The 144,179-nt window shown below is 44.1% G+C and overlaps 3 protein-coding genes across 9 annotated transcripts; 2 read left to right on the top strand and 1 right to left on the bottom strand.

The window, feature by feature from the left end:
• The first annotated feature begins 15,852 nt into the window (after nt 1-15,852).
• alkal2b (ALK and LTK ligand 2b) lies at nt 15,853-40,498 on the top strand. Its single transcript, XM_071365085.1, has 6 exons — nt 15,853-16,776; nt 27,413-27,745; nt 29,315-29,368; nt 29,572-29,652; nt 36,880-36,953; nt 39,130-40,498. The coding sequence occupies exons 2-5, from the start codon at nt 27,466-27,468 to the stop codon at nt 36,942-36,944; spliced, it is 480 nt and encodes a 159-aa protein (XP_071221186.1). The 5' UTR covers nt 15,853-16,776; nt 27,413-27,465; the 3' UTR covers nt 36,945-36,953; nt 39,130-40,498.
• An 11,506-nt stretch (nt 40,499-52,004) lies between these two features.
• sh3yl1 (SH3 and SYLF domain containing 1) lies at nt 52,005-95,558 on the top strand. Its single transcript, XM_071366783.1, has 11 exons — nt 52,005-52,131; nt 71,882-71,992; nt 73,585-73,698; nt 73,785-73,849; nt 80,015-80,127; nt 80,955-81,083; nt 81,163-81,307; nt 85,659-85,737; nt 85,928-85,981; nt 94,120-94,170; nt 94,448-95,558. Coding segments are annotated over exons 1-11 (1,065 nt in total). The 5' UTR covers nt 52,005-52,130; the 3' UTR covers nt 94,651-95,558.
• A 1,219-nt stretch (nt 95,559-96,777) lies between these two features.
• On the bottom strand, nt 96,778-138,116 carry LOC139553961 (solute carrier family 22 member 13-like). Of its 7 annotated transcripts, none has more exons than XM_071366775.1 (10): nt 137,690-138,116; nt 107,332-107,432; nt 105,128-105,282; nt 104,564-104,732; nt 103,020-103,143; nt 102,594-102,793; nt 99,764-99,981; nt 98,979-99,087; nt 98,495-98,743; nt 96,778-97,103 (listed from the first exon to the last, which is right to left on the bottom strand). In XM_071366775.1, the coding sequence occupies exons 1-10, from the start codon at nt 138,053-138,055 to the stop codon at nt 96,962-96,964; spliced, it is 1,833 nt and encodes a 610-aa protein (XP_071222876.1). In that variant the 5' UTR covers nt 138,056-138,116; the 3' UTR covers nt 96,778-96,961. The 7 variants fall into 7 exon arrangements, with proteins under 7 accessions (XP_071222876.1, XP_071222877.1, XP_071222881.1 ...); XM_071366776.1 differs by having other exon boundaries at nt 103,020-103,122; nt 137,690-138,114; XM_071366780.1 differs by lacking the exon at nt 137,690-138,116 and adding an exon at nt 111,551-111,656.
• Between the last annotated feature and the right edge of the window lie 6,063 nt (nt 138,117-144,179).

The following is a 144,179-nucleotide window of genomic DNA, read 5'->3' as shown; positions in this document are numbered from 1 at the left end:
CCTGGACATCGAACGCTGTTCCTCTCAAATAGAACCCTGGACATCGAACGCTGTTCCTCTCAAATAGAACCCTGGACATCGAACGCTGTTCCTCTCAAATAGAACCCTGGACATCGAACGTTGTTCCTCTCAAATAGAACCCTGGACATCGAACGCTGTTCCTCTCAAATAGAACCCTGGACATCGAACGCTGTTCCTCTCAAATAGAACCCTGGACATCGAACGTTGTTCCTCTCAAATAGAACCCTGGACATCGAACGCTGTTCCTCTCAAATAGAACCCTGGACATCGAACGCTGTTCCTCTCAAATGGAACCCTGGACATCGAACGCTGTTCCTCTCAAATGGAACCCTGGACATCGAACGCTGTTCCTCTCAAATAGAACCCTGGACATCGAACGCTGTTCCTCTCCAATAGAACCCTGGACATCGAACGCTGTTCCTCTCAAATGGAACCCTGGACATCGAACGCTGTTCCTCTCAAATAGAACCCTGGACATCGAACGCTGTTCCTCTCAAATAGAACCCTGGACATCGAACGTTGTTCCTCTCAAATAGAACCCTAGACATCGAACGCTGTTCCTCTCAAATAGAACCCTGGACATCGAACGCTGTTCCTCTCAAATAGAACCCTGGACATCGAACGCTGTTCCTCTCAAATAGAACCCTGGACATCGAACGCTGTTCCTCTCAAATGGAACCCTGGACATCGAACGCTGTTCCTCTCAAATGGAACCCTGGACATCGAACGCTGTTCCTCTCAAATAGAACCCTGGACATCGAACGCTGTTCCTCTCCAATAGAACCCTGGACATCGAACGCTGTTCCTCTCAAATGGAACCCTGGACATCGAACGCTGTTCCTCTCAAATAGAACCCTGGACATCGAACGCTGTTCCTCTCAAATAGAACCCTGGACATCGAACGCTGTTCCTCTCAAATAGAACCCTGGACATCGAACGCTGTTCCTCTCAAATAGAACCCTGGACATCGAACGCTGTTCCTCTCAAATAGAACCCTGGACATCGAACGCTGTTCCTCTCAAATAGAACCCTGGACATCGAACGCTGTTCCTCTCAAATAGAACCCTGGACATCGAACGCTGTTCCTCTCAAATAGAACCCTGGACATCGAACGCTGTTCCTCTCAAATAGAACCCTGGACATCGAACACTGTTCCTCTCAAATAGAACCCTGGACATCGAACGCTGTTCCTCTCAAATGGAACCCTGGACAGACGCTTCACCGTAAGTTGTTGTTGACGCCAAAATGCGGCAGAGTGTCGACGTACTGGCACGGTTGATATTATGGAATGTTGTGTGATCTGCGATGATTTGCTCTGGTAGTTGATGTAGGCGTATGGTGGTGTTGTTTGCCAACACTAGGTTGACAAGGGCCAGTTCCTGTTCATGGGTGAAACAGACGTCATCTTCCACCCTCAGGAAGTCGTCTGGCAGTTCTGTAGAAAATGCAAGAATATGATGTCATTGGTGAGGTAATTTTTTCACATACTGTACTGTCATACTGTACACAATAACATAAAAACTGTATTACATGTACTTCACAGTACTATACCTATTTTTTTGTTCACTGAGGAGCATAGTCCTAATATTGTAGGACTACATTGTATTGTACTGTGATGCAGAATGATGTGCAACAATTACATAGGTACAGTCTAGTGTAGAAAATTGAAGACCTACCTGTTCTCCAGTCTAAATGTCCGTATTACAGTTTTCCACAATTGTTTAGACACGTTTGCTGAATCTTTGGGCCATTTCCCCAAAACTCTAAACACAAAACGCTAAACTCTACAAATCTCTAGCAAAAGCAAACACTGCATTCAAAACTGTTTTATATCTTTACAAAATGTTTTCTTATGCATGAACATGATACACACACTCGTCATATGAATAGATCTGTCTACCAACCAACACACTGATGTGCTCAACACTAAACACTATGACTAGATCTGTCTACCAACCAACACACTGATGTGATCAACACTAAACACTATGACTAGATCTGTCTACCAACAACACACTGATGTGCTCAACACATAACACTATGACTAGATCTGTCTACCAACCAACACACTGATGTGCTCAACACATAACACTATGACTAGATCTGTCTACCAACAAACACACTGATGTGATCAACACTATGACTAGATCTGTCTACCAACCAACCGATGGTCTCAACACTATGACTAGATCTGTCTACCAACCAACACACTGATGTGATCAACACTAAACACTATGACTAGATCTGTCTACCAACCAACACACTGATGTGCTCAACACTAAACACTATGAATAGATTTACATTTACATTACATTTAAGTCATTTAGCAGACGCTCTTATCCAGAGTGACTTACAAATTTGTGCATTCACCTTATGATATCCAGTGGAACAACCACTTTACAATAGTGCATCTAACTCTTTTAAGGGGGAGGGGGGGGTTAGAAGGATTACTTTATCCTATCCTAGGTATTCCTTAAAGAGGTGGGGTTTCAGGTGTCTCCGGAAGGTGGTGATTGACTCCGCTGACCTGGCGTCGTGAGGGAGTTTGTTCCACCATTGGGGTGCCAGAGCAGCGAACAGTTTTGACTGGGCTGAGCGGGAACTGTACTTCCTCAGAGGTAGGGAGGCGAGCAGGCCAGAGGTGGATGAACGCAGTGCCCTTGTTTGGGTGTAGGGCCTGATCAGAGCCTGAAGGTACGGAGGTGTCGTTCCCCTCACAGCTCCGTAGGCAAGCACCATGGTCTTGTAGCGGATGCGAGCTTCAACTGGAAGCCAGTGGAGAGAGCGGAGGAGCGGGGTGACGTGAGAGAACTTGGGAAGGTTGAACACCAGACGGGCTGCGGCGTTCTGGATGAGTTGTAGGGGTTTAATAGCACAGGCAGGGAGCCCAGCCAACAGCGAGTTGCAGTAATCCAGACGGGAGATGACAAGTGCCTGGATTAGGACCTGCGCCACTTCCTGTGTGAGGCAGGGTCGTACTCTGCGAATGTTGTAGAGCATGAACCTACAGGAACGGGTCACCGCCTTGATGTGAGTTGAGAACGACAGGGTGTTGTCCAGGATCACGCAGGTTCTTAGCACTCTGGGAGGAGGACACAATGGAGTTGTCAACCGTGATGGCGAGATCATGGAACGGGCAGTCCTTCCCCGGGAGGAAGAGCAGCTCCGTCTTGCCGAGGTTCAGCTTGAGGTGGTGATCCGTCATCCACACTGATATGTCTGCCAGACATGCAGAGATGCGATTCGCCACCTGGTTATCAGAGGGGGGAAAGGAGAAGATTAATTGTGTGTCGTCTGCATAGCAATGATAGGAGAGACCATGTGAGGATATGACAGAGCCAAGTGACTTGGTGTATAGCGAGAATAGGAGAGGGCCTAGAACAGAGCCCTGGGGGACACCAGTGGTGAGAGCACGTGGTGCGGAGACAGATTCTCGCCACGCCACCTGGTAGGAGCAACCTGTCAGGTAGGACGCAATCCAAATGTGGGCCGCGCCGGAGATGCCCAGCTCGGAGAGGGTGGAGAGGAGGATCTGATGGTTCACAGTATCAAAGGCAGCCGATAGGTCTAGAAGGATGAGAGCAGAGGAGAGAGAGTTAGCTTTAGCAGTGCGGAGCGCCTCCGTGACACAGAGAAGAGCAGTCTCAGTTGAATGACTAGTCTTGAAACCTGACTGATTTGGATCAAGAAGGTCATTCTGAGAGAGATAGCAGGAGAGCTGGCCAAGGACGGCCAGTTCAAGAGTTTTGGAGAGAAAAGAAAGAAGGGATACTGGTCTGTAGTTGTTGACATCGGAGGGATCGAGTGTAGGTTTTTTCAGAAGGGGTGCAACTCTCGCTCTCTTGAAGACGGAAGGGACGTAGCCAGCGGTCAAGGATGAGTTGATGAGCGAGGTGAGGTAAGGGAGAAGGTCTCCGGAAATGGTCTGGAGAAGAGAGGAGGGGATAGGGTCAAGCGGGCAGGTTGTTGGGCGGCCGGCCGTCACAAGACGCGAGATTTCATCTGTCTACCAACCAACACACTGATGTGCTCAACACTCAACACTATGACTAGATCTGTCTACCAACCAACACACTGATGTGCTCAACACTATGACTAGATCTGTCTACCAACCAACACACTGATGTGATCAACACTATGACTAGATCTGTCTACCAACCAATACACTGATGTGATCAACACTAAACACTATGACTAGATCTGTCTACCAACCAACACACTGATGTGCTCAACACTATGACTAGATCTGTCTACCAACCAACACACTGATGTGATCAACACTATGACTAGATCTGTCTACCAACCAACACACTGATGTGATCAACACTATGACTAGATCTGTCTACCAACAAACCCACTGATGTGATAAACACTAAACACTATGACTAGATCTGTCTACCAACCAACACACTGATGTGATCAACACTATGACTAGATCTGTCTACCAACAAACACACTGATGTGATCAACACTATGACTAGATCTGTCTACCAACCAACACGCTGATGTGATCAACACTATGACTAGATCTGTCTACCAACCAACACACTGATGTGATCAACACTAAACACTATGACTAGATCTGTCTACCAACCAACACACTGATGTGATCAACACTAAACACTATGACTAGATCTGTCTACCAACCAACACACTGATGTGCTCAACACTATGACTAGATCTGTCTACCAACCAACACACTGATGTGATCAACACTATGACTAGATCTGTCTACCAACCAACACACTGATGTGATCAACACTAAACACTATGACTAGATCTGTCTACCAACTAACACACTGATGTGATCAACACTAAACACTATGACTAGATCTGTCTACCAACCAACAACACACTGATGTGCTCAACACTAAACACTATGACTAGATCTGTCTACCAACCAACACACTGATGTGATCAACACTAAACACTATGACTAGATCTGTCTACCAACCAACACACTGATGTGATCAACACTCAACACTATGACTAGATCTGTCTACCAACCAACACACTGATGTGCTCAACACTATGACTAGATCTGTCTACCAACCAACACACTGATGTGATCAACACTATGACTAGATCTGTCTACCAACCAATACACTGATGTGATCAACACTAATCACTATGACTAGATCTGTCTACCAACCAACACACTGATGTGCTCAACACTATGACTAGATCTGTCTACCAACCAACACACTGATGTGATCAACACTATGACTAGATCTGTCTACCAACCAACACACTGATGTGATCAACACTATGACTAGATCTGTCTACCAACAAACACACTGATGTGATCAACACTAAACACTATGACTAGATCTGTCTACCAACCAACACACTGATGTGATCAACACTATGACTAGATCTGTCTACCAACAAACACACTGATGTGATCAACACTATGACTAGATCTGTCTACCAACCAACACACTGATGTGATCAACACTCAACACTATGACTAGATCTGTCTACCAACCAACACACTGATGTGATCAACACTATGACTAGATCTGTCTACCAACCAACACACTGATGTGCTCAACACTATGACTAGATCTGTCTACCAACAAACACACTGATGTGATCAACACTAAACACTATGACTAGATCTGTCTACCAACCAACACACTGATGTGATCAACACTATGACTAGATCTGTCTACCAACAAACACACTGATGTGATCAACACTATGACTAGATCTGTCTACCAACCAACACACTGATGTGATCAACACTCAACACTATGACTAGATCTGTCTACCAACCAACACACTGATGTGATCAACACTATGACTAGATCTGTCTACCAACCAACACACTGATGTGATCAACACTATGACTAGATCTGTCTACCAACAACACACTGATGTGCTCAACACTAAACACTATGACTAGATCTGTCTACCAACCAACACACTGATGTGATCAACACTCAACACTATGACTAGATCTGTCTACCAACCAACACACTGATGTGCTCAACACTAAACACTATGACTAGATCTGTCTACCAACCAACACACTGATGTGATCACACTATGACTAGATCTGTCTACCAACCAACACACTGATGTGCTCAACACTAAACACTATGACTAGATCTGTCTACCAACCAACACACTGATGTGATCAGCACTAAACACTATAATGAATATCCTATCTGTAGGTTTATGCCTATTGCATTTTCAGTGTTACACTGTAGCCGGTTGTAAAAGAGTGTTACAGTAATGTATACGTACTCAAATATACATAAATAAACACACACAAATGCAATACAGTAACAAAGTGCAGTATTTTTGACCACTTGTGTTTTGTAAGACTTTCCAAACCCAACAGGGGAAAAGATAAAGGGTTTTCTGTACAAAAATAAAACATGAAAGTGGCTCATTCTTTCAAAACTCTAAACACACAGAGACAAAAACACATGCAAAATGTAAGAAAAGGCATTAGGCTGCATCCTGCCTCCTATTTGGGTCTGGCCCCAGCACCTCATCTACATCACAAGCGATGTTCTCTCTGACTAAACAGCAGGAAAATAATCTTCTGGAGTGACGGATCCAGCCCCCGAAAGCCCCCACATCAACTTCACCACATGCATCCTCCGTTGTCTGGAGAAGAGACAGGCGTGTGAGGGGATGGCGGTCACACACCTTCCATCGCCATGCTGAAAAAAACTCTTCAATTGGGTTTAGGAATGGGGAATATGGTGGGAGGTATAGAACAATAAATTGTGGGTGGTCGATGAACCAGTTACGGACCAGAGCAGCTCGGTGGAAACTCACGTTGTCCCAGACGACAACATACCTGGGCTGCTCTGGTCCCACCCCTCTGCTCGGCTGGAATGAGGACGCCTTGTAGTGTCCAGGAATGTGATGAGAAGGGAGGTGTTGTAGGGACCAAGGTTGGCATGGTGATAGAGGACGCCTTGCTGGCTAACGCCTGCACACATGGTGATATTCCCTCCACGCTGTCCGGGTGTCACGTTCCTGACCTGTTTTCTCTTATTTTTGTATGTGTTTAGTTGGTCAGGGCGTGAGTTGGGGTGGGCATTCTATGTTATGTGTTTCTATGTTTGTTTAAATGGGTTGCCTGATATGGTTCTCAATTAGAGGAAGGTGTTTGACATTTCCTCTGATTGAGAACCATATTAAGGTAGGATGTTCTCACTGTTTGTTTGTGGGTGATTGTATCTCGTGTCTGTATGTGTTACCACACGGGACTGTTTCGTTTGTGTAGTCTGTTCCTGTTCTTCGTGTTTATGTAAGTGCTCAAGTTCAGGTCTGTCTACGTCGTTTTGTTGTTTTGTAATTTTTCAAGTATATTTTCGTGTTAGTGTTCGTTTACGTCTTGTTAAATAAATTCATTAATGTCTTCATCACCCGCTGCGCCTTGGTCCAATCTCTCTCCGCAAGACGAACATTACACCGGGGACATTCACAATGAGACAGTGGCCAATAATGTTCCGTCCCCGTCCCCGTCTTTTGGCTGGGTTGAAGCCATCCTCATCAACGTAAATATAAACGTGCTGACTTGCAGCAGCATCCAGCTCCAAGACTCTCTGAAACAGACAAGACAATATGACATAGACCCAGAGCAGTCAATATGGTGAGGCACAATACACTGGATTACAGTACTGTAATGTGTCTACACAGTGCTGATATGATGGTAAATTCACAGTATAGTATTTACTTGCACATAGTTCTTTAACCCTCTCTGAGTTTCGTTCAAATGGCGCCCTGTAGACCTGTTTCATCCGGATTCGCTTGCGCTGTAATACACGTCCAATGTAGACAAGCCCATCCTGGTGAATGTTATTGAATATTGTGTTGTCTGCAATTATGTGGATCTGGATTTCTCGTACTGTAATGGTATTGTTTGCCACCACCATGTTCACAATAGTCGTCTCCTGTTCTGGTGTGAACGGTGTCTTCCACCATGGCCTGACCGTCTCCTGTTCTGGTGTGAACGGTGTCTTCCACCATGGCCTGACCGTCTCCTGTTCTGGTGTGAACGGTGTCTTCCACCATGGCCTGGTCGTCTCCTGTTCTGGTGTGAACGGTGTCTTCCACCATGGCCTGACCGTCTCCTGTTCTGGTGTGAACAGGCGGTGTCTTCCACCATGGCCTGGTCGTCTCCTGTTCTGGTGTGAACGGTGTCTTCCACCATGGCCTGGCCGTCTCCTGTTCTGGTGTGAACAGGCGGTGTCTTCCACCATGGCCTGGTCGTCTCCTGTTCTGGTGTGAACGGTGTCTTCCACCATGGCCTGACCGTCTCCTGTTCTGGTGTGAACGGTGTCTTCCACCATGGCCTGACCGTCTCCTGTTCTGGTGTGAACAGCCGGTGTCTTCCACCATGGCCTGGCGGTCTCCTGTTCTGGTGTGGACAGACGGTGTCTTCCACCATGGCCTGGCCGTCTCCTGTTCTGGTGTGAACAGCCGGTGTCTTCCACCATGGCCTGGCCGTCTCCTGTTCTGGTGTGAACAGCCGGTATCTTCCACCATGGCCTGGCCGTCTCCTGTTCTGGTGTGAACAGGCGGTGTCTTCCACCATGGCCTGACCGTCTCCTGTTCTGGTGTGAACAGGCGGTGTCTTCCACCATGGCCTGACCGTCTCCTGTTCTGGTGTGAACGGTGTCTTCCACCATGGCCTGACCGTCTCCTGTTCTGGTGTGAACAGGCGGTGTCTTCCACCATGGCCTGGCCGTCTCCTGTTCTGGTGTGAACGGTGTCTTCCACCATGGCCTGACCGTCTCCTGTTCTGGTGTGAACGGTGTCTTCCACCATGGCCTGGCCGTCTCCTGTTCTGGTGTGAACAGGCGGTGTCTTCCACCATGGCCTGACCGTCTCCTGTTCTGGTGTGAACAGGCGGTGTCTTCCACCATGGCCTGGCCGTCTCCTGTTCTGGTGTGAACAGGCGGTGTCTTCCACCATGGCCTGACCGTCTCCTGTTCTGGTGTGAACAGCCAGTGTCTTCCACCATAGCCTCGCCGTCTCCTGTTCTGGTGTGAACAGGCGGTGTCTTCCACCATGGCCTGACCGTCTCCTGTTCTGGTGTGAACGGTGTCTTCCACCATGGCCTGACCGTCTCCTGTTCTGGTGTGAACAGGCGGTGTCTTCCACCATGGCCTGGCCGTCTCCTGTTCTGGTGTGAACGGTGTCTTCCACCATGGCCTGACCGTCTCCTGTTCTGGTGTGAACAGCCGGTGTCTTCCACCATGGCCTGACCGTCTCCTGTTCTGGTGTGAACAGCCAGTGTCTTCCACCATGGCCTGGCCGTCTCCTGTTCTGGTGTGAACAGCCGGTGTCTTCCACCATGGCCTGGCCGTCTCCTGTTCTGGTGTGAACAGGCGGTGTCTTCCACCATGGCCTGGCCGTCTCCTGTTCTGGTGTGAACGGTGTCTTCCACCATGGCCTGGCCGTCTCCTGTTCTGGTGTGAACAGCCAGCGTCTTCCACCATGGCCTGACCGTCTCTCAGTTCTGCAGAAGATCCACAAATATGATTGGTTACAGTAAGCTAAAATGATACATTTTCTTTCAATATGAAATGACATCCCTGTAACATTGGCCAACAATCACTGAGTAACATAGGCCTGCTGATATGTCGGACTACAGTATACTACAGTATACATGCATAAAGAGCATAGTTTTATTTTACCTTTATTTAACTAGGCAAGTCAGTTAAGAACAAATTCTTATTTACAATGATGGCCTAAGAACAGTGGGTTAACTGCCTTGTTCAGGTGCCGAACGACAGATTTGTATCTTGTCAGCTCGGGGATTCAAACTTGCAAACAACGCTCTAACCACTAGGCTACCCAGTGTGTCTTGGTAGGTAACTTACCGGTTGTCATTTCTGAATGATGATAGATGTAACCGTGTAGCGGCTCAGGTTGGGCTGAACTCTCTGCCCAGCCTCCCTCATACTCAACCCATGGATGAGCACATGATCAACCAATGTGGTCCTGATCTCACCTGAAACAACTGTCCTTCCTCCTCCTCATCTTTCTCTTCCTCCTCTTCCTCTCACTCCTTCATCTCTAGCTCTTTCTTCACCATTGACTTCCATTTTCCTCCAGAACAGGAGAGCTCATCTCTGGCCTTTTATAGTGATAAAGCTCTGATTTCTAAGTGAACAATTCAGCAACTAGTGTTTACACCTGTGAGGAGTGGGTGTTGCCAATTGGTATATAGAGCTTGACATTGTGATTGGCGTTGCTTCCCAAAGGGACTAAATATATTTTACTTTGAATGTTAAGCCTAATGTAGAGAACAGTGTGTAGTGTTTTGCAAAATGTGTGATATAGAATTGAAAACTGAATGTAAAGCAGGAATTGTGCTTGCATTTTTACAGACTTGGTTTAGGGATTTGGTTCATGAGTTTCAGGTTTCGGTAATTGCGTTTCAAGTTCCAGTTTTAGAGTGTAAACAATTGGGAAAAACTGTATGGATGCTACCTATTAGCGACTCAGGTTGGGCTGAACTCTCTGCCCAGCCTCCCTCATACTCAACCCATGGATGAGCACATGATCAACCAATGTGGTCCTGATCTCACCTGAAACAACTGTCCTTCCTCCTCCTCATCTTTCTCTTCCTCCTCTTCCTCTCACTCCTTCATCTCTAGCTCTTTCTTCACCATTGACTTCCATTTTCCTCCAGAACAGGAGAGCTCATCTCTGGCCTTTTATAGTGATAAAGCTCTGATTTCTAAGTGAACAATTCAGCAACTAGTGTTTACACCTGTGAGGAGTGGGTGTTGCCAATTGGTATATAGAGCTTGACATTGTGATTGGCGTTGCTTCCCAAAGGGACTAAATATATTTTACTTTGAATGTTAAGCCTAATGTAGAGAACAGTGTGTAGTGTTTTGCAAAATGTGTGATATAGAATTGAAAACTGAATGTAAAGCAGGAATTGTGCTTGCATTTTTACAGACTTGGTTTAGGGATTTGGTTCATGAGTTTCAGGTTTCGGTAATTGCGTTTCAAGTTCCAGTTTTAGAGTGTAAACAATTGGGAAAAACTGTATGGATGCTACCTATTAGCGACTCAGGTTAGCTGGACTCTCTGCCCCCCTCATCGTCAGGCCATGAATTATGACATGGTCCACCAAAATGGCCCTAATGTCGTCTGAAATATGTCTCCGTCTTTTGTCCTGGTCTACTTATTTGTTCTTGTCGTCGTCCTCCTCCCACTCCTCCTCTCTCTTCCTCTACCTCTTCCTCTTGCTCTCACTGCCTCCATGTTTGCAAAGTTCTCACAAAAGAGGTGAGCTTACATGAGGTCTATATGTAGTGCTGAGGCTCAGACTAATTGGTGTTCAATTACTGTAGAAGTGTTTTCGTGTGTGTGTGTGTGTGTGTGTGGGTGTTGCCAATTTCAAGTATGTTTTGCATTTTGAATAGAAGTGTTTTCCCAATGATTGCAAGAGACTGTCTAATGTTAGAAACAGTATGTAGCGTTTTGAAAATGTGTTGCAGAATTGCAATCAAAGTGCAAAGCAGTAAAATGTGTTTGTATTTTTTGGTGTCTTTGTTTAAAGCGTGGTTACAAAACATAAGGTTTTGATGCATTCACTTTTCAGTGTGTAAAGCAATTGGCAAAAAACTGTAAACCACAGTATCTCTCAAATAAAAAGCCTGCAGAGATAACGTGATGATTAAAAGCATCACTTATCCCATTCTTCTCAGATATGATGCCAGTCAGACAGAAGTTGCTTCAGGCAGGGAAGGAGAAGAATTTGTATACTTCAGTGCGTTTACTGTTTTCCAAAACTTTGTAGAATCACCAGCAGAGTCAGAGATAGAGCTTATAAAGTAGCTTGATTTAGCTTTCTTATTCAACCTTTATTTAACTAGGCAAGTCAGTTAAGAACAAATTCATATTTACAATGACGGCCTATTGGGGAACAGTGGGTTAACTGCCTTGTTCAGGGGCAGAACAACATATTTTTTACCTTGTCAGCTCGGGGATTCGATCTAGCAACCTTCACAGTTACAAGTCCAACGCTCTAACCACTAGGCTACCTGCCGATAGTACATCTGTTTTGTCAATTGTTCTGAAAGATTGACAGTCCCACTACAGAGTCAGTTTTCTGTGCTTTGGCCTTGGCCTGATTTCTCTTCTGAATGAAGCTCAGATCAGAATAAAACATTCGTTTTGGAGTTACAGATGTGTAAGAAATGAAGACAGTCAGTCTGCAGTGTTACGTTGCTGGTTCTATGTAGCCTATTACAAGTAAGTATCATGAACTCAGAGTCAGAATGATTAATTTAAATATTTACACATCAACATGTTCGCCAGTCTAATTGCCAGGCTAATTGGTTTACATAAGACCACTTTGGAAGGAATTTAAAAGGCAATTTAGTCCCCAAAAAAGTAGTCATAACATGAAATAGCAAGAAGGGCCCAAGATCCTGACTGAAATAATAATGTTCAGCCAACTGTTCAAAGTTTCTACCTGTAGTTTACAAAGTGAACATTATCAGCTAACAGTAACCTTACATCGGCAACTGCGCCCTTCTGTTGTTTGACAGGCAGAGCAGACAAAGGATGGGGAAATTAACCTGAACCACTACTTGTCATGTATAGTTCACCTTAATTTTATATCATTCAAATATCCAATGAATGGTGGTCAATATTGAGAGATATCGTGAGGCTACCATCACGTATCTAAAAATACATGAACAGTTGACGTTTACTGACCATGGAAAGCATGCAGTCACTTCCTGTATAACTGTGATTATAGAGCTAAATGTGCACAACTGTTTTGTATGGAACAATCTGGCATTTGTTGCTTTGACTATGGTCATCAAGAAGTGATGATATTACAGCCAAATAGTTCACATTTATTTAACAATCCCTTGAAAACGGCATTAAGTTGTCAATGGTTTTAGTGGAGCTGTGGGTCTCCTTGCCTCCCCCACGGAGCCAAATCAAACGCTCTGCACCATATTATGACGAATCAGAACCAGTCAGTCAGTGGTATTAGTATCAGAACCAGTCAGTCAGTGATATTACTGTCAGAACCAGTCAGTGATATTAGTATCAGAACCAGTCAGTGATATTAGTATCAGAACCAGTCAGTCAGTCAGTGATATTAGTATCAGAACCAGTCAGTGATATTAGTATCAGAACCAGTCAGTCAGTGATATTAGTATCACAACCAGTCAGTCAGTGATATTGGTATCAGAACCAGTCAGTCAGTGATATTAGTATCAGAACCAGTCAGTCAGTGATATTAGTATCAGAACCAGTCAGTCAGTGATATTAGTATCAGAACCAGTCAGTGATATTAGTATCAGAACCAGTCAGTCAGTGATATTAGTATCAGAACCAGTCAGTGATATTAGTATCAGAACCAGTCAGTCAGTGATATTAGTATCAGAATCAGTCAGTCAGTGATATTAGTATCAGAACCAGTCAGTCAGTGATATTGGTATCAGAACCAGTCAGTCAGTGATATTGGTATCAGAACCAGTCAGTCAGTGATATTAGTATCAGAACCAGTCAGTCAGTGATTTTGGTATCAGAACCAGTTAGTCAGTGATATTAGTATCAGAACCAGTCAGTCAGTGATATTAGTATCAGAACCAGTCAGTGATATTAGTATCAGAACCAGTCAGTCAGTGATATTAGTATCAGAACCAGTCAGTCAGTGATATTAGTATCAGAACCAGTCAGTCAGTGATATTAGTATCAGAACCAGTCAGTCAGTCAGTGATATTAGTATCAGAACCAGTCAGTGATATTAGTATCAGAACCAGTCAGTCAGTGATATTAGTATCAGAACCAGTCAGTCAGTGATATTGGTATCAGAACCAGTCAGTCAGTGATATTAGTACCAGAACCAGTCAGTCAGTGATATTAGGTCAGGCTGACTAAAGAAGTGGTACGAGACAAGATTAACGAGATAAGACAGGGGATTGAGGGGTGTGTGTGTGTGTGTGTGTGTGTGTGTGTGTGTGTGTGTCCTGAGGAGCAGACTAAGGCCACAGCTTACAGAGGATTCACTGTCAAACCTAATTCACACACACACACACATATAAACACTGTCAAACCTAGTGTGTGTGTGTGTGGGTGTGTGTTTGTGGCTGATTATCATAGGATACATGCAGAGTGTGGACATGGCTGGCTCAGGCTCTAGTTATTGTCAGGAAGACCAATTTAGTTGACTGGAAATAGTTGACATTATCCATCATCAACTACAATAACTAAGATGTGCTTGACTCAATACTCCAATCCAACCATCCAATCACTTTACACATACACTCTTGATTGGCACTGGCGTTTGGGGTCAGTAGTGACTTACTGGTTGATTTACAAATAGGAGTAGTTTGAATGGACAAGAAGTCTGACTTCATCTAGGCTACTCTGGACCGAGACTGTCCTCAAGCACCGGCCCCAGCCGGATCACACATTGTCCACTCAGCGTTGGGCCAGATGATCTGTGTTCATTTTTAATGTAGCCCTACGTTGAGAGAGAGAGAGAGAGAGAGAGAGAGAGAGAGAGAGAGAGAGAGAGAGAGAGAGAGAGAGAGAGAGAGAGAGAGAGAGAGAGAGAGAGAGAGAGAGAGAGAGAGAGAGAGAGAGAGAGAGAGAGAGAGAGAGAGAGAGAGAGAGAGAGAGAGAGAGAGAGAGAGAGAGAGAGAGAGAGAGAGAGAGAGAGAGAGAGAGAGAGAGAGAGAGAGAGAGAGAGAGAGAGAGAGAGAGAGAGAGAGAGAGAGAGAGAGAGAGAGAGAGAGAGAGAGAGAGAGAGAGAGAGAGAGAGAGAGAGAGAGAGAGAGAGAGAGAGAGAGAGAGAGAGAGAGAGAGAGAGAGAGAGAGAGAGAGAGAGAGAGAGAGAGAGAGAGAGAGAGAGAGAGAGAGAGAGAGAGAGAGCTACGCACACATGTAACGGATGTGAAATGGCTAGCTAGTTAGCGGTGGTGCGCGCTAGCAGCCTTTCAGTCGGTTATGTCACTTGCTCTGAAACCTAGAAGTAGTGGTTCCCCTTGCTCTGCAAGGGCCGCGGCTTTTGTGGAGCGATGGGTAACGACGCTTCGTGGGTGACTGTTGTTGATGTGTGCAGAGGGTCCCTGGTTCGCGCCCGGGGCGAGGGGACGGTCTAAAGTTATACTGTTACACACGCACATAAACACACACACACACACATAAACACATACACAGGGCATGTTCCAGGCATAAGCAACAGTGGTTTTTCTCTTATGTCAGTCACTGACAGCCACTCAATTAGCCATGTCAGCTAACAATGTTTTGATTGGTAGTTAGTCTAGCCAGCTATCTAAACTTGAAGTAATCATGGAGAATACCAGGGCAAACAGGGGACGTGCCCAGGGGCAAACAGGGGACGTGCCCAGGGGCTCTGACCTCCTGGGGCCCATATAGGTTTTGTTTTTCATTCTCACTCAGACATCATATTACCATGGCATAAATCATTACAGAATGGGTAGAATTGCAGGAAATGTGCCTTAACCCCCACCTCCCCCCACCAAATATTGCTTAGGGCCCCACACAACCACACACACAACCCCTGACTCAGGGCGCAGAGAGGAGGAGGAGAGGAGCGAGATGTTTTCTTATGCATTAAGTGGTGTTCAGATTAAGTAAACGAAAGCAATATTGGGCGCAGGGGAGAGTCCTGCATTCCCGCGCTCCGAGGTCAGCTTGTCAGCAGAGTGCATTTGGAGTGGTTGTGAGAGTTTATGTGAGAGCGCTCGTGTGTGTGTGTCTCCAGAAATACACAAACCACCCTGCTTCAGTAATCAAATTAATGTCGGGGATTTCCTGTCCTCTGGCGGACAATATGTGATTAAACGGAAATCGATCGAGGAGGAACTTCGCCGGAGCAGGATTTATACAACATTTTATTGTTAACCCTAACGCTGCTCCTGTCCCATTCAGGGACACGGTTGAACGGGAGAAAGTTTCTACCTTACTATATTACTAACAATCATTCCCCCGCTCTGTCGACTGAGAGGAGATAAATAGGAGAGGAATATAACGTTTTTTTTCCAAACCGAGAGCACTGAGAGAACTGCATGGGGCGACCGGGGCCAGGGCTCGTTATCGATCCGGTGTAAATATGACGTCTGTGTTCGGCTATGCTCCCGTCTTGAACGCTGTTCTGATCGAAGACAACCCGGGATAATAGATAAATACTCCGGGGACTTCACCACACACACACACACACACACACACACACACACACACACACACACACACACACACACACACACACACACACACACAAAGTGCGCGGCAGTGACACGCACGGTGAGCCAGCCAGCATGTAGCGGAGGAGCTCACGACACACCGGGCAGCCGACTTCATCAGCAGGAGATGAGGTCTAGAGTTATTAAAAAAGTTGCATCAGTCGTTAATTTATCCACCCACTCTACTGCGGTGGCTCCGTCGCCACCGTCAACAGAGGAGCACCAGATATAAAACAGCGTACGGGACTGGGAACAAAAACCACTGAACTTAGGACACACGGCGCACGCCTGTCCGGACAAAAGTTGCGGTGGAGCACCCGAGATAGGGGATACGTATTTGGAGAGAGGCAAAAGACGCACGGCACGGCGAAGACAAGCTGTGTGTGTAGTTAGGAGTGTGTATTGGAGCGTGTGTGTGTGTGTGTGTGTCTTGTGTGTAGCTGAAGCGATTAAAAGGTGTTTAATCCTGGAACACGTAGCACCAGCAGGTTGGCTTCTGTTCACCTGGTACCCGCGAGACAACACAACTCAGGTAACTATAAACCTATTATATTACCGGTCCTGTTCCTGTTTGAACCCTGAGTGTCTGCCACTTAACTGCTGTTCATAGTTAGAACACAAGTTAAAGTCGAAGTCATAGTGTCTCAAACGGGGCTGTGCTTTTACGCAGCAGCTTTAGTTACCCAATTGGCCAACTGTTGGCAGCCCTCACGGGTCATAGCAGTAGTCTGGTGTTAGTACCACGGATCAGACAGGGACAGTACCACGGATCAGACAGGGACAGGGGGACATTGGAATAACGTTCCCTCTCTCTCCTTCTCTCTCTCCCTTTCATTATTTTGTGTCTGTGTGTGTGTCGGTGTGTGTGTGTTTCAAAGACAAAGAGAGAGACCTTTGATCAGGTAGTTCAGGCAGGGAACCACATACTACTTTCTACTGATTCCTGTCTGTCCTGATGACAACAGAGGAGTCAGATAACTGATGAGACTATAGAGGAGACAGACAACTGATGAGACTATAGAGGAGACAGACAACTGATGAGACTATAGAGGAGACAGATAACTGATGAGACTATAGAAGAGACAGATAACTGATGAGACTAAAGAGGAGACAGATAACTGATGAGACTATAGAGGAGACAGATAACTGATGAGACTATAGAGGAGACAGACAACTGATGAAACTATAGAGGAGACAGATAACTGATGAGACTATAGAGGAGACAGATAACTGATGATACTATAGAGGAGACAGATAACTGATGAGACTATAGAGGAGACAGACAACTGATGAGACTATAGAGGAGACAGATAACTGATGAGACTATAGAGGAGACAGACAACTGATGAAACTATAGAGGAGACAGACAACTGATGAAACCATAGAGGAGACAGACAACTGATGAGACTATAGAGGAGACAGACAACTGATGAGACTATAGAGGAGACAGACAACTGATGAAACCATAGAGGAGACAGACAACTGATGAGACTATAGAGGAGACAGACAACTGATGAGACTATAGAGGAGACAGATAACTGATGAGACTATAGAGGAGACAGACAACTGATGAAACTATAGAGGAGACAGACAACTGATGAGACTATAGAGGAGACAGACAACTGATGAAACCATAGAGGAGACAGATAACTGATGAAACTATAGAGGAGACAGACAACTGATGAAACTATAGAGGAGACAGACAACTGATGAAACTATAGAGGAGACAGACAACTGATGAAACCATAGAGGAGACAGATAACTGATGAGACTATAGAGGAGACAGACAACTGATGAGACTATAGAGGAGACAGACAACTGATGAAACCATAGAGGAGACAGACAACTGATGAAACCATAGAGGAGACAGACAACTGATGAAACCATAGAGGAGACAGACAACTAAGCAACATCACAGACAGTATCGGACACATACCATTGAATGCCTACTGTTCTGACTGTGTGTGTGTGTGTGTGTGTGTGTGTGTGTGTGTGTGTGTGTGTGTGTGTGTGTGTGTGTGTGTGTGTGTGTGTGTGTGTGTGTGTGTGTGTGTGTGTGTGTGTGTGCGTCTAATGCACTTCTCACCAATAAACATAGCTCAAAGTGCTTCAAAATAAGTATTTGGTACGTGGCTGTGTTGAAGAGAGACTGCATTATGACTGCATGACTAATATGGTGTCTTAATGACTAACTGTCTAATAGATTAGTAATTATAATAATATGTGTTTGACTTCAGAGTGAACATGGAGCTCACTATGAAACTGCTGTGGTCCAGAATTCAACAAGTCTCTTTTCAGTTTAACCCTTTAGGCTATAAACCTCTAATGACATTTCACACACATAAACACAAACAAACAAACAAACAAACACACACATACACACACACACACACTACAAAATTGTTGATTTAGCATGTGTGACTGAGATTCTAATCAGTACAGTGAACCATTGTAGCCAGTACGTAATGGTCCATCTAACCTCCTGAGGTGGAAACTGAGCTGCGCTTCCTGACCTCCTGCCAAATGTATGACCATATAAAGAATTTGAAAACAAGTTCAATTTTGATAAACTCCCATATCTATTGGGTGAAATACCACAGTGTGCCATCACAGCAGCAAGATTTGTGACCTGTTGCCACAAGAAAAGGGCAACCAGTGAAGAACAAACACCATTGTAAATACAACCTATATTTATGTTTATTTATTTTCCCTTGTGTACTTTATATATTTGCACATCATTACAACACTGTATATAGACATAATATGACATTTGAAATGTCTTTACTCTCATTGTTTATTTCACTTTTGTTTCTTATCTATTTCACTTGCTTTGGCAATGTAAACATGTGTTTCCCATGCTAATAAAGCCCCTTACATTGAAATTGAATTGAAATTGAGAGAGACAGAGACGGGGGGGGGGGGGGGGGTGTTAAGCAATGATACATCTAGAGGTAACTGCCAAAATAAATGAAACGCCTGATTAAATGAGGGATACAAAGGATATTGAAAGCAAGTTGTTCCTGTGTGGTTCCCGAGTTAATTAAGCAATTAATGGTGTTCCATCCCTCCAATTAAGTTCCAGACACTTCTATGCCAAGAATCTATGCTAAGGCACATTAAAGCTGTTCTGGCTGCATGTGGTGACCCAACACCCTGCTGTTCTGGCTGCTCATAGTGACCCAACACCCTGCTGTTCTGGCTGCTCATAGTGATCCAACACCCTGCTGTTCTGGCTGCTCATAGTGACCCAACACCCTGCTGTTCTGGCTGCTCATAGTGACCCAACGCCCAGTTGTTCTGGCTGCTCATAGTGACCCAAGACCCTGCTGTTCTGGCTGCTCATAGTGACCCAACACCCTGCTGTTCTGGCTGCTCATGGTGACCCAACACCCTGCTGTTCTGGCTGCTCGTGGTGACCCAACACCCTGCTGTTCTGGCTGCTCATAGTGACCCAACACCCTGCTGTTCTGGCTGCTCATAGTGATCCAACACCCTGCTGTTCTGGCTGCTCATAGTGACCCAACACCCTGCTGTTCTGGCTGCTCATAGTGACCCAACACCCTGCTGTTCTGGCTGCTCATAGTGACCCAACACCCTGCTGTTCTGGCTGCTCATAGTGACCCAACACCCTGCTGTTCTGTCTGCTCATAGTGACCCAACACCCTGCTGTTCTGGCTGCTCATAGTGACCCAACACCCTGCTGTTCTGCCTGTTCATAGTGACCCAACACCCTGCTGTTCTGGCTGCTCATAGTGACCCTACACCCTGCTGTTCTGGCTGCTCATAGTGACCCAACACCCTGCTGTTCTGGCTGCTCATAGTGACCCAACACCCTGCTGTTCTGGCTGCTCGTGGTGACCCATCAGGAGGGTCTGTTAGGTTATAGGTCATCAGGAGGGTCTAATTGTTAGGTTACAGTTCATCAGGAGGGTCTGTTAGGTTATAGGTAATCAGGAGGGTCTAACTGTTAGGTTATAGGTCATCAGTAGGGTCTAACTGTTAGGTTATAGGTCATCAGTAGGGTCTAACTGTTAGGTTATAGGTCATCAGGAGGGTCTAACTGTTAGGTTATAGGTCATCAGTAGGGTCTAACTGTTAGGTTATAGGTCATCAGTAGGGTCTAATTGTTAGGTTATAGGTCATCAGGAGGGGCTGTTAGGTTATAGGTTATCACTAGGGTCTAACTGTTACATTATAGGTCATCAGTAGGGTCTGTTAGGTTATAGGTCATCAGTAGGGTCTAATTGTTAGGTTATATGTCATCAGGAGTGTCTAACCGTTAGGTTAAAGGTCATCAGTAGGGTCTAACTAATAATTTATAGGTTGTCAGGAGGGTCTGTTAGGTTATAGGTCATCAGGAGGGTCTAACTGTTAGGTTAAATATCATTAGTCGGATCTAACTGTTAGGTTATAGTTCATCAGGAGGGTCTGTTAGGTTATAGGTCATCAGTAGGGTCTAATTGTTAGGTTATAGGTCATCAGTAGGGTCTGTTAGGTTAAAGGTCATCAGTAGGGTCTAACTGTTAGGTTATAGGTCATCAGTAGGGTCTAACTGTTAGGTTACAGTTGCTTATATTCTTCCTATGTTGTTGCCTTACAACCTGGAATTAAAATATATTTTTTGGGGGGGTTGTATCATTTGATTTACACAATATGCCTACCACTTTGAAGATGCAAAATATTTTTCTTGTGAAACAAACAAGAAATAAGACAAAAAAACAGAAAACTTGAGCGTGCATAACTATTCACCCCCCCAAAGTCAATACTTTGTAGAGGCACCTTTGCCAGCAATTACAGATGCAAGTCTCTTGGGGTATGTCTCTATAAGTTTGGCACATCTAGCCACTGGGATTTTTGTCCATTCTTCAAGGCAAAACTGCTCCGGCTCCTACAAGTTGGATGGGTTCCGCTGGTGTACAGCAATCTTTAAGTCATAACACAGATTCTTAATTGGATTGAGGTCTGGGCTTTGACTAGGCCATTCCAAGACATTTAAATGTTTCCCCTTAAACCACTCGAGTGTTGCTTCAGCAGTATGCTTCGGGTCATTATTCTGCTGGAAGGTGAACCTCTGTCTGAAACAGGTTTCCCTCAAGAATTTCCCTGTATTTAGCACCATCCATTATTCCTTCAATTCTGACCAGTTTCCCCGTCACTGCCGATGGAAAACACGTTCTCGGGGTGATGAGACCTGTTGCGTTTTCCTTGATGGCGAAAAAGCTCAATTTTAGTCTCATCTGACCAGAGTACCTTCATCCATATGTTTGGGGAGTCTCCCACATGCCTTTTGGCGAACACCAAACATGTGTGCTTATATTTTTTCTTTAAGCAATGGATTTTTTTCGAGTCACTCTTCCGTAAGCCCAGCTCTGTGGAGTGTACGGCTTAGTGGTCCTATGGACATATACTAAAATCTCCACTGTGGAGCTTTGCAGCTCCTTCAGGGTTATCTTTGGTCTCTTTGTTTCCTCTCTGATTAATGCCCTCCTTGCCTGGTCCGTGAGTTTTGGTGGGTGGCCCTCTCGTGGCCCTCTCTTCGTTGTGGTGCCATATTCTTTCAATTTTTTAATAATGGATTTAATGGTGCTCCGTGGGATGTTCAACGTTGCGGATATTTTTTTATAACCCAACCCTGATCTGTGCTTCTCCACAACTTCGTCCCTGACCTGTTTGGAGAGCTCCTTGGTCTTCATGGTGCCGCTTGCTTAGTGGTGTTGCAGACTCTGGGGCCTTTTAGAACCGGTGTATATATACTGAGATCATGTGACACTTAGATTGCACACAGGTGGACTTTATTTAACTAATTATGTGACTTCTGAAGGTAATTGGTTGCACCAGATCTTATTTAGGGGCTTCATAGCAAAGGGGCTGAATACATATGCACGTACCACTTTTCTGTGTTAGATTTTTTAGAATTTTTTAAAACAAGTTATTCACCAATATGGACTATTTTGTGAATGTCCATTACATGAAATCCAAAGAAAAATCTATTTAAATGACAGGTTGTAATGCAACAAAATAGGAAAAATGCCAAGGGGGATGAATAATTTTGCAAGGCACTGTATAGGTCATCAGGAGAGTATGTTAGGTTATAGGACCCTTGGAATGTGAATTCTGCGATACTGCCAAGTAAAAGACTTCACATTCTCTCTCTCTCTCTCTCTCTCTCTCTCTCTCTCTCTCTCTCTCTCTCTCTCTCTCTCCCTCTCCCTCTCCCTCTCCCCCCCTCTCCCCCTCTCCCCCTCTCCCTCTCTCCCTCTCTCCCTCTCTCCCTCTCTCCCTCTCCCTTTCTCTCTTTCTCTCTTTCTCTCTCTCTCCCTCTGGATTAGGGCTGGATTCATACATTTGGTGATTTGAGTGAGGTTGGGTGGAAGTCATCGTGTGTCATAACAGTAGTGTCCTCTATCATGTCTTCCCGGGTGCTGCGTTGGGTTCTAAAGGGGGGCGATAGGTAGGAGTAGACAGTGTTAGGTAGGACCTGTAGATTTACCATCAGGTAATGACTTCAATAGGTTTAACACCTCCTCCACTGACACTGTTTTCAGACTAACAGAGCAGATCTTGTTGCTCATAATATGATCATCAATCCATTGGACAATAGCTTGTTTGGAAGAATGTATGTCTACATTGTTGCTCAGTAATTTAATTTTCTGTGTAAAGAAATCTGCAAAAATGATTGTCAATATCTACTGGTTTTGTTATTATTCTCCCATCAACCTCCACACTAGATGGGCGTGATGAGATAGATGTACCAAGTAAGCCCTTAACTGTGTTCCATACCCTTTTAGAATCATTTTTACAATCAATAAAAGCATTGTTGTAAAATAACTTTTTTTTCTTTCGATTCAATTTAACTGCATAATTACGAAATGTTTTATAATTCAGTTCATCAATTTCTAATTTTGACTTGGCTGCTAAGACTTTTGCCATATTTCTTTGAGAAAAAGCCTCACCCAGTTCATCATCAATCCATGGAGATGGACGAGCACCAACTGTACTCTTTCTTACTGATGCATGATGGTCCATTACCTCAGTGAGCAAATCAATAAAACATTCTGATTTAAATCATCCTCTCGATAAATCAGCTCCCAGGGTACAGCAGCCAAATCATTTAGAAATAGCTCATGATTAAATGTTTTAACATTTCTTTTAACCACAATCCTAGGGGGTTTCTTTGGAACCTTGGTGTTCATGGTTATGGTCACAATATTATGGTCTGTCCAGCCCACTGGCATTGATCTGGCTTTTAAGCATTGCAATGGTATATTACAGAAAATCAGATCAATGCATGTGTCTGAACGATGACCCAACTTAATTGATGATCTAGTAGTATCATTAACCCTTTGTTTCAAACCACAGTTCTTGGCATATCTCATAATTTTTGTTCTATTCAAATTATTGTGATCCTTCCAATTTATATTAAAATCACCCAAGATAAATACATCTCTGTTGCTATCTGTGGCCTGGTCAAACCCAGTGCATAAGTCATCCAGATAGGACACCTTAGAGCTAGGAGGTCTATACACACATCCTACCAATATGGGTGCCTGGTGAGGCAGATGTACCTGAGCCCATAGTGCCTCTATTTGACATACATTAAGGTCATCCCTCCTCTTAAAAGGTATATGATTCTGAATATACATTGCTACACCCCCACCATTCCTATTCCTGTCCCTTCTCAGTAGACTATATCCTTGCATGTTCATTTGCCCATCATTTACAGATGCATCTAAATGTGTTTTGGTCAAAGCCAAAATATGAATATTATTTATGTTGACCAAGTTAAAAACCTCATGTATTTTGTTAGGAAGGCTACATACATTAACCTGAGCTATATGCAGCCCTTTCCTTATCAAGTGGAGACCAATAGAGCATGTATTCATTATAGTTGAAGTTGTCATGATACACTACAACACACAAACTCACATTTGAACATTAAATTAAAATAGCCAGGGAGTTACTCTAGAGTCCCGATACAATTGCCCGTTGATATAAAGTTTATCCATCACCATAGAGACTTGTTGATTCAGGCAACGCTTTTCCTTCATGATGGGATATAGTTTTTTTTCTCCTTTCATTGATCTCGGGTGGGGAAGTGATCATTCATTCCAAAATCAGTGTTTTCTGAGTTCTCTGCCCATGTTCTTCGTCATTTCCTTTTGCTTAAATTTGTCAAAACATTCAATAATAGCCCGTGGCCTATTTCCAGAGGCCTTACCTATTCTATGGGCTCTGGAGAAAGTGACATTACGCACAACATCAGTGGGCAGTTTTAGTTGAGTTGACATAAAGTCTCGGACTGTCCTCACAGCCTCTGCTGTTGTCATTCTCCGGTATCCCTGAGAATATTAGATTGTTCCGCATTGATCGACACTGTACATCAAGCAAGGTTTCTTTAAGTTGTTTGTTCTCCCTTTGCACCACCTCCACCTTGCTATGAATAGAGTCTACAGAACACCGTGTTCTCTTTCCTTAGATCATCCATCTGATGTTGGCTGAATTCCAGACTGGCACATAATGCATTGATGTCTTCTCGTAATACATCCAAGATATCAAGTTTGGCAAGCCTTTCATTGATGGATTTTAACAAGTCCACATCCATATCAGTAAACCTCTCCCCACTCGCCACACGCGCCCTCTTACTAGGGGGATGGTTTGGTTCCATCGTTGATACCTATTGGCCAACCTGGTTTTGGTTTGGTTTGATGATTTGGTTTTGTTGTCCTTAACAATCCTCCGAAACCAGCAATATATTTCTTTGAGTTCGTAAGTATCTCTCGTCAATGAATCGTTCAAGCGCTTCAATGGATTCCGAATCATCCAGCGTGTTTACAGGCAGTTAAACACACAAACAAACTGTTCAGCCGCAACTGAAAACCGCTGTTAGGTAGGAGGAGTCAGTGTTAGGTAGGAGGAGTCAGTGTTAGGTAGGAGGAGTCAGTGTTAGTTAGGAGGAGACAGTGTTAGGTAGGAGGAGTCAGTGTTAGGTAGGAGGAGTCAGTGTTAGGTAGGAGGAGTCAGTGTTAGTTAGGAGGAGACAGTGTTAGGTAGGAGGAGTCAGTGTTAGGTAGGAGGAGACAGTGTTAGGTAGGAGGAGTCAGTGTTAGGTAGGAGGAGACAGTGTTAGGTAGGAGGAGACAGTGTTAGGTAGGAGGAGACAGTGTTAGGTAGGAGGAGTCAGTGTTAGGTAGGAGGAGTCAGTGTTAGGTACAGTGTTAGGTAGGAGGATAAAGTGTTAGGTACAGTGTTAGGTAGGAGGAGTCAGTGTTAGGTAGGAGGAGATCGTGTTAGGTACAGTGTTAGGTAGGAGGATAAAGTGTTAGGTAGGGGGAGACAGTGTTAGGTAGGAGGAGGAGACAGTGTTAGGTAGGAGGAGACAGTGTTAGGTAGGAAGAGACAGTGTTAGGTAGGATGAGACAGTGTTTGGCAGGAGGGGACAGTGTTAGGTAGGAGGGGACAGTGTTTGGCAGGAGGGGACAGTGTTAGGTAGGAGGGGACAGTGTTAGGTAGGAGGAGACAGTGTTAGGTAGGAAGAGACAGTGTTAGGTAGGAGGAGACAGTGTTAGGTAGGAGGAGACAGTGTTAGGTAGGAGGAGACAGTGTTAGGTAGGAGGAGACAGTGTTAGGTAGGAGGAGTCAGTGTTAGGTAGGAGGAGTCAGTGTTAGGTACAGTGTTAGGTAGGAGGATAAAGTGTTAGGTACAGTGTTAGGTAGGAGGAGTCAGTGTTAGGTAGGAGGAGATCGTGTTAGGTACAGTGTTAGGTAGGAGGAGAAAGTGTTAGGTAGGGGGAGACAGTGTTAGGTAGGAGGAGGAGACAGTGTTAGGTAGGAGGAGACAGTGTTAGGTAGGAAGAGACAGTGTTAGGTAGGATGAGACAGTGTTTGGCAGGAGGGGACAGTGTTAGGTAGGAGGAGACAGTGTTTGGCAGGAGGGGACAGTGTTAGGTAGGAGGGGACAGTGTTAGGTAGGAGGAGACAGTGTTAGGTAGGAAGAGACAGTGTTAGGTAGGAGGAGACAGTGTTAGGTAGGAGGAGACAGTGTTAGGTAGGAAGAGACAGTGTTAGGTAGGAGGAGACAGTGTTTGGCAGGAGGGGACAGTGTTAGGTACAGTGTTAGGAAGGAGGAGACAGTGTTAGGTAGGAGGAGACAGTGTTAGGTAGGAGGAGACAGTGTTTGGCAGGAGGGGAGAGTGTTAGGAAGGAGGAGACAGTGTTTGGCAGGAGGGGACAGTATTAGGAAGGAGGGGAGAGTGTTTGGCAGGAGGGGACAGTGTAAGGTAGGAGGAGACACTGTTAGGCAGGAGGGGACAGTGTTTGGCAGGAGGAGAGAGTGTTTGGCAGGAGGGGACAGTGTTTGGCAGGAGGAGACCGTGTTTGGCAGGAGGGGAGAGTGTTTGGCAGGAGGGGACAGTGTTTGGCAGGAGGGGAGAGTGTTAGGAAGGAGGAGACAGTGTTTGGCAGGAGGGGAGAGTGTTTGGCAGGAGGGGAGAGTGTTTGGCAGGAGGGGAGAGTGTTTGGCAGGAGGGGAGAGTGTTTGGCAGGAGGGGACAGTGTTTGGCAGGAGGGGACAGTGTTTGGCAGGAGGGGAGAGTGTTTGGCAGGAGGGGAGAGTGTTAGGAAGGAGGAGAGAATGTTTGGCAGGAGGGGACACTGTTAGGCAGGAGGGGAGAGTGTTTGGCAGGAGGGGAGAGTGTTTGGCAGGAGGGGAGAGTGTTTGGTAGGAGGGGAGAGTGTAAGGTAGGAGGAGACAGTGTAAGGTAGGAGGAGACAGTGTTTGGCAGGAGGGGAGAGTGTTAGGTAGGAGGTGAGAGTGTTAGGTAGGAGGGGAGAGTGTTAGGAAGGAGGGGAGAGTGTTAGGAAGGAGGGGAGAGTGTTAGGAAGGAGGGGAGAGTGTTTGGCAGGAGGGGACAGTGTTTGGCAGGAGGGGACAGTGTTTGGCAGGAGGGGAGAGTGTTAGGAAGGAGGGGAGAGTGTTAGGAAGGAGGGGAGAGTGTTAGGAAGGAGGGGAGAGTGTTTGGCAGGAGGAGACAGTGTTTGGCAGGAGGGGAGAGTGTAAGGTAGGAGAACATCTGTCTATATCTCGGATATCTAAGGTCAACTGTTGTTCATGGAGTAACACCAAATTAGCTTTTCTGTATGCTAAATGTTGAGCCTGTGTTTGTTTACAGTGTAGTGTGAGGAGGTTCAACGCGGGGAAGGCGTGGTCCCAGGGGTAGGAGCGATGAGTTCGCTGCGTGCCCCCGTCCTACTGGCGCTGCTGATCCTTCTGCTGACCGCTGGATTCTGCAAACAGAGCTCTGTGCACGTGACCCCGGGGGCGAGTACAGGGGCGCGCACGGACGGACGCAACCTCCTGGAGCTCATCATGGACAAGGTGCGTCTGACGCGGCAGCAGCAGCACGAGGTACACGTGCGCTACCCCGCCAAAAAACAGGAGTTCACCTTGGAGACCAAGGAGAGGAATGAAGTGAACAAGTCTCATCACGGAGAACACATCATAGGTCAGTCATTAACCATTAGTAACACATCTCACCATGGAGACAACATCATAGATGAGTCATTAACCATTAGTAACACATCTCACCATGGAGACAACATCATAGGTCAGTCATTAACCATTAGTAACACATCTCACCATGGAAACAACATCATAGGTCAGTCATTAACCATTAGTAACACATCTCACCATGGAGACAACAACATAGATGAGTCATTAACCATTAGTAACACATCTCACCATGGAGAACACATCATAGGTCAGTCATTAACCATTAGTAACACATCTCACCATGGAGACAACATCATAGGTCAGTCATTAACCATTAGTAACACATCTCACCATGGAGACAACATCATAGATGAGTCATTAACCATTAGTAACACATCTCATCATGGAGACAACATCATAGATGAGTCATTAACCATTAGTAACACATCTCACCATGGAGACAACATCATAGGTCAGTCATTAACCATTAGTAACACATCTCACCATGGAGACAACATCATAGGTCAGTCATTAACCATTAGTAACACATCTCACCATGGAAACAACATCATAGATGAGTCATTAACCATTAGTAACACATCTCACCATGGAGACAACATCATAGGTCAGTCATTAACCATTAGTAACACATCTCACCATGGAAACAACATCATAGGTCAGTCATTAACCATTAGTAACACATCTCACCATGGAGACAACAACATAGATGAGTCATTAACCATTAGTAACACATCTCACCATGGAAACAACATCATAGATGAGTCATTAACCATTAGTAACACATCTCACCATGGAGACAACATCATAGATGAGTCATTAACCATTAGTAACACATCTCACCATGGAGACAACATCATAGGTCAGTCATTAACCATTAGTAACACATCTCACCATGGAGACAACATCATAGGTCAGTCATTAACCATTAGTAACACATCTCACCATGGAAACAACATCATAGGTCAGTCATTAACCATTAGTAACACATCTCACCATGGAAACAACATCATAGATGAGTCATTAACCATTAGTAACACATCTCACCATGGAAACAACATCATAGATGAGTCATTAACCATTAGTAACACATCTCACCATGGAGACAACATCATAGGTCAGTCATTAACCATTAGTAACACATCTCACCATGGAGACAACATCATAGGTCAGTCATTAACCATTAGTAACACATCTCACATCTCACCACTTGTAATCAAGTTGATGCTTTCTCTTGTTTGATGTGGTAATCAAGTTGATGCTATCTCTTGTTTGATGTGGTAATCAAGTTGATGCTATCTCTTGTTTGATGTGGTAATCAAGTTGATGCTATCTCTTGTTTGATATGGTAATCAAGTTGATGCTATCAAGTTGATGCTATCTCTTGTTTGATGTGGTAATCAAGTTGATGCTATCTCTTGTTTGATGTGGTAATCAAGTTGCTGCTATCTCGTTTGACTGACACTGGTAAACACACCCAATCAAAAACACACTTTTTCCCACAAGTTGTCCGTCAGTCCACCTTTCATGTGGTCAAAATGGTGTTTATTTCCTGTACTCGCAGAGGTGTTCCCAAGAGACCTGAGGCAAAAGGAGAAGTTCCTCAAACACCTAACAGGTCAGACACTACTGCTTCTCTCTGTGTGTGTGTGTGTGTGTGTGTGTGTGTGTGTGTGTGTGTGTGTGTGTGTGTGTGTGTGTGTGTGTGTGTGTGTGTGTGTGTGTGTGTGTGTGTGTGTGTGTGTGTGTGTGTGTGTGTGTGTGTTCACCTGTGTGTGTTCACCAGTGTAACTTCTGTCTGTGTCTCTGTGTGTGTTTCAGGTCCACTATACTTTAACCCAAAGTGTAGGAAACATTTCTATAGACTATACCACAACACCAGAGACTGTACCATCCCTGCCTGTGAGTATTACTGGCGGAAATACACACACACACACACACACACACACACACACACACACACACACACACACACACACACACACACACACACACACACACACACACACACACACACACACACACACACACACACACACACACACACACACATACAAACACACGCACACACACACACGGAAGATAGGGAGGGGAAGCCAGATGTATATCTACAGCCAAGCGTATTGCCTCTATCATAGTCATAACACTCATATACGTCTGATATTGGGTTGCAAAATAAAAAAATTCTTGAAATCCTGGTTCCTGAAAAAAGCAGGAAATCCGGAATCCATCGACCAGAATTTCTGGAAAACTTGGAATTTTTTGAAAAGTTACCAGATTTTTTACAACTCTAAGCTGCTATCATCTTGTGACATGTCTTGTGTCTGACCCTATCTGACTAAACAGATATCAGAATGGCAACTAAACACAGTAGCAGTCCAAGGTTTGGACACACTTACTCATTCAAGGGGTTTTCTTTATTTAAAAAAAATGCTGCCTTGCAGAATAATAGTAAAAGACATTAAAACTATGAAATAACACATATGGATTCATGTAGTAACCAAAAAAAAGTGTTAAACAAATCAAAATGTATTTTCAAAGTAGCCACCTTTTGCCTTGATGACAGCTTTGCACACTCTTGGCATTATCTCAACCAGCTTCACCTGTAATGTTTTTCCAACAGTTTGGAAGGAGTTCCCACATATGCTGAGCACTAGTTGTCTGCTTTTCCTTCACTCTGCGGTCCAACTTATTAGAAACCATCTCAATTGGGCTGAGGTTGGTTGATTGTTGAGGCCAGGTCATCTGATGCAGCACTCCATCACTCTCCTTCTCGGTCAAATAGCCCTTACACAGTCTGGAGGTGTGTTTAGGGTCATTGTCCTGTTGACAACAAATGATAGTCCCACTTAGCGCAAACCAGATGGGATGGCTTATCACTGCAGAATGCTGTGGTAACCATACTGGTTAAGTGTGCCTTGAATTCTAAATAAATCACTAACAGTATCACCAACAAAGTTTCCCCACACCATCACACCTCCTCCTCCATGCTTCACGGTGGGAACGACATACGCGGAGATCATCCGTTCACCTACTCTGCGTCTCACAAAGACACGGCGGTTGGAACCAAAAATTTCAAATTTGGACTCATCAGACAAAAGGACAGATTTTCACCGGTCTAATGTCCATTGCTCGTGTTTCTTGGCCCAAGCAAGTCTTTTCTTCTTATTGGTGCCCTTTAGTGGTGGTTTCTTTGAAGCAATTTGAACATGAAGGCCTGATTCACGCAGTCTCCTCTGAACAGTTGATGTTGAGATGTGTCTGTTACTTGAACTCCGTGAAGCATTTATTTGGCCTGAAATGTCTGAGGCTGGTAACTCTAATGAACGTATCCTCTGCAGGAGAGGTAACTCTGGGTCTTCCTTTCCTGTGGCGGTCCTCATGAGAGCCAGTTTCATCATAACACTTGATGGTTTTTGCGACTGCACTTGAAGAAACTTTAAAAGTTCTTGACATTTTCCATATTGACTGACCTTCATGTCTTATTAAAGAAATGATGGACTGTCGTTTCTCTTTGCTTATTTGAGCTGTTCTTGCCATAATATGGACTTGGTCATTTACCAAATAGGGCTACCTTCTGTATACCACCCCTACCTTGTCACAACACAACTGATTGGCTCAAACGCATTAAGAAGGAAAGAAATTCCACAAATTAACAAGGCACACCTGTTAATTGAAATGTATTCCAGGTGACTACCTCATGAAACTGGTTGTCATCAAGGCAAAGGGTGGCTACTTTGAAGAATCTCAAATATAACATATATTTTGATTAGTTTTGGTTACTACATGATTCCATAAGTGTTATTTCATAGTTTAGATGTCTTCACTATTATTTAATGTATAAAATAGTAAAAATAAAGAAAAGCCCTGGAATGAGTATGTGTTTCCAAACTTTTGACTGGTACTGTATATACACTGTTTTTCAAACATTAGGAACACCTTTCATGAACCCCCCCCTCCCCCTACGCCCTCAAAACAGCTTCAACTCGTCGGGTCATGGACTCTCCAAGGTGTCGAAAGCGTTCCACTGGGATGCTGGACCATGTTGACTCCAATCAAATTAAACTTTATTTGTCACATGCGAATAATACAACAGGTGTAGTAGACCTTAAAGTGAAATACTTACTGACAAGTTCTTAACCAACAATGCAGTTCAAGAAAGAGTTAAGAAAATATTTACCAAATAAACTAAAGTAAAAAATTATAAAAAGTAACACAATAAAATCACAATAACGAGGCTATATACAGGGGCTACCGGTACTGAATCAATGTGCAGGGGTACAGGTTAGTCGAGTTAATTTGTACATGTAGGTAGGGGTGAAGTGACTATGAGCAGATAATAAACAACGAGTAGCAGCAGTGTAAAAACTAATGGGGGAAGGGGTGTCAATGTAAATAGTCCAGGTAGCCATTTGATTAATTGTTCAGCAATCTTATGGCTTGGGGGTAGAAGCTGTTAAGGAGCCTTTTTGTCCTCTGTAGTGTCAGTAGTAGTCAGATGCTGAGCAGTTGCCATACCAGGCTGTGATGCAACTGTCAGGATGCTCTCGATGGTGCAGCTGTAGAACCTTTTGAGGATCTGGGGGCCCATGCCAAATCTTTTCAGTCTCCTGAGGGGGAAAATATGTTGTCGTGCCCTCTTCACGACTGTCTTGGTGTGTGATAGTTTGATAGTATGTTTGTGATGTGGACACCAAGGAACTTGAAACTCTCAAATCGCTCCACTACTGCCCCGTCGATGTTAATGGGGGCCTGTTTGGCCCCCCTTTGCCTGTTGTCCACGATTAGCTCCTTTGTCACACATTGAGGGAGAGGTTGTTGTCCTGGCACCACGCAGCCAGGTTTCTGACCTCCTCTCTATAGGCTGTCTCATCGTTATCGGTAATCAGGCCTTCCACTGTGTCGTCAACAAATTTAATGATGGTGTTGGAGTCGTGTTTGACCACACAGTCGTGGGTGAAGAGGGAGTACAGGAAGGGACTAAGCACTCACCCCTGAGGGGCCCCAGTGTTGAGGATCAGCGTGGCAGACGTGTTGTTGCCTACCCTTACCACCTGGGGGCGGCCCGTCAAGAAGTCCAGGATTCAGTTGCAGAGGGAGGTATTTAGTCCCAGGGTCCTTAGCTTAGTAATGAGCTTTGTGGGCACTATGGTGTTGAACGCTGAGCTGTGTTCAATGAACAGCATTCTGACATAGGTGTTCCTTTTGTCCAGGTGGGAAAGGGCAGTGTGGAGTGCAATTGAGATTGCGTCATCTGTGGATCTGTTGGGGCGGTATGTGAATTGGAGTGGATCTAGGGTATCCGGGATGATGCTGTTGATGTGAGCCATGACCAGCCTTTCAAAGCACTTCACGGCTACCGAAGTGAGTGCTACAGGGCGGTAATCATTTAGGTAGGTTACCTTTGCTTCCTTGGACACAAGGATTATGGTGGTCTGCTAGAAACATGAAGGTATTACAGACTCGGTCAGGGAGAGGTTGAAAATGTCAGTGAAGACAGATGCCAGTTGGTCCGTGCATGCTTTGAGTACACGTCCTGGTAATCTGTCTGGCCCCGCGGCTTTGTGAATGTTGACCAGTTTAAAGGTCTTGCTCACATCGGTTACCGAGAGCGTTATCACACAGTCGTCTGGAACAGCTGGTGCTCTCATGCATGCTTCAGTGTTGCTCTCCTCGAAACGAGCATAAAAGGCATTTAGCTCGTCTGGTAGGCTCGCGTCACTGGGCAGCTCATGGCTGGGTTACCCTTTGTAGTCCAAAATAGTTTTCAAGCCCTGCCACTTCTGACGAGCGTCAGAGCCGGAGTAGTAGGATTCGATCTTAATCCTGTATTGATGCTTTGCCTGTTTGATGGTTCGTCTGAGGACATAGCGGGATTTCTTATAAGCGTCCGGATTAATGTCCCGCTCCTTGAACAGGGCAGCTCTAACCTTTAGCTCGATGCGGATGTTGCCTGTAATCCATGGTTTCTGGTTGGGATATGTACGTACGTTCACTGTGGGGACGACGTCGTCGATGCACTTACTGATAAAGCCGATGACTGAGAGGGTATACTCCTCAATGACATTGGATGAATCCCGGAACATATTCCAGTCTGTGCTAGCAGTCATCTGACCATTTCCGTATTGAGCGAGTCACTGGTACTTCCTGCTTTAGTTTTTGCTTGTAATCAGGAATCAGGAAGATAAAACTCTGGTCAGATTTGCCAAATGGAGGGTGAGGGAGAGCTTTGTACGTGTCTCTGTGTGTGTGGAGTAAAGGTGGTCTAGAGTTTTTTCTGCCCTCTGGTTGCACATGTGACATGATGGTAGAAATGAGGTAAAACGGATTTAAGTTGCCTTCATTAAAATCCCTGGCCACTAGGAGTGTCGCTTCTGGATGAGCATTTTCCTGTTTGCTTATGGCCTTATACAGCCTGTTGAGTGCAGTCTTAGTGCCAGCATCGGTTTGTGGTGGTAAATAAACAGCTATGAAAAATATTGATGAAAACTCTCTTGGTAGATAGTGTCGTCTACAGTTTATCTTTAACTTCTTTGGGGTTGGGGGCAGTATTTTCACGTCCGGATGAAAAGCGTGCCCAGAGTAAACTGCCTGCTACTCAGGCCCAGATGCTAGGATATGCATATATATTATTATTATTATTATGATTTGGATAGAAAACACTCTGCAGTTTCTAAAACTGTTTGAATTATGTCTGTGAGTATAACAGAACTCATATGGCAGGCAAAAACCTTAGAAGAAATCCAACCAGGAAGTGGGAAATCTGAGGTTTTTAGTTTTTCAACTCTTTGCTTATCCAAGATACAGTGGAAATGGGGTCATGTTGCACTTCCTAAGGCTTCCACTAGATGTCAACAGTCTTTAGAACCTTGTATGATGGGGTAAGGTCTTGAGTAAGGTCTGATTGATTGAGTAAGGTCTGGCATAAAATATTTAGATGCACTATTGTAAAGTGGCCGTTCCACTGGATGTCATAAGGTGAATGCACCAATTTGTAAGTCGCTCTGGATAAGAGCGTCTGCTAAATGACTTAAATGTAAATGTAAATGCATGAGCTGACCATGCGCTGACCATGTGCGTTCATGTGAGAGTTAGCTTGAGTTCCATCGCATTTCTGAAGACAAAGGAATTCTCCGGTTGGAATAATATTGAAGATTTATGTTAAAAACATCCTAAAGATTGATTCTATACTTCGTTTGACATGTTTCTACGGACTGTAATATTACTTTTCGTCTGAACTTTTGCCTGGACCTGCCCACCCGTCCTGAGTTTAGATTGTGTACCGAACGCGCGAACAACAAGGAGGAATTTGGACATAAATGATGGACATTATCGAACAAAACAAACATTTATTGTTGAACTGGGATTCCTGGGAGTGCATTCTGATGAAGATCATCAAAGGTAAGTGAATATTTATAATGCTATTTCTGACTTATGTTGACTCCAACATGGCGGATATCTCTTTGGGTTGATTTGTCGTCTGAGCGCCGTACTCAGATTATTGCATGGTTTGCTTTTTCCGTAAAGTATTTTTTTTAATCTGACACACCGGTTGCATTAAGGAGAAGTGGATCTAAAATTCCATGTTTAACACTTGTATTTTCATCAACATTTATGATGACTATTTCTGTAAATTGATGTGGCTCTTTGCAAAATCACCAGATGTTTTGGAACTACTGAACATATGTAAACTCATATGTAAACTCAGATTTTTATATATAAATATGAACTTTACCGAACAAAACATACATGTATTGTGTAACATGAAGTCCTATGAGTGTCATCTGATGAAGATCCTCAAAGGTTAGTGATTCATTTTATCTCTATTTCTGCTTTTTGAGACTCCACACTTTGACTGGAAAAATGGCTGTGTATTTCTGTGATTTGGCTCTGACCTAACATAATCGTTTGGTTTGCTTTCGTCGTAAATCCTTTTTGAAATCGGACATTGTGGCTGGATTTACAACAAGTGTATCTTTAAAATGGTGTAAAATACATGTATGTTTGAGGAATTATAATTATGGAATTTCTGTTGTTTTGAATTTGGCGCCCTGCAGTTTCACTGGCTGTTGACGAGGTGAGACGCCACCGTCCCACATACCCTAGAGAGGTTAATATTAGACATCGCGCACCAGCTGTTATTGACAAATAGGCACACACCCCCGCTCCTCGTTTCAGCAGATATAATTTCTCTGTCCTGCCGATGAATGTATAATCCCGCCATATTATCCGTGTCGCCGTTCAGCCACGACTCGATAGTACAGTTTTTAATGTCCCGTTGGTAGGATGGTCTTGGTCGCATATCATCCATTTTCTTTTCCAATGACGTTGGCCAATTGAACGGATGGTAGTGGAGGTGTACTCACTCGCCTAAGAATTTTCCGAAGGAAGCCCGACCTCCGACCCCTTTTTCTCCATCTTTTCTTCACGCAAATGACGGGGATTTGGGCCTGTTCCCGGGAAAGTAGTATATAAAATGACGGGGATTTGGGCCTGTTCCCGGGAAAGCAGTATATCAAATTAATAAAAATAAATAAGTTACAAACAACGCAAAAACAAATAACAAAATAGCACAGTTGGTTAGGAGTAAAACGTCAGCCATCCCCTCCAGCATCATTTGTCATGCTTCCAACAGTTGTGTCAAGTTGGCTGTATTTTCTTTGGGTGGTCGTCCATTTTTGATACACACGGGAAACTATTGAGCATGCAAAAACCCAGCAGCGTTGCAGTTCTTGACACAAACCGGTGCGCCTGGCACCTACTACCATACCCCATTCAAAAGCACTTACATATTTTGTCTTGTCCATTCACCCTCTGAATGGCACACATACACAATCCATGTCTGAATTGTCTCAAAGCTTAAAAATCCTTCTTTAATCTCCTCCCCTTCATCTACACTGAATGAAGTGGATTTAAGAAGTTACATCAATAAGGGATCATAGCCTGGATTCACCTGGTCAGTCTGTCATGGAAAGAACAGGTGTTCCTAATGTTTTGTGCACTCAGTGTATATGTCATTATTCTAAATTATAACAACGATGCATTCCAGCAATAATGACTTACTCTAACAATGTGTGAGTTACTCAAAACATTGTTGTTTGTAGACTGACCTGTGGTGTTGTTTTTCAGACTATAAGAGGTGTGCCCGTCTTCTTACCAGACTGGCAGGCAGTCAGAGGTGTACAGAGAGGTAGAATAACCTGGTAAGACTATGGAAGATTATCTCACTTTCTCTATCTCTTCCTCCCTCCTTCCCTCTTCCTGTCTCTCTCTTTCTCTCTCCCCTCCTCTCTTTCCCTCTATCTCTTCCTCTCTCTCCCCCTCCTTCTCTCTTTCCCTCTCTCTTCCTCTCTCTCTCTCTCCCCCTCCTCTCTTTCCCTCTATCTCTTCCTCTTTCTTCCTTTCACCTCTCTCTCTCCCTCCTTCCCTCTTCCTGTCTCTCTCTTTCTCTCTCCCCTCCTCTCTTTCCCCCTATCTCTTCCTCTCTCTCCCTCTCCTTCTCTCTTTCCCTCTCTCTTCCTCTCTCTCTCTCTCCCCCTCCTTCTCTCTTTCCCTCTATCTCTTCCTCTTTCTTCCTTTCACCTCTCTCTCTCCCTCCTTCCCTCTTCCTCTCTCTCTCTCTCTCTCTCTCTCTCTCTCTCTCTCTCTCTCTCTCTCTCTCTCTCTCTCTCTCTCTCTCTCTCTCTCTCTCTCTCTCTATCACTTCCTCTCTCTCTCCCTCCTCTCTTTCCCTTTTTTTTCTTCTTTTTTTTCTTCCTTCTTATCTCTCTCTCCCCTCTTCTCTCTTTCCCTTTTTTTTCTTCTTTTTTTTCTTCCTTCTTATCTCTCTCTCCCCTCTTCTCTCTTTCCCTCTCTCTCTCCTTTCTTTCCCTCTCTCTCTCTCTCCCTCCTTTCTTTCCCTCTCTCTCGCTCCCTCTTTTTCTCTTTTCCTCTCTCTCTCTCCCCTCCTTCTCTCTTTCCCTCTCTCTCTCCCTCCTTCTCTCTTTCCCTCTCTCTCCCTCCTTCTCTCTTTCCCTCTATCTCCCTCCTTCCCTCTTCCTCTCTCTCTCCCTCTCTCTCCCTCTATCGCTTCACCTCTCTCTCTCTCCCTCCTCTCTATCGCTTCACCTCTCTCTCTCTCCCTCCTTCTCTCTATCGCTTCACCTCTCTCTCTCTCCCTCCTTCCCTCTTTCTGCTGTTTCCTCTCTCCTTTCATCCTTCCCTCTCTCTCTACCTTGTCACCTCTTTATCCCAGTGTTTAAGGGGTAGAGCGTATATAATGAGTGTCTTTATAGCAGATAAATCAGCATACGTTTCCTCCCGCTAGTAAAAGTGAATTATATGCTAGGCTGCTGTGTACACTGTCGGACGGTGTGTGTGTGTGTGTGTGTGTGTGTGTGTGTGTGTGTGTGTGTGTGTGTGTGTGTGTGTGTGTGTGTGTGTGTGTGTGTGTGTGTGTGTGTGTGTGTGTGTGTGTGTGTGTGTGTGTGTGTGTGTGTGTGTGCTGTAGGGCTGAGCTCCATAGCAGTATAATTCAGTCGTTGAATTCAATAACAAATAGTTTGTAGGTCTGTAAATTCCAGTGTCATGCTGCAGCCGTTGATTTAGTGGTAGAGTCGTCAAATCAAAAGAATTCCAGAAAGACATTAAATAGGGGAAAACAGAATTACGTTTTTTATTGTAGATGTGACCCATGTGAAACAGTGACATTTTTTTTGTATATATATATATTACAGTCAAATATATCAGACTGTCATCGCTGTTACTCTTTCGCTCTTTTCTTTTTCTCCCTCCCTCCCTCCCTCCCGCCCGCCCGCCCGCCGTCCCTCCCTCTCTCTCTCTCTCTCTCTCTCTCTCCCCCCCTCTCTGTCTCTCTCCCCCCTCTCTGTCTCTCTCCAACTCTCACCCCCTCTCGGTCTCTCTCCAACTCTCTCTCTCCCGCCCTCCCTACCTCTCTCCCCCCTCTCTGTCTCTCTCCTCCTCTCCCCCCCTCTCTGTCTCTCTCCAACTCTCTCTCTCCCGCCGTCCCTCCCTCCCTCTCTCTCTCCCCCCTCTCTGTCTCTCTCCTCCTCTCACCCCCTCTCTGTCTCTCTCCTCCTCTCACCCCCTCTCTGTCTCTCTCCTCCTCTCACCCCCTCTCTGTCTCTCTCCTCCCTCTCTGTCTCTCTCCAACTCTCTCTCTCCCCCCTCCCTCTCTCCTCCTCTCCCCCCTCTCTGTCTCTCCAGATATATCATTAGTCTGTCATGTCTCTATATGTTATTAATACCACTGAAGCCTCTCAGACCACTTTCTCTAGGAAGTTCCACATGCAGCCAAGTACAAAGTTCACTAAATCTCTCTCTCTCTCTCTCTCTCTCTCTCTCTCTCTCTCTCTCTCTCTCTCTCTCTCTCTCTCACAGAGCCCATGAAAGAGAGAAGTGCCTTGGAAGATGAACAGAGAGACTGCTAGTATGGGGAACGTTAGTTATGTTAGGACGTTCATAGAAGCTCACACATACTCTACTCTATTTTACTCAACTCTACATTCAGACAATCTCCGAGTTCAGCTGCCAAAAACCATGACGACACGTGGATGCTATTGTACGCCACTTGGATTATATCATGACACTATGCGGGGGTGCTTCTGTGTTCATTGACATGCCTTCATGGGGTAGAACAAAAACATTTGGTTGGAGTTTGGTTGGTGGTCTCTGAGCTGTGGTTGTAGACAGACAGACAGACAGACAGACAGACAGACAGACAGACAGACAGACAGACAGACAGACAGACAGACAGACGTAGACAGACGTAGACAGACGTAGACAGACGTAGACAGACGTAGACAGACAGACGTAGACAGACAGACAGACGTAGACAGACAGACAGACGTAGACAGACAGACAGACGTAGACAGACGTAGACAGACAGACAGACGTAGACAGACGTAGACAGACAGACGTAGACAGACAGACAGACGTAGACAGACGTAGACAGACAGACAGACGTAGACAGACAGACAGACGTAGACAGACAGACAGACGTAGACAGACGTAGACAGACAGACAGACAGACAGACGTCCTGATATGTTCGTCAGCTACATTACTCAGATGCAGAGAACCACAGAAGTCAACTAATCTCTGATGTAATGACCTGATTGGTAACCTGGTAGTAATATAATTCCTGATGGAATGCCTGACTGGTAGGCTGGTGGTCTGCATCAGGACTCTCTACTGCAGGAGGAGTAATCTGCCACACTGCTTCAGGATTTATGGAAAACCTGGGAATTTTGGGAAAGTTACCGGAATTTTGCAACCCAATGAGGACCAATCGGACATCACAGCCTATTCCCTATACTTCACTTACCAGAGCCCTATGAGGTTACCAGGTTACCAGAGCCCTATGTGGTTACCAGGTTACCAGAGCTTATGAGGTTACCAGGTTACCAGAGCCCTATGAGGTTACCAGGTAACCAGAGCCCTATGTTACCAGGTTACCAGAGCCCTATGAGGTTACCAGGTTACCAGAGCCCTATTTACCAGGTTACCAGAGCCCTATGAGGTTACCAGGTTACCAGGTTACCAGAGCCCTATGAGGTTACCAGGTAACCAGAGCCCTATGTTACCAGGTTACCAGAGCCCTATGAGGTTACCAGGTTACCAGGTTACCAGAGCCCTATGAGGTTACCAGGTAACCAGAGCCCTATGTGGTTACCAGGTTACCAGAGCCCTATGTGGTTACCAGGTTACCAGAGCCCTATGTGGTTACCAGGTTACCAGAGCTTATGAGGTTACCAGGTAACCAGAGCCCTATGTTACCAGGTTACCAGAGCCCTATGAGGTTACCAGGTTACCAGGTTACCAGAGCCCTATGAGGTTACCAGGTAACCAGAGCCCTATGTGGTTACCAGGTTACCAGAGCCCTATGAGGTTACCAGGTTACCAGAGCCCTATGAGGTTACCAGGTAACCAGAGCCCTATGTGGTTACCAGGTTACCAGAGCCCTATGAGGTTACCAGGTTACCAGAGCCCTATTTACCAGGTTACCAGAGCCCTATGAGGTTACCAGGTTACCAGAGCCCTATAGCAGGTTACCTTCCCTGTAATGTAAATATTGTAAATACTAAATATATATGACATATAAATAAATGTGTTTGGTAAATAACATTAAGTTTCTTGACCATGATGACTATTGTAGTGAAATATATTTATGTGCAATATATACAGTAAGGGGAAAAAGTACTTGATCCCCTGCTGATTTTGTACGTTTGCCCACTGACAAAGAAATGATCAGTCTATAATTTTAAAGGTAGGTTTATTTGAACAGTGAGAGACAGAATAACAAAACAAAAGCCAAAAAAAGTGGGCAAACGTACAAAATCAGCAGGGGATCAAATACTTTTTTCCCTCACTGTATATATATATATATATATTACATTTTTATTTCACCTTTATTAAAGAAGGTAGGCCAGTTGAGAACAAGTTCTCATTTACAACTGCGACCTGGCCAAGATAAAGCAAAGCACAAGCGACACAAGCAACAACACAGAGTTACACATAAACAAACGTACAGTCAATAACACAATAGAAAAAATCTATATACAGCGTGTGTAAATGAGGTAAGATTAGGGAGGCAAAGGCAATAAATATGCCGTAGTGGCAAAATAATTACAATTTAGCAATTAAACACTGGAGTGATAGATGTGCAGAAGATGCATGTGCAAGTAGAGATACTGGGGTGCAAAGGAGCAAAAAAAATAAACATTAATAACAATATGGGGATGAGGTAGTTGGGTGGGCTATTTACAGATAAGGCTATGTACAGGTGCAATGATCTGTGAGCTGCTCTGACAGCTGGTGCTTAAAGCTAGTGAGGGAGATATGAGTCTCCAGCTTCAGTGATTTTTACAGTTCATTCCAGTCATTGGCAGCAGAGAACTGGAAGGTAAGGCGGCCAAAGGAAGAATTGGCTTTGGGGATGACCAGTGAGATATACCTGCTGGAACACATGCTATGGGTGGGTGTTGTTATGGTGACCAGTGAGCTGAGATAAGGCGGGGCTTTACCTAGCAAAGACTTATAGATGACCTGGAGCCAGTGGGTTTGGCGATGAATATGAAGCGAGGGCCAGCCAACGAGAGCATACAGGTCGCAGTGGTGGGTAGTATATGGGGCTTTGGTGACAAAACGGATGGCACTGTGATAGACTGCATCCAATTTGTTGAGTAGAGTGTTGGAGGCTATTTTGTAAATGACATCACCAAAGTCAAGGATTGGTAGGATAGTCAGTTTTACGAGGATATGTTTGGCACCATGAGTGAAGGATGCTTTGTTTGCGAAATAGGCGAGACTGGTACTTCGGACCTCAGTGTGTGTGTGTGTGTGACCCTTCGCCTGCCTTTACAAAGTGTGACCCTTTCTCAGTGTACTGTTGTCACAGAAGCTCATTAAAGTGAAACCGCACACACACACACACACACACACTCATTCATAGTAGTAAACCACTCAACATTAATGTTAGCGTTGGTAGACTGCTATACAAGGCAGAGAGGGAAGTTGCTCAAACAAAGTTTCTTTTTCAGTCCTGCCTGGGTCTGAGATGAGAGACGTGACCACGAGGTTTATTCTAGCTGACCGTGAGTTGACCACAAGGTTTATTCTAGCTGACCGTGAGTTGACCACAAGGTTTATCCTAGCTGACCGTGAGTTGACCACGAGGTTAATTCTAGCTGACTGTGAGTTGACCACAAGGTTTATCCTAGCTGACCGTGAGTTGACCACGAGGTTAATTCTAGCTGACCGTGAGTTGACCATGAGGTTTATTCTAGCTGACCGTGAGTTGACCATGAGGTTTATTCTAGCTGACCGTGAGTTGACCACAAGGTTTATTCTAGCTGACCGTGAGTTGACCACAAGGTTTATCCTAGCTGACCGTGAGTTGACCACGAGGTTAATTCTAGCTGACTGTGAGTTGACCACAAGGTTTATCCTAGCTGACCGTGAGTTGACCACGAGGTTAATTCTAGCTGACCGTGAGTTGACCATGAGGTTTATTCTAGCTGACCGTGAGTTGACCATGAGGTTTATTCTAGCTGACCGTGAGTTGACCACAAGGTTAATTCTAGCTGACCGTGAGTTGACCACGAGATGAGCCCCCAGCACGTAAAGAAAGACATTAACTAAGAACCATATGACACTCAGCAATGCCACACACACACACACACACACACACATCCACTAACCAGGTCATGAGGCTCTTTCTCTTCTCCCTCTATCGCTCCTCTCTTTCTCACGCGTTCCTTCTGGAATTCCTATCATGAGTCAGTTCCTGTGTGTGTGTGTGTGTGTGTGTGTGTGTGTGTGTGTGTGTGTGTGTGTGTGTGTGTGTGTGTGTGTGTGTGTGTGTGTGTGTGTGTGTGTGTGTGTGTGCGCGCGTGCACGCGCGTGTGTGTGTATATGTGTTGGTTACAGTGGAATATTAGACATGTGAAATGAAATCAGATCACCCGAGGCTAAACAGCAGTCACTCAGAAGAGCCACATTTTAATGTTATTTAACAAAACTTTTTGTATTATAATAATTACTTTACAGTTGTTTATTGTAGGAATCAGGGATCTGTTACATACACACACACACGTGGTTCTCTGTTCTAATTCAATTCAATGTTTTTTCTCCCTTCATATTCTCTTGTCATCTGTATGTGTGTGTGTGTGTGTGTGTGTGTGTGTGTGTGTGTGTGTGTGTGTGTGTGTGTGTGTGTGTGTGTGTGTGTGTGTGTGTGTGTGTGTGTGTGTGTGTATCAGATCCCTGATTACTACAATAAACAATTAACAATAAACAGTACACTCACATTACCCCCAAAGTAAGAGAAATAGATAATAAACAAAAGTGAAATAAACAACAAAAAATGAACAGTAAACAAGACTCCAGAAGAATGAAGACACTTCAAATGTCTATATACAGTGTTGTAAAGATGTGCAAATAGTTAAAGTGCAAAAGGGAAAATAAATAAACATAAATATGTGTTGTATTTACAATGGTGTTTGTTCTTCACTGGTTGCCCTTTTCTTGTGGCAACAGGTCACAAGTCTTGCTGCTGTGATTGCACACTGTGGTATTTCACCCAATAGATATGGGAGTTCATCAAAATTGGGTTTGTTTTCGAATTCTTTGTGGATCTGTGTAATCTGAGGGAAATATGTGTCTCTAATATGGTCATATATTTGGCAGGTTAGGAAGTGCAGCTCAGTTTCCACCTCATTTTGTGGGCAGTGTGCACATAGCCTGTCTTCTCTTGAGAGCCAGGTCTGCCTACGGCGGCCTTTCTCAATAGCAAGGCTATGCTCACTGAGTCTGCACATAGTCAAAGCTTTCTTTCATTTTGGGTCAGTCACAGTGGTCAGGTATTCTGCCACTGTGTACTCTCTTAGGGCCAAATAGCATTCTAGCTTGCTCTGTTATTTTGTTAATTCTTTCCAATGTGTCAAGTAATTATCTTTATGTTTTCTCATGATTCGGTTGGGTCTAATTGTGTTGCTGTCCTGTGGGGTCTGTTTGTGTTTGTGTACAGAGCCCAGAGCTCTCTTCTCTCTCTCTTATTCCTCCCCTTTACTTACTACTCTATTTCATTTTCCCTCCCTCTGTTTCTATCTCTGTCTCTCTCTCTCCCTCTCTCTCTCTCTTTTCCCTCCCTCTGCCTCTCTCTCCCTCTATCTCTGTCTCTCTCTCTCCCTCTCTCTCTCTCTTTTCCCTCCCTCTGTCTCTCTCTCTCTCTCTCTCTCTCCCTCTCTCTCTCTCTCTTTTCCCTCCCTCTGTCTCTCTCTCCCTTTCTTTTCCCTCCCTCATCACCTCCACCCACTAACCCCCCTCCACCCACTAACCCCCCATTTCCTCACTAACCCATCTCTCCCCTCCCTGCTATATCCAACTAACCCCGTATCTCCCCCTCCTCCCCTCACTAACCCCGTCTCTCCCCCTCCTCCCCTCACTAACCCCCCTCTCTCCCCCTCCTCCCCTCTCTCCCCCCTCTTACCCATCTCCTCACTAATCCCCCTCCTCCCTCCCGCATGTCAACTAATGTCATGTAGCATTATGCCTACTAATGTCATGTAGTGTTATGTCAGCTATAGTCATGGAGCGTTATGTCAACTAATGTCATGTAGTGTTATGTCAAATGATGTCATCTAGCATTACTGTATGCCAACTAATGTCATGTAACATTATGTCAACTAGAGTTCTCACAGTCTCCTGAAGCCAGTCTCCTTCAGACTGTTTGAACTTTACAGGCTCTCTAAGAAGGCTTTAACCAGCAGGTCACACGATACATCAAACAAGCATCATCTCTACAGCACTAGACAGATCTGACCGCCTGTATTTCCTTCCATTCAAATACTCCTCCCGCAAAATATAAGAAAGACGGAGAACTAGCCATTAGATGGCTAAATAGTAGGGCCTTGACACCGAGCTGGACAAAAGCAATACTCACAACTTAAAATTGAACCATTTCTGGAGGAGTCTTAGCAGCATGTTCTGATGATCACTTTTGGATGTGTCCCAATCATCTCTCCTGGCTGACAAAGTGTAGACGTGTAACTTTACCCTCACTGAATTGAAAGGAAATGGCTGTTATACGAAATATGGTGGAAACTTCCTCTAGCCCATGTCTCCACCAATCCAATGCTTTCACATTTGTGGGGAGTAAAAAATATATACAGTATTATTTTCTACAGTATTATTTTCTACAGTATCATTTTCTACAGTATCATTTTCTACAGTATTATTTCTACAGTATTATTTTCTACAGTATTATTTCTACAGGATTATTTCTACAGTAGTATTTTCTACATTATTATTTCTACAGTATTATTTTCTACAGTATTATTTCTACAGTATTATTTTCTACAGTATTATTTCTACAGTATTATTTCTACAGTATTATTTTCTACAGTATTATTTCTACAGTATCATTTTCTACAGTATTATTTCTACAGTATCATTTTCTACAGTATCATTTCTACAGTATTATTTCTACAGTATTATTTTCTACAGTATTATTTCTACAGTATCATTTTCTACAGTATCATTTTCTACAGTATTATTTTCTACAGTATTATTTTCTACAGTATTATTTTCTACAGTATTATTTCTACAGTGTTATTTCTACAGTATCATTTTCTACAGTATTATTTTCTACAGTATTATTTCTACAGTATTATTTTCTACAGTATTATTTTCTACAGTATTATTTCTACAGTATTATTTTCTACAGTATTATTTTCTACAGTATTATTTCTACAGTATTATTTCTACAGTATTATTTTCTACAGTATTATTTCTACAGTATTATTTTCTACAGTATTATTTCTACAGTATTATTTTCTACAGTATTATTTTCTACAGTATTATTTTCTACAGTATTATTTTCTACAGTATTATTTCTACAGTATTATTTTCTACAGTATTATTTCTACAGTATTATTTCTACAGTATTACTTCTACAGTATTACTTCTACAGTATTATTTCTACAGTATTATTTTCTACAGTATTATTTCTACAGTATTATTTCTACAGTATTATTTTCTACAGTATTATTTTTACAGTATTATTTCTACAGTATTATTTCTACAGTATTATTTCTACAGTATTATTTCTACAGTACCATTTTCTACAGTATTATTTCTACAGTATTATTTCTACAGTATAATTTCTACAGTATTATTTTCTACAGTATTATTTCTACAGTATTATTTTCTACAGTATTATTTTCTACAGTATTATTTCTACAGTATTATTTTCTACAGTATTATTTCTACAGTATTATTTCTACAGTATTATTTTCTACAGTATTATTTCTACAGTATTATTTTCTACAGTATTATTTCTACAGTATTATTTTCTACAGTATTACTTTCTACAGTATTATTTTCTACAGTATTATTTCTACAGTATTATTTTCTACAGTATTATTTCTACAGTATTATTTCTACAGTATTACTTCTACAGTATTACTTCTACAGTATTATTTCTACAGTATTATTTTCTACAGTATTATTTCTACAGTATTATTTCTACAGTATTACTTCTACAGTATTATTTCTACAGTATTATTTCTACAGTATTACTTCTACAGTATTACTTCTACAGTATTATTTCTACAGTATTATTTCTACAGTATTATTTCTACAGTATTATTTTCTACAGTATTATTTCTACAGTATTATTTCTACAGTATTATTTCTACAGTATTATTTTCTACAGTATAATTTTCTACAGTATTATTACATTGTAGAATAATAGTGAAGACATCCAAAATTAGAAATAACGCATATGGAATCACGTAGTAACCAAAAAAGTGTTAAACAAATCCAAATATATTTTATATTTGAGGTTCTTCAAAGTAGCCACGCTTTGCCTTGATGACAGCTTTGCACACTCTTGGCATTCTGTCAACCAGCTTCATGAGGTAGTCACCTGGAATGCATTTCAATTAACAGGTGTGCCTTGTTAAAAGTTAATTTGTAGAATTTCTTTCCTTCTTAATTTAATGTGTTTGAGCCAATCAGATGTATTGTGACAAGGTAGGGGTGGTATACAGAAGGTAGCCCTATTTGGTAAATGACCAAGTCCATATTATGGCAAGAACAGCTCAAATAAGCAAAGAGAAACGACAGTCCATCATTACTTTAAGAACTGAAGGTCAGTCAATGATGGAGTGCAGAATCAAATGACCTGGCCTCCACAATCACCCGACCTCAACCCAATTGAGATGGTTTGGGATGAGTTGGACAGCAGAGTGAAGGAAAAGGAGCCAACAAGTGTGGGAACTACTTCAAGACTGTTGAAAAATGCATTCCAGGTGACTACCTCATGAAGCTGGTTGAGAGAATGCCAAAAGTGTGCAAAGTTGTCATCAAGGCAAAGCATGACTACTTTGAAGAACCTCAAATATAAAATATATTTTGATTTGTTTAACACTTTTTGGTTACTACAGGATTCCATATGTGTTATTTCATAGTTTTGATGTCTTCGCTATTATTCTACAATGTAAAAAATACTAAAAATAAAGAAAAACCCTTGAATGAGTAGGTGTGTCCACACTTTCGACTGGTACTATATATGTACACTACCGTTCAAAACTTTGGGCCACTTAGAAATGTCCTTGTTTTTGCCAGAAAAGCAAGTTTTTTGTCCATTAAAATAACATCAAATTGATCAGAAATACAGTGTAGACATTGTTAATGTTGTGAATGACTATTGTAGCTGAAAACAGCAGATTTGTTATGGAATATCTACATAGGCGTACAGAGGCCCATTATCATCAACCATCACTCCTGTGTTCCAATGGCACCTTGTGTTAGCTAATCCAAGTTTATAATTTTAAAAGGTTAATTGATTTATTAGAAAACCCTTTTGCAATTATGTTAGCTTCATTAAATAGTACCCACAAAACACCAGTCTCAACGTCAACAGTGAAGAGGCAGCTCTTCCAGAACTGCATACAGTACACTACATAGATACTGACACACTGGTTGGTATGACATCAGACATGTTAACCACACACAGACATGCACGCATGTACACACACACAAACGTAAGCACGCACACACAAACGCACATACACAAACACACACACACAGACAGAGGTTACCTGTGTCTGAGGTGCGATGGATTCTCTGCTCCTGACTGGTTGACTGACCCCCCCCCCCCCCCCCCACACCACCTGTCAATCATACACACACCCAGGTATGTCAGAAATGCAACAAGTGTCTTTTCTTGCTGCTGTGTGTGTGTGTGTGTGTGTGTGTGTGTGTGTGTGTGTGTGTGTGTGTGTGTGTGTGTGTGTGTGTGTGTGTGTGTGTGTGTGTGTGTGTGTGTGTGTGTGTGACATTTTTAGTAGATTGTCAGGGCACACACAACAAGCCTGTTCATCAAAAGGAAAAAGGAGAGGAGAGGAGAGGAGGAGAGGAGGAGAGGAGGAGAGGGGAGGAATCTTCACGAAATGTGTTCCCACTGCTCCATAGTCCAATGGCGGCGAGCCTTACACCGCTCCAGCCGACAATTGGCATTGCACATGGTGATCTTAGGCTTGTGTGCGGCTGCTCGGCCATGGAAACCCATTTCATTAAGCTTCTGATGAACAGTTCCTGTGCTGAAGTTGCTTCAGCAACTCGGTAGTGAGTGTTGCAACCGAGGACAGATGATTTTTACACGGTATGTGCTTCAGCACTTGGCGGTCATGTTCTATGAGCTTGTGTGGCCTACCACTTCGAGGCTTAGCTGTTGTTGCTCCTAGTCATTTCCACTTCACAATAACAGCACTTACAGTTGACCGGGGGCAGCTCTAGCAAGGCAGAAAATCCTATGACGGTGCCACGTTGTCAGTCACTGAGCTCTTCAGTACGGGCCATTCTACTGACAATGTTTGTCTTTGGAGATTGCATGGATGTCTGCTCGATTTTATACACCTGTCATCACAGGGTGTGGCTGAAATAAGTCTGTACCCACAACCACAACACTTCTAGCATGATGTCTCAAAACTTCCCCTTTAATTAGAAATGTAATGAGAAAGTGGTGATTAATATATGCAGAGATAAACAGTGTGGTAATGTTGTTTATATACGTGCAGCAATATGAGCAGCAATATTCCATTGTCATTTTGCAATAATTACTCCCAGCAACCCAGTACCAAAGTCTTGCGTAATTGGTCAGCTGCTCAATTAAATTCTGGGTCTATATACAGGGCATTCGGGAAATATTCAGACCCCTTGACTTTTTCCACATTTTGTTACATTACAGCCTTGTTCTAAAATTGATTAAATAGTTTTTTTCCCCCCTCATCAAACTACACACAATACTCCATAATGACAAAGCAAACATAATTGCAAATGTATATAAATAAGACTGAAATATCACATTTACATAAGTATTCAGAGCCTTTAATCAGTATAGTGTTGAAGCACATTTTGGCAGCGAACACAGCCTAGAGTCTTCAGCAAAGCTGTCATCAAGGCAAAGCGTGGCCACTGAAGAATCTCAAATAGAAAAATATATTTTGATTTGTTTAACACTTTTTTGGTTACTACATGATTCCATATGTGTTATTTCATAGGTTTGATCTCTTCACTATTATTCTACAATGTAGAAAATAGTAAAAAATAAAGAAAAACCCTTGAATGAGTAGGTGTGTACTGGTACGGTGGACAGGTGTTTGCCTTTCCAAATCATGTCCAATCAGTTGAACTTATCACAGGTGGACTCCAATCAAGTTGTAGAAACATCTCAAGGATGATCAATGGAAACAGGATGCACCTGAGCTCAATTTCGAGACTCATAGCAAAGGGTCTGAATACCTATGTATATTAGGTATTTCTGTTTTTCATTTTTTATACATTTGCAAAGAATTCTAAAAACCTGTTTTTGCTTTGTCATTATGGGGTATTTTGTGTAGATTGATGAGGAGCATTTTTTATTTAATACATTTACAATAAGGCTGTAACGTAACAAAATGTGGAAAAAGTCAAGGGGTCTGAATACTTTCCGAATGCACTGTATATTAGGAGAAGATCTAAAGATGAGTGGAACCAGATGTAGGAGCTCCACCCTCTCTCTGTGCAAGTTAAGGGCAGAATGTCTCCTTCCCTTCCAAAAATGTGAAAGTTGCTAACACCTGCGAAATCGTTATATGTCCAAATAACCAGTGACGGAAAACCCCCCAAAAACCGTAACTACTCCTGCTGTTACTCCACACATCCCATTCCTTCCTGTCAGATTCTACGATACCAGTTATGTTTATGTAGATCTGTCCACAAGAGATTCATGTAAAAACAAAGACTATGATATTTAGGTTGTTTGAGAGTCTGTGCTCAAAACACACACAACTGCATCCAAATATGCCCAGTTCATCTTCGCAAAAATACTTGGCAAGATGAACAGAACAGAAGACAACGTGCTTAGGGTCACAATAGGCCTTTTGTGTATTTTTAAATGAAGTAGCCTATATTTATCAGATAGGCAACTCATTTAGGATCCCAGAACCAAATTCTTGCATGAACACTGACCTCCGGCCTCCTAATTTATGTGTTCTCATCATATGGCCAAGTTGCAAAGTCAACATAAACCTTTCTTTATAAAGAAGAAAAACTTAATTTAAAATGAGGTCTTGCCATAAGGTTAGCAGTGTGGTTAAGGTTAGGTTTAAAACAGGAAGAGGAAGGTGAAGGAGAAGGCTGACTCCGCCCTAAAACATTTGTACGGAAGTCAATGAGAGATAGTTGAACTTGGTCAACATAAATGGTAATTGCGGCTTATTTGATTCAAATATACATTTTGTAATGCTTAGGTTATTGTGAATGTACTGATATATGTGCTAACACGTGGCATCTTGGCAACTTCGAGATTTTTTTTAAATATCAGAGTTGTGCCTGTTGTTCAGATGCAAATCTGACCTCTCATTGGCTAGACTTTTCCCACTTGCTCCCGCCTCTTCCCGCCTGCCTTTGCAGACATTTATTCCCATTGTTAGAGAAGACAGTCCAATATCGTGTCAATATAAAAGACAATCTTTGGTTTAAAATCTGAAATTGTCAAACTAGGTGGGGCTTCTAACTTTGCAATTTGCCCAGAAAGTGACACCCCCCTAATGGTTTCATTAAGGTTGATTCAGGGAGATTCTTTTTTATTTTTATTTTACTTTACTAGGCAAGTCAGTTAAGAACCAATTCTTATTTTCAATGACAGCCTAGGAACAGTGGGCTAACTGCCTTGTTCAGGATGACCGATTTTTACCTTGTCAGCTCGGGGATTCGATCTAGCAACCTTTCGGTTACTACCAGTCCAACGATCTAACCACTAGGCTACCTGCCACCCCAGAGAGACTTGTATTATTTAGAATCCTGTTAACAAAGAGTGGCCTTTCCTGTAGTGGCAGATTTCAGAGAATAATTCCTCAGGAATGACAACGCATTGGTCAACAACACTTTGCTAATGGTGGGCCTACCTGTATATACTTCTGTCTGCCGGTACGCGCACTGCAGTTACAACAACACACGTGAGCGCGCAGCAGGTCCAGATGTTGATGGCATAGGCGTCACATTCCCTTATCCGGCTGTCCAGACGCTGCCTGTCTGTAAAGTTATTAAAACGGTCGAAAACAGTCTATAGATGACACGCATACCTAATATTTCTTACCTTTTTCCATATAATGGGAATTCATAGTTCCATACGTTTCTGTTTGATTGTTCATGTGACCATTTGATATGTATGAGTTTAATTAAATTGAGACGGGGTCTTTCTGGCAGCACACGAGACAGCCAGGGTAACAGGTGTGTAGGACGCTATTTTATTACTTACCTGCCGCAGGTGACTATGGTAGAAGTCAAACAAACTAACTAACGAACTGAAGCGAAACAAGTCACAGTCGATAAAAGTAAGTATCCCAGTTTTTATATAACAATTTATCGCTCATAAAATGTGTTTTGTGGGGTTGGTATGCTGTCACAACTGTGTTTCCGGACTTCTACTGCCTCCCTCTCGTCGTTGTCTGTGGGAGAGAGAGAATGAGGCGACAGCACGCTCAGTTTGGCCAAACAACGATGAAAGTTTTAAAACTGTAGTTTGGCTATGATGGCTTTTCTCGCTTTTGTTGAGAATAATATGAAAAATGAAAATAATCTCTGTTTTATAAAACAGCAGTGTGAATGAACGAACAGGAGAGAAACAGAAAAGTCACGTGATTAGCAAACACGTTGAGGTATTTTATTCAATGAAGTAGGTTTTATATCAGACATTCAACAGACGTTATTAAATCTCTTGTCATAACGTGAGTATTGATTGTCATAAACGTCAAAACAAGTCGTACTTTGTCAAAACATTTCTTGCCTACCTAAAAATAATCAAATGTGACCGACCACCTCAATTTAGTCTTATGTAGCAACATTTGAGTGGTGTGTTTTTTGTTGTTGCGTTGTAAAGAATAAACTATCAAAATAAATAAAGTCGCACACTCCATGTGTAATCTCCCAGCAATTAATTGGTATTTACCAACGTTTCGGCATCACTGTGCCTTCTTCAGGGTAATGTGATGAATACTTGAACCATGTATTTTTTTATTAATTTGACTTTTATTTAACTAGGCAAGTCAGTTAAGAACAAATTCTTATTTTCAATGACGGCCTAGGAACAGTTATGTAGACAAACAGTGCAATTAGTGTAACCAATGACAATAGTGAGGGGTGTGTCATAATGATTTAAGTTAATTAGAATTAATGAAACTTTAAAAAATTGTATATGGCATATTAAATATATATTATGCTATTGTTATCATATAGAAACATTATGGAATATTGTATGTCATATTAGCATCAACATACATTATTTCGTATATCTTTTTTGTTACATGTATATCTTTTAGTTCAACCTTATATATATATATATGAGCATCATCAACAGGGGTAACATATTAGGTGTATGCTAATAATCTGTACAAATTATTTTTAAATATATAAGACTTGTTCATAAGAGTAAAGACTCACTGCTATAATAAATAAATACAATTGTATATCATACACTACATTGTCAAAGTAATTCTGCTTTAAAAGTGGATAAACCTGTAACTCCACTTTTGAGAAAATGGCCTTGAATGTTTTGGTACACCAACTGGAGAGCTCTTTGTCTATTCGGTGTCTCTACACCCGTTCGGTGTCTCTACACCCGTTCGGTGTCTCTACACCCGTTCGGTGTCTCTACACCCGTTCGGTGTCTCTACACCCGTTCGGTGTCTCTACACCCGTTGGGTGTCTCTACACCCGTTCGGTGTCTCTACCTCTACACCCGTTCGGTGTCTCTACACCCGTTCGGTGTCTCTACACCCGTTCGGTGTCTCTACACCCGTTCGGTGTCTCTACACCCGTTCGGTGTCTCTACCTCTACACCCGTTCGGTGTCTCTACACCCGTTCGGTGTCTCTACACCCGTTCGGTGTCTCTACACCCGTCTCTTAGCCCGTCTCTAAGGATTCACATCTGAGGCCATGTTCTAAACAATCAAAGCTTTCAAAACTAAAAGTAGTAGCCTACAATAAGGAAAATCTCCAGGTAAAAATACACTTTATCTAGTCCTTGGCCTATATCCCAATCTGACTTTGTTGCAGGTCATGTTCTTCACATTACCCTCTCTGGTAAACACACACTATATGTAATAAAATCAATGTTTATTCATCACAGCATACAGAGGGTGTAAACGGTACAGTGAAATGTTTACTTGCGTAGTAGCAATATTAAAAACAAAAATGTCCAGGTGTAAATATGTTATAGTTATTAGATGATTCTTACCCAGACACACTTGTTTAAATTGATGCGTCATGTGAAGGAAATGCTGTAACCACTCCCCAGCCACATCTAGCTAAGTGGACAGTATTCTCGAGACGTACACATGTTCATAAAATACAATAGATGGCTGTAATCACCCCCAGGCACATCATCTGGCTAACTTGATGGGTCATGTAATAATCTGGCCAAGTCTTCTGTTTTAGACATGTAGTTACCTAAACAATGAACCGGAATAATCCAAAATCTTACTACTACCAATACAAGCATAGTAATAGCTGTAGTATGGATCTGCAGGTAGCTAAGCAACAATGTTCAATGTTAGCGAGCTATGCAAATATGTCTCTATTTGAATAATATTACTACACAGATCATACATGTAATGTTAGCTAGCGAGCCAGCAAGCTAACATTCTTTAGCTAGCTAACAGTATGCTTTCACTTGCAATGAAAACTACTTTCAGATAAAATTAGAAACGTATAATACATGAAGATGTAGCTAGACTCTTACCCGTATACATAGAAGAATGCTTCACGACTGACTTGAACCATTTAACTCTGTTTTGATTGTAGCTACATGTTGTTTGGCCAGCGTTGTGTCAAGTCACTCCGGTTCACACTGACCGTGGCGTGTGCAGACAGTAGCCCATCACTTTTTCCAACTGATCTGTCGATAGCGCGTTTTAAATTCAGGGCTTCAATGTTGAGAAAAGTAGCAAAACTTTTGTAGTTCTCGATGGCTAACGTTAAATCTTTCAAAAACGGCCTGGTAGAAAGGACTTTCAACACATACTGAACAGCTCGTTATAGACCGAAGCATGCTACATGGGAGACCAATCCAAACTCATCTCCCGGCATGTCCAGCCCATCCATTTTCTCAGCCAATCATGGCTAGTGGGAAGGTTCCTGACTTTTTCCGTGGTTAAACCAACTATGCTCGTAATTTAACAATTTTATTTGTATTTACAGATGGAATACAAGTTTGTTATTAAGTTCACATGTTCCAGAAGTTACTTCTGCCAACAAAAAAAAAACATTTTGAAAAAACATCTGTTTACGCCTCTCCTGTGAAGTAGTGGCGTGCGACATACGTCTAGTCTCCTGAAACGATTCACAAGTCATATAAAAAGGCATTTAAATCTCTTGTTTTTAACTGTTGCGTTGATTGTCATCAGACCTGCTCAGGGTGAGATCAATCTGAGTCAGGCCTGTAGTCATAAAGCATCTGAGTAGGAGTGCTGATCTAGGATCAGGTCTCTCCTGTCCATGTGTTCTTCATCTAAAGAAAATACTACTCTATGCGCTTTCAAACACAGTTCTAATCATTTAGACTTATTTTTATCGTTCGGTTGGTTTCACATTGCCAAATGTCAAACTAACTAAAAGGCCTAAACAAAATCACGTTTGTGCTAGTCAATTGTTTATTGGACAAAATGCTAATGTTACATCCATTTTAGCAATCGAGTTCACGGACGTCGTGATTTGACCTTGTTTTTTCTGAGTTCCCAATTGTCTTGAAGGCACTATGACCATCAGATGCAGGTACCATTAGTCCAGTAAATTAAAAAAGCTAATTAGTTCAATTTATGCAAAGCTGTGCCTCTCACAAGTGCAACAGCAACTGATCTATTTTGTTATCAAAGCTAGATTCTTGAAGTCTAATATGGTCTGAGAAGAACAATATTGGCAGGCCAGGCATATAGCCAATATGCTGTTATAATGTATTAGGCCTACTGTACAAAAATCAATCCTACAGAATTGTTTCATTAGGTTTATGTAAAAAAAATGTTTTTATATATTAATGTAATTTTTTTTTTATATATATAATTTATTTATACAGCTAAGAAATTATTTATATATATATATATATTTCTGAGCAGTAGATCTTGGCTTTTTGACTGCGAAAGTGATCTTGAATGGCGCTGGAGGGGATGGCTGACGTTTTACAGGCTCCTAACCAATTGTGCTATTTTGGTTAGAGCGTTGGCCCAGTAACCAAAAGGTTGCTGGATCGAATCCCTGAGCTGACAAGGTAAAAATCCATTCCGCCCCTAAACAAGGCAAGTAACCCACTGTTCCCCGGTAGGCCGTCATTGTAAATAAGATATCTTTTTTTTACTGACTTGCCCAGTTAAATAAAAATGTTTCACAGAGTCGTGGCTGAACATCACGGGTAATAGTATACTGGGTTTTCCGTGCATCGACAGAACAGCTACGTCCGGTAAGACGAGGGGTGGGGGGTGTGTTTCTATTTGTCAATAACAGCTGGTGCACGATGTCGAAAATGTAAGGTCGTCTTGAGGTATTGCTCGCCTGAGGTAGAGTACCTCATGATAAGCTGTAGACCACACTATTTACCATGAGTTTTCATCTATGTTTTTCTTAGCCGTCTATTTACCACCACAAACCGACGCTGGCACAAAAACCGCACTCAACGAGCTGTATAAGACCATAAGCAAACAAGAAAATGCTCATCCAGAAGTGGTGCTCCTAGTGGCCGGGGTCTTTAATGCAGGCAAACTTAAATCCGTTTTACCTCAGTTCTACCAGCATCTCACATGTGCAACCAGAGGGGAGAAAAAACTGTAGACCACCTTTATTCCACACAGAGACTTGTACAAAGCTCTCCCTGCTACACTACAGGACTGTTATACTAGCACAGACTGGAATATGTTCCAGGATTCATACAATGGCATTGAGGAGTATACCACCTCAGTCATCATCATTGGCTTCATTAATATGTGCATCAATGACGTAGTCCCCACAGTGACCGTACGTACATATCCCAACCAGAAGCCATGGATTAAAGGCAACATCCGCACCGAGCTAAAGGCGGGAGCTGGCGCTTTCAAGGAGCGGGGCACTAATCCAGGCGTTTATAAGAAATCCCGCTTTGCCCTCAGACGAACCATCAAACAGGCAAAGTATCAATACAGGCCTAAGGTTGAATCCTGCTACACTGGCTCTGACACTGCTCGGGTGTGGCAGGGCTTGCAAACTATTAGACTACAAAGGGAAACTCAGCCGAGAGCTGCCCAGTGACGCGAGCCTACCAGACGTGCTGAATGCCTTTTTTACACACTGACACATGCATTAGAGCACCATGGCCCTGTAGCACTCGCGTCAATAGTCATGAAGTGCTTTGAAAGGCTGGTCATGGTTCACAACACCATCATCCCGGGAAATTGTAGACCCACTCCAATTCGCATACAACCCCAACCGATCCACAGATGATGCAATCTCTATTGCACTCCACACAGCCCTTTCACACCTGGACAAAATAAACATTTATGTGAGAATGCTGTTCATTGACTACAGCTCAGCGTTCAACACCATAGTGCCGTCAAAGCTCATCACTAAACTAGGGACCCTGGGACTAAACACCTCCCTCTGCAACTGGATCCTGGACTTCCTGATGGGCCGCCCCCAGATGGTAACATGGGACCCAAACCGGCTGTGCCATCGTGCATACATTTATTTTGCCCTCCCCACACCAAACGCGATCACGACACGCAGGTTAAAATATCAAAACAAACTCTGAACCAATTAAAATAATTTAGGGACAGGTCGAAAAGCATTAAACATTTATGGCACTTTAGCTAGTTAGCTTGCACTTGCTAGCTAATTTGTCCTATTTAGCTAGCTTGCTGTTGCTAGCTAATTTGTCCTGGGATATAAACATTGAGTTGTTATTTTACCTGAAATGCACAAGGTCCTCTACTACGCCAATTAATCCACACATAAAACAGCCAACCGACTCGTTTCTAGTCATCTGTTCCTTCCAGGCTTTTTCTTCTCTTGACTTTATATTGCGATTGGCAACTTTCATAAATTAGGTGCTTTACCGCCACTGACCTCATTCGTCTGTCAGTCACCCACGTGGGTATAACCAATGAGGGGATGGCACGTGGGTACCTGCTTCTATAAACAAATGAGATGGGAGAGGCAGGACTTGCAGCGTGAACTGCGTCAGAAATATAACTAATTTCTATTTTGGCCCTTGGCAACGCAGATGCTAGTTGGCGCGCATGATCAGTGTGGGTCCAATAATTGATTAACATAGATTTCTAAATTTATTTTGTAAAGCGCACGCGAAGCGAGCAGTGTAGTCAGCCAGTAAGGTTCGGCAACAACACATCTGCCACACTGATTCTCAACACTGTGGCCCCTCAGGCGTGCGTGCTTAACTCCTCTACTTGGCTGGTAACTGTTTGTAATGATTTGTCTGCTGGGCGATGTTCTCAGATAATCGCATGGTATGCTTTCGCTGTAAAGCCTTTTTGAAATCTGACACCGTGGTTAGATTAACAAGAAGTTAATCTTTAAACCGATGTATAACACTTGTATTTTTTTATGAGTATTTCTGTTTTTGAATTTGGCGCTCTGCAATTTCATTGGATGTTGGCCAGGTGTCGTCCCACACCCCCTAGAGAGGTTAACAGCCTCTACCCCCAAGTCATAAGACTGCTGAACAATTAATCACATGGCCACCCGGGCTATTTGCATTGACCCCACCCCCTTTGATTTTACATTACTCACTATTTATTATCTTAGTCACTTTACTCCTACCTACATGTACAAATTACCTCAACTAACCTGTACCCCACACATTGACCGGTACCCACTGTTTATAGCCTCACTATTGTTAGTTTTTGTTTAAATAAAACCACTTTTTCCATTTTAGTTTATTTAGTAAATATTTTCTTAACTGCATTGTTGGATAAGGGCTTGTAAGTAAGCATTTCACAGTAAAGTCTACACCTGTTTGTATTCGGTGCATGTGACAAATACAATTTTGATTTGACTCAAAGGTTGGTGACCACTGAATTACGTAATGGATCCTTGATCTGTACTATACAGAAATTAATAATTATTGATATGAATGTCTTCTCTTCGTGGTGATATCCTGAATAGATACCAAGTTAGAAATATTGCAATATCGTTCTTTAGCATATTTGGGTATTCTACACGCTGGCTATAGTAATTTAGCTCTGTCCCCGAACAAGACTACATTTGGTTAGTCTAGACCAAGTCTGAAACAATCATAGATGTCTGTTTGAACATTAGAGTTCAGTACAGTAGATGGTACCGTTTTCTAATCTGGTGTGCGGTACTGTACACTACTTTTCTTTACTGTCCAAACTTGTGAAATATATGGTATTCCGGTGTGGGTTTGTGCTCAGTGGTTGATGTGATGTCTAAATGTGTTGAAATTGAGCGCCGGTGCATCCTGTTTCCATTGATCTTCCCTGATATTTCTACAACTTGATTGGATAAGATTTGAAATGGCACACACCTGTCTGATGTCCCACAGTTGACCGTGTATGTCAGAGTAAAAACCAAGCCATGAGGTGGAAGGAATTGACCGTAGAGCTCCGAGACAGGATTGTGTCGAGGCACAGATCTGGGGAAGGGTACCAAAACATTTCTGCACCATTTGAAGGTCCCCAAGAACACGGTGGCCTCCATCATTCTTAAATGGAACAATTTTGGAACCACCAAGACTCATCCTAGAGCTGGCCGCCTGACCAATCTGGGGAGAAGGGCCTTGGTCAGGGAGGTGACTAAGAACCTGATGGTCACTCTGAAAGAGCTCCAGAGTTCATCTGTGGAGATGGGAGAACCTTCCAGAAAGACAACCATCTCTGCAGAAGTCCGCCAATCAGGCCTTTATGGTAGAGTGGCCAGACAGAAGCCACTCCTCAGTAAAAGGCACATGACAGCCCGCTTGGAGTTTGCCAAAAGGCACCTAAAGACTCGCAGACCAAGATTGTCTGGTCTAATGAAACAAAGATCAAACTCTTTGGCCTGAATGCCAAGCGTCGCGTCTGGAGGAAACCTGGGAACATCGCTACGGTGAAGCATGGTGGTGGCTGCATCATGCTGTGGAGATGTTTTTCAGTGGCATGGACTGGGACACTAGTCAGGATCGAGGCAAAGATGAACGGAACAAAGTACAGAGAGATCCTTGATGAGAGCCTGGACTTGAACCCGATCTAACATCTCTGGAGAGACCTGAAAATAACTATGCTGCAACTCTCACCATCCAACCTGACAGAGCTTGAGAGGATCTGCAGAGAAGGGGAAAATATCCCCAAATAAAGGTGTGCCAAGCTTGTAGCATCATACCCAAGAACACTCCAGGCTGTAATCGCTGCCAAAAGTGCTTCAACAAAGTACTGAGTAAAGGGTCTGAATACTTACAGAAATATCACATTTACATATCTTAATAAATTATCTACAATTTCAGAAGAAAAAAAAATATGTATTTTGCGTCATCATCATGGTGTGTCATTTGAGTGAAAAAAATGTATACAAACAATGATTCCATTTTAGAATAAGTTGTTACGTGAGAAAGTCTGAAGACTTTTTCTGAATGGCTTTGTCTAAGACCAATTTTCCATCTGTTTGATCAGAAATCAAAGCTTTTGCTCTGTTCTTATTTACAATAAAAGTGACTCCAAAATGACACCATACATTATTTACTATTCATTTCTATTGGGCACAAAATAATCTGAAACACAAAACAAACAGTAAATGCATCTAACAAGTTTAGTGTCCTAATCTTGATGTAGTCCTAGCAAGCAATGACTATGGGACCAAATACTAAACTTTCATTTTTTTACCACTTTTAATACACAAGTGAATTTGTTCCGATACTTTTGGTCTCCTAAAATGGGGGGACTATGTATATAAAGTGCTGTAATTTCTTAACAGTTCACCTGATATGGATAAGAAATACCCTCAAATGAAGGCTGACAGTCTGCACTTTAACTGTTTTATTTCAGTCATTGTATGATTTCAGCAACAACACATCTGTCACTGTCCCAATACTTTTGGAGCTCACTGTATGATAGGCCCTGTTTCTTCTTATAACGTCCTAAACAGTTAGTAGGGTATGTGTTAGTCAACTTGTATATCTAATTATAGATGCCGCTTCTCTTCTGTGATAAACTAACGTAAACGAAACACCTGAAACTAGATCATCTACATACTGGTCTTGACAAGAAGAGAAAATAACTTTTGTGAGGCTCCCCTCTGCACTGTTCATAACAGAGTAAATGTGGAGGAGGAGTTAAGAATGTATGTCGCCTTGGTAACGTCCAAAAGCACACGTCACAGGAACTCTTTACATTTCCCCTGAAAAACCGGAACATCTGGTTGTTGGACTTGGCAGAGTCTGTCATTACTTGTTGCCCTACTAGAAGACTAAAATAAACCAGAAAATATGTTGTACATTGACAGATTGAAGCATTCAATCAAGTTGCCAATGACATCAGTAAAGTTTTCATCTGCTTCTGGATCGCAGCAAAGATGTTTAGGGATCAGGGAGAAAAAATGCAATAACTCAAGACAAAGAAACAGGAAGGATTTTATTTCAAAATGTTCTAATCGGTTTGTCTGGTTTTAAGCGGCATATAAAGCTGTGAAAAATGACCCATGTTTCTGATAAGATTTTGGCTTTTATGTCAATCTTATGTTGAAGTACAATCAGCTGATATAGATTACCATAATATATTGTGTCTGGTTGCTAAAATTCTACACTGTTTGCTCAATTTCAGTTTATGAGAAAACGAGCACTGTGTGTGTGTGTTGACGACAACCATCTTTAGGAGGTAGATCAGCTTTTAATATTGCCGATTTGATGGAAGCTACAATGTAAATATATTTTTCCCTATCCTCCACTAATTGGAGTAAACTATTGGACAACTCTTAAGCTTCTACTTCCTGCTTATACACTGTATACATTTTATGGACACAATCTATTTTACAATTTATCTTTTATTTTTTCATCCTTTAGCTCCCCTCCTCCCATCTATTTCTGAAGACCATCCAGTTTCTATTCTGCCATATTTTGAACTGTGCTGTTCCACAAATGTTCTGAACTTTCGCAAGCCACTTGTAGGATTTCACCCCCTTGGCATTTTTTTCCTATTTTGTTGTCTTTACAACCTGGAATTCAAATATAATTTTTTTTTTTTTTGGGGGGGGTTGTATCATTTGATTTACACAACATTCCTACCACTTTGAAGATGCAAAATCATTTTTTTTCTTGTGAAACAAACAAGAAATAAAACCAAAAAAACAGAACTTGAGCATGCATAACTATTCACCCCCCCAAAGTCAATACTTTGTAAAGGCACCTTTTGCAGCAATTACAGCTGCAAGTCTCTTGGGGTATGTCTCTAAGCTTGGCACATCTAGCCACTGGAATTTTTGCCCATTCTTCAAGGCAAAACTGTTCCCGCTGCTTCAAGTTGGATGGGTTCCGCAGGTGTACAGCAATCTTTAAGTCATACCACAGATTCTCAATTGGATTGAGGTCTGGGCTTTGACTAGGCCATTCCAAGACATTTAAATGTTTCCCCTTAAACCACTCGAGTGTTGCTTCAGCGGTATCCTTAGGGTCATTGTCCTGCTGGAAGGTAAACCTCTGTCCCGGTCTTAAGTCTCTGGAAGACTGAAACAGGTTTCCCTCGAATTTCCCTGTATTTAGCGCCATCCATCATTCTGACCAGTATCCCAATCACTGCCGATGGAAAAGCATCGGGGATGATGTTCTCGGGGTGATGAGAGGTGTTGGGTTTGCATCAGACATAGCGTTTCCCTTGATGACCAAAAAGCTACATTTTAGTCTCATCTGACCAGAGTACCTTACATATGTTTGGGGAGTTTCCCACATGCCTTTTGGTGAACACCAAACGTGTTTGCTTATTTTTTTCTTCTTCTGGCCACTCTTCAGTAGAGCCCAGCTCTGTGGAGTATATGGCTTAGTGGTCCTATGGATAGATACTCCAATCTCCACTGTGGAGCTTTGCAGCTCTTTGGTCTCTTTGTTGCCTCTTTTTAATGCCCCCCTTTGCCTGGTCTGTGTGTGTTGGTGGGCGGCCCTCTCTTGGCAGGTTTGTTGTGGTGCCATATTCTTTCCGTTTTTTTAATAATGGATTTAATGGTCCGTGGGAAGTTAAAAGTTGTTTTTATTGTTATTGTTGTACTTCTCCACAACTTTGTCCCTGACCTGTTTGGAGAGCTCCTTGGTCTTCATAGTACCGCTTGCTTGGTGGCGCTTGCGTAGTGGTGTTGCAGACTGTGGGACCTTTCAGAACTGTGTGTGTGTGTACTGAGAACTAATTATGTGACTTCTGAAGGTAATTGGTTGCACCAGATCTTATTTAGGGGGTGAATACATATGCACGCACCACTTTCCATTTTTTATTTTTTATTTTTTTAAACAAGTTTTTTTTTTTCACTTCACCAATATGTCCATTACATGACATCCAAATAAAAATCAATTTAAATTACAGGTTGTAATGCAACAAAATACAAAAACGCCTAGGGGGGGAATACTTTTGCAAGGCAATGTATATACACATTTTACGGACCCAGTATATATTTTTTTATTAGTTGTCTTGATGTTTTTAGTCCCACCTTTTCAGCCCCACACAACCCCCTCCCATAACTCTGAACACCATCCAGTTTTAATTTCTATTTGCCATATTTTTCAACTGTGATGTTTCACAGAAGTTCTGAACCTTTCTATTCTCATTTTCTACGGCTTGTAAATACAATTTTCTTTGCCAAAAGTACCAATCAAAAGTTTGGACACCTTCTCATTCAAGGGTTTTTCTTTATTTTTTGACTATTTTCTTCATTGTAGAATAATAGTGAAGGCATCAAAACTATGAAATGACACATATGGAAACATGTAGTAGCCAGAATATATATATATATATATTTGAGATTCTTCAAAGTAGCCACCCTTTGCCTTGACAGCTTTGCACACTCTTGGCCGTCTCTCAACCAGCTTCATGAGGTAGTTACCTGGAATGCATTTCAATTAACAGGTGTGCCTGAAGAGTTAATTTGTGGAGTTTAATTTCCGTCGTAATGCGTTTGAGTGACTCAGTCGTGTTGTAGGGGTGGTATCACCTTATTTGGTAAAAGACCAAGTCCATATTATGGCAAAAAACGCTCAAATAAGCAAAGAGAAATGACAGTCAATGCAGAATATTTCAAGAACTTTGAACGTTTCTTCAAGTGCAGTTGCAAATACCATCAAGGGCTATGATGAAACTGTCTCTCATGAGAACCACCACAGGAAAGGAAGACCCAGAGTTACCTCTGCTGCAGAGAATAAGTTCATTAGAGTTACCAGCCTCCATAAATCGGTAATCAACTGCACATCAGATTGCAGCCTAAATAAATGCTTCAGTTCTTGTAACATACATCTATCTCAACATCAGCTGTTCAGGGGAGACTGCATGAATCGGGCCTTCCGGGTTGAATTTCTGCAAAGAAACCACTACTAAAGGACACTAATAATAAAGACTTGCTTCGGCCAAGAAACACAAGCAATGGATATTAGACCGGTGGAAATATGTCCTTTTTGGTCTGAACCTTGAGTCCAAATTTGAGATTTTTGGTTCCAACCGCCGTGTTGCCAAGAACCTTGCCCTCATCCAGGCCAAGGTGGCGAGACACGGTAGTGATGACACCATAGGCCTTGTTGATCTCTGCACCAGACAGTGTGCTCTTGCCAGCATACTTGGGGTCCAACATGTACGCTGCGGCGTGTATGGGCTTCAGGCAGAAGTCTTCACGCTTTTTGATGTATTTCAGAACTGCAGTTTCCTCTGCTTGGAGCAACAGTGAAGTGGGCAGGGCAGTACGGATTTCTTCTCCTACATCTGCAAGCAGAGTGAACATCAGACAGGATGGCATTGTCTCCCTCAATCTGTGCAATGGCTACTGCAATAGGTTTTAGGAGTTTCAGGCTGCTTACCACTCTCTCCCAAAATACATCATCCAGGATCCTCTTGATGTCGGACTGTGATATGGCCATTTCTTGGAGAGACTCCTTCCCCTCCAGGAGACTGTCAAACCTGATGACAACACCACCCCAATGGGTGTTGCTGGGCTGCTTCAATGTGGTGCTCTTATTCTTCTCACTTTGCTTGATGAGGTAGATTGCTGCTATAACTTGATGACCCTTCACATACCTAACAATTTCCTTGGCTCTCTTGTAGAGTGTATCATTTATTTTCAGTGCCATGATGTCCTTGATGCGCAGATTAAATGCATGAGCAGCACAGCCAATGGGTGTGATGTGAGGGTAGGACTCCTCCACTTTAGACCAAGCAGCCGTCGTGTTTGCAGCCTTGTCTGTCAGCAGTGCAAATACCTTCTGTGGTCCAAGGTCATTGATGACTGCCTTCAGCTCATCTGCAATGTAGAGACCGGTATGTCTGTTGTCCCTTGTGTCTGTGGTCTTGTAGAATACTGGTTGAGGGGTGGAGATGTAGTTAATTATTCCTTGCCCACGAACATTCGACCACCCATCAGAGATGATTGCAATACAGTCTGCTTTCTCTATGATTTGCTTGACCTTCACTTGGACTCTGAACTCTGCATCCTGCAAATGAGTAGATAAATCATGTCTGGTTGGAGGGGTGTATGCTGGGCGACGAACATTCAGAAATCTCTTCCAATACACATTGCCTGTGAGCATCAGAGGTGAACCAGTTAAATAAACAGCTTGAGCAAGACATTCATCAGCATTTCTCTGACTACATTCCTCCATTGAGTCAAAAACAACTTGGACTTCGCATAGTTCGCAACGAGCCAGGCGGCCCAAACTGCTGCATATACCCTGACTCTGCTTGCACAGAATGCAAGAGAAGTGACACAATTTCCCTAGTTAATATTGCCTGCTAACATGAATTGATTTTAACTAAATATGCATGTTTAAAAATATATACTTGTGTATTGATTTTTAAGAAAGGCATTGATGTTTATGGTTAGGTACATTGGTGCAACGGCAGTGCTTTTTTTCGCGAATGCACTTAAATCGTTACCCGTTTGGCGAAGTAGGCTGTGATTCGATGATAAATTAACAGGCACCATATTGATTATACGCAATGCAGTACAAGCTAGATAAACTATCAACCATGTGTAGTTAACGAGTGATTTATGTTAAGATTCATTGTTTTTTATAAAATACGTTTTTAATGCCAGCTAGCAACTTACCTTGGCTGCGTGCAGCACTCGCGTAACAAGGTGGTCAGCCTGCCACATCGTCTCCTCGTGGAGTGCTATATAATCGGCGTCCAAAAATGACGATTACCGATTTTTGTTATGAAAACTTCGGCCCTAATTAATCAACCATTCCCGATTTATTGATTTTTATTTTTTTAATCGGTCAACCTCTAAGCTGTTAGTGTCTTAACGACCGTTCCACAGGTGCATGTTCATTCATTTATGGTTCATTGAACAAGCATGGGAAACAGCTTTTAAGCCCTTTACAATGAAGATCTGTGAAGTTATTTGGATTTTTACGAATTATCTTTGAAAGACAGGGTCCTGAAAAAAGGGACCTTTCTTTTTTTGCTGACTGTCATATGAAATATATTCACCCCAACCAGTATTGTAATCAAAACGTATCATAAAGTATGTATTCCTTGGCTCAGACAGTGTAGTAGTGTGGGCTCAATAGCATCTCATTAGTGTGCAAGGTCTTGAGAATCAGCTCTACATGTGATGGAAGAGTGCACTGCACATGTGATCTAAGAATGCACTGTGCATGCAAAGGGTTGCAATTCCATTGAATTGGGGATAGTTTAACCAAAATATGCCACAAAACCTAGGCCTTATGTGTATCCCACAAAAAAGCTAATTGGAAAAAAATGTATTTAAGCAAAATTCCCCAATAATCCAGGGCGTTACTTTCCATGGAAAAATACCGGGAAGTTTCCGACCCTTTGCAACCCTACTGCAGAAGTTAATATTGTGTGTGTGGTAGGTTATAGACAGTCAGTGTCCGTATTTCACTTTTCCATTTAACCCATCTGAACTGTACAATGACCTTGATGTGCCATTTTTTTTAAATCCCATCTTGTGACTATCGAATTTGTATAGCGGCTCACAATCACACTAAATATATTTCTCAAACAATAGGCCTCTATTCTGACTCTCCCTTCTATTTATTTTCTGTTATTGAAATAAAATCCTACATTGTCCTTTTTTTGCCTCCAGGATTGAAAGCATTTGGCGTGTATTTGACGAGCGTACAGTTGGGCCCTCAAGCTTCGGCTTATGCACTAACACCAGATCAAATAACTCCATTTAATATAATGGAAGGAAAAACCTCATGAATTCCACAATAATTATACATGAATGGATTTTCACAGCATTTTTTTTCTCTTTGTTCAACCCGCCCGTCACCCACCTGCCCTTCATCCTCACAATATTTCATGACCCAAACCCAGCCGACCGTGGATATAACGGCGTGATGCGTGTGTGATGGAGGGTTAACGCTTCACCTTATGGCTCAGTTGGTTGCAACACCAGGGTTGTCGGTTCAATTCCCAGTATGGGGGGGGGGGAACTATTTAAATGTATGCACTATAACTGTAAGTCGCTTCTGGATAAGAGCGTCTGCTAAATGACTAAAATGTACCCTGAAAGACTACCCTCCAGCTTTTGCCGTAGGTCTTCGGGAGCACAGGTTTGGCCACCCCTGGAGTCCCTAACATAATCGGTCACATGTCTTTTTATAGCCATTCAGTGACCCAGATAGGAATGTATTATGTTTTTGTTTTTTTGATGTACCAGACAACAAGTTCAGTGTCACAAACTAAAACCCATGATCCACAGAGTTCATTTTGAATGTTTTGTGCGTGTTTGGTCACGCATGCGTGTGCTCATGTGCGTTTGTGCGTGTGCGCAGCCCAGGGCCTTCTGTAACACCACACAGCACTGCGGCCAGAGAGAAAGAGGGCGTAGTCAGCTGATGTTGGGGCCATGGGATAACTGAGTGGGGTCCTTCTTCAGCACTGAGCGGTGTCCACAGCACTGAGAGGTGTCCACAGCTCTGCCTGACTTGTAATGTATTCATATTGTTCTGACATGAGCCACAGGTGACACATTAAACAGTGTTTAACAGCAGACAGTATCGGTGGCAGGAAGCATAAACACACCCTCCGGTGTGAGATGTTTGATCCAGAAGACTGTCTATACTTGGACAAGGGATGAACATCAGTGAACACACCTGTGTGTGTGTCCTGTGGGATGCTGGTCCATTAGGCTGAGATGCTGCATGACACATTTTAGTACATCACAATGTACTAATTTATACCCACATGAACATTCCTTACCCGGCCTACGGATACTCCTGACCCTCCAAGATTCCCTCGTGTCTCGGTGTGTGTGTGTGTAAATACGCTCGAGGGCATGTGAATGAGCTGTTCTTGAAAGACATCACAAGATGGATGATTCTTCGTTCACTCTGCACTCACCAGCTGGTATTCATGTTATTGTTGTTCCCCCCCCCCCCCCCCATTCCTCTGCTAATAGAACAATGCTTATAAGTCACCTTGTAGTTCATGTGACAACAGACCCCAGGACAGGTAGGCTAGAGTACCGAGTACTATTCCCAAAGGACAGGGGGGCTGTCCTGCTATCAACTGACTCTGGTAGGGGGGGGGGGTGTCCTGCTTTCAACTGACTCTGGTAGGGGGGAGGGCTGTCCTGCTATCAACTGACTCTGGTAGGGGGGGGGGGGGGGGGGGGCTGTCCTGCTATCAACTGACTCTGGTAGGGGGGGGGGGGGCTGTCCTGCTATCAACTGACTCTGGTAGGGGGGGGAACTGTCCTGCTATCAACTGACTCTGGTAGGGGGGGAAGCTGTCCTGCTATCAACTGACTCTGGTGGGGGGGAAGCTGTCCTGCTTTCAACTGACTCTGGTAGTGGGGGCGGGGCTGTCCTGCTTTCAACTGACTCTGGTAGTGGGGGCGGGGCTGTCCTGCTTTCAACTGACTCTGGTAGTGGGGGCGGGGCTGTCCTGCTTTCAACTGACTCTGGTAGGGGGGGGGGGGGGGGCTGTCCTGCTATCAACTGACTCTGGTACAGGGGTACAATTGGCCCAGCATCGTCCGGGCCGTCATTGTAAATAAGAATTCAACAAATTCCTGTTAACTGACTTGCCTAGTTAAATAAAGATTACACACACCACTGACCAAAAAGTTATTTTGTTGGAATTTACGCATGTCCCCATTAGCAGTAAAACATAGTCATACCTTTTTCTTTCACTTACTTGCTGTGCTGTTTTGTTCAGTTAATTAGTTTCATTCTCAACCAGGATTTCTACGGAACGCCGTTTGGGTCTATGCGTGTCAAATAAGCTTGTTGACCAATCAGGACCTGAATATGACTGCACGTCACATAATTTAACGCGTTCATTCATTTTTTTACGTAGTTATTACACATTGATTACACGTATTTCATGTCACAACGATTAATCGATACGTATGCTATGATGCTGGTAAAGTTGTCTCGCACCTGCAGTGCTGGTCATAAAACTTACAAAAGTACTCAAGGCTGTGACCAAGCGATTTGGTGGCATTCTCTCTGAGGCTCTTTACTGTGTCGCTCGCCACCATGCTCGATGCTAGGTACAAGGACCGCTACTTAGACAAACAGGGTTTACGTGAAATGTTACATACACAGCTGTACAAGATGGAAATGGACAGTAACCGTCCACACCGAGGAAGAGATGCCACAGACAGAGCTGAAACTTCACTGCTTGACATGTATGATCAAATCCTGGTTGAGAATGAAACGACTGAACAAAGGAAACAGCACAGCAAATAAGTGAAATAAATAGGTTTTGATTATGTTTTACTAGTAATGGGGACATGTGTAAATGCCAACAGTAACTTTTTTGGTGTTTGTGTGTGAGCTTTTTATTTAACTAGGCAAGTCAGTTGAGAACATTCTTAATTACAATGACGGCCTACCCCGGCCAAACCCGGACGGCATTGGCCCAATTGTGCGCCGCCCTATGCGACTCCCAATCACGGCCGGATGTGATACAGCCTGGATTGTAACCAGGGACTGTAGTGATACCTCTTGCACTGAGATGCAGTGCGTTAGACCAGTGTGTGTGTGTGTGTGTGTGTGAACTATTTAACTGTACTAGTATGCTTAAGTCTGCTTTATATGGTGATTGTTTTTTGGCAAGGAAAATATCAGTATCGGACAAAAATGTCTCAACGGTGCATCCCTAGTATAATCTTTGCCAAGGTGCATAGAAGCTGTTCTGGCCCATGTTGTATTTACCAGTTACCTGTTAATCCTGTCCAGGAAGTCCACAGGCATAGAAGCTGTTCTGGCCCATGTTGTATTTACCAGTTAGCTGTATATCCTGTCCAGGAAGTCCACAGGCGTAGAAGCTGTTCTGGCCCATGTTGTATTTACCAGTGACCTGTATATCCTGTCCAGGAAGTCCACAGGCACAGAAGCTGTTCTGGCCCATGTTGTATTTACCAGTGACCTGTATATCCTGTCCAGGAAGTCCACAGGCATAGAAGCTGTTCTGGCCCATGTTGTATTTACCAGTTAGCTGTATATCCTGTCCAGGAAGTCCACAGGTGTAGAGCTGATGAAACTGTGGGTTTGCGCATAACCATTCAAAAATAATCTCAGGGAATTTCATCTGCGGGTCTGACGCCCCCCTCGCTCTGGAAGTGTAATCTCGCCAGACGTCAGAAGTGTCCACTTTATTTGAGGGGTTAGGGTGTGTCAAGTGTTGCTCTTTAAGAGGTTGTCATTAAGCAGGAATGTGTCTGTCTACACGGCAGGTATGACCAGTATTAGCAAACCGGAGAGACTGCATTAAAGCGAACACTGTCATACACACATTCGCTCTCTCACACACACACACACCCCTCTATTGAATTGGGTGATTGAGCAGCATGTTAATGTGGTGATTCAGAGCAATATGAAATCAACTGATCTTGTCTGCACCAGGCCAGGGAGTGGCTCCCAGATTACACCTAATATAACACTGGACAGGTTAGATCAGTCCTCTCCCAACTTGTTTCCTGGAGAGCCTCCTGTTTTTTTTCTCTCTAATTACAGTTGTAACTAACCTTATTCAGCTTATCAACCAGCTAATTATTTGAATCCAGTGCACTAGATCAGGCTTGGAGTGAAAAACCTACAGGAGGGTAACTCTCTCCAGGAACAGGGTTGGAGTGAACCAACAGGAGGGGAAACTCTCCAGGAGCATCCCCATATAGGTCACTGGTGCAGAACCAAAAAGTTGTCCTCTTTCTCTCTCCCCTCTGTCCTCATCCACTCCCCTTCATGGATCTGAGATGACTCTGCACAGTTCAATATAGCTTCTACCATACTGCTTTCACCTGTTCAATCATAGCAGACCTGTGAAGTAGGCTGGAGCGCAGAAGGGGCCAGTTAAAAACAACAATAATAATAATGGAATGCAGCCCTCCCTAGGTCTAAGGAACAAGCTGGAACAGTCACGGAGTTCGAGAACCGTTCCGTTGTCTAAACCGTCTCCTGAGTTGTTACAAGCATAACGTGTCCTGATATAGCCTCCTGTCATGTGTGTATCTCTATTGTGTTAGTTATTACGGTGATGTCATCAGATTGGTATGTAGCTACAGCGTCGTGAAAGAATAGGCGTCACGTCGGCCCTGTTTTGGTTGATTTTCCTCCATGCTGTAATTCCATGGTAATACTGGAGAAATCTGGTTTGGTTCAGCTGCTCTGACTCCACCTCTGAAACTGGTGCCGACACTGGCAACCGTTACCAACAGCAGCTAAGGTGATCTGGCTGTTTTTAGAGTATTTTGTTAGGATCCCCATTTAGCTGTTGCTCATGCAGCTCTTCAGCTACTCATCCAGAGGTAGTAGCACAGAGTTTCTAACCCCAGAGGTGCAACATCGCCAGACTTCCACGAACGCTTGCGAAGCAGACCAGGATTTGGGTTTTGAGAAATCAGTGAATAACCCAATCCTGTCCAACATGAAGTCTGATTGTGTGTGTTGACAGTGAATAACCCAATCCCGTCCAACATGAAGTCCGAGGCGAAGAAAGCTGCCAAGATCCTCAGAGAGTTTACTGATATCTCCAACGGCACTGGTGCTGACAAACTCATCCCAGGTATGTGAATGTGTGCGGGGTGGGTGTGTGTTCCTGTTGTCCATCTCTGAGTGTGCTTGTTTTCATCCTGCCCTTACTCTCATCTCTGACTCATACCTATTCATTTCTATCATTCTCAGCATGGCTTTATGGTGACGTCATCAGGGTTTTGTCAGGTCGACTCAACAGCCTTGGTTTCTCAAATTACTGCCTCGCCTGGTTCACCAACTACTTCTGAGTTGTCTGGACCTCTGGCAGTCTCTTTTGGGGGTGCCACAGGGTTCAATTCTCGGGCCGATTCTACCTTGTATACACCAATGACGTCGCTCTTGCTGCTGGTGATTCTCTGATCCACCTCTACGCAGACGACACCATTCTGTATACATCTGGCCCTTATTTGGACACTGATTAAAAAAAATCCAAACGAGCTTCAACGCTAGTTGAATGCTAGTACAATTAAGTGCTTGCTCTTCAACTGATTGCTGCCTGCACCCTCCTGCCCGACTAGCATCACTACTCTGGATGGTTCTGACCTAGAATATGTGGACAACTACAAATACCTAGGTGTCTGGTTACACTGTAAACTTTCCTTTCAGACTGATATTAAGCATTTCCAATTCAAAATTAAATCTAGAATTGGCTTCCTGTTTCGCAACAAAGCCTCCTTCACTCATGCTGCCAAACATACCCTCGTAAAACTGAATATCCTACCGATCCTTGACTTCGGCGATGTCATTTACAAAATAGCCTCCAATACCCTACTCAATAAATTGGATGCAGTCTATCACAGTGCCATCCGTTTTGTCATCAAAGCCCCATATACTACCCACCACTGCGACCTGTATGCTCTTGTTGGCTGGCCCTCACTACATATTTGTTGCCAAACCCACTGGCTCCAGGTCATCTATGAGTCTTTGCTAGGTAAAGCCCCGCCTTATGTCAGCTCACTGGTCACCATAGCAACACCCACCCGCAGCACGTGCTCCAGCAGGTATATCTCACTGGTCACCCCCAAAGCCAACTATTCTTTGGGCCGCCTTACCTTCCAGTTCTCTGCTCCCAACAAATTGCAAAAATCCCTGAAGCTGTTGTTTTATCTCCCCCTCTAACTTTAACTTTAAGCATCAGCTGTCAGAGCAGCTTACCGATCACTTACCGATCACTGTACTTGTACACAGCCCCTCTGTAAATAGCCCACCCAACTACCTCATCCCCATTTTATTACTTACCCACTTGCTCTCTTGCACCCCAGTATCTCTACTTGCAAATCTATCACTCCAGTGTTGTAAATATTTATTCTCTATGGCCTATTTATTGCCATACCTCCCTACTCTTCTACATTTGCACACACTGTACATAGATTTTTTCTATTGTGTAATTGACTGTATCTGTTTTTGTCGCACTGCTTTGCTTTAACTTGGCCAGGTCGCAGTTGTAAATGAGAACTTGTTCTCATCTGGCCTACCTGGTTAAATAAAGGTGAAAAAAAAAATGTCTTTATGGTGACGTCATCAGGGTTTTGTCAGGTGACAGTCCTCCTTTCCGGATATGGCAGGAAATTGTGTCATAGCATGCTAGCAGGACCTGCTAATCATTGTGTGTTTTCCCTCCAGCCAATATATTAGCCAAGTGTCAGGGCCTGGCCATCATCACAGTGATCAAGGCAGGCTTCATGATCACAGCTCGAGGCGGCAGCGGTATAGTCATCGCTAGACTGGCTGACGGACGTAAGTTCACTACCACACACACACACTGTATGGTCATCGCCAGGACATATATATATATATATTCACTACGTCCCCCCTCTCACTAGGTTGGTCTGCTCCCTCTGCCATTGGTATAGCTGGTCTGGGCGGTGGCTTTGAGATTGGAGTTGAGGTAGGTTGACCACCAGAGACACACGAGGGATCCAGCCTAACATTTTCCCTTGGTCTCCTCATGGGCTAAAAAAACATGTGTACAGTGTCACACAATAGAAAACACGAGTAATTCACTAAGCTCTATTAAGAGGTGTGACGACTGAGATGGTAAATAAGTTCATCCAGACATTTTGTTTTGACAATTTAACCTTTTTTTTTTTTTTTATTATTCTCTCATTTTCGTGGTATTCAATTGGTAGTTACGGTCCTGTCACATCGCTGCAACTCTCGTACGGACTCGGGAGAGGCAAAGGTCAAGAGCTGTGCGTCTTCCCGAAACACAACCCAGCCAAGCCGCACTGCTTCTTGACACAACGCCCGCTTAACCCGGAAGCCAGCCACACCAACGTGTCGGAGTGCGTGATGGGACGAGAACATTCCTGCCGGCGAAACCCTCCCCTAACCCGGACGACGCTGGGCCATTTGTGCGCTGCCCCATGGGTGTCCTGGTCGCGGCCGGCTGCGACAGAGCCTGGACTCGAACCAGGTTCTCTAGTGGCACAGTTAGCACTGCGATGCAGTGCCTTAGACCACTGCGCCACTCAGGTGGCCCGAACATGTGCGTTTTTTGGGGGGGTTAATTTACTGTCAAGCCTCCAGAATTTTCTGTTTTTCTGGGGGTTTCAACAGAGATTATAGGCTTAATTACCTATGCATATATTTTGTCCAGGTGTGTGAGCCTTGCTCATTCCAGTAGACACTTTTTTTATTACAGAAATCATGAGGATAATGCACTTTTTACTGACCAAATTCATGGTCTTATTTGCACCAGGTGGAATGTACAGATAGCACCAGTGCGACCAATACATTTATTTTCTTTGCCCACACAGCCAAGTCAAAGCAAAATACAACGGTCTGGTTTTCCAGCAATCACAGTTGGAGGATTCCCAATATCCTCCTTATTCTGTGACCATAAATACTGTTTTATTGGGGAAGTTTGTCAAAATGAGTCAATTATTTACATTTGTGTTATCGAGTACATGTGTCAATATAGTTTCATTGATTGTTGACGTGAACTTCACAACTAAAACAGGATATATTATCTTAATGTTACACAAGCAGGAAGTCAGCTGTAGTTCACTTCTTCCCACAGTGAGCGCTGACTCAGGATCTCAGAGTTTGTTCTCAAGACATCGGAGTGAAATAAAGGATGTTCGGATTTATTCAATTTTGAGAAAGTTACCAACATTTTACACCCCAGGCGCCCTGTTCCATCCAGACCCTTATCGCGGCTGACTCCAGACGCCCTGTTCCATCCAGACCCTTATCGCGGCTGACTCCAGACGCCGTGTTCCATCCAGACCCTTATCGCGGCTGACTCCAGACGCCGTGTTCCATCCAGACCCTTATCGCGGCTGACTCCAGACGCCGTGTTCCATCCCTTACAGGGATTTAAGATTTTGTTTCTGCCGGGGGAATGAACTTGTCAGTAGAAATACAGTACATTCGGAAAGTTTTAAGACCCCTTGACTTTTTCAACATTTTGTTACAGTATGTTACAGCCTTATTCTAAAATTGATTTAAATATTTTTTTTCCCTCATCAATTTACACACATTACCCCCATAATGACATAGCAAAAACAGGTTTTTAGTCATTTTTGCAAATTTATATAAAAAATATTTAAAAAATACATTCACACTTACATAAGTATTCAGACCCTTTACTCAGTACTTTGTTGAAGCACCTTTGGCAGCGATTACATTTACATTTACATTTAAGTCATTTAGCAGACGCTCTTATCCAGAGCGACTTACAAATTGGTGCATTCACCTTATGATATCCAGTGGAACAACCACTTTACAATAGTGCATCTAACTCTTTTAAGGGGGGGGGGTTAGAAGGATTACTTTATCCTATCCTAGGTATTCCTTAAAGAGGTGGGGTTTCAGGTGTCTCCGGAAGGTGGTGATTGACTCCGCTGACCTGGCGTCGTGAGGGAGTTTGTTCCACCATTGGGGTGCCAGAGCAGCGAACAGTTTTGACTGGGCTGAGCGGGAACTGTACTTCCTCAGAGGTAGGGAGGCGAGCAGGCCAGAGGTGGATGAACGCAGTGCCCTTGTTTGGGTGTAGGGCCTGATCAGAGCCTGAAGGTACGGAGGTGCCGTTCCCCTCACAGCTCCGTAGGCAAGCACCATGGTCTTGTAGCGGATGCGAGCTTCAACTGGAAGCCAGTGGAGAGAGCGGAGGAGCGGGGTGACGTGAGAGAACTTGGGAAAGTTGAACACCAGACGGGCTGCGGCGTTCTGGATGAGTTGTAGGGGTTTAATGGCACAGGCAGGGAGCCCAGCCAACAGCGAGTTGCAGTAATCCAGACGGGAGATGACAAGTGCCTGGATTAGGACCTGCGCCGCTTCCTGCGTGAGGCAGGGTCGTACTCTGCGAATTACAGCATTGAGTCTACTTGGGTATGACGCTACAAGCTTGGCACACCTGCATTTGGGGAGTTTCTCTCATTCTTCTCTGCAGATCCTCTCAAGCGCTGTCAGGTTGGATGGGGAACGTTGCTGCACAGCTGTTTTCAGGTCCTTCCAAAGATGTTCGATTGGGTTCATGTCCGGGCTCTGGCTGGGCCACTCAAAGACATTCAGACTTGTCCCGTAGCCAATCCTGCATTGTCTTGGCGGTGTGCTTAAGGTCGTTGTCCTGTTGGAAGGTGAACCTTCGCCCCAGTCTGAGATCCTGAGCGCTCTGGAGCAGGTTTTCATCAAGGATCTCTCTGTACTTCATCTTTGCCTTGATCCTGACTGGTCTCCCAGTCCCTGCTGTTGAAAAACATCCCCCAGCATGATGCTGCCACCACCATGCTTCACGGTAGGGATGATGCCAGGTTTCCTCCAGACGTGACACTTTGCATTCAGGCCCAAGAGTTCAATATTTGTTTCATCAGACCAGAGAATCTTGTTTCTCATGGTCTGGGAGTCTTTAGGTGCCTCTTTGCAAACTCCAAGCGGGCTGTCGTGCCTTTTTACTGAGGAGTGGCTTCAGTCAGGCCACTACCATAAAGGCCTGATTGGTGGAGTGCTGCAGAGATGGATGTCCTTCTGGAAGGTTCTCCCATCTCCACAGAGGAACTCTGGAGCTCTGTCAGTGAGCTCAACCCAGAGTCTCACAGCAAAGGGTCTGACAAATTATTTAAATACGGGGTTTCAGTTTTTATATTTAATGCATTTACAACCTTTTCAAAAACCTGTTTTCGCTTTGTCATTATGTGGTATTGTGTGTTGATTGAGGAAAACAATAGATCAAATCAATTTTAGAATAAGTCTGTGACGTAACAAAATGTGGAAAAAGTTAAGAGGTCTGAATACTTTCCGAATGCACTGTATAGGAAATGGAGCAATACACTGAGTGGACAAAACATTAAGAACACCTGTCCTTTCCATGACAGACTGACCAGGTGAATCCAGGTGAAAGCTATGATCCCTTATTGATGTCACATGTTCAATCCACTTCAATAAGTTTTGATGAACGGGAGGAGACGGGTCAAATAAGTATTTTTAAGCCTGGAGACATTTAAGACATGGATTGTGTATGTGCCATTCATAGGGTGAATTGGCAAGACAAACGATTTAAGTGCCTTTGAACGGGACATGGTAGTAGGTGCCAGCCGCACCGGTTTGAGTGTGTCAAGAACTGCAACGCTGCTGGGTTTTTCACGCTCAAAAGTTTCCTGTGTGTATCAAGAATGGTCCACCACTCGAAGAAGATCAAGCCAACTTGAACAAACTGTGGGAAAAATTGGAGTCAACATAAGCCAGCATCCCTGTGGAACGCTTTTGACACCTTGTAGAGTCCAAACCCCGACGAATTGAGGCTGTTCTGAGGGCAAAAGGGGGTGCAACTCAATATTAGGAAGGTGTTGGTAATGTTTTGTACACTCGCTGTATATGTGTAGGAAGTAGAGTGATGTAGAGGCCTGCTTGCCTTTTCTGTCCATTAGGTGACTCACTGTGTTCATGTTTCTGTTTCGGTGTTTTGTATCTTGATAGTTGATAGCTGCCAGGTAGGTGCCGGCACAGTAGCCTCCCTGCGGTCACACACACACACACACCCACACAGGTGAATCAAAGCAGTATTGTTCTCTCTGTCCTCGGGTATTCATGTGAACATGTCTTTTAAAAGGACCAAATCTCTTTTTGATGTATATGTCATGTTATAGAAGGGTCAATTCACCATTTTGTGATTTCTCTTGTTGAGAAACTTCATCCGAATGGCAAATCACTTACTCGTTGTGTAGTATGAACAAAGGCTCCTAAAAACACCACAAAGGGCTTTGCGGTTTCTCAAAGGACTTATTTGGGTGTTTTTAGAGCTTATCTTTTTTTTATATAGTGCCCCCATACTCCACAACAAGGATGAGGAAGAGATTTGCTGTTTGGGGTTAAGTTTCTCAAAAGCAAGTGAAATCACAGTTATCTTGACCCTCCTATAACATGCCATTTACAGTTGAAGTCGGAAGTTTACATACACTTAGGTTGGAGTCAATAAAACTCGTTTTTTAACCACTCCACAAATTTCTTGTTAACAAACTATAGTTTTGGCAAGTCGGTTAGGACATCTACTTTGTGCATGACACAAGTAATTTTTCCAACAATTGTTTACAGACAGATTATTTCACTTATAATTCACTGTATCACAATTCCAGTGGGTCAGAAGTTTACATACACTAAGTTGACTGTGCCTTTTAAACAGCTTGGAAAATTTCAGAAAATGGTGCCATGGCTTTAGAAGCTTCTGATAGGCTAATTGACAACATTTGAGTCAATTGGAGGTGTACCTGTGGATGTATTTCAAGGCCTTCCTTCAAACTCAGTGCCTCTTGTTTGACATCATGGGAAAATCAAAAGAAATCAGCCAAGACCTCTGAAAAAATTGTAGACTTCCACAAGTCTGGTTCATCCTTGGGAGCAATTTCCAAACACCTGAAGGTACCACGTTCATCTGTACAAACAATAGTACGCAAGTATAAACACCGTGGGACCACGCAGCCGTCATACCGCTCAGGAAGGAGATGCGTTCTGTCTCCTAGAGATGAGCGTATTTTGGTGCGAAAAGTGCAAATCAATCCCAGAACAACAGTAAAGGACCTTGTGAAGATGCTGGAGGAAACCGGTACAAAAGTATCTATATCCACAGTAAAACGAGTCCTATATCGACATAACCTGAAAGGCTGCTCAGCAAGGAAGAAGCCACTGCTCCAAAACCGCCATTAAAAAAGACAGACTACGGTTTGCTACTGCACATGGGGACAAAGATCATATTTTTGGGAGAAATGTCCTCTGTTCTGATGAAACAAAAATAGAACTGTTTGGCCATAATTACCATCATGTTTGGAGGAAAAAGGGGGGCGCTTGCAAGCCAAAGAACACCATCCCAACCGTGAAGCACGGGGGTGGCAGCATCATGTTGTGGGGGGTGCTTTGCTGCAGGAGGGACTGGTGCACTTCACAAAATAGATGGCATCATGAGAAAGGAAAATGTTGCTTCAATATATCCACATCATCTCAAGACATCAGCCAGGAAGTTAAAGCTTGGTCGCAAATGGGTCTTTCAAATGGACAATGACCCCAAGCATACTTTCAAAGTTGTGGCAAAATGGCTTAAGGACAACAAAGTCAAGGTATTGGAGTGGCCATCACAAAGCCCTGACCTCAATCCTGTAGAAAATCTGTGGGCAGAACTGAAAAAGCGTGTGCGTGCAAGGTGGCATACAAACCTGACTCATTTACACCAGCTATGTACCGCTGCTGTAGCTGAAAATAGCCCACCCAATCTACCTACCTCATCTCCATATTGTTTTTATTTACTTTTCTGCTCTTTTGCACACCAGTATTTCTACTTGCACATTACCATCTGCTCATCTATCACGCCAGTGTTAATTTGCTAAATTGTAATTACTTCGCTACTATTGGCCTATTTATTGCCTTACCACCTCACGCCATTTGCACACACTGTATATAGACTTTTTTTCCTATTGTGTTATTGACTGTACTCTTGATTATTCCATATGTAACTCTGTTTGTGTCGCTTTGCTTTATGCCCACTCGCTCCCCTTCTCCCAGTCTCGCTCCCCTTCTCCCAGTCCGAACCTAAACACTACTCTGTCTGTATGTGTGTGTCTAGGTATCAGACCTGGTGGTGATTCTGATGCAGCGCAGGGCGGTGGATTCTTTCTCTAAAGGAGGGAACCTCACTCTGGGGGGCAACTGTACTGTGGCGGTAGGACCGATGGGGAGGTGAACGAACACACACACACTCATCATAATCTTGGTCCATGGTTGGCCAAAACCAGTCAGTGTCCAACCATGGCTCATCCCTTTTAATGTGTTCCAGACCCGAGGCTGTGGGTTAGGCTGTGTTATTCACACCAGTTCTACACCTAGCTCACACCTTATTTAAATTGGACGCTTTGTGGACACTTGAATTTCTGAGCAGGGATTGTGGAGGGGAAATGGTTTTGTGACATGTGTTTTGGGTTGGGATAGTGCTTACTGTGTGTTGACAGAAGAAGTGAGAGCTGTAGAAGTGGTTCATGTTTTATAGGGTGGAGGTGTGTGTGAGGGGTTGCTCTTGTTGTCACAGGTTAATTGTTGTTTATGAGTGGAGGTGGAATGATGCGGACTCCCCCTCAGTCTTTATTTAGAATGACACGCCAGGTTGGGTAATTAAAATAAGAAAAATACAGTTAGCATCAAACAAGGCCAGGTGGAGATGAGGAGGGGGGGGGGGGTCTGAGGGTGTCTGTTTAAATATAGCAACAATAACACAATGAGGTTAATGTCAGATGGGACTGCCTTTTCTTTGTTCAACCTGCACACACACACACACACACGGACAGACGTCTGGTTTTCTTCATTTTAATGTCACCTTTTATTTAACTAGGCAAGTCAGTTAGGAACAAATTCTTATTTACAACGACGGCCAGAGACGTGGTCCAGTATATTGGATGGTTTCTGATGCCAGTGAAGTATTAATGGTCTCCTTCAATACGCATCGCTAAGTAGTGGGATTCTGATCCGTGTACCAATCTCAACACTCCGATCTTCCTCTCTCGTGTGTGTAGGAACTTGGAGGCTGATGTAGCCCTACGTAGTACAGCAGCAGTGTTTACTTACTGTAAGTCCAGAGGGCTGTTTGCTGGAGTCTCTCTGGAGGGATCCTGCCTCATAGAACGCAAAGACACCAACCGCAAGTACGTTACACACCATGTGTGTTGAAATATTGTGTGTGTGCGCAGGTGTGTTGTATTAATGTGTGTGTGTGTGTTTTAGGTTCTACTCCCAGGACATCCGTGCGTCAGCCATATTGAATGGAGATGTAGAACCTCCCCCAGAAGCTGATGACCTGTACTGTGTCCTGGAGACGTACACAGAAAAATACACTACTGAGTGGACGGCCAAACACCTAGCGCAGAAGGTACTATATTATTATATTACACTACTGAGTGGACAGCCAATCACCTGGAGCAGAAGGTACTATATTATTATATTACACTACTGAGTGGACAGCCAATCACCTGGAGCAGAAGGTACTATATTATTATATTACACTACTGAGTGGACAGCCAATCACCTGGAGCAGAAGGTACTATATTATTATATTACACTACTGAGTGGACAGCCAATCACCTGGAGCAGAAGGTACTATATTATTATATTACACTACTGAGTGGACAGCCAATCACCTGGAGCAGAAGGTACTATATTATTATATTACACTACTGAGTGGACGGCCAATCACCTGGAGCAGAAGGTACTATATTATTATTATACACTACTGAGTGGACAGCCAAACACCTAGAGCAGAAGGTACTATATTATTATTATACACTACTGAGTGGGCGGCCAAACACCTGGAGCAGAAGGTACTATATTATTATATTACACTACTGAGTGGACAGCCAATCACCTGGAGCAGAAGGTACTATATTATTATATTACACTACTGAGTGGACGGCCAATCACCTGGAGCAGAAGGTACTATATTATTATTATACACTACTGAGTGGACAGCCAAACACCTAGAGCAGAAGGTACTATATTATTATTATACACTACTGAGTGGGCGGCCAAACACCTGGAGCAGAAGGTACTATATTATTATAATACACTACTGAGTGGACGGCCAAACACCTAGAGCAGAAGGTACTATATTATTATATTACACTACTGAGTGGACGGCCAATCACCTGGAGCAGAAGGTACTATATTATTATATTACACTACTGAGTGGACAGACAAACACCTGGAGCAGAAGGTACTATATTATATTACACTACTGAGTGGACGGCCAATCACCTGGAGCAGAAGGTACTATATTATTATAATACACTACTGAGTGGACAGCCAAACACCTAGAGCAGAAGGTACTATATTATTATTATACACTACTGAGTGGACGGCCAAACACCTGGAGCAGAAGGTACTATATTATTATATTACACTACTGAGTGGACGGCCAAACACCTGGAGCAGAAAGTACTATATTATTATAATACACTACATGACTGACCAAAAGTATTTGGACAGCTGCTCGTCAAACACTTCATTACAAAATCATGGGAATTAATATAGAGTTGGTCCCCCCCCTTTTTCCTGCTATAACAGCTGGTTGGTCCCCCCTTTCCTGCTATAACAGCCTCCACTCTTCTGGGAAGGCTTTCCACTACATGTTGGAACATTGCTGCAGAGACTTGCTTCCGTTCAGCCACGAGCAGTAGTGAGGTCAGGCACTGATGTTGGGCGATTAGGCCTGGCTCGCAGTCGGTGTTCCAATTCATCCCAAAGGTGTTCGATGGGGTTGAGGTCGGGGCTCTATGCAGGCCAGTCAAGTTCTTCCACACCGATCTCGACAAACCCTTTCTGTATGGACCTCGATTTGAGCACGGGGGCATTGTCATGCTGAAATAGGAGAGGGCCTTCCTCGAATTGTTGCCACAAAGTTGGAAGCACAGAATCTTCTAGAATGTCATTGTATGCTGTAGCATTAAGATTTCTCTTCACTGGAACTAAGGGGCCCGAACCATGAAAAACAGCCCCAGACCATTATTCCTCATCCACCAAACTTTACAGTTGGCACTATGCATTCGGGAAGCTAGCGTTGGTTTGGCAGTTGCCAAGACCAGATTCGTCCATCGGACTGCCAGATGGTGAAGTGTGATTCATCACTCCAGAGAACGTGTTTCCACTGCTCCATAGTCCAATGGTGGCGAGCTTTACACCACTCCAGCCGAAGCTTAGCATTGCGATCTTAGGTTTGTGTGCGGCTGCTCGGCCATGGAAACAAATTTCGTGAAGCTTCCTAATGAACAGTTATTGTGCTGACGTTGCTTCCAGAGGCAGTTTGGAACTCGGTAGTGAGTGTTGTAACCGAGGACAGATGATTTTCATGAGCTTCAGCACTCGGCGGTCCTGTTCTGTGGGCTTGTGTTGCCTACCACTTCGTGGCTGAGCCGTTGTTGCTCCTAGACGTTTCCACTTCACAATAACAGCACTTACAGTTGACCCAGGCAGCTCTAGCAGGGCAGAAATTTGACGAACGGACTTGTTGGAAAGGTGGCATCCTATGACGGTGCCACGTTGAAAGTCACTGAGCTCTTCAGTACGGGACATTCTACTGCCAATGTTTGTCTATGGAGATTGCATGGCTGTGTGCTCCACTTTATACACCTGTTAGCAACGTGTTTGGCTGAAATAGCTAAATCTGCTCATTTGAAGGGGTGTTTCTAAATACTTTTGTGTGTGTGTGTATATATCACAGGAGGCTGTTGGCACCTTTAATTGGGGAGGACGGGCTTGTGGTAATGGCTGGAGCGGAAATCAGTGGAATGGTTTCCATGGTGTTTGATGCCATTCCGTTCGCTCTGTTCCAGCCATTATGAGCCGCCCTCCTCCTCAACAGCCTCCTCTGGTAATATACAGTATATCAGATATGGTTCTGGATACCACTGACTGAATACTGTATTTACATCACATTTGAGCTACTTACACTTTTCAGTTGCATTCATCTTGACATGGCAGGTAGTTATGGCAACCACATCTCCCAGTCATAGTCAGTAAAACCTTCCTCAATAAAGCGGCCATCATCAGTCAGTAAGAAACGGACAGAAAGGTAATCACAGCGGTAGTTTATATTGATAGATGTACTGATACTGGATCGATAGGATTATTAAGGTACTGCATTGTTGTGTGTTATAGAATACTACTGTCTTTATACAGCAGACCATCAAACCCATATGTTATAGAATACTACTGTCTTTATACAGCAGACCATCAAACCCATATGTTATAGAATACTACTGTCTTTATACAGCAGACCATCAAACCCATATGTTATAGAATACTACTGTCTTTATACAGCAGACCATCAAACCCATATGTTATAGAATACTACTGTCTTTATACAGCGGACCATCACACCCATATGTTATAGAATACTACTGTCTTTATACAGCGGACCATCACACCCATATGTTATAGAATACTACTGTCTTTATACAGCGGACCATCAAACCCATATGTTATGAATACTACTGTCTTTATACAGCGGACCATCAAACCCATATGTTATAGAATACTACTGTCTTTATACAGCAGACCATCAAACCCATATGTTATAGAATACTACTGTCTTTATACAGCAGACCATCAAACCCATATGTTATAGAATACTACTGTCTTCATACAGCGGACCATCAAACCCATATGTTATGAATACTACTGTCTTTATACAGCGGACCATCAAACCCATATGTTATAGAATACTACTGTCTTTATACAGCGGACCACCAAACCCATATGTTATAGAATACTACTGTCTTTATACAGCGGACCACCAAACCCATATGTTATAGAATACTACTGTCTTTATACAGCGGACCACCAAACCCATATGTTATAGAATACTACTGTCTTTATACAGCAGACCATCACACCCATATGTTATAGAATACTACTGTCTTTATACAGCAGACCATCAAACCCATATGTTATAGAATACTACTGTCCTCATACAGCAGACCATCAAACCCATATGTTATGAATACTACTGTCTTTATACAGCAGACCATCAAACCCATATGTTATGAATACTACTGTCTTTATACAGCAGACCATCAAACCCATATGTTATAGAATACTACTGTCTTTATACAGCAGACCATCAAACCCATATGTTATAGAATACTACTGTCTTTATACAGCAGACCATCAAACCCATATGTTATAGAATACTACTGTCTTTATACAGCGGACCATCAAACCCATATGTTATAGAATACTATCCCTCCCTGTCTAATGGATATCTACTCCTAAAGAACACTCCTTACCCCAGGACACTGTCTACCCCTTAATGTGTACCAAGCTCTAATCCACAGCACCATGTTGGTCTGAGGACATCTAGCCCTTAATGTGTACCCTGCTAGTTGGGGATGTGTATGGTTGGTGTGTACCCTGCTAGTTGGGGATGTGTATGGTTGGTGTGTACCCTGCTAGTTGGGGATGTGTATGGTTGGTGTGTACCCTGCTAGTTGGGGATGTGTATGGTTGGTGTGTACCCTGCTAGTTGGGGATATGTATGACTGGTGTGTACCCTGCTAGTTGGGGGATGTGTGTACCCTGCTAGTTGGGGGATGTGTGTACCCTGCTAGTTGGGGGATGTGTGTACCCTGCTAGTTGGGGATGTGTGTACCCTGCTAGTTGGGGATGTGTATGGTTAGTCTGATGCTTCTCTCTCCTTCCATTCCTCTGTTTCTGGGTTTGCCGTTCAGGCCGTTCATTCCAGTGGTCCTCCAGCTAGACCCCGAGCTCCTGCAACACAGAGACCTGCTAGCACATACAGGACGGAGGGTAACCCACACAGATGCACGAACATACACACACGTATTACTATCACACACACACAGCAGTGGTTTTCTACCAGTAACAGCATGCCTGCTTTGTAGTCAGTGACACGTTGTTTGTGTGGGTTGGTTACAATTCTTTGTCCATAAGGAGATTCCTATGTCTTTGACTGACGTGTGTGTGTGATGTGTTTTAGCAGTGAAGCCCTCCCTCTATCCAAGCATCTCTACCTTCAAATCTGTCAGCACAGGTGAGTGACCCTTTCCCTAAACCCTTCATCACCAACGTCCTCACCAGCCTCTCTTGTTGCTACACAGTCAGTGCACCTCTTCTCTAGGTCTTTGTTGTAATGGAGAATGTGTTCTCAGTTAACTTAGCTTCTAAACCAGGAATCTACAACCCTGTTCCTGGGGTACTACCCTCCACTAGGTTTCCACTCCAACCCTGTTTCTGGAGAACTACCCTCCCCTAGGTTTTCACTCCAACCCTGTTCCTGGGGAACTACCCTCCCCTAGGTTTCCACTCCAACCCTGTTCCTGGAGAACTACCCTCCACTAGGTTTCCACTCCAACCCTGTTCCTGGAGAACTACCCTCCACTAGGTTTCCACTCCAACCCTGTTCCTGGGGAACTACCCTCCACTAGGTTTCCACTCCAACCCTGTTCCTGGGGAACTACCCTCCCCTAGGTTTCCACTCCAACCCTTTTCCTGGGGAACTACCCTCCACTAGGTTTCCACTCCAACCCTTTTCCTGGGGAACTACCCTCCACTAGGTTTCCACTCCAACCCTGTTCCTGGAGAACTACCCTCCACTAGGTTTTAACTCCAACCCTGTTCCTGGAGAACTACCCTCCACTAGGTTTCCACTCCAACCCTGTTCCTGGAGAACTACCCTCCACTAGGTTTTAACTCCAACCCTGTTCCTGGAGAACTACCCTCCACTAGGTTTCCACTCCAACCCTGTTCCTGGAGAACTACCCTCCACTAGGTTTCCACTCCAACCCTGTTCCTGGAGAACTACCCTCCACTAGGTTTCCACTCCAACCCTGTTCCTGGAGAACTACCCTCCACTAGGTTTTAACTCCAACCCTGTTCCTGGAGAACTACCCTCCACTAGGTTTTAACTCCAACCCTGTTCCTGGAGAACTACCCTCCACTAGGTTTCCACTCCAACCCTGTTCCTGGAGAACTACCCTCCACTAGGTTTCCACTCCAACCCTGTTCCTGGAGAACTACCCTCCACTAGGTTTCCACTCCAACCCTGTTCCTGGAGAACTACCCTCCACTAGGTTTTAACTCCAACCCTGTTCCTGGAGAACTACCCTCCACTAGGTTTTAACTCCAACCCTGTTCCTGGAGAACTACCCTCCACTAGGTTTCCACTCCAACCCTGTTCCTGGAGAACTACCCTCCACTAGGTTTCCACTCCAACCCTGTTCCTGGAGAACTACCCTCCACTAGGTTTTAACTCCAACCCTGTTCCTGGAGAACTACCCTCCACTAGGTTTCCACTCCAACCCTGTTCCTGGAGAACTACCCTCCACTAGGTTTTAACTCCAACCCTGTTCCTGGAGAACTACCCTCCACTAGGTTTTAACTCCAACCCTGTTCCTGGAGAACTACCCTCCACTAGGTTTCCACTCCAACCCTGTTCCTGGAGAACTACCCTCCACTAGGTTTCCACTCCAACCCTGTTCCTGGAGAACTACCCTCCACTAGGTTTCCACTCCAACCCTGTTCCTGGAGAACTACCCTCCACTAGGTTTTAACTCCAACCCTGTTCCTGGAGAACTACCCTCCACTAGGTTTTAACTCCAACCCTGTTCCTGGAGAACTACCCTCCACTAGGTTTCCACTCCAACCCTGTTCCTGGAGAACTACCCTCCACTAGGTTTCCACTCCAACCCTAATCTAGCGCAAAAAAACAAATCCACCATGCGGATCTAAAACTAACGTGCTTCTATGCAGGTTGACTCAGGTTACTTAGGATGGAGAAGTCTGTGTGGGAGTGGGTGATTATTTTCTCTTACACAGTCACTTCCCCCTTATGTCTTTCCTCTCTTTATCTCTCCCTTTGTCTGTTGCTCTCTCCTCTCTCTCTCCTCTCTCTCTCTCCTCTCTCTCTCCTCTCCTCTTTTTTCTCATCTCTCTCTAGATCTCTCTCTCCTCTTTCTCTCTCCTCTTTCTCTCTCCTCTTTCTCTCCTCTCTCTCTTCTCTCTCTCTTCTCTCTCTCTTCTCTCTCTCTTCTCTCTCTCTTCTCTCTCTCTTCTCTCTCTCTTCTCTCTCTCTTCTCTCTCTCTTCTCTCTCTCTCCTCTTTATCTCTCTGCGTGCCAGGGCTGTCATTACTCCTTCTAATGTCTGTGGTAGTCTTGGGCTGTGTCCCATTGACTGTATGGCAGCTGCTGCCGCCATTCTGGTAGGTGTTTGATCATCTTTCAGTGGTTCAGTGACAAGGGGAATGCTTTCATTTACACAGTGGCCGACCACCATGCCAAAACACACCACTGTCGACACGGCACGAGATAAAAGTGTGTGTTTTCGCTGCAGGTGAAGTGTGACGTGATGGTAGAGATTGTTTTTTTCTTTCTTGGTGATGTATTAAACTGTGACCTCAAGTCCAGCCAAAATAAACATACTGGCTTCACAATGCACCTTGGGTAATAAGACCAGCTGTGTGTGTGTGTGTGCAGAGCAGACTTCAAACGCAGTCGTCACACACCCTCCCAAGTAGCATTCTAGTTTGCTCTCTCTCTCTCGTTATCCTTCTCTCTCTTTCGCTCTCTCTCGTTATCCTTCTCTCTCTCGTTATCCTTCTCTCTCTTTCGCTCTCTCTCTCGTTATCCTTCTCTCTCTTTCGCTCTCTCTTTCGCTCGCTCTCTCTTTCGCTCTCTCTCTCGTTATCCTTCTCTCTCTTTCGCTCTCTCTTTCGCTCGCTCTCTCTTTCGCTCTCTCTCTCGTTATCCTTCTCTCTCTTTCGCTCTCTCTCTCGTTATCCTTCTCTCTCTTTCGCTCTCTCTTTCGCTCTCTCTCTCGTTATCCTTCTCTCTCTTTCGCTCTCTCTCTCGTTATCCTTCTCTCTCTTTCGCTCTCTCTCTCGTTATCCTTCTCTCTCTTTCGCTCTCTCTCTCTCGTTATCCTTCTCTCTCGCTCGCTCGCTCTCTCGTTATCCTACACATCCTCCGAGAGCAACTTCTCCCAACCATCCAGGAACAGTCTGGTGACGAACAATGCCTTTTCCAGCATGATGGAGCACCTTGCCATAAGGCAAAAGTGATAACTAAGTGGCTCTGGGAACAAAACATCGATATTTTGGTTCCATGGCCAGGAAACTCCCAGACCTTAATCCCATTGAGAACTTGTGGTCAATCCTCAAGAGGCGGGTGGACAAACAAAAACCCCACAAATTCTGACAAACTCCAAGCATTGATTATGCAAGAATGGGCTGCCATCAGTCAGGATGTGGCCCAGAAGTTAATTGACAGCATGCCAGGGCGGATTGCAGAGGTCTTGAAAAAGAAGGGCCAACACTGCAAACATTGACTCTCTGCATCAATTTCATGTAATTGTCAATAAAAGCCTTTGACACTTATGAAATGCTTGTAATTATACACTGCTCAAAAAAATAAAGGGAACACTTAAACAACACAATGTAACTCCAAGTCAATCACACTTCTGTGAAATCAAACTGTCCACTTAGGAAGCAACACTGATTGACAATAAATTTCACATGCTGTTGTGCAAATGGAATAGACAACAGGTGGAAATTATAGGCAATTAGCAAGACACCCCCAATAAAGGAGTGGTTCTGCAGGTGGTGACCACAGACCACTTCTCAGTTCCTATGCTTCCTGGCTGATGTTTTGGTCACTTTTTTGAATGCTGGCGGTGCTTTCACTCTAGTGGTAGCATGAGACGGAGTCTACAACCCACACAAGTGGCTCAGGTAGTGCAGCTCATCCAGGATGGCACATCAATGCGAGCTGTGGCAAGAAGGTTTGCTGTGTCTGTCAGCGTAGCGTCCAGAGCATGGAGGCGCTACCATGAGACAGGCCAGTACATCAGGAGACGTGGAGGAGGCCGTAGGAGGGCAACAACCCAGCAGCAGGACCGCTACCTCTGCCTTTGTGCAAGGAGGAGCACTGCCAGAGCCCTGCAAAATGACCTCCAGCAGGCCACAAATGTGCATGTGTCTGCTCAAACGGTCAGAAACAGACTCCATGAGGGTGGTATGAGGGCACGACGTCCATAGGTGGGCGTTGTGCTTACAGCCCAACACCGTGCAGGACGTTTGGCATTTGCCAGAGAACACCAAGATTGGCAAATTCGCCACTGGCACCCTGTGCTCTTCACAGATGAAAGCAGGTTCACACTGAGCATATGAGCACATGTGACAGAGTCTGGAGACGCCGTGGAGAACGTTCTTCTGCCTGCAACATCCTCCAGCATGACCGGTTTGGCGGTGGGTCAGTCATGGTGTGGGGTGGCATTTCTTTGTGGGGCCGCATAGCCCTCCATAGGCTACCTCTGGCGAGCACGACTGCCATTAGGTACCGAGATGAGATCCTCAGACGCCTTGTGAGACCATATGCTGACACATGCACATTTGTGGCCTGCTGGAGGTCATTTTGCAGGGCTCTGGCAGTGCTCCTCCTTGCACAAAGGCGGAGGTAGCGGTCCTGCTGCTGGGTTGTTGCCCTCCTACGGCCTCCTCCACGTCTCCTGATGTACTGGCCTGTCTCATGGTAGCGCCTCCATGCTCTGGACGCTACGCTGACAGACACAGCAAACCTTCTTGCCACAGCTCGCATTGATGTGCCATCCTGGATGAGCTGCACTACCTGAGCCACTTGTGTGGGTTGTAGACTCCGTCTCATGCTACCACTAGAGTGAAAGCACCGCCAGCATTCAAAAGTGACCAAAACATCAGCCAGGAAGCATAGGAACTGAGAAGTGGTCTGTGGTCACCACCTGCAGAACCACTCCTTTATTGGGGGTGTCTTGCTAATTGCCTAATTTCCACCTGTTGTCTATTCCATTTGCACAACAGCATGTGAAATGTATTGTCAATCAGTGTTGCTTCCTAAGTGGACAGTTTGATTTCACAGAAGTGTGATTGACTTGGAGTTACATTGTGTTTAAGTGTTCCCTTTATTTTTTTGAGCAGTGTACTTCAGTATTCCATAGTAACATCTGACAAAAATATCTAAAGACACTGAAGCAGCAAACTTTGTGGAAATTAATATTTGTGTCAGTCTCAACTTTAGGCCACGTCTGTGCATAGTCAAAGCTTTCCTTAATTTTGTCTCCGTCACAGTGGTCAGGTATTCTGCCACTGTGTACTCTCTGTTTAGGGCCAAATAACATTCTAGTTTGCTCTGTTTTTATGGTTGATCATTTCCAGTGTGTCAAAATAGTTATTTTTTTGCTTCATCATTTGGTTTGGTCTAAATGTGTTTCTGTCCTGAGGCTCTGTGAGTTGTGTTTGTGAACAGAGCCCCAGAACCAGCTGGCTGAGGGGACTTTTCTCTACGTTCATCTCTGTAGGTCAGGGCTTTGTGGTGGAATGTGTGAGCATTCCTTTTAAGTGGATGTAGAATTGAACAGCTCTTCTCTGGATGTTGATAACTACAGGCCTAATTCTGCTCTGCTCTCGTTATCCTTCTCTCTCGCTCTCTCGTTATCCTTCTCTCTCGCTCTCTCGTTATCCTTCTCTCTCGCTCTCTCGTTATCCTTCTCTCTCGCTCTCTCGTTATCCTTCTCGCTCGCTCTCTCGTTATCCTTCTCGCTCGCTCTCTCGTTACGGCTGGCTGGCTCGTAACGTGCCAGTGTTATATTATCAGCTATGTGTTTTAACAATGTGCAAATAGTTGTAGTACAAATAGTAGAAGATAAACAGATACATGGTTGCCCTTTTCTCATGGCAACGGGCCACACATCTTGCTGCTGTGACTGCACACTTGTATTTCCATATGAGAGTTTATCAATGTTTGATTTGTTTTTAAGTTCTTTGTAGGTCTGTATCTCTAATATGGTCATATGTTTGGCAGGAGGTTAGGAAGTGCAGCTCGGTTACCACCTCATTTTGTAGGCACTGGGCACACAGTCAGATCTGGCATTCGCGATTAGACAGGCCTCGGCATGCTCTCTCAATAGCAAGGCTATGCTCACTGAGTCTGTGCAGTCGTGGCCAAAAGTTTTGAGATTGACATATTCATTTTCAGTCTACTGCCTCAGTTTGTATGATGACAATTTGCATATACTCCAGAATGTTATGACGAGTGATCAGATGAATTGCAATGAATTGCAAAGTCCCTCTTTGCCATGCAAATGAACTGAATCCCCCCAAAAATATTTCCACTGCAGTTCAGCCCTGCTACAAAAGGACCAGCTGACATGTCAATGATTCTCTCATTAACACAGGTGTGAGTGTTGACGAGGACAAGGCTGGAGATCACTCTGTCATGCTGATTGAGTTCGAATAACAGACTGGAAGCTTCAAAAGGAGGGTGGTGCTTGGAATCATTGTTCTTCCTCTGTCAACCATGGTTACCTGCAAGGAAACACGTGCCGTCATCATTGCTTTGCACAAAAAGGGCTTCACAGGCAAGGATATTGCTGCCAGTAAGATTGCACCTAAGTCAGCCCTTTATCGGATCTTCAAGGAGAGCAGTTCAATTGTTGTGAAGAAGGCTTCAGGGCACCCAAGGAAGTCCAGCAAGCGCCAGTACCGTCTCCTAAAGTTGATTCAGCTGTGGGATCGGGGCACCACCAGTACAGAGCATGCTCAGGAATGGCAGCAGGCAGGTGTGAGTGCATCTGCATGCACAGTGAGGCGAAGACTTTTGGAGGATGGCCTGTTGTCAAGAAGGGCAGCAAAGAAGCCACTTCTCTCCAGGAAAAACATCAGGGACAGACTGATATTCTGCAAAAGGTACAGGGATTGGACCGCTGACGTCTGGGGTACAGTCATTTTCTCTGATGAATCCCCTTGCCGATTGTTTGGGGCATCCGGAAAAAAGCTTGTCCGGAGAAGACAAGGTGAGCGCTACCATCAGTCCTGTGTCATGCCAACAGTAAAGCATCCTGAGACCATTCATGTGTGGGGGTGCTTCTCAGCCAAGGGAGTGGGCTCACTCACAAATTTGCCTAGGAACACAGCCATGAATAAAGAATGGTACCAACACATCCTCCGAGAGCAACTTCTCCCAACCATCCAGGAACAGTCTGGTGACGAACAATGCCTTTTCCAGCATGATGGAGCACCTTGCCATAAGGCAAAAGTGATAACTAAGTGGCTCGGGGAACAAAACATCGATATTTTGGGTCCATGGCCAGGAAACTCCCAGACCTTAATCCCATTGAGAACTTGTGGTCAATCCTCAAGAGGCGGGTGGACAAACAAAAACCCCACAAATTCTGACAAACTCCAAGCATTGATTATGCAAGAATGGGCTGCCATCAGTCAGGATGTGGCCCAGAAGTTAATTGACAGCATGCCAGGGTGGATTGCAGAGGTCTTGAAAAAGAAGGGTCAACACTGCAAACATTGACTCTCTGCATCAATTTCATGTAATTGTCAATAAAAGCCTTTGACACTTATGAAATGCTTGTAATTATACTTCAGTATTCCATAGTAACACCTGACAAAAATATCTAAAGACACTGAAGCAGCAAACTTTGTGGAAATTAATATTTGTGTCAGTCTCAAAACTTTAGGCCACGTCTGTACATAGTCAAAGCTTTCCTTCATTTTGTCTCCGTCACAGTGGTCAGGTATTCTGCCACTGTGTACTCTCTGTTTAGGGCCAAATAACATTCTAGTTTGCTCAGTTTTTATGGTTGATTATTTCCAGTGTGTCAAAATAGTTATTTTTTTTCTTCATCATTTGGTTTGGTCTAAATGTGTTTCTGTCCTGAGGCTCTGTGAGTTGTGTTTGTGAACAGAGCCCCAGAACCAGCTGGCTGAGGGGACTTTTCTCTACGTTCATCTCTGTAGGTCAGGGCTTTGTGGTGGAATGTGTGAGCATTCCTTTTAGGTGGATGTAGAATTGAACAGCTCTTTTCTGTATGTTGATAACTACAGGCCTAATTCTGCTCTGCTTGGTGTCTTGTGTTGTACACAAAGTATATTTTTGCTAAATTCTGCATGCAGATTCTTAGTTAGGTGTTTGTACCATTTGGTGAATTATTGGTTGATGAGTGGACCCCAGACCTCACAACCATCGAGGGCAATGTGTCCTAGAACTGATTGTAATATTTCTTGCCAGACCCCCTCTGTCATATCCTCTGTCTCTGCGCGCTCTCTCTCTGTCTCTGCGCGCTCTCTCTGTCTCTGCGCTGGTATTGCCCTCTTGTGGTGACACTCGCTGTTGTATTTCTGTTTCAGAATCCTATAAGAGAAGTCCAAGTAGCAGAAGGACAGTCCAAAATGATTACGGTATTTATTATTATTATTAGGATCCATGTGGTCCGACACATAACGAAAAATACATTAGACAAAAATACTTTACAATTTACATTTTTAAAGACTTTACAAATAGACAGATAATACCTGAAAGGTAACATTTAATGTTGTGGGTCTGAAACCGTTGAATCGTATCTGCAACATTCACTCAGTACAGGTTGATTTGAGAATGTTGTAATGACTTGATGTGCGTTCAACAAGGCCTGTGTTATTCACTGAATACACCTGTGATCATTGGACTGTTCCCTAGGTGGGGTCGAGCCGTGGGACGCGGGGCCTGTAGTCGTCACGGCGATACACCCGTTCACAGGGCAACAGCCTGGTGACCTGAGCTTCAACCCTGGCGATCGCATCACCGTGGTTACCAAGACAGAGTCACAGTATGACTGGTGGGAGGGAACGCTTAACGGACGGACCGGAATCTTCCCCGCTAACTTCGTCTCCTACCCCTGAACACACACACACACACACACACACACACACACACTCACAGGTCTGTCACACACATGGACACTTATATTGCTGGGAGTAATGTTTTCAACACACTACATGGACACTGAGGAAATGCACCCACAGTCACTAACACACTAACACTAACACACTCCACAATGTATGGGTAGCCACGCTGTCTTCCTATTGGACTGTTCCTACCTGAACTTTACTCTTTGGCTCGCTATAGTCCAGTTCACTAAGTTCCGCCTGCTTTTGAAGCCAAACCGTTCAAAACGGGGAGGGACCTACCTGAATTTGTACAATAGACACTCTTGTTTTCGTTGCACAATGTTTTGCCACAGTGTTTTGACTAATGAATACACCCCAGATGTTACCAGCCAGCTCTGTTCACTTCTAGAGACCCGAACCATGCTGGAAAGGGTGATGTAGAAAGACAATATCCGAGCCAGTGCAGTACAGTACAGTTTGGGTCGGCGAGATCGTGTGAATAAAGGTACCAGTTTTAAAGCATTAAACAGAAGAAAGGTGATGTTATCACCGACGCTGTACACTGTTTTAATATTCTCACTCATTATTTTATATACTGTACGTCAAGTCACAAATTGGCTGGCTTGACAAGGGTGTTTGACATATTACAATGAAGTCAATAGATTATTTAATTTTTTGGTTTGTATAAAATGCATTATAGATTATTGGGGCAATCTGTAACTGCTTGTTATTTTATGTTCTGAACTAAAGTTTCTGGGATTATGTCCAGTATTCTCTCCGTACTGCCATTTGTATATGATGCTGGATCAAAGTATTTAATATAAAATAATCTTGTTTTATCTTAACATCTGTATGTAATGATGATTTGTACGGATTTCTCTCTGAATGTGTGTGGATATGTATTAAAGAACCTTGTTGAAGACTGTCTGTTAAAGGTGTAGTTTTGTCTTCTGGCCATAAGAGGGCGCTGTACTCCAGTCTCTACTGCCAATCAGGTTGCGGTCCCAGTTTCTACCTTCACCTAATATGCCCCTGTCATGCATTTTAAAAGCATTGGATTGGTGCAAGCATGGTTGGTCTGGCTGTAATATCAGTGATTTATTAATTTTTTTAAGTAAAATTTCCCCATGTCCACATGCCAACACACCACTCACAAACACGGTTGTCGTGTGTGTGTGTGGTGAATGATTGTCCAGGGTAAGTAAAGTTCTACCTTGGTATAGTAGATTATTGCCCTGGAAAAAGACACAAGCGTTCTTATGAAATTTGAAAATTCCATCTTTCAAATCAAGTTTATTTTATAAAGCCCTTCGTACATCAGCTGATATCTCAAAGTGCTGTACAGAAACCCAGCCTAAAACCCCCAAACAGCAAGCAATGCAGGTGTAGAAGCACGGTGGCTGGGAAAAACTCCCTAGAAAGGCCAAAACCTAGGAAGAAACCTAGAGAGGAACCAGGCTGAGGGGTGGCCAGTCCTCTTTTGGCTGTGCCGGGTGGAGATTATAACAGAACATGGCCAAGATGTTCAAAATGTTCATAAATGACCAGCATGGTCAAATAATAATCAGGAATAAATGTCAGTTGGCTTTTCATAGCCGATCATTAAGAGTTGAAGACAGCAGGTCTGGGACAGGTAGCACGTCCGGTGGACAGGTCATGGTTCCATAACCGCAGGCAGAACAGTTTAATTTAATGTTAGGTAGCAAAGAACAGAAAATCTGTACAAGATAACATTCCTCGGCCTGTCATGGGCCTATAACAAAACAACCGCAGAGACTGAGGCACAATCTGTCATACCAAGTCTGGCCATGACACCGGACAGGACAACATTCCTACACACAACTACAGACGTCTGCGTTCAATAACAAACACGGCAACAAGACTGCTCCCTTTACGATAAGAAGGCCTCCAGCTCCCGTCAACTCTACTTCCCTGGCACCTTAGTGGCATTTCTACACTGTGTTTCATGTTAACCCAGTAGGAATGGCAGTAAGCTGCAAGGGAAGTTAACAGTGTAGAAATGGCAGTAAGGTGGGGGGGGGGAAGGTAAGGGACGATAATAATTGTAACAAAAATGTAAAATGGAAACCTTGGAAAAACTCAACAAAATTTGGGAAAATAAAACAGAATCAAGCGAAGGAGAATGCAGATTTTTATAGGGAGCTAAGGATGCTCTCAGCAAGCCTCCACAGGCTGGGACAGACAAGATAACACAGGTTTAAACAGTAAAACCAGGGTCATGTTCAGTAGGGCACAACGTGGCAAAAAATGATTAGAACTTATTGGACACTGTTCAGCTAGTATCTCAGTGCTCCATGGAACTTTAAATACATGTATCAACAGCATGTGTGTGTGTGCAGAGTGTTTCATTTGAGTTGGGTTCCTGTGGGTTGTGGGAGGGTTTCTCGGGGTCTGTGTCTCCCAGGAATGGACAGGCCTTGTCAGCTGGGGTGTCCGCTGAGCGCCTGTCAGAAAATACACATCTCAGCTGGAGAGACGTTCACATGCAAGAGTCCACTGTGTCTCTATTGAATATATTTATTGGTCCAGGACTCTCTGAGTAGCAGGTCACAATACCCACTGGACACAAACTGGTTGAAATATGTTGTTTACACACAAAACTAAATTATTAAATGTAATGAGGATGAATCGATGTGGAAAACTATTCGAATTTGCAAAAAAGTCATCAATGTGAAGATTTTTTCTTAGAGGTTTAAACCCGAAATGAAATGACCTGATTCACATTTAGTTTGATTTCATGTAGATTTCACGTTAGTTGACAACTCAATTAAATGTAAATACAAATTTGATGTATAACTGGTGTCTGTGCCCAGCTGGTAGGGACTTACACAGGTCATTACACATGGAGGTGGAAGGGAAGGGGGGAGTGGGACGAGAGAAGGGAGAGTGGGACGAGAGAGGTGGGGAGGGAGAGGGAAGGGGGGAGTGGGATGAGAGAGGTGGGGAGGGAGAGGGAAGGGGGGAGTGGGACGAGAGAAGGGAGAGTGGGACGAGAGAGGGGGGGAGGGAGAGGAGGGGAGGAAGGGGGGAGTGGGACGAGGGAAGGGAGAGTGGGACGAGAGAGGTGGGGAGGGAGAGGGAAGGGGGGAGTGGGACGAGAGAGGTGGGGAGGGAGAGGAGGGGAGGAAGGGGGGAGTGGGACGAGAGAGGTTGGGAGGGAGAGGGAAGGGGGGAGTGGGACGAGAGAGGAGGAGGGGAGAGTGGGACGAGAGAGGTGGGGAGGGAGAGGGAAGGGGGGAGTGGGACGAGAGAGGTGGGGAGGGAGAGGAGGGGAGGAAGGGGGGAGTGGGACGAGAGAGGTGGGGAGGGAGAGGGAAGGGGGGAGTGGGACGAGAGAGGTGGGGAGGGAGAGGGAAGGGGGGAGTGGGACGAGAGAGGTGGGGAGGGAAGGGGGGAGTGGGACGAAAGAGGTGGGGAGGGAGAGGGAAGGGGGGAGTGGGACGAGAGAGGTGGGGAGGGAGAGGAGGGGAGGGGGTAAGTATTAACCTAAAATAAGAAGTTATGTAACACTGAGATATACAAACACTGACACACACACACACACACACACACTGACACATACACACACTGACACACACACACACTGACACACACACACACACTGACAGACACACACACCAGCATTCTGAACTCTTGAGTATAGGTCATAGCATTTCATGTCAGCTGCTGTTGACAAACTGAAGAGCGATAGACCACTTCAAGTGTGTAACACTCACACTCAAACACACACCATTTAGCTCCACAGTAGCAAGCAAGGTATGTGTATGGCTACATGTATTTGTGTTAGTGTGCAACTTGTGCATTTGGGTGTGTGTGTGTGTCAAAGGTCTCTTACCTTCTGAAGCATGATGACCAGGCCAAGGGGAGGTGAAGCCTGGGCTGTCTGTCACAGTCCTCCAGCGAATCAGGGAGCGGCACACCGCTGGTCTCCGGTAGCAACAGACACAGTCCCGCCCCAACAATGGGGCCACTCCCATAAAGAATCATAGCGGCCAATGGGATGGTTTCTCCTCTAGGACTGACCACCGCATTGAGGATACACCCAACCCTGTAACACAGACACACCAAGCCCACACACTTCTGTCTGAAACACACACACACACACACACACAGTCAGGATACAGCCTGCCCGTACAACTCAAACATACACATATTGCACAAACAGAGATACACACACATCATGTATTACTCAAGCATGAAGATAAGCTGGCATTTGACCCAGGCGAGTGTGTGAGGGCAATAGATTAGTGCTGCGTGTCTGCTGGGTTTGAGATAGGAACTAGTCCTGTCAGGGGTCAGGACACAGACACACTCCGTACCTGATGAGCGTAGGGAAGAGCTCGATGCCGTAGAGTAATGAGACAAACACAGTGGTCTGCATACACAGCTTCCCCACCAGGGCCAGAGTCATCACCAACCCTGGAACATCTACACACACAGTGGTGGATCACTGGAGGTGTGTCTGCCTGTGCATGTGTATGCTTGTGTCTGTGCATGTGTATGCTTGTGTCTGTGCCTGTGCATGCTTGTGTCTGTGCCTGTGTATGCTTGTGTCTGTGCATGTGCATGCTTGTGTCTGTGCCTGTGTATGCTTGTGTCTGTGCATGTGTATACGTGTGTCTGTGCCTGTGTATGCTTGTGTCTGTGCCTGTGTATGCGTGTGTCTGTGCATGTGCATGCTTGTGTCTGTGCATGTGCATGCTTGTGTCTGTGCCTGTGTATGCTTGTGTCTGTGCATGTGCATGCTTGTGTCTGTGCATGTGCATGCTTGTGTCTGTGCCTGTGTATGCTTGTGTCTGTGCATGTGTATGCTTGTGTCTGTGCCTGTGTATGCTTGTGTCTGTGCATGTGTATACGTGTGTCTGTGCCTGTGTATGCTTGTGTCTGTGCCTGTGTATGCGTGTGTCTGTGCATGTGCATGCTTGTGTCTGTGCATGTGCATGCTTGTGTCTGTGCCTGTGTATGCTTGTGTCTGTGCATGTGCATGCTTGTGTCTGTGCCTGTGTATGCTTGTGTCTGTGCATGTGCATGCTTGTGTCTGTGCATGTGCATGCTTGTGTCTGTGCCTGTGTATGCTTGTGTCTGTGCCTGTGCATGTGTTTACCGTAGAAGCGTGATGCAAGCAGGGACAGCAGGCAGAAGGAGCCACTGAGGAGCAGGGACAGCATGCTGATTGGGCGTCTGCCACAGCGGGCCAATAGGAATGGGACGAGCAAGCAGGGTGTCTCTGATAGGCCGCTGAAGAACTGAGCCAGGAAGACATCCACCCCGAAACGCCCGACATTCAGACAGATACCGTAGTACGTCAGGGCTGACGCTAGCCTAACACACACAGTGGGGAGAGACAGCATCAGAGACAGGGCAGAGAGACAGCATCAGACACAGGGCAGAGAGACAGTATCAGACACAGGGCGGAGAGACAGCATCAGAGACAGGGCAGAGAGACAGCATCAGACACAGGGCAGAGAGACAGTATCAGACACAGGGCGGAGAGACAGCATCAGAGACAGGGCAGAGAGACAGCATCAGACACAGGGCAGAGAGACAGTATCAGACACAGGGCGGAGAGACAGCATCAGAGACAGTGGGGAGAGACAGCATCAGAGACAGCATCATACACAGGGCGGAGAGACAGCATCATACACAGTGGGGAGAGACAGCATCAGAGACACCATCATACACAGGGCAGAGAGACAGCACCAGACACAGAGCAGGGAGACAGCATCAGACACAGGGCGGAGAGACAGCATCATACACAGGGCGGAGAGACAGCATCAGAGACCGCATCAATACACAGGGCGGAGAGACAACATCATACACAGTGGGGAGAGACAGCATCAGAGACCGCATCATACACAGGGCGGAGAGACAGCATCATACACAGTGGGGAGAGACAGCATCAGAGACACCATCATACACAGGGCAGAGAGACAGCACCAGACACAGAGCAGAGAGACAGCATCATACACAGGGCGGAGAGACAGCATCATACACAGGGCGGAGAGACAGCATCAGAGACCGCATCATACACAGGGCGGAGAGACAACATCATACACAGGGCGGAGAGACAGCATCAGACACAGGGCAGAGAGACAACATCAGACACAGGGCGGAGAGACAGCATCATACACAGGGCGGAGAGACAGCATCAGAGACCGCATCATACACAGGGCGGAGAGACAACATCATACACAGTGGGGAGAGACAGCATCAGAGACAGTGGGGAGAGACAGTGGGGAGAGACAGCATCAGAGACAGCATCATACACAGGGCGGAGAGACAGCATCATACACAGTGGGGAGAGACAGCATCAGAGACACCATCATACACAGGGCAGAGAGACAGCACCAGACACAGAGCAGAGAGACAGCATCATACACAGGGCGGAGAGACAGCATCATACACAGGGCGGAGAGACAGCATCAGAGACCGCATCATACACAGGGCGGAGAGACAACATCATACACAGGGCGGAGAGACAGCATCAGACACAGGGCAGAGAGACAGCATCAGACACAGGGCAGAGAGACAGTATCAGACACAGGGCGGAGAGACAGCATCAGACACAGGGCGGAGAGACAGCATCAGACACAGGGCGGAGAGACAACATCATACACAGGGCGGAGAGACAGCATCAGACACAGGGCAGAGAGACAGCATCAGACACAGGGCAGAGAGACAGCATCAGACACAGGGCGGAGAGACAGCATCAGACACAGGGCGGAGAGACAGCATCATACACATGGCGGCGAGACAGCATCAGACACAGGGTGGAGAGACAGCATCAGACACGGGGCGGAGAGACAGCATCAGACACAGGGCGGCGAGACAGCATCAGACACAGGGCGGAGAGACAGCATCATACACAGGGCGGCGAGACAGCATCAGACACAGGGCGGAGAGACAACATCAGACACAGGGCGGAGAGACAGCATCAGACAAATGCTGTGGAACAAATGGAGTACAGCGGTAGAACCTGACAACCTCTCTTTTTGAGTGACAAAGTTGTTGTTGTTTTATCTCTGTACTCCAGCACTTTGGATTTGAAATTATATAATGACTATGAGGTTAAAGTCCACTGTCAGCTTTCATTTGAGGGTATTTTCCTCGTCATTGTGTGCTAGGAATATGGGACCATATACTAAACTTTGGACACTTTTTAATACACAGACGTGAATTCGTCCCAATACTTTCCGTCTCCTAAAATGCAGGGACTGTGTACAAAAAGTGCTGTAATGTCTAAACAGTTCACCAAATATGGATGAAAATACCTTCAAATTAAAGCTGACAGTCCTGCACTTTAACATCAGTCATTGTATCATTTCAAATCCAAAGTGCTGGTGTTACGGTCCCATAAGACAAACTATAAATGAAAATAACTGACAACCAAAACAAAACGGAATCAGGTGGATTTTAGGAGGGGTTTTCAAAGACACTCCTGGGGGTGTCCACCGAAAAGTTGACTAGCAGCAAGAGTCTGGGTCCTAAAAGACACCCACCATGAATGCCCATTAAATTTGCCCCATAAAACACAAACCAAAATAAACCCCTCCAAACCAACTTTGAATATGGAGCTAAAAGAAAGTGGGGCAAACCAAAAAGGGGAGAACACAAGATTAAAGGCTTTGTTTTTATCACACTCAAAAAGGAAGCGCTAAACCGTGGTCAAGCACTTCCAACATCTTTCAAGAACCAACTGGAGCAGTGGGCCACTCTTAATTATCACCTGGGCTAGCACAGGTGATACACCTTCCCACTAACGAGATGGACAAGCCGACACAGGTGTAACACCTATTTACTAACGAGGTGACACCAATTGGTCCGCCCTACGTGATAACGCTCTACCTCCAAATAGAAATGGAATAACCTGTATCACTGGAGTACAGAGCTAAAACAATACTTTTGGTGCTCACTGTACACACAGACTGACCCACCCAATGTAACTCATGATGACCAGGCGCAGTAGAATGGTGGGACTTCTCATGTGTCCGCAGTGAGAAAGTGTGTTTCCCTCCTGGGTTAGCGTGTCTGCCTTTGCGATGTGTGTGCCAGTCTCCAGTGTGTGTGTCTCATTGTCAGGTGTGTCTGTGTCCAGGGGGATTTGTTGCAGGTCCTTCTCCTCTGTGTCCAACAGCTGCAACAGAAACACACACACACAGACAACAAACACACACACACAGACCTGCGTTGAGTCTAGGAACACTGATATAGTACAGACATACATTTGTGTGTGTGTGTGTGTGTGTGTGTGTGTGTGTGTGTGTGTGTGTGTGTGTGTGTGTGTGTGTGTGTGTGTGTGTGTGTGTGTGTGTGTGTGTGTGTGTGTGTGTGTGTGTGTGTGTGTGTGTGTGTGTGTGTACCAGGTCTAGACAGCGTTTGTCCTCAGGACTGTGTCTCCTGTACTCCTCCAGAGTGTCTGTCCTCTTCTTCAGGAACAACCAGTGAGGAGACTCAGGAATGGAGCTGAGAGGGGGAGATTCATGGCTGAGAAGGGGGAGATTCGTGGCTGAGAGGAGGAGATTCATGGCTGAGAAGGGGGAGATTCATGGCTGAGAGGAGGAGATTCATGGCTGAGAAGGGGGAGATTCATGGCTGAGAAGGTGGAGATTCATGGCTGAGAGGGGGGAGATTCATGGCTGAGAAGGGGGGGATCCATGGCTGAGAAGGGGGAGATTCATGGCTGAGAAGGGGGAGATTCATGGCTGAGAAGGGGGAGATTCATGGCTGAGAGGGGGAGATTCATGGCTGAGAAGGGGGAGATTAATGGCTGAGAAGGGGGAGATTCGTGGCTGAGAAGGGGGAGATTCATGGCTGAGAGGGAGGAGATTCATGGCTGACATGGAGGAGATTCATGGCTGAGAGGGAGGGGGGGATTCATGGCTGAGAAGGGGGAGATTCATGGCTGAGAAGGGGGAGATTCATGGCTGAGAGGGGGGAGATTCATGGCTGAGAAGGGGGAGATTCATGGCTGAGAAGGGGGAGATTCATGGCTGAGAAGGGGGAGATTCATGGCTGAGAAGGGGGAGATTAATGGCTGAGAAGGGGGAGATTCGTGGCTGAGAAGGGGGAGATTCATGGCTGAGAGGGAGGAGATTCATGGCTGAGATGGAGGAGATTCATGGCTGAGAGGGAGGGGGGGATTCATGGCTGAGAAGGGGGAGATTCATGGCTGAGAAGGGGGAGATTCATGGCTGAGAGGGAGGGGGGGATTCATGGCTGAGAAGGGGGAGATTCATGGCTGAGAAGGGGGAGATTCATGGCTGAGAAGGTGGAGATTCATGGCTGAGAGGGGGGAGATTCATGGCTGAGAAGGGGGGGATTCATGGCTGAGAAGGGGGAGATTCATGGCTGAGAAGGGGGAGATTCATGGCTGAGAAGGGGGAGATTCATGGCTGAGAGGGGGGAGATTCATGGCTGAGAAGGGGGAGATTAATGGCTGAGAAGGGGGAGATTCGTGGCTGAGAAGGGGGAGATTCATGGCTGAGAGGGAGGAGATTCATGGCTGAGATGGAGGAGATTCATGGCTGAGAGGGAGGGGGGGATTCATGGCTGAGAAGGGGGAGATTCATGGCTGAGAAGGGGGAGATTCATGGCTGAGAGGGAGGGGGGGATTCATGGCTGAGAAGGGGGAGATTCATGGCTGAGAAGGGGGAGATTCATTACTGAAGGGGAGATTCATGGCATTTCACTACAGGTTCACTCACACTCTCTCACCTGGTTTCAGGGGAGACTTAGGGTTGTGTGTGTTACTCACTAGTAGAGTGGCAGACAGAGGATCTGTGGTACGGTCAGTGCCTGGTGCATTTGTGTCCAGGTGTGTGTTACTCACTAGTAGAGTGGCAAACAGAGAATCTGTGGTATCGCCAGTGCCAGGTGTAGCTGTGTCCAGGTGTGTGTTACTCACTAGTAGAGTGGCAGACAGAGAATCTGTGGTATCGCCAGTGCCAGGTGTAGCTGTGTCCAGGTGTGTGTAAGGTACGCCAGCGGTGCCAGGGCCATCATACCCAGACTGAAGGAGAAGGACAGGAGGGCCGGGGGCCAGATACGATACCTGGGAAGACTCCATTCCACACCTACACACACACACACACACACACACACACACACACACACACACACACACACACACACACACACACACACACACACACACACACACACACACACACACACACACACACACACACACACACACACACACACACACACACACACACACACACACACACACACACACACACACACACACACAATTAAATCCATGCACACAGCCGTATGTCACGATGCACCACACAGTTACGGAAGGGTAGATGTAAATAAAAAAAAGTGCTTCTACACCTGCATTGCTTGCTGTTTGGGGTTTTGGGCTGGGTTTCTGTACAGCACTTTGAGATATCAGCTGATGTAAGAAGGGCTTTATAAATACATTTGATTTGATTTGATGTGTGTGTGTGTGTGTTTTCCTTACCCAGGCTGAAGCTGCAGATATTGATGCAGCAGCAGGACACCCCGGCCATACAGCGAAGGGTGAGGAAGAGGATGGCTTGAGGAAGGATGGCCGGGAGCAGAGCAGTCACAGCATGGACACATACACACACCAGCAGTACCACTCGCTTACCGTACCTAGTCACACACACACAGACACACACACACACACACACACACACACACACACACACACACACACACACACACACACACACACACACACACACACACACACACACACACACACACACACACACACACACACACACACACACACACACACACACACACACACACACACACCTTCCATGTGTTACAGTGTATCATTTACTGTGTGTGTGTGTGTGTGTGTGTGTGTGTGTGTGTGTGTGTGTGTGTGTGTGTGTGTGTGTGTGTGTGTGTGTGTGTGTGTGTGTGTGTGTGTGTGTGTGTGTGTGTGTGTGTGTGTACAATGTGTGTATACAGTGTGTGTATACAGTGTGTGTATATACAGTTGAAGTCGGAAGTTTACATACACCTTACCAAATACATTTTAACTAAGTTTTTCACTTCAATTCCTGACTAATCCTAGTAAAAATGTCCTGTCTTAAGTCAGTTAGGATCACCACTTTATTTTTAGAATGTGAAATGTCAGAATAATAGTAGAGAGAATTATTTATTTCAGCTTTTATTTATTTCATCACATTCCCAGTGGGTCAGAAGTTTACATACACTCAATTAGTATTTGGTAGCATTGCCTTTCAATTGTTTAACTTGGGTCAAACGTTTCGGGTAGCCTTCCACAAGCTTCCCACAATAAGTTGGGTGAATTTTGGCCCATTCCTCCTGACAGAGCTGGTGTAAATGAGTCAGGTTTGTAGGCCTCCTTGCACACACACGCTTTTTCAGTTCTGCTCACACATTTTCTATAGGATTGAGGTCAGGGCTTTGTGATGGCCACTCCAATACCTTGACTTTGTTGTCCTTAAGCCATTTTGCCACAACTTTGGAAGTATGCTTGGGGGTCATTGTCCATTTGGAAGACCCATTCGCGACCAATCTTTAACTTCCTGACTGATGTCTTGAGATGTTGCTTCAATATATCCACATAATTTTACTTCCTCATGATGCCATCTATTTTGTAAAGTGCACCAGTCCCTCCTGCATGCAAGGCACCCCCACAACATGATGCTGCCACCCCCGTGCTTCACGGTTGGGATGGTGTTTTTCGGCTTGCAAGCTTCCCCCTTTTTCCTCCAAACATTAAGATGGTCTTTATGGCCAAACAGTTCTATTTTTGTTTCATCAGACCAGAGGACATTTCCCCAAAAAGTACGATCTTTTTCCCCATGTGCAGATGCAAACCGTAGTCTGGCTTTTTTTATGGCGGTTTTGGAGCAGTGGCTTCATCCTTGCTGAGCGGCCTTTCAGGTTATGTCGATATAGGACTCATTTTACTGTGGATATAGATACTTTTGTACCTTTTTCCTCCAGCATCTTCACAGGGTCCTTTGCTGTTGTTCTGGGATTGATTTGCACTTTTCGCACCAAAGTACGTTTGTCTCTAGGAGACAGAAAGCATCTCCTTCCTGAGCGGTTTGACGGCTGCGTGGTCCCATGGTGTTTATACTTGCGTACTATTGTTTGTACAGATGTACAGTGGTACCTTCAGGCGTTTGGAAATTGCTCCCAAGGATGAACCAGACTTGTGGAAGTCTACAATTTTTTTTCTGAGGTCTTAGCTGATTTCTTTTGATTTTCCCATGATGTCAAGCAAAGAGGCACTGAGTTTGAAGGAAGGCCTTGAAATACATCCACAGGTACACCTCCAATTGACCTAAATTATGTAAATTAGCCTATCAGAAGCTTCTAAAGCCATGACATAATTTTCTGGAATTTTACAAGCTGTTTACTTAGTGTATGTAATCTTCTGACCCACTGGAATTGTGATACAGTGAATTATAAATGAAATACTCTGTCTGTAAATAGTTGTTGGAAAAATTACTTGTGTCATGCACAAAGTAGATGTCCTAACCGACTTGCCAAAACTATAGTTTGTTAAAAAGAAATTTGTGGAGTGGTTGAAAAACGAGTTTTAATGACTCCACCCTAAGTTTATGTAAACCTTCGACTTCAACTGTATATATACTGTGTGTGTGTGTGTGTATGTACTGTGTGTGTGTATGTACAGTGTATGTATGTCACCTGTCAGAGAGAGCTCCTCCAAAGAGAGATCCCAGCAGAAGGCCAGTCATGTACATGGTCTGACTGTAGGACAAGACCACTGGATCCATACACACTGCGCCCTGTAACACAAACACACAGATGTTTGTGCTAGATAATGTTCTAGTAATCTAGTTGCACCACTAAATATTTATTGCCACACACCTGATAATGAAATCTGTTGTTTTACAGGTTCAGCCATAGTAGTACTCAGGGTCAGGCATAGTAGTACTCAGGGTCAGCCATAGTCGTACTCAGGGTCAGCCATAGTAGTACTCAGGGTCAGCCATAGTAGTACCCAGGGTCAGCCATAGTAGTACTCAGGGTCAGCCATAGTAGTACTCAGGGTCAGCCATAGTAGTACCCAGGGTCAGCCATAGTAGTACCCAGGGTCAGCCATAGTAGTACTCAGGGTCAGCCATAGTAGTACTCAGGGTCAGCCATAGTAGTACTCAGGGTCAGCCATAGTAGTACCCAGGGTCAGCCATAGTAGTACACAGGGTCAGCCATAGTAGTACACAGGGTCAGCCATAGTAGTACTCAGGTTCAGCCATGTAGTAATCAGGGTCAGCCATAGTAGTACTCAGGATCAGCCATAGTAGTACTCAGGATCAGCCATAGTAGTACTCAGGGTCAGCCATGGTAGTACTCAGGGTCAGCCATGGTAGTACTCAGGGTCAGCCATAGTAGTACTCCGGTTCAGCCATAGTAGTAATCAGGGTCAGCCATAGTAGTACCCAGGGTCAGCCATAGTAGTAATCAGGGTCAGCCATAGTAGTACCCAGGGTCAGCCATAGTAGTAATCAGGGTCAGCCATAGTAGTACACAGGATCAGCCATAGTAGTACTCAGGGTCAGCCATGGTAGTACTCAGGGTCAGCCATAGTAGTACTCAGGGTCAGTCATAGTAGTACTCCGGTTCAGCCATAGTAGTAATCAGGGTCAGCCATAGTAGTACCCAGGGTCAGCCATAGTAGTAATCAGGGTCAGCCATAGTAGTACCCAGGGTCAGCCATAGTAGTACTCAGGGTCAGCCATGGTAGTACTCAGGGTCAGCCATAGTAGTACTCCGGTTCAGCCATAGTAGTAATCGGGTTCAGCCATAGTAGTACCCAGGGTCAGCCATAGTAGTACCCAGGGTCAGCCATAGTAGTACCCAGGGTCAGCCATAGTAGTACCCAGGGTCAGCCATATTAGTACCCAGGGTCAGCCATAGTAGTACCCAGGGTCAGCCATAGTAGTACTCATGTTTAGCCATAGTAGTACTCAGGTTCAGGTGTATATTATTAGTAGATTTGGATAGAAAACACTCTGAAGTTTCTAAAACTGTTTGAATGATGTCTGTGTGTATAACATAACTCATATTGCAGGCAAAAACCCTAGGATTTTTTTTAGGTCACAGTCCATTCAAATGCTTGTCTATGGGATATTCAAAGGAAATCCTCCCAGATTGCAGTTCCTATGGCTTCCACTAGATGTCAACAGTCTTTAGAAAGGGTTTCAGGCTGGTTTTTGAAAAATTGATTAGTAGTTGTAGTTTTTCAAGGTGGCTCTCATTTGGACTGTAGTCTTGTGGCGCACGTGGATGAGGGCGCGCACCTCGTTATTTATCTCCGGAATTGAACATACTACATTCCGTGTTAAATTGTATAATTTATTTACATATTAAGGTACCTGAGGATTGATTAGAAACGTTGTTTGACTTGTTTGGACAAAGTTTATTGGTAACTTTTCGGATTCTTTTGCCTGCATGTTGAACGAGTGGAACGGGTGGATTACTGAATCAAACGCGCCAAATAAACTGACTTTTTGGGGATTTAAAGGACTTTATCAAACAAAACGACAATTTGTTGTGTAGCTGGGACCCTTTGGATTGCAAACAGAGGAAGATCTTCAAAAGTAAATGATTTATTTTATCGCTATTTCTGATTTTTGTGACGCCTCTGCTGGTTTGGAAAATGTTTTTAATGCTGGTGTATGCGGGTCGCTGTCCTCAGTTAATCGCATGATATGTTTTCGCCGTAAAACCTTTTTGAAATGTGACAAAGTGGTTGGATTAACAAGAAGTTAAACATACAGTCCGTGGCATACAGTCCGGGAAACACTGCTGCCTGTCGGACTTCGTTCAGGGCTTAAATGCCCCAAGACCTCTTGGCTCAAAGTAAGGGACATTTAACTTGCTAACATTCTAACTTATAAAACTGATAATGAGCTCCAAGCACAAATGAAAGCATGACGTTAGTGTGAAACGTACCATCTCTTAGTGTAGCAATCAGTGAAAAGGTATGTTCTGATGCACCGTGGGCTCTATCGTCAATGCATCCACACTTATTTATAGACTTTATCTCATGATCTCGACAAAACAACTTCTGTTATGTTGATAATGATCATGAGATAAACAAGGGATTTTTTTTCTCTCTTCATTATGTCCTCTCTGGACCAGACCCAGCTGCTATCGCATTCGTGTCAATGGGAGACACTACTGGTTAGGTAAACCGATTGTTTTCAATTGTAAAAAGCCTAAGCGAACTATCTTCATTGTCTAGGCCCCTTGCTTTTTCAATCTTTACTAATGACATGCCACTGGCCTTAAGTAAAGCCTGTGTGTCTATGTATGCGGATGACTCAACGCTATACACGTCAGCTACTACAGCGACTAAAATCACTGCAACACTTAAGAGCTGCAGTTAGTTTCAGAGCGGGTGGCAAGGAATAAGTTAGTCCTAAATATTTCTAAAACTAAAAGCATTATATTTGGAACCAATCATTCACTAAACCCTAAACCTCAACTAACTCTTATAATAAATAATGTGGAAATTGAGCAAGTTGAGGTGACTAAACTGCTTGGAGTAACCCTGGATGGTAAACTGTCATGGTCAAAATATATTGATACAACAGTAGCTAAGGTGGGGAGAAGTCTGTCTATAATAAAGCGATGCTCTGCCTTCTTAACAACACTATCAACAAGGCAGGTCCTACAGGCCCTAGTTTTGTCGCACCTTGACTACTGTTCAGTGTATTAAATGTATTGTAGATATGTGATAGTGGAGTAGTGGCCTGAGGGAACATACTAAATGTATTGTAGATATGTGATAGTGGAGTAGTGGCCTGAGGGAACACACTAAATGTATTGTAGATATGTGATAGTGGAGTAGTGGCCTGAGGGAACATACTAAATGTATTGTAGATATGTGATAGTGGAGTAGTGGCCTGAGGGAACATACTAAATGTATTGTAGATATGTGATAGTGGAGTAGTGGCCTGAGGGAACACACTAAATGTATTGTAGATATGTGATAGTGGAGTAGTGGCCTGAGGGAACATACTAAATGTATTGTAGATATGTGATAGTGGAGTAGTGGCCTGAGGGAACATACTAAATGTATTGTAGATATGTGATAGTGGAGTAGTGGCCTGAGGGAACACACTAAATGTATTGTAGATATGTGATAGTGGAGTAGTGGCCTGAGGGAACATACTAAATGTATTGGGTAAAATGTTATGACATCTCATCAACAATGTATACAACTGCCTTAATGTTGCTGGATCCTTAATAAATACAAATACATATTTCATATATTACATATTTCATCCACCAGCGCAGCCACGTGGACAATAAAACAAATCAATAAATCATGACACAGAGTTGGGGGTCTTCGTTTCATTTGTAATAAACTTTGAATGTAATATTTACCCCTGTACCAGTAAACATGAAAAATAAATAAATAGGAGGCAGGTTCAATTAGAACTATTCAGAGACGCCCACCCCCCCCCCCCCCCCCCCCTTTGCCAATTATGTTGAAACTATAATTACTGTATTTAATTCCAGGCTTTTCATTACATGTTTACTCACATTATCTCCCTCCGTGTCGTTCCCCCGCGTGATCTCATCCTGTGTCGGTAACAATACCGATATTAGTGACACGTTTATCTCGCGCACGTCCCCCGTAGTGTGGTTCTGTTTGCGCGCACTACTAGAAGAGACATCATCTCCTCCGGTTCGACTCTTGGTCGGTAACTGACTGGGGACGTTAGCGCACGAGGAGGCTGCTCTGCTGACAGTGAAGACGTCGAGGAAGAAAAGAAACGCCGTGAAGAAGAATATGAGAGCGAGCCGCAAGTACACCGCGAGCTGCAATGGAGCCATAGGACTCTTCTCTTTCACTCTCTCTCTCTCTCTCTCTGCTCACCGCCTAACTCACCAGACAGCGGAGGTGAAGGGACAGCTACACCCGTAAACTCATGGAACTCCCGTCAAGTCTTCTTAGCGCAAGAAGTACTGTAAAAGCAAAGTCTAATCATTACAAATCGTGACAAACTGGTCAGGGGTGAATAAATACCTAACCCACAGTCCTCTGCATTATACTTCCTCCCTATTGCCTGGGGGTCGAGCTTACCTAAACCTAGAAATTCTATAGAACTACTTTACCACTCTCCATTCCTTCTCTCTCCCCTCTCTTTTCTCTCCATTCCTTCTCTCTATGCCTCCTCTCTTCTCTCTCCATTCCTTCTCTCTCCCCTCTCTTTTCTCTCCATTCATTCTCTCTCCCCTCTCTTTTCTCTCCATTCCTTCTCTCTATCCCTCCTCTCTTCTCTCTCCATTCCTTCTCTCTCCCCTCTCTTTTCTCTCCATTCATTCTCTCTCCCCTCTCTTTTCTCTCCATTCCTTCTCTCTATCCCTCCTCTCTTCTCTCTCTATTCCTTCTCTCTCCCCTCTCTTTTCTCTCCATTCCTTCTCTCTATCCCTCCTCTCTTCTCTCTCCATTCCTTCTCTCTCCCCTCTCTTTTCTCTCCATTCATTCTCTCTCCCCTCTCTTTTCTCTCAATTCCTTCTCTCTATCCCTCCTCTCTTCTCTCTCTATTCCTTCTCTCTCAAAACAGTTAGCATATTTCCCCAAAACCCCACAGACATCTTGGAAAATGAAACACACCAATCAAAATCATGTACTCCCTGCTCAAAATGAAACTCTGCTTACAAATGAGACACACATCATATGAATATAACTTAGTGACAACTGAGATCACACTAATGTGACATATTCAAAACACTACTATCAGAACCTATTTCAATGTAAAGACTAAGATGTTTTTATACTGTAAATTGTTTGTGTGTACTCAAATAAAAAAAATTACGTTTTATATTTCAACGTGACTCATTACATGACAGCATACTGTAAACACACATACAGTAAATATATATTGGAATATGCAAAGGAAGACAAATAGGCCTATTTGTACTACTGTTAGATCAATAAAACTGTCAAAATACAGTAGTATCTAAATCATAAGTCAAGAAACAAATACTCCATTACGAAAACAAAATCAGTAATCTCTGTTGTTTTGGTCCAGCCACAGATTTTCATCAACATCACAGGCAATATATTCTGGAAGCAGTTGTCATGGAAGCAGTTGCGGAGGACCTGAGCAGCCCAATGGGAAACGTACGTTGTCCCAAATTAGAACATTTGCTGCTCAGGATCACCTGGACGTCTCTGGCTGAAAAAGATGGTCATGTAAGGCGTTCAGGAGAGGGTGGCATGGCGGTGGAGGATCCCATTGTGGCTCATAGCTGTACATATGGTGACATCCCCCCCCCCCCCCCCCGCGCTGGCCTGGTACCTCACTCTGATGTGATGAAAGATGTCAGGGTTTTCAATCATCTGTTGTTGGATTTCCCGCAGTCTTATGGCATTATGTTCAACTACCATTTGCACAATGGCAGCTTTCCTGTTCGTGGTGGTCGTCTTTCAGTTATACTACCGTTTTGTTTCTGAATGTTTAAACACTAGCAGTGATTCTTGAAGCACTATCTCTGAAACCATTAACACTGGTAGCCAATGCATTTACCAAGTGTACCAAACTGAATGCACCTTCTCTGCTTTACACTCAGTTTGTCATTTTATAACACACTTTTTGCAAATCTGTAAACACAACGCACTGCTTTACACTCAGTTTGCAATTTAATAACACACTTCTAGCAAAACTGTAAACATTGGTCTCTACATTGCTACACTATTTCGCCAATTGCCTGTCCACATTGACACATGAAAAGCCTTTTAGATAATGAGTTCACTTACAAATCAGAGCTTGAGCACTATACATAGGTAACAGGTAAACATTTGGTTTGGACAACAATGGTTGCCAATATTGGACAGAGAGTAAGAGGGGTGAGAACTAGAGGAGGAGGAAGAGGAGGAGGAAGGGGAGGAAGAGGAGGACGAGGTGGAGGTGAAGAAGTAAGAGGAGGAGGAGAAGTAAGAGGAGGAGGACGAGGAGGAGGAAGAGGAGGAAGAGGAGGAGGAGGAAGAGGAAGAGGATGAAGAGGAGGTGGAAGAGGAGGAGGAGGAGGAGGTGAAGAAGTAAGAGGAGGAGGAGAAGTAAGAGGAGGAAGAGGAGGAGGAAGAGGACGAGGAGGAGGAAGATGAGGAAGAGGAGGAGGAAGAGGAGGAAGGGGAGGAGGAGAAGGAAGAGGAGGAGGAGGAGGAGGAGGAGGAGGAGGTGAAGAAGTAAGAGGAGGAGGAGAAGTAAAAGGAGGAAGAGGGGGAGGAAGTAGATGAGGAAGAGGAGGAGGAGGAAGATGAGGACGAGGAGGAGGTGAAGAAGTAAGAAGAGGAGGAGGAGGAAGCGGAGGAGGAGGAAGATGAGGAAGATGAGGAGGAAGATGAGGAAGAGGAGGAGGACGAGGTGAAGAAGGAAGAGGAGGAGGAGGAGAGGACGGGGAAGAGGAAAAGGAAGAGGGGTCAGGGACACAATAACTGATGAAATCAGAGCGACTGGTTGACCATGTTGTCAACCACGGGATGAGCATGAGGGAGGCTGGGCAACGGGTTCAACCAAATCTGAGCCGCTATACTGTTGCAGGTATCATCAGGATATTTAGAAATGAGAACCGGTAAGTAACTGTAGTCTTACTGGTACAGTATTATGTACTGTACTTTCATAATGAGATGGATCTATGGCCAGACCCACAAAGAAGACGAGATGTAGCCAACATTTTTTTCAGTCCTCTATTTTTTTTTCTAGCACAAATGTTTTGTTTTTTCTTCTACTGCGCTTTTGTTGTTTAAGGAGTGTTAGAACATTTAGAGAAAAAATTATACTAATAATTTCAACCTTATTTGTATTGATAGTGTGTTAGGTTTGGAATACACTTCCATACTTTACACATTTGGATACCTGTGTGTTTACTACATGTGTGACAAAACTTTATTGCAAACTCCTTTGCCCTGCATGCAGAAAAAAGCAAAAGCCACAAGTGTTTTTCATTTATACTATCAGTTCGTAGTTGGTGCTTCGTGTGCTTATTCAAATGATGGTTTGTGTGTACTGTATTGACGCAAAAACCACAATTTGAAAAGTTTTGCAAGTAGTATTTGTTTTTTTGCAAGAGATGTCTAATGTTTTGCTGGTTTGGTGTAAGGTTTTGTGGTTAGTGTGTAGAGTTTTTCAAAAATAGTCTATAGTTTTAAAGATGGTGGTTAAGCAACCAGAAAAAACTGTAAAACTAAATAGCATACAGTAACAGTAAACACTACAGTAATACAGTATTCAAGATTAACATGTTACAAAGTAGTACAGCTCCCAGTTTCCTCCATGCAGTCATATATGAAACACTTACTATGTTTCCCCTTCCAGTATGTATTGGAATCTACAGTCTTTACTGTGCTTTATATTGTTCTCCTGTCAAGGAGTAAAAGTAGCAGAGATGTCTGCAGTACAAACCTCTTCTCATTGTGGAACGTCCGGATGATGGATGCTACGGGGAAGCAGCACTCTCTGCCCAGCCTCTCTCAAGGTCAAACCATGGTTGACCCCTCACTCCACCATCAGAGATTACCCTCCTTGTTCTTGGTCTACCTCTACCTCCACCTCCACCTCCACCTCCACCTCCACCTCCACCTCCACCTCCACCTCCACCTCTACCTCTACCTCTACCTCCACCTCCACCTCCACCTCTACCTCTACCTCTACCTCCACCTCCACCTCTACCTCTACCTCTACCTCTACCTCCACCTCCACCTCCACCTCCACCTCCACCTCCACCTCTACCTTTTCACCTCTACCTCTACAGGTTTGGATCATCGGGTCTCATGGGCCAGTTTTAGTGTGTAAACAAAGGGGAAAGCTGTAATACCAATAAGCAGCATCAGTTTCCTAAATAAGGAGGGCTTGAAAAACACAGGAGGGTCTATAAAACAGGAGGGTCTATAAAACACAGGAGGGTCTATAAAACAGGAGGGTCTATAAAACAGGAGGGTCTATAAAACAGGAGGGTCTATAAAACACAGGAGGGTCTATAAAACACAGGAGGGTCTATAAAACAAGAGGGTCTATAAAACACAGGAGGGTCTATAAAATACAGGAGGGTCTATAAAACAGGAGGGTCTATAAAACACAGGAGGGTCTATAAAACACAGGAGGGTCTATAAAACACAGGAGGGTCTATAAAACACAGGAAGGTCTATAAAACACAGGAGGGTCTATAAAACAGGAGGGTCTATAAAACACAGGAGGGTCTATAAAACAGGAGGGTCTATAAAACAGGAGGGTCTATAAAACAGGAGGGTCTATAAAACAGGAGGGTCTATAAAACACAGGAGGGTCTATAAAACACAGGAGGGTCTATAAAACAGGAGGGTCTATAAAACACAGGAGGGTCTATAAAACACAGGAGGGTCTATAAAACAGGAGGGTCTATAAAACAGGAGGGTCTATAAAACAGGAGGGTCTATAAAACAGGAGGGTCTATAAAACAGGAGGGTCTATAAAACACAGGAGGGTCTATAAAACAGGAGGGTCTATAAAACACAGGAGGGTCTATAAAACAGGAGGGTCTATAAAAGAGGAGGGTCTATAAAACAGGAGGGTCTATAAAACACAGGAGGGTCTATAAAACACAGGAGGGTCTATAAAACAGGAGGGTCTATAAAACACAGGAGGGTCTATAAAACACAGGAGGGTCTATAAAACAGGAGGGTCTATAAAACAGGAGGGTCTATAAAACAGGAGGGTCTATAAAACAGGAGGGTCTATTAAACAGGAGGGTCTATAAAACACAGGAGGGTCTATAAAACACAGGAGTGTCTATAAAACACAGGAGGGTCTATAAAACACAGGAGGGTCTATAAAACACAGGAGGGTCTATAAAAGACAACACACCATTTCCTGTATTCACTGATGATTTATTATCTGTGTTTGTTCTTATGCCTGTAAACTGCCAAGTTCATACGCACGCACGCACGCACGCACGCACGCACGCACGCACGCACGCACGCACGCACGCACGCACACACACACACACACACACACACACACACACACACACACACACACACACACACACACACACACACACACACACACACACACACAGTGATGGAATAGGTTGAAAACAGCCAAGAAGGCCTTCAACATGGTTTGAAATGAAGTTGATATGTATTTTCCAAAGTGATACCGAAGCAGCAGTGTACATGTTTCAGGAGCTGTCAACACACTGCAGGACCGAGACAAGAGTCCACATGTATTGTACCTTACAGATCTCTAACCCCCGTCCTGGGGCAGACTGTTGTACCTTACAGATCTCTAACCCCCGTCCTGGGGCAGACTGTTGTACCTTACAGATCTCTAACCCCCGTCCTGTGGCAGACTGTTGTACCTTACAGATCTCTAACCCCCGTCCTGGGGCAGACTGTTGTACCTTACAGATCTCTAACCCCCGTCCTGTGGCAGACTGTTGTACCTTACAGATCTCTAACCCCCGTCCTGTGGCAGACTGTTGTACCTTACAGATCTCTAACCCCCCGTCCTGTGGCAGACTGTTGTACCTTACAGATCTCTAACCCCCGTCCTGTGGCAGACTGTTGTACCTTACAGATCTCTAACCCCCCGTCCTGTGGCAGACTGTTGTACCTTACAGATCTCTAACCCCCGTCCTGTGCCAGACTGTTGTACCTTACAGCTCTCTAACCCCCGTCCTGGGGCAGACTGTTGTACCTTACAGATCTCTAACCCCCCGTCCTGTGGCAGACTGTTGTACCTTACAGATCTCTAACCCCCCGTCCTGTGGCAGACTATTGTACCTTACAGATCTCTAACCGCCGTCCTGTGCCAGACTGTTGTACCTTACAGATCTCTAACCCCCGTCCTGGGGCAGACTGTTGTACCTTACAGATCTCTAACCCCCCGTCCTGTGGCAGACTGTTGTACCTTACAGATCTCTAACCCCCCGTCCTGTGGCAGACTATTGTACCTTACAGATCTTTAACTCCCGTCCTGTGGCAGACTGTTGTACCTTACAGATCTCTAACCCCCGTCCTGTGGCAGACTGTTGTACCTTACAGATCTCTAACCCCCGTCCTGGGGCAGACTGTTGTACCTTACAGATCTCTAACCCCCGTCCTGGGGCAGACTGTTGTACCTTACAGATCTCTAACCCCCCGTCCTGTGGCAGACTGTTGTACCTTACAGATCTCTAACCCCCGTCCTGGGGCAGACTGTTGTACCTTACAGATCTCTAACTCCCGTCCTGTGGCAGACTGGTGTACCTTACAGATCTCTAACCCCCGTCCTGTGCCAGACTGTTGTACCTTACAGATCTCTAACCCCCCGTCCTGTGGCAGACTGTTGTACCTTACAGATCTCTAACCCCCGTCCTGTGGCAGACTGTTGTACCTTACAGATCTCTAACCCCCCGTCCTGTGCCAGACTGTTGTACCTTACAGATCTCTAACCCCCGTCCTGTGGCAGACTGGTGTACCTTACAGATCTCTAAACCCCGTCCTGTGGCAGACTGGTGTACCTTACAGATCTCTAACCCCCGTCCTGTACCAGACTGTTGTACCTTACAGATCTCTAACCCCCGTCCTGTGCCAGACTGTTGTACCTTACAGATCTCTAACCCCCGTCCTGTGGCAGACTGTTGTACCTTACAGATCTCTAACCCCCGTCCTGTGCCAGACTGTTGTACCTTACAGATCTCTAACCCCCCTCCTGTGGCAGACTGTTGTACCTTACAGATCTCTAACCCCCCGTCCTGTGGCAGACTGTTGTACCTTACAGATCTCTAACCCCCCGTCCTGTGGCAGACTGTTGTACCTTACAGATCTCTAACCCCTCTCCTGTGGCAGACTGTTGTACCATATTAGTCTCTCTAGACATCCAGGTTCCCTCCCACAATTTTCAACCATCTAGTTTACTCTACAGTCGTTGATTCACTCTAGGACTGCACGTGATATCATAGAAAATTCCTGTTTAGAGCAGATAACCTTGTCTGTCAGGTAGGAATAGGGTGTCGTCTCAGGTCTATTTACTGCATTTCTATCTTTGAAGTTGCCAACTATTTGGTGTGACCCGACCAAATTCACATTGAAATGTATGTTATAGATCTGTCATTCTCATTGAGAGCAAGTCTAAGAAGCGGAAGATCTGTTCTATACGTGCTATTTCTATGCTTCACGTTCTTAAGTTTTGTTTTTGTGTCTTTTACTTTCGGATTTTGCTCCGCCGTTTCCTTGTTGCTGAAACTTCAAATAGTTCGCCTAATTTCAGTTTATGTGACAAAAACAAGCAAATACAGCATAGATAAACATTGTACCATCGACACTGCAGTGAAATATCTTTTCCCCAAAAAAATATTTCACTGCGGTGTCGATGGTACAATGTTTATCTACGCTGTATTTGCTTGTTTTTGTCTCATAAACTGAAATTAGGCGAACTATTTGAAGTTTCAGCAACAAGGAAACGGCGGAGCAATTTCTACATAGTGCCTCTTTAATGTTGCGAATCTCACTGAACATAGGTCTGAGTCATGTCCAGTAGGTAAAAGTTGTCAACCGTTGTGGATAGAAATGCCATGAATAGAGCTGTGATTCCCTTTTCTTAAGCCCTGTGTTTTACATTATAATGTGACATACCTGGATTTTAACCTTTTATTTAAAGGTTTTTCATCAAACTGTCCACCTTTGTTTTTATGTCAGATGTTCCAGCACCGTCCTCAGACAGTTGCTGTCATTTTTGTTGTAGTTTCTGTATAAGGCTTAAAATAGAGTAAAATGTTGCTCTGTCACATTATTTAAAAAATACAGGATAAAATGTTGCTCTGTGTAACGTCTTTCGTCGGTGGAAAGAGAGGAGGACCAAAGCGCAGCGTGGTACGTTTCCATATTTATTGGAATACTTTTTCAATACGAACAAAAACAATAAACAGACGAAAACCGACGAAGCTACAGTCCTGAACTAGTGAACACATGAATGCACGAACAGGAACAATCACCCACAAACCAATAGTGAAAACAGGCAACCTAAATATGGTTCCCAATCAGAGACAACGTAAAACACCTGCCTCTGATTGACAACCATATCAGGCCAATCAGACAAACCTAACCTAGAAACATAGAACATAGACTATACCCACCCAGCTCACGTCCTGACCAACTAAATAAAGACAAAACAAAGGAAATAAGGTCAGGAACGTGACACTCTGTCACATGATTTAAAATACAGGATAAAATATTGCTCTGACACATGATTTAAAATACAGGATAAAATCTTGCTCTTTTACAAGTTTTAAAATACAGGATAAAACGTTGCTCTTTTACAAGTTTTATAATACAGGATAAAATCTTGCTCTTTTACAAGTTTTAAAATACAGGATAAAACGTTGCTCTTTTACAAGTTTTATAATACAGGATAAAATCTTGCTCTTTTACAAGTTTTAAAATACAGGATAAAACGTTGCTCTTTTACAAGTTTTATAATACAGGATAAAATCTTACTCTTTTACAAGTTTTAAAATACAGGATCAAATATTTCTCTGTCACATGATTTAAAATACAGGATCAAATATTTCTCTGTCACATGATTTAAAATACAGGATCAAATATTGTTCTGACACATGATTTAAAATACAGGATCAAATATTGCTCTGTCACATGATTTAAAATACAGGATCAAATGTTGTTCTGTCACATGATTGTGCCAAACAGAGTGCCATTGTCACGTCTACCCCTGCTCTTCCCCTCCGGCGTTCGACGTCACCGGTTTACTAACCACCGCCCTGGCTACCCATCATTACACACACCTGCACATCATCATTACACACACCTGCACATCATCATTACACACACCTGCACATCATCATTACACACACCTGCACATCATCATTATACACACCTGCACATCATCATTAGGCACACCTGGACTCTATTACCTTCCTGATTACTCCCCATATATATAGCACTTGTAAAAGAGCAACATTTTATCCTGTATTTTAAATCATGTGAGAGAGCAACATTTTACTGTATTTTAAATCATGTGACAGAGCTACATTTTACTGTATTTTAAGCCTTATATTCCCCATCAGGCGTTACTGACTCTGTGTCCATGTCCCGACGTTACTCCTGGTGTTGTGTTGGTTATTGTTTGCATTCGATTAAATTCTCCAACTGCTTCCTGACTCCAAGCGTCTACGTTACAGCCCTCCCTATCTGAGATCAACATAGCATAGTTTTATCTGAGCATTCCAAAAACGATGCGACCTGCTGGATACACCCCTGGTTAGTACCACGGTGGGAATGGTAGAACCCTGGACAGGCATTTTGGTTCATTTCCCTGGTCACAATCCTTTCTGAATCTACCAGGTAAACCAGTTCAATGCGTAGTATTGTATGGTGCATACTGTAGAATTGTTTACTTTGCTTCGGAGAAAGACACTTTATGAAGGCCTATCAACTCATCTCCGCATCCTCTCTCAAACCTTCACCCGTCATACTTTTTCCTCTTTTCAATTCTATATCCATTTCTGTTTCCATCCTCTTCATATTCTACAGCGCTGTACTTTCTCAGTCCTTCTCTTTCTTCCTCGTCACTCTCTTTACCGCCTTTTCAGATAGTAAACATCATAACAAAGACCGAGAAACATCAAAACAAAGACCAGTAAACATCAAAACATTCAACGTGAAACATATAAATATTATTCAAATATGCTAATGCTACCAGAGTAAAACTAAACAGGAGAAGGTAACATTACATAACCAACAGCCTGATTTAACCACTAGAATCACATACTGTATTAGGTAACGGTTAAAGAGTCTGAAATAATGACATAAAATGCAGTTGAGACTGTATGTGTCTAGTCCCAGATATTAGTCCTCCGTCCCATCATGCCTAGCGGTGAGTTCTGTGGACGTCGGTCCCCAACGTGGCTGCAGCCGAAAGGGGTGTGGCATAGCCGCTCGCTAAGCTCTGTAACCCGGCAACCAGACATCGCCAGCCGAACCGCAGAGCCTTCCCGACGTTCTACCAGACAGGACCAATGGGACACAGACACAGGGTCAGGCACAAAACCACACATTGTGTGTGTGGTATGGTGTATGTGAGTGTGTGTTGCAGCAGTTAATTAGTGTCATATGTAAGAGCTTAGGGCTGTGAGAGATTTACTCACAGTCTACTGCTCTGCTCTCAGCACCCCTAACCACCCCCTTAACCACTAACCACCCCCTCCTTAACCACAACCCCCCCCCCCTTAACCCCTAACAACCCCCTCCTTAACCACTAACCACCCCCTCCTTAACCACTAACCACACCCCTTAACCACTAACCACATCCCCTTAACCCCAAACCACCCCCTCCTTAACCCCAAACCACCCCCTCCTTAACCACAAACCACCCCCCTCCTTAACCACAAACCACCCCCTTCTTAACCACTAACCACCGCCCTCCTTAACCCCTAACCACAGCCCTTAACCCCATAACCACACCCCTTAACCCCATATCCACCCCCCTTAACACATATCTAACAAACTGTTGTCAATTTACTATATTAACAAGCAATATCAATCAAACATAGGCTGCATGGTTGTTATCCTGATCATAACCCATGTGATAAGGTTGTTATCCTGATCATAACCCATGTGATAAGGTTGTTAACCTGATCATAACCCATGTGATAAGGTTGTTAACCTGATCATAACCCATGTGATAAGGTTGTTATCCTGATCATAACCCATGTGATAAGGTTGTTATCCTGATCATAACCCATGTGATAATATACAACAGTCAAGCTTAAAAGTTAATACAGCTCAATTCATTAATTCACAAAACAGCTCATCACACATACAATAGGCCTATAGGCTACAGTGTTGTTGATCTGATCCTGTAACTAGAGCAGACAGAGTTGAACTAACCCATCTGATCCTGTAACTAGAGCAGACAGAGTTGAACTAACCCATCTGATCCTGTAACTAGAGCAGACAGAGTTGAACTAACCCATCTGATCCTGTAACTAGAGATAGCTGACAGAGTTGAACTAACCCATCTGATCCTGTAACTAGAGCAGACAGAGTTGAACTAACCCATCTGATCCTGTAACTAGAGATAGCTGACAGAGTTGAACTAACCCATCTGATCCTGTAACTAGAGCAGACAGAGTTGAACTAACCCATCTGATCCTGTAACTAGAGCAGACAGAGTTGAACTAACCCATCTGATCCTGTAACTAGAGCAGACAGAGTTGAACTAACCCATCTGATCCTGTAACTAGAGATAGCTGACAGAGTTGAACTAACCCATCTGATCCTGTAACTAGAGCTGACAGAGTTGAACTAACCCATCTGATCCTGTAACTAGAGCTAGCTGACAGAGTTGAACTAACCCATCTGATCCTGTAACTAGAGCTGACAGAGTTGAACTAACCCATCTGATCCTGTAACTAGAGCAGACAGAGTTGAACTAACCCATCTGATCCTGTAACTAGAGATAGCTGACAGAGTTGAACTAACCCATCTGATCCTGTACCTAGAGATAGCAGACAGAGTTGAACTAACCCATCTGATCCTGTAACTAGAGCAGACAGAGTTGAACTAACCAATCTGATCCTGTAACTAGAGATAGCAGACAGAGTTGAACTAACCCATCTGATCCTGTAACTAGAGCAGACAGAGTTGAACTAACACATCTGATCCTGTAACTAGAGCAGACAGAGTTGAACTAACCCACCTGATCCTGTAACTAGAGCAGACAGAGTTGAACTAACCCATCTGATCCTGTAACTAGAGCAGACAGAGTTGAACTAACACATCTGATCCTGTAACTAGAGCAGACAGAGTTGAACTAACCCACCTGATCCTGTAACTAGAGCAGACAGAGTTGAACTAACCCATCTGATCCTGTAACTAGAGCAGACAGATTTGAACTAACCCATCTGATCCTGTAACTAGAGCTGACAGAGTTGAACTAACCCATCTGATCCTGTAACTAGAGCAGACAGACTTGAACTAACCCATCTGATCTTGTAACTAGAGCAGACAGAGTTGAACTAACCCATCTGATCCTGTAACTAGAGCTAGCTGACAGAGTTGAACTAACCCATCTGATCCTGTAACTAGAGCAGACAGAGTTGAACTAACCCATCTGATCCTGTAACTAGAGCAGACAGAGTTGAACTAACCCATCTGATCCTGTAACTAGAGCAGTCAGAGGTGAACTAACCCATCTGATCCTGTAACTAGAGCAGACAGAGTTGAACTAACCCATCTGATCCTGTAACTAGAGCTGACATAGTTGAACTAACCCATCTGATCCTGTAATTAGAGCAGACAGAGTTGAACTAACCCATCTGATCCTGTAACTAGAGCAGACAGAGTTGAACTAACCCATCTGATCCTGTAACTAGAGCAGACAGAGTTGAACTAACCCATCTGATCCTGTACCTAGAGATAGCAGACAGAGTTGAACTAACCCATCTGATCCTGTAACTAGAGATAGCAGACAGAGTTGAACTAACTCATCTGATCCTGTAACTAGAGATAGCAGACAGAGTTGAACTAACCCATCTGATCCTGTACCTAGAGCAGACAGAGTTGAACTAACCCATCTGATCCTGTAACTAGAGCAGACAGAGTTGAACTAACCCATCTGATCCTGTACCTAGAGATAGCAGACAGAGTTGAACTAACCCATCTGATCCTGTAACTAGAGCAGACAGAGTTTAACTAACCCTTCTGATCCTGTAACTAGAGCTGACAGAGTTGAACTAACCCATCTGATCCTGTAACTAGAGCTGACAGAGTTGAACTAACCCATCTGATCCTGTAACTAGAGCAGACAGAGTTGAACTAACCCATCTGATCCTGTAACTAGAGCAGACAGAGTTGAACTAACCCATCTGATCCTGTAACTAGAGCTGACAGAGTTGAACTAACCCATCTGATCCTGTAACTAGAGCTGACAGAGTTGAACTAACCCATCTGATCCTGTAACTAGAGCAGACAGAGTTGAACTAACCCATCTGATCCTATAACTAGAGCAGACAGAGTTGAACTAACCCATCTGATCCTGTAACTAGAGCAGACAGAGTTGAACTAACCCATCTGATCCTGTAACTAGAGCAGACAGAGTTGAACTAACCCATCTGATCCTGTAACTTGAGCTGACAGAGTTGAACTAACCCATCTGATCCTGTAACTAGAGCAGACAGAGTTGAACTAACCCATCTGATCCTGTAACTAGAGCTAGCTGACAGAGTTGAACTAACCCATCTGATCCTGTAACTAGAGCAGACAGAGTTGAACTAACCCATCTGATCCTGTAACTAGAGCTGACAGAGTTGAACTAACCCATCTGATCCTGTAACTAGAGCTAGCTGACAGAGTTGAACTAACCCATCTGATCCTGTAACTAGAGCAGACAGAGTTGAACTAACCCATCTGATCCTGTAACTAGAGCAGACAGAGTTGAACTAACCCATCTCATCCTGTAACTAGAGCTAGCTGACAGAGTTGAACTAACCCATCTGATCCTGTAACTAGAGCTAGCTGACAGAGTTGAACTAACCCATCTGATCCTGTAACTAGAGCAGACAGAGTTGAACTAACCCATCTGATCCTGTAACTAGAGCTGACAGAGTTGAACTAACCCATCTGATCCTGTAACTAGAGCTGACAGAGTTGAACTAACCCATCTGATCCTGTAACTAGAGCTAGCTGACAGAGTTGAACTAACCCATCTGATCCTGTAACTAGAGCTGACAGAGTTGAACTAACCCATCTGATCCTGTAACTAGAGCTGACAGAGTTGAACTAACCCATCTGATCCTGTAACTAGAGCAGACAGAGTTGAACTAACCCATCTGATCCTGTAACTAGAGCAGACAGAGTTGAACTAACCCATCTGATCCTGTAACTAGAGCTGACAGAGTTGAACTAACCCATCTGATCCTGTAACTAGAGCAGACAGAGTTGAACTAACCCATCTGATCCTATAACTAGAGCAGACAGAGTTGAACTAACCCATCTGATCCTGTAACTAGAGCAGACAGAGTTGAACTAACCCATCTGATCCTGTAACTAGAGCAGACAGAGTTGAACTAACCCATCTGATCCTGTAACTTGAGCTGACAGAGTTGAACTAACCCATCTGATCCTGTAACTAGAGCAGACAGAGTTGAACTAACCCATCTGATCCTGTAACTAGAGCTAGCTGACAGAGTTGAACTAACCCATCTGATCCTGTAACTAGAGCAGACAGAGTTGAACTAACCCATCTGATCCTGTAACTAGAGCTGACAGAGTTGAACTAACCCATCTGATCCTGTAACTAGAGCTAGCTGACAGAGTTGAACTAACCCATCTGATCCTGTAACTAGAGCAGACAGAGTTGAACTAACCCATCTGATCCTGTAACTAGAGCAGACAGAGTTGAACTAACCCATCTGATCCTGTAACTAGAGCTAGCTGACAGAGTTGAACTAACCCATCTGATCCTGTAACTAGAGCTAGCTGACAGAGTTGAACTAACCCATCTGATCCTGTAACTAGAGCAGACAGAGTTGAACTAACCCATCTGATCCTGTAACTAGAGCTGACAGAGTTGAACTAACCCATCTGATCCTGTAACTAGAGCTGACAGAGTTGAACTAACCCATCTGATCCTGTAACTAGAGCTGACAGAGTTGAACTAACCCATCTGATCCTGTAACTAGAGCTAGCTGACAGAGTTGAACTAACCCATCTGATCCTGTAACTAGAGCTGACAGAGTTGAACTAACCCATCTGATCCTGTAACTAGAGCAGACAGAGTTGAACTAACCCATCTGATCCTGTAACTAGAGCAGACAGAGTTGAACTAACCCATCTGATCCTGTAACTAGAGCTGACAGAGTTGAACTAACCCATCTGATCCTGTAACTAGAGCTAGCTGACAGAGTTGAACTAACCCATCTGATCCTGTAACTAGAGCTGACAGAGTTGAACTAACCCATCTGATCCTGTAACTAGAGCAGACAGAGTTGAACTAACCCATCTGATCCTGTAACTAGAGCAGACAGAGTTGAACTAACCCATCTGATCCTGTACCTAGAGATAGCAGACAGAGTTGAACTAACCCATCTGATCCTGTAACTAGAGATAGCAGACAGAGTTGAACTAACCCATCTGATCCTGTAACTAGAGATAGCAGACAGAGTTGAACTAACCCATCTGATCCTGTACCTAGAGCAGACAGAGTAGAACTAACCCATCTGATCCTGTAACTAGAGCAGACAGAGTTGAACTAACCCATCTGATCCTGTACCTAGAGATAGCAGACAGAGTTGAACTAACCCATCTGATCCTGTAACTAGAGCAGACAGAGTTTAACTAACCCTTCTGATCCTGTAACTAGAGCTGACAGAGTTGAACTAACCCATCTGATCCTGTAACTAGAGCTGACAGAGTTGAACTAACCCATCTGATCCTGTAACTAGAGCAGACAGAGTTGAACTAACCCATCTGATCCTGTAACTAGAGCAGACAGAGTTGAACTAACCCATCTGATCCTGTAACTAGAGCTGACAGAGTTGAACTAACCCATCTGATCCTGTAACTAGAGCTGACAGAGTTGAACTAACCCATCTGATCCTGTAACTAGAGCAGACAGAGTTGAACTAACCCATCTGATCCTATAACTAGAGCAGACAGAGTTGAACTAACCCATCTGATCCTGTAACTAGAGCAGACAGAGTTGAACTAACCCATCTGATCCTGTAACTAGAGCAGACAGAGTTGAACTAACCCATCTGATCCTGTAACTTGAGCTGACAGAGTTGAACTAACCCATCTGATCCTGTAACTAGAGCAGACAGAGTTGAACTAACCCATCTGATCCTGTAACTAGAGCTAGCTGACAGAGTTGAACTAACCCATCTGATCCTGTAACTAGAGCAGACAGAGTTGAACTAACCCATCTGATCCTGTAACTAGAGCTGACAGAGTTGAACTAACCCATCTGATCCTGTAACTAGAGCTAGCTGACAGAGTTGAACTAACCCATCTGATCCTGTAACTAGAGCAGACAGAGTTGAACTAACCCATCTGATCCTGTAACTAGAGCAGACAGAGTTGAACTAACCCATCTGATCCTGTAACTAGAGCTAGCTGACAGAGTTGAACTAACCCATCTGATCCTGTAACTAGAGCTAGCTGACAGAGTTGAACTAACCCATCTGATCCTGTAACTAGAGCAGACAGAGTTGAACTAACCCATCTGATCCTGTAACTAGAGCTGACAGAGTTGAACTAACCCATCTGATCCTGTAACTAGAGCTGACAGAGTTGAACTAACCCATCTGATCCTGTAACTAGAGCTGACAGAGTTGAACTAACCCATCTGATCCTGTAACTAGAGCTAGCTGACAGAGTTGAACTAACCCATCTGATCCTGTAACTAGAGCTGACAGAGTTGAACTAACCCATCTGATCCTGTAACTAGAGCAGACAGAGTTGAACTAACCCATCTGATCCTGTAACTAGAGCAGACAGAGTTGAACTAACCCATCTGATCCTGTAACTAGAGCTGACAGAGTTGAACTAACCCATCTGATCCTGTAACTAGAGCTGACAGAGTTGAACTAACCCATCTGATCCTGTAACTAGAGCAGACAGAGTTGAACTAACCCATCTGATCCTGTAACTAGAGCTAGCTGACAGAGTTGAACTAACCCATCTGATCCTGTAACTAGAGCAGACAGAGTTGAACTAACCCATCTGATCCTGTAACTAGAGCAGACAGAGTTGAACTAACCCATCTGATCCTGTAACTAGAGCTGACAGAGTTGAACTAACCCATCTGATCCTGTAACTAGAGCAGACAGAGTTGAACTAACCCATCTGATCCTGTAACTAGAGCAGACAGAGTTGAACTAACCCATCTGATCCTGTAACTAGAGCAGACAGAGTTGAACTAACCCATCTGATCCTGTAACTAGAGCTGACAGAGTTGAACTAACCCATCTGATCCTGTAACTAGAGCTGACAGAGTTGAACTAACCCATCTAATCCTGTAACTAGAGCTGACAGAGTTGAACTAACCCATCTGATCCTGTAACTAGAGCTAGCTGACAGAGTTGAACTAACCCATCTGATCCTGTAACTAGAGCTGACAGAGTTGAACTAACCCATCTGATCCTGTAACTAGAGCTGACAGAGTTGAACTAACCCATCTGATCCTGTAACTAGAGCAGACAGAGTTGAACTAACCCATCTGATCCTGTAACTAGAGCTAGCTGACAGAGTTGAACTAACCCATCTGATCCTGTAACTAGAGCAGACAGAGTTGAACTAACCCATCTGATCCTGTAACTAGAGCAGACAGAGTTGAACTAACCCATCTGATCCTGTAACTAGAGCTGACAGAGTTGAACTAACCCATCTGATCCTGTAACTAGAGCAGACAGAGTTGAACTAACCCATCTGATCCTGTAACTAGAGCTAGCTGACAGAGTTGAACTAACCCATCTGATCCTGTAACTAGAGCAGACAGAGTTGAACTAACCCATCTGATCCTGTAACTAGAGCAGACAGAGTTGAACTAACCCATCTGATCCTGTAACTAGAGCTAGCTGACAGAGTTGAACTAACCCATCTGATCCTGTAACTAGAGCAGACAGAGTTGAACTAACCCATCTGATCCTGTAACTAGAGCAGACAGAGTTGAACTAACCCATTTGATCCTGTAACTAGAGCTAGCTGACAGAGTTGAACTAACCCATCTGATCCTGTAACTAGAGCTAGCTGACAGAGTTGAACTAACCCATCTGATCCTGTAACTAGAGCTGACAGAGTTGAACTAAGCCATCTGATCCTGTAACTAGAGCAGACAGAGTTGAACTAACCCATCTGATCCTGTAACTAGAGCTAGCTGACAGAGTTGAACTAACCCATCTGATCCTGTAACTAGAGCTGACAGAGTTGAACTAACCCATCTGATCCTGTAACTAGAGCTGACAGAGTTGAACTAACCCATCTGATCCTGTAACTAGAGCAGACAGAGTTGAACTAACCCATCTGATCCTGTAACTAGAGCAGACAGAGTTGAACTAACCCATCTGATCCTGTAACTAGAGCTGACAGAGTTGAACTAACCCATCTGATCCTGTAACTAGAGCTGACAGAGTTGAACTAACCCATCTGATCCTGTAACTAGAGCTGACAGAGTTGAACTAACCCATCTGATCCTGTAACTAGAGCTAGCTGACAGAGTTGAACTAACCCATCTGATCCTGTAACTAGAGCTGACAGAGTTGAACTAACCCATCTGATCCTGTAACTAGAGCTGACAGAGTTGAACTAACCCATCTGATCCTGTAACTAGAGCAGACAGAGTTGAACTAACCCATCTGATCCTGTAACTAGAGCAGACAGAGTTGAACTAACCCATCTGATCCTGTACCTAGAGATAGCAGACAGAGTTGAACTAACCCATCTGATCCTGTAACTAGAGATAGCAGACAGAGTTGAACTAACCCATCTGATCCTGTAACTAGAGATAGCAGACAGAGTTGAACTAACCCATCTGATCCTGTACCTAGAGCAGACAGAGTTGAACTAACCCATCTGATCCTGTAACTAGAGCAGACAGAGTTGAACTAACCCATCTGATCCTGTACCTAGAGATAGCAGACAGAGTTGAACTAACCCATCTGATCCTGTAACTAGAGCAGACAGAGTTTAACTAACCCTTCTGATCCTGTAACTAGAGCTGACAGAGTTGAACTAACCCATCTGATCCTGTAACTAGAGCTGACAGAGTTGAACTAACCCATCTGATCCTGTAACTAGAGCAGACAGAGTTGAACTAACCCATCTGATCCTGTAACTAGAGCAGACAGAGTTGAACTAACCCATCTGATCCTGTAACTAGAGCTGACAGAGTTGAACTAACCCATCTGATCCTGTAACTAGAGCTGACAGAGTTGAACTAACCCATCTGATCCTGTAACTAGAGCAGACAGAGTTGAACTAACCCATCTGATCCTATAACTAGAGCAGACAGAGTTGAACTAACCCATCTGATCCTGTAACTAGAGCAGACAGAGTTGAACTAACCCATCTGATCCTGTAACTAGAGCAGACAGAGTTGAACTAACCCATCTGATCCTGTAACTTGAGCTGACAGAGTTGAACTAACCCATCTGATCCTGTAACTAGAGCAGACAGAGTTGAACTAACCCATCTGATCCTGTAACTAGAGCTAGCTGACAGAGTTGAACTAACCCATCTGATCCTGTAACTAGAGCAGACAGAGTTGAACTAACCCATCTGATCCTGTAACTAGAGCTGACAGAGTTGAACCGACCCATCTGATCCTGTAACTAGAGCTAGCTGACAGAGTTGAACTAACCCATCTGATCCTGTAACTAGAGCAGACAGAGTTGAACTAACCCATCTGATCCTGTAACTAGAGCAGACAGAGTTGAACTAACCCATCTGATCCTGTAACTAGAGCTAGCTGACAGAGTTGAACTAACCCATCTGATCCTGTAACTAGAGCTAGCTGACAGAGTTGAACTAACCCATCTGATCCTGTAACTAGAGCAGACAGAGTTGAACTAACCCATCTGATCCTGTAACTAGAGCTGACAGAGTTGAACTAACCCATCTGATCCTGTAACTAGAGCTGACAGAGTTGAACTAACCCATCTGATCCTGTAACTAGAGCTGACAGAGTTGAACTAACCCATCTGATCCTGTAACTAGAGCTAGCTGACAGAGTTGAACTAACCCATCTGATCCTGTAACTAGAGCTGACAGAGTTGAACTAACCCATCTGATCCTGTAACTAGAGCAGACAGAGTTGAACTAACCCATCTGATCCTGTAACTAGAGCAGACAGAGTTGAACTAACCCATCTGATCCTGTAACTAGAGCTAGCAGACAGAGTTGAACTAACCCATCTGATCCTGTAACTAGAGCTGACAGAGTTGAACTAACCCATCTGATCCTGTAACTAGAGCAGACAGAGTTGAACTAACCCATCTGATCCTGTAACTAGAGCTAGCTGACAGAGTTGAACTAACCCATCTGATCCTGTAACTAGAGCAGACAGAGTTGAACTAACCCATCTGATCCTGTAACTAGAGCAGACAGAGTTGAACTAACCCATCTGATCCTGTAACTAGAGCTGACAGAGTTGAACTAACCCATCTGATCCTGTAACTAGAGCAGACAGAGTTGAACTAACCCATCTGATCCTGTAACTAGAGCAGACAGAGTTGAACTAACCCATCTGATCCTGTAACTAGAGCAGACAGAGTTGAACTAACCCATCTGATCCTGTAACTAGAGCTGACAGAGTTGAACTAACCCATCTGATCCTGTAACTAGAGCTGACAGAGTTGAACTAACCCATCTAATCCTGTAACTAGAGCTGACAGAGTTGAACTAACCCATCTGATCCTGTAACTAGAGCTAGCTGACAGAGTTGAACTAACCCATCTGATCCTGTAACTAGAGCTGACAGAGTTGAACTAACCCATCTGATCCTGTAACTAGAGCTGACAGAGTTGAACTAACCCATCTGATCCTGTAACTAGAGCAGACAGAGTTGAACTAACCCATCTGATCCTGTAACTAGAGCAGACAGAGTTGAACTAACCCATCTGATCCTGTAACTAGAGCAGACAGAGTTGAACTAACCCATCTGATCCTGTAACTAGAGCTGACAGAGTTGAACTAACCCATCTGATCCTGTAACTAGAGCAGACAGAGTTGAACTAACCCATCTGATCCTGTAACTAGAGCTAGCTGACAGAGTTGAACTAACCCATCTGATCCTGTAACTAGAGCAGACAGAGTTGAACTAACCCATCTGATCCTGTAACTAGAGCAGACAGAGTTGAACTAACCCATCTGATCCTGTAACTAGAGCTAGCTGACAGAGTTGAACTAACCCATCTGATCCTGTAACTAGAGCAGACAGAGTTGAACTAACCCATCTGATCCTGTAACTAGAGCAGACAGAGTTGAACTAACCCATTTGATCCTGTAACTAGAGCTAGCTGACAGAGTTGAACTAACCCATCTGATCCTGTAACTAGAGCTAGCTGACAGAGTTGAACTAACCCATCTGATCCTGTAACTAGAGCTGACAGAGTTGAACTAAGCCATCTGATCCTGTAACTAGAGCAGACAGAGTTGAACTAACCCATCTGATCCTGTAACTAGAGCTAGCTGACAGAGTTGAACTAACCCATCTGATCCTGTAACTAGAGCTGACAGAGTTGAACTAACCCATCTGATCCTGTAACTAGAGCTGACAGAGTTGAACTAACCCATCTGATCCTGTAACTAGAGCAGACAGAGTTGAACTAACCCATCTGATCCTGTAACTAGAGCAGACAGAGTTGAACTAACCCATCTGATCCTGTAACTAGAGATGACAGAGTTGAACTAACCCATCTGATCCTGTAACTAGAGCAGACAGAGTTGAACTAACCCATCTGATCCTGTAACTAGAGCTGACAGAGTTGAACTAACCCATCTGATCCTGTAACTAGAGCTAGCTGACAGAGTTGAACTAACCCATCTGATCCTGTAACTAGAGCTGACAGAGTTGAACTAACCCATCTGATCCTGTAACTAGAGCTGACAGAGTTGAACTAACCCATCTGATCCTGTAACTAGAGCAGACAGAGTTGAACTAACCCATCTGATCCTGTAACTAGAGCTAGCTGACAGAGTTGAACTAACCCATCTGATCCTGTAACTAGAGCAGACAGAGTTGAACTAACCCATCTGATCCTGTAACTAGAGCTAGCAGAGTTGAACTAACCCATCTGATCCTGTAACTAGAGCAGACAGAGTTGAACTAACCCATCTGATCCTGTAACTAGAGCAGACAGAGTTGAACTAACCCACCTGATCCTGTAACTAGAGCAAACAGAGTTGAACTAACCCATCTGATCCTGTAACTAGAGCAGACAGAGTTGAACTAACCCACCTGATCCTGTAACTAGAGATAGCTGACAGAGTTGAACTAACCCATCTGATCCTGTAACTAGAGCAGACAGAGTTGAACTAACCCATCTGATCCTGTAACTAGAGCTAGCTGACAGAGTTGAACTAACCCATCTGATCCTGTAACTAGAGCTTGCTGACAGAGTTGAACTAACCCATCTGATCCTGTAACTAGAGCAGACAGAGTTGAACTAACCCCACCTGATCCTGTAACTAGAGATAGCTGACAGAGTTGAACTAACCCATCTGATCCTGTAACTAGAGCAGACAGAGTTGAACTAACCCATCTGATCCTGTAACTAGAGCAGACAGAGTTGAACTAACCCATCTGATCCTGTAACTAGAGCAGACAGAGTTGAACTAACCCATCTGATCCTGTAACTAGAGCAGACAGAGTTGAACTAACCCATCTGATCCTGTAACTAGAGCTGACAGAGTTGAACTAACCCATCTGATCCTGTAACTAGAGCTGACAGAGTTGAACTAACCCATCTGATCCTGTAACTAGAGCAGACAGAGTTGAACTAACCCATCTGATCCTGTAACTAGAGCAGACAGAGTTGAACTAACCCATCTGATCCTGTAACTAGAGCTGACAGAGTTGAACTAACCCATCTGATCCTGTAACTAGAGCTGACAGAGTTGAACTAACCCATCTGATCCTGTAACTAGAGCTGACAGAGTTGAACTAACCCATCTGATCCTGTAACTAGAGCTAGCTGACAGAGTTGAACTAACCCATCTGATCCTGTAACTAGAGCTGACAGAGTTGAACTAACCCATCTGATCCTGTAACTAGAGCTGACAGAGTTGAACTAACCCATCTGATCCTGTAACTAGAGCAGACAGAGTTGAACTAACCCATCTGATCCTGTAACTAGAGCTAGCTGACAGAGTTGAACTAACCCATCTGATCCTGTAACTAGAGCAGACAGAGTTGAACTAACCCATCTGATCCTGTAACTAGAGCTAGCAGAGTTGAACTAACCCATCTGATCCTGTAACTAGAGCAGACAGAGTTGAACTAACCCATCTGATCCTGTAACTAGAGCAGACAGAGTTGAACTAACCCACCTGATCCTGTAACTAGAGCAAACAGAGTTGAACTAACCCATCTGATCCTGTAACTAGAGCAGACAGAGTTGAACTAACCCACCTGATCCTGTAACTAGAGATAGCTGACAGAGTTGAACTAACCCATCTGATCCTGTAACTAGAGCAGACAGAGTTGAACTAACCCATCTGATCCTGTAACTAGAGCTAGCTGACAGAGTTGAACTAACCCATCTGATCCTGTAACTAGAGCTTGCTGACAGAGTTGAACTAACCCATCTGATCCTGTAACTAGAGCAGACAGAGTTGAACTAACCCCACCTGATCCTGTAACTAGAGATAGCTGACAGAGTTGAACTAACCCATCTGATCCTGTAACTAGAGCAGACAGAGTTGAACTAACCCATCTGATCCTGTAACTAGAGCAGACAGAGTTGAACTAACCCATCTGATCCTGTAACTAGAGCAGACAGAGTTGAACTAACCCATCTGATCCTGTAACTAGAGCAGACAGAGTTGAACTAACCCATCTGATCCTGTAACTAGAGCAGACAGAGTTGAACTAACCCATCTGATCCTGTAACTAGAGCAGATAGAGTTGAACTAACCCATCTGATCCTGTAACTAGAGCAGACAGAGTTGAACTAACCCATCTGATCCTCTAACTAGAGCTAGCTGACAGAGTTGAACTAACCCATCTGATCCTGTAACTAGAGCTTGCTGACAGAGTTGAACTAACCCATCTGATCCTGTAACTAGAGCAGACAGAGTTGAACTAACCCATCTGATCCTGTAACTAGAGCAGACAGAGTTGAACTAACCCATCTGATCCTGTAACTAGAGATATCTGACAGAGTTGAACTAACCCATCTGATCCTGTAACTAGAGCAGACAGAGTTGAACTAACCCCACCTGCGGACTTTCCATTGCAATACTTGGGCTCCCGAATGGTGCAGCGGTCTAAGGCACTGCATCTCAGTGCTAAAGGCGTCACTACAGACACCGGTTTGATTCCAGGCTGTTTCACAACCGGCCGTGATTGGGAGTCCCATAGGACGGCACACAATTTTCCCAGCGTCGTCCAGGTTTGGCCGGGGTAGGCCGTCATTGTAAATAAGAATTTGTACTTAACTTCTTAACTGACTTGCCAGGTTAAATAAAGGTTAAATAAAAAATATTAATACATTGGCAGAAGAGGCATCATCAAGGGGCCTCATGAGCTGGGCATGCATTTTTATTTTTACCTAGTAAATATTTAAATAAAAATATAGGACAGACACTTCAAAACCCCCAGACTTCCTTTTGATTCAATTGTTGACTATTTGCTTTTCGATACATGAATCTGATATTAAATGTGTTTCTATGAGCTAATAGCGGTTAGGTAAAAATTCAATGTTTCATCAAATCATTTTTGTATATATTTTTTTATACCTAAAGGGGTCCTTAAATTCAAAATCAAATAGCTAAATGATCCTTGGTATGACCGTCTTCAAATCCCTTATGCTCCATTTAAAGCAACAACAAAAAATCCCCATCTAAATCTATCTGATTAAGCTGGAGATAAATGTTTTTTTTAACCAGGCAAGTCAGTTCAGAACAAATTCTTATTTTTAATGACAGCCTAGGAACAGTGGGTTAACTGCCTTGTTCAGGGGGCAGAACGACAGATTTTTACCTTGTCAGCTCGGAGGATTTGATCTTGCAACCTTTACAGTTATAAGTCCAACGCTCTAACCACTAGGCTACCTGCCACCCCAAGAGCTAGCTAACATGTTTAAACTAGAGATATCTGGGGAGGTTTTTCATGGGCTGCGTCTCAACCCACCGATGTCGGCTGCACCTTCGGCGGAAGGTGGTCGAGCTACAGTACAGCAGTGTTTGTCAAACCTGGAGATTAAACATGTACTGTATGGGAGTGAATAGGCCATTTCCACCTAAAGGTATACGGGTAATTCCATTGTAAAAAAAAAACGAACTAATCTTAGCTTTCTTATACCGCTCAAATATAGGACAGACACTTCAAAACCCCCAGACTTCCTTTTGATTCAATTGTTGACTATCTGCTTTTCGATACATGAATCTGATATTAAATGTGTTTCTATGGGCTAATAGCGGTTAGGTAAAAATTCAATGTTTCATCAAATCATTTTTGTATATATTTTTTTATACCTAAAGGGGTCCTTAAATTCAAAATCAAATAGCTAAATGATCCTTGGTATGACAGTCTTAAAACAATTCCCTACGTTAGCTTAGTTGAAACCCAGGCCCTTAGACTCTAGGGGTATACAATACACATTTATTTAGTAAAAAGACAGGTGCTGCTGATAATACTGCCATTGTCATAGAGGTAGAAGGCATGTATGTATAGCCCATGTATCTGAACCTGTCTGGACAAAAATATTATGGCATGTCATACTCTTTTTGGCCAGACAGCATCAGATACATGGGTTACATATAGTAAGACAGAGGGGCGCTGTTTCGCTCGCTCGGAATGATTTCTCCGGGGGGAATTAGTTTCAGCCAATTGCAAAATTGAAGGAAAATTGGCGGATGCACAGCATACTGTTCGGATGCTGGAATTATTTTTAGATGAACATGCGAAGGTAACCTACTTTTTGAAGTGATTTGTTTGACAATCAAATGAAAACATCAAGGCACATTAAAATGTTAAATATTTGTACAGTTTAATTACATGTCTTTACTATAAATCCCAGCCTCTGACTGGTCTCTCTGCCTGGGGCCTCCAAATCACTAAGTCCGCCCCTGACTGACCCATCTGATCCTGTAAATAGTGCTGACAGAGTTGAACTAACTCAAAGTTCACCATACACAGTCAGTTAGTGAATGGTTAACTTGTTCAGAGTGACACAGCACAGCAACATAGAGTTCAAGAATTCAGTGAATGCAATGTTTCTTGGGATACATAACTAGGAACAACTATCTAAAGCAAAATGTAGAATATTACACTATTTTATAGAGGATACTTTTTTTTTTTTTGCTTCACCTAACATTATAGCCTACCTTTCTGTACTTCTTGTGTTTCTCCTTTTTTCTCTCCTCCTTCGCCTGTTTTTTCCTCTCCTCCTCCTCTCTTCCCTCGCTGTCCTCCACCTCCTCTATGAGAGTTTGGTATCTGTCGGGGAGGAAGACGATGTGAACTTGTTTGGACGTCTTCGGAGTAGGACCGTTCACGCGCTCACACTCAGTCATCGGATTGCCTCTTGTCCCTGGGTCTGTCTCCCACGGCCTCCCCTCTCTCTTTTCTCTCCGGCCCTCTCTATCCCCCTCCACATCATCTGACTGAAACTCGACATTTTCGATTATTCTTGTCAGGTCTTCTGATGCAAACTTAGATGGCTTTTTGTTTTGACGTTTCCGTCGCGACATGTTTCTTTCTGCAGTCCAGTTCCCGTCTATTGGCTGTGCGTGAAGCAGGTGGAATGTTGGAAGGGGACCTTTGGAACCAAAGCGCATAGCGACACACTACTTGGCCAGATAACTGATAAGGATAGGACGGTCTTTAGCCAGGCTGTCTATATCAGCTTAATTTAATAAATACAAAAAAAAACGTTAATATTGGGTTAAAGCTTCAATTGAATAAAACAAATAAACGTTATTATGGGGTTAAAGCTTCAATTGAATTAAAAAAAAAAAACGTTAATATTGGGTTATAAGTAGGGTAGTTATGACAGTAGCCTAATAACAACATGGTTAACTACAGGTTGGGTGGCAAGTTGTAAAAACGTCAGTGTGTGTCTCTGAATCTACAGTAAATATAGCCTGCAGGTAACTGCCAAAATAAAGGAAACACCAACATAAAGTGTCTTAACAGGGCGCTGGACCACCACAAGTCCCAAGAACATCTTCAATGCACCTCGGCATAGATTCTACAAGTGTCTGGAATTCTATTGGAGGAATGTGACACCATTCTTCCACGAGAAATTCCATAATTTGGTGTTTTGTTGTTGGTGGTGGAAAACGCTGTCTTAGACACCACTCCAGAATTTCCCATAAGTGTTCATTTGGGTTGAGATCTGGTGACTGAGACACACACACAAACACACACAAACACACACACACACACACACACACACACACACACACACTTTAAACCCCCTATGCTCCTTTAAGACCCCTCTTTCAAAGTCACTGAGATCTCTTCTTCTAGCCATGGTACCCAAAACAATGGGCTACTGGGCATCTTTACACACGACCCTAAGCATTATGGGATGTTAATTACTTAAGCTTCCGGTTGAGCAATGTATAAAGAAGTCGCACGAGGTATCTTCTCCGACAACGTTTGTAAATAATCCTCAATTTCCCCTAAATTCATACTTCTCATGACCTCAAAAGTCATTTTAATTACACGGTAATAAAGTGTACCTACACTAGCATGAGCAAAACCAGTCACACGCTTTGGAAAATCGACGGGAAAAACTTCACATTGTACCAAATCAACTTCAGCTAAAATGGCTACCACCCCACCTTCATTGAAGGCTTCAATAGCCACTCCGGGTGATACGGCTAACTCGATAACACTGGAGATCCAAGGTCAGAGAGCTGGCAAAATCGCATGAAAGTTTGGCAGCAGAACACACCGAATTGGTGACTAACTCACTGGCGGCTGCACTGGCTCCAATTCAGGTAACCGTGGAAACCATCCTGGAATCTCACACTACCGCACTGGCCGATGTTGAGGCCGGTCTCTCGGGCCACAGCGACCAACTCATTGCGCTGGAAACCAGGCTTGACGACACGCCAACAAGTCTCTGCAGCTACAAGTGGAAGATTTGATTTCACGTTCAAAGCGGCAGAATATCAGTGTGGTTGGACTGCCAGAGGATTCTGAGACAGGATATCCAACCCAGTTCATGGCGCAGCTGTTCAAGGAATGTTTTGGGCGATGAGGCTTTTCCCAATCTCCCTGAACTCAATAGAGCCCAACGCAGCCTTGCACCGAAACCTTGCCCAGGCGACTGACCGTGTCCCATTATAGTGCGGTTCCATCGATACAAAGAAAAGGCCACAAGATAAAGTTCTACCAGGATTTCAGTTCTAACTTCGCGAAGTCCTGGTTACAATCTAGGGTCAGTCCTGGTTACACTCTCTAGGATCAGCCCTGGTTAAACTCTCTAGGGTCAGCCCTGGTTATACTCTCTAGGGTCAGCCCTGGTTATACTCTCTAGGGTCAGCCCTGGTTATACTCTCTAGGGTCAGTCCTGGTTACACTCGCTAGGGTCAGTCCTGGTTATACTCTCTAGGGTCAGCCCTGGTTATACTCTCTAGGGTCAGTCCTGGTTACAATCTAGGGTCAGTCCTGGTTACAATCTAGGGTCAGTCCTGGTTATACTCTCTAGGGTCAGCCCTGGTTATACTCTCTAGGGTCAGCCCTGGTTATACTCTCTAGGGTCAGCCCTGGTTATACTCTATAGGGTCAGCCCTGGTTATACTCTCTAAGGTCAGCCCTGGTTATACTCTATAGGGTCAGCCCTGGTTATACTCTCTAAGGTCAGCCCTGGTTATACTCTATAGGGTCAGCCCTGGTTATACTCTATAGGGTCAGCCCTGGTTATACTCTCTAAGGTCAGCCCTGGTTATACTCTATAGGGTCAGTCCTGGTTATACTCTATAGGGTCAGTCCTGGTTATACTCTATAGGGTCAGCCCTGGTTATACTCTCTAGGGTCAGCCCTGGTTATACTCTCTAGGGTCAGTCCTGGTTAAAATCTAGGGTCAGTCCTGGTTATACTCTATAGGGTCAGCCCTGGTTATACTCTCTAGGGTCAGCCCTGGTTATACTCTCTAGGGTCAGCCCTGGTTATACTCTCTAGGGTCAGTCCTGGTTACACTCACTAGGGTCAGCCCTGGTTATACTCTCTAGGGTCAGCCCTGGTTATACTCTCTAGGGTCAGCCCTGGTTATACTCTCTAAGGTCAGTCCTGGTTACAATCTAGGGTCAGTCCTGGTTATACTCTCTAGGGTCAGTCCTGGTTATACTCTCTAGGGTCAGTCCTGGTTATACTCTCTAGGGTCAGTCCTGGTTATACTCTCTAGGGTCAGCCCTGGTTATACTCTCTAGGGTCAGTCCTGGTTACAATCTAGGGTCAGTCCTGGTTATACTCTCTAGGGTCAGCCCTGGTTATACTCTCTAAGGTCAGTCCTGGTTACAATCTAGGGTCAGTCCTGGTTATACTCTCTAGGGTCAGTCCTGGTTACAATCTAGGGTCAGTCCTGGTTATACTCTCTAGGGTCAGCCCTGGTTATACTCTCTAGGGTCAGCCCTGGTTATACTCTCTAGGGTCAGTCCTGGTTATACTCTCTAGGGTCAGTCCTGGTTATACTCTCTAGGGTCAGCCCTGGTTACAATCTAGGGTCAGCCCTGGTTATACTCTCTAGGGTCAGTCCTGGTTATACTCTCTAGGGTCAGCCCTGGTTATACTCTCTAGGGTCAGCCCTGGTTATACTCTCTAGGGTCAGTCCTGGTTATACTCTCTAGGGTCAGTCCTGGTTATACTCTCTAGGGTCAGCCCTGGTTACAATCTAGGGTCAGCCCTGGTTATACTCTCTAGGGTCAGCCCTGGTTATACTCTCTAAGGTCAGCCCTGGTTATACTCTCTAAGGTCAGTCCTGGTTACAATCTAGGGTCAGTCCTGGTTATACTCTCTAAGGTCAGTCCTGGTTACAATCTAGGGTCAGTCCTGGTTATACTCTCTAAGGTCAGTCCTGGTTACAATCTAGGGTCAGTCCTGGTTATACTCTCTAAGGTCAGTCCTGGTTACAATCTAGGGTCAGTCCTGGTTATACTCTCTAGGGTCAGCCCTGGTTATACTCTCTAGGGTCAGCCCTGGTTATACTCTCTAGTCAGTCCTGGTGTAGGGTTTAGGATCAGTCAGGGTTTAGGGTTTAGGATCAGTCCTGGTGTAGGGTTTAGGATCAGTCCTGGTTTAGGGTTTAGGATCAGTCCTGGTGTAGGGTTTAGGATCAGTCCTGGTTTAGGGTTTAGGATCAGTCCTGGTGTAGGGTTTAGGATCAGTCCTGGTGTATAGTTTAGGATCAGTCCTGGTTTAGGGTTTAGGATCAGTCCTGGTGTAGGGTTTAGGATCAGTCCTGGTGTAGGATTTAGGATCAGTCCTGGTTTAGGATCAGTCCTGGTTTAGGGTTTAGGTTCAGTCCTGGTGTAGGGTTTAGGATCAGTCCTGGTTTAGTATCAGTCCTGGTGTAGGGTTTAGTATCAGTCCTGGTGTAGGGTTTAGGATCAGTCCTGGTTTAGGGTTTAGTATCAGCCCTGGTTATACTCTCTAGGGTCAGTCCTGGTGTAGGGTTTAGTATCAGTCCTGGTGTAGGGTTTAGTATCAGTCCTGGTGTAGGGTTTAGGATCACTCCTGGTGTAGGGTTTAGGATCAGCCCTGGTTATACTCTCTAGGGTCAGTCTTGGTGTAGGGTTTAGTATCAGTCCTGGTGTAGGGTTTAGGATCAGTCCTGGTGTAGGGTTTAGTATCAGTCCTGGTTTAGGGTTTAGGATCAGTCCTGGTGTAGGGTTTAGGATCAGTCCTGGTTTAGGGTTTAGTATCAGTCCTGGTTTAGGATTTAGTATCAGCCCTGGTGTAGGGTTTAGGATCAGTCCTGGTTTAGGATCAGTCCTGGTTTAGGGTTTAGGATCAGTCTTGGTTTAGGGTTTAGGGTCAGCCCTGCGGCAGGGTTTAGGGTTTGGGACAGTGCACCTGCTCCACCTGCTGGCGGTGGGTCTGAACATAGTACAGGCAGTCAGACAGACAGACAGACAGACAGACAGACAGACAGACAGACAGACAGACAGACAGACAGACAGACAGACAGACAGACAGACAGACAGACAGACAGACAGACAGACAGACAGACAGACAGACAGACAGACAGACAGACAGACAGACAGACAGACAGACAGACAGACAGACAGACAGACAGACAGACAGAGAGAGAGAGAGAGAGAGAGAGAGAGAGAGAGAGAGAGAGAGAGAGAGAGAGAGAGAGAGAGAGAGGTGTAAAGAGAGTGAGAGGGAATGGTAGAGAGAGAGAGAGAGAGAGAGAGAGAGAGAGAGAGAGAGAGAGAGAGAGAGAGAGAGAGAGAGAGAGAGAGAGAGAGAGAGAGAGAGAGAGAGAGAGAGGGGTGTAAAGAGAGTGAGAGGGAATGGTAGAGAGAGAGAGAGAGAGAGAGAGGGAGAGAGAGAGAGAGAAATAGAGGTGTAAAGAGAGTGAGAGGGAATGGTAGAGAGAGAGGGAGGGAGGGGTAGAGAGAGAGAGATGGAGGGATAGAGGGGGAGAGAGGGAGGGTAGAGGGAGAGAGAGAGAGAGAGAGTAGATAGAGAGAGAGAGTGAAAAGTGCAAAGTAATGTCGATAATATTTCCCATCTTTTTTTGTTTTGTCTTTCATACCAGGTCATATGTCTTCTCAGTCATGTTAAAACTGGTCTACTACCATTGCTTTAATGTATTGTTGTTCTCATTAATATTGTTATTGTAGTTGTTGTTAGTGGTAATCCCATGTCCACTACTACTATTATTATTGCTGTTGGTCCCACCATTTATTTATATATAAATATATATATATTTTTTATATATATATAAATATATATTTTTATTTTATTTTTATTTTTTGATATGTATACTTTGACAATGTAAGTAATAATGAACTTGCCATGTCAATAAAGTCAATTGAATTGAATTGAATTGAATTGAATTGAATTGAGAGAGCGAGAGAGAGAGCGAGAGAGAGAGGGAAGGGTAAAGAGAGAGAGAGAGGGAGGGTTAGAGAGAGAGAGGTAGAGAGAGAGGGAGGGAGGGTTAGAGAGAGAGAGGTAGAGAGAGAGGGAGGGGTAAATCTGTTGATCTGTTGCCACAAGAAAAGGGCAACCAGTGAAGAACAAACACCATTGTAAATACAACCCATATCTATGTTTATTTATTTTCCCTTTTGTACTTTAACTATTTGCACATCGTTACAACACTGTATATAGACATATGACATTTGTAATGTCTTTATTCTTTTGGAACTTTTGTGAGTGTAATGTTTACTGTTCATTTTTATTGTTTATTTCACTTTTGTTTATCCATTTCACTTGCTTTGGCAATGTAAACATATGTTTCCCATGCCAATAAAGCCCTTTGAATTGAATTGAATATAGAGAGATTCCAAAACTATCCATAACAAAGCCATCACTTACGGAGAGATGAACCTGGAGAAGAGTCCCCTTAGCAAGTTGGTCATGGGGCTCTGTTCACAAACACAAACAGACCCCACAGAGCCCCAGAACAGCAACACAATTAGACCCAACCAAATCATGCGAAAACAAAAAGATAATTACTTCACATATTGAAAAGAATTAACAAAAAAACAGCGCTAACTAGAATGCTATTTGGCCCTAAACAGAGAGTATGGTATTTGTCACATTTTCTCCCTCTCCCTCTCTCCGGCGCTCAACGTCGCCAGTTGTCTCATCATTACACACACCTGCCACCAACGTTACGCGCGCCTG

The sequence above is a fragment of the Salvelinus alpinus genome, chromosome 25 (assembly GCF_045679555.1).
Source record: "Salvelinus alpinus chromosome 25, SLU_Salpinus.1, whole genome shotgun sequence".
NCBI classification, from domain to species: domain Eukaryota; kingdom Metazoa; phylum Chordata; class Actinopteri; order Salmoniformes; family Salmonidae; genus Salvelinus; species Salvelinus alpinus.
Note: the sequence above shows the minus strand (reverse complement) of the source record. Positions and strands in the feature narration are given on the sequence as shown.

Bases quoted from the DNA above. Each gene is read 5' to 3' on its own strand.
- LOC139553961 (XM_071366775.1), bottom strand. From the start codon at position 138,055: ATGTCGCGACGGAAACGTCAAAACAAAAAGCCATCTAAGTTTGCATCA. The intron at 99,982-102,593 runs GTGGGTCAGTCT...TGTGTGTGTTAG, and splicing joins GTCATCATGAGTTACATTGG to GCTAGCGTCAGCCCTGACGT. The intron at 98,744-98,978 runs GTACGGAGTGTG...TGTGTGTTTCAG, and splicing joins CTCTTCCCTACGCTCATCAG to ACAGAAGTGTGTGGGCTTGG.
- alkal2b (XM_071365085.1), top strand. From the start codon at position 27,466: ATGAGTTCGCTGCGTGCCCCCGTCCTACTGGCGCTGCTGATCCTTCTG. The intron at 29,369-29,571 runs GTCAGACACTAC...TGTGTGTTTCAG, and splicing joins GTTCCTCAAACACCTAACAG to GTCCACTATACTTTAACCCA. The intron at 29,653-36,879 runs GTGAGTATTACT...GTTGTTTTTCAG, and splicing joins AGACTGTACCATCCCTGCCT to ACTATAAGAGGTGTGCCCGT.
- sh3yl1 (XM_071366783.1), top strand. The intron at 80,128-80,954 runs GTGAACGAACAC...TCGTGTGTGTAG, and splicing joins GCGGTAGGACCGATGGGGAG to GAACTTGGAGGCTGATGTAG. The intron at 94,171-94,447 runs GTATTTATTATT...ACTGTTCCCTAG, and splicing joins GACAGTCCAAAATGATTACG to GTGGGGTCGAGCCGTGGGAC.